The following is a 121,896-nucleotide window of genomic DNA, read 5'->3' as shown; positions in this document are numbered from 1 at the left end:
AAGCTGATGAGTTTAACTTAAATTTGGCATTTGATGTGTGGGGCACAACCCTGCTTCTAACCTGAGGTTGACTATTTTAATCCAAATTGGGTCTGTATTACTGGGGTTGGGTAAAAAAATGGAGTTACTATTTTCAGTGATTTCTTCACATAGCAAGAAAAGCTGAAAAAAAAAAAAAAAAGAAAAAAAAATAGAAAAAGGAGATGGATTGAGATGATTCTCAAACAGAGCAGCAGAGCAGTCCCTATCCTGTGCCTGGACCGGCACATGGTGTGTAGGACTAAGCATATGCACAGCCCCCCTGCAGGGTGCGGTCTCTCACAGACTGTTTTTCTCACAACAGCAAATACTTACCCTGCAGTACAAGAAAGACAAGGAGCTCCAGGAGGTGGTCCACCGGAGGGACACAAAGGTTATTAGAGGTCTGGAACATCTCTCTTATGAGGAGAGACTCTGGGCCTCAGAGAAGGCTGAAGGGGATCTCATTAATGCGTATAAGTATCTCAAAGGCAGGTGCCAAGAGGATGGTGCCAGGCTCTTTTCAGTGGTTCCCAGTGACAGGATGAGGAGCAATGGGCATAAACTAAAATACAAGAAGTTCCACCTCAACACGAAGAAGAAAAGAACTTCTTTACGCTGAGGGTGGCAGAGCACTGGAACACGCTGTCCAAGGAGGTCGTGGAGTCTCCCTCTCTGGCAACATTCAAAACCCACCCTGTGTCACCTGCTTTAGGTGACTCTGCCTTGGCATTGGGGGCTGGACCAGATGGTCTCCGGAGGTGCCTTCCATCTCTAACGATGCTGTGCTGTCCCCGCTCACCAGCCCGCCCCGGGGCTCAGCCCTAGGGCGCGGCTCGCACCCCGACCGCCCCTGCCCGCCCCCGGCGAGGCCCGGCGGCGCTGGAGCGGGGGCAGCGGCGAGGCGGGGCCGGGCGCGTGTGACGGGCGGCGGGGGCGGCCCCGGCGGGGCTGAGCCGCCTCGGCGGGGCAGTGCGGAGCGGCGGCGCGCCGGGGATGCGGAGCGGCCGGGCCCCGGGCAGATGATGGCGATACGCGAGCTGAAAGTGTGTCTGCTTGGAGTGAGTAAGAGTGGCCGGGAGGTCGCTTCCCCCTTTCCTTCCTTCCTCTCCCACCCCGCAGGTGGGGGCTGTGGGAGCTGGGGTGCCCGCTAAGCCGGGGAACGCTTCCAGCCTCGCTCTCCCGCTTCCCGGGGGGCGCCGCGTCTCCCGGTCCCGGGCGGGGCGGGGGGGTCGGCCGCAGTAAATTCCTGCACGCCGAAACTTGGCAGCCGCGCACCGGCCTCCGCTTTGGGGCGGGGGGAGGCTTTGGGGCTTGTTGTTTTTGTCTTGTTTCTCAACTTTTTAAAAGTGAGACGGGCGCAGCGGGCTGGGGGAGGTGGTGAGTGGCTCTCTTTTGGGGCTCTCCCCCAGCGCTCCCCAGGCGGGGTGGTCACCGGCGCAGAGCCGTATCCCCCGGTGGCGGTGGCCTTGCGGAGGGTCTCCCTTCGGTGCCAGAACCCCGAAGGCACCGGGGGGGGGGGGGGTTCCTGCCCATCCGGGGGGCTCGTCACAGGCGGCGGTGTCCTCGCCGAGCCCCCGTTCCAGCGGTGGGGAGCGCCACGGAGAAGAGCAGCAGCGCTGCCCACCCCGGACGTGTCGGGTGGCTCCTTCTCCCGGGGCTCGGTCCCGTCTCACCGATGTGCTGCTCGGTGCTTTGTTTAGTTACTTGCCTGGCTTTATTCAGCAGCGCTTCTTTGACTCGACTCCTTATAGGAACGTCCTTTTTGCCATCTCTTTTTTTTTTTTTTTTTTTTTATTTCGCTTTTTTGGCGAACTCGCGCGTGCGTTTCACATCTGGAGCAGCAATGTGCTTAGCTCTGCACTTTGGCTGCGCCTGCCCCTCTCTGCCCGGCACCGAGGGAGCTTCCCGGCAAAACGTGCCCACCAAGCTGGGACAAACACCCCCGCAGAGCAGAACCACCTCTCCTGACAGTAACCAGCAGAGCATCGCTACTCCAATACACAAGTTCTTTTTTAAAGTCAAACATCTCAAATTACCCGGTGCAAGTTAGGCTGCTTTTAGGCCCACAGCTCCATAAGCACTCAGAGAAGCTGCATGAATGAAGGCGTTTTAGAGTGAATTTGCTTTCATGCCATACAAGTGAGTTGAACATTTCAAAACCAAACACAAATAGACAATCCAGTTCTCTCTGATTTGTGTTGACACTTAGCCCAGCAGGATTGGGTACCTTGCCCTGGAGTCATTCTTGCCAGGATGTGGTGCCAGGGCACCGGAGAGTTCAACCCGAAGTATTTGGCAGTGACCATTCCTCCTTTCTTGGTTAGAATTCCTGCCTTCAACTTTTAAAATGGCATAGTGACAAAAATAAATGTGGTTTGCACAAACACGAGGAGTCTGTGGTAGAATATGTGGATGTGTCTTTGTTTATTTTCTTCTCCAGCAGAAAATGTTGTAATTTTATAGAGATGAAGTGTCTTGTGGAATGAGATTCCTCATGTCCATAATTTATTGAGATTTTGTAACATTAAAACTTCCTGGGGGTTTTGTAAGGCAATTGTTTACTTTTTTTAAGACAGGAAAAGAAACCTATAATGCAGCTCCGTGTTACCAGGAGTATGCAATTACTCAGTAGATTCATTAAAATGTTGGGGTGGCAGTGGTAGCACTTAGGGAGATGTGTCTGTAGTTATAGTCACTTAGTAATTAGTGAGATGTTCCTTCCTGAGTTTTAATAGGGCATAGTCCTAGAAAACCTTCTGCTTCTGATCACAGACATCTCATTTGCCATGGGGACTGACAGTCTGTTTTCCCAAAAGAGAGGAATCCTTCAGATGATGAATCCCCTCAAGAAGCTCAGACGTTTCTAGAGCAGGGAGGCTCCGTACCTGTCTGTGTGAACAAATGCAGGTATTCTGATCTGCTTGAAAGCTAGATGGCAACTCAAAAATACATTCTCAGATCTACCAAAAGAAATCTTGACAGTTGTTTTTTTCAGTAGGTCCTGGACCTGGTGGGTTAATCTGCATTGTATGTTGTTGGTCCCTGGATAATTAGTCAAGTCTGGCATGTCCTAGTCCCAAGACAAGTTCTTAGCCTTGTTAGAAATATGGATTAAATTAGTTTGTAAACTCATCTCTCTCCCCACTTCTGAACACAGCTCTAGATCAGACAGGAGGACCACTGACGGTTTCTGACCCCAGGCTGTGCAGAGGGCCTGGGCTTGGGCTGTTTCTGCCTGTTCAGAATTTCCCAATGGGGAAAAATTGCAGCTGGTGGAACGTTTCCAAAGCCAGCTTCTCCACAGGCCCTGAAGCCCCATTTGGCTATAGAGGGTCTAGATGGGAAGATGGTGAAGGGGAATAGAGAAGCCAGAGGTGTGGTCCACACTGCCAGCCCCACAGGCCAGTGCAGTACTCCAGGGCCAGTGAGTGGCCTGCAGGCATTGCACTGGAGATAGGGAGTAGGTTATTGGCTCCTGGATGTAACCCCACATTGACAGGAGGGAGCCCCTAGATTTTAGGATTAACCTAACGAAATGGGATTTGGGTATCTGCATTTCATTTCTTTCTCCTCCACAGTATCTTGGGGTTTTAAAAACTCTATGCAAGTGTCATGATAGTGATTTGGAGCAGCCAGGAGCAGGTTATGGGATTTGTAGCTGTTGAAGGATACACCACAGAGAAGGGCAGAGGGGAAATTGGGGCAGCAGGGGGGTGGGAGTGAGTCAGTTTGGAAGGAAGGCTTTGTTGATGGCAGAGTTCTTTGAGCAGGGATGGTTCCAGCTTCCCAGTGGGCCAGCAGGAGCAGGATGCCTGCCTAATTGTCCGGTGCCTCACAGCCTCAGGTGTAGGAGCTACGGAGGTGCAGTTGAACAGCTCTCTTTAGTATGTTGCCATACAAGTGTTCTCAAGCCTGCTCCCAAACTACTTCCTCCAGTAAATTATTGCTGCTGGGCAGTGAGGTATCTACATGTGGAAGGTGTTCATCTTCCTGAGTGCGAACACTTGAGCTCTGCTGCAAGTTGTGTCCTGTTACCCCAGACTCTTCCTGGTCTCTCAGTCCAGTTTGTTGTTTGTTCCCAGCGTTTGTCCCTTGTTAGATGCCACGTGCTTCTGGGGCTGAGCAGCTTTTATCTGCAGCTCAGTCTATGTGATGAAATGAAGTGCATCTCCCATTTGCCTTGCGTGGTGCTTCTATGTGGGCACCTTGTTGAGGGGATGGAGGAGAGAGGAGTGTAGGGGAACTGGTGTGTTGCTGAGCTGTGCTTTAGTGCTGCGATGTGGCTGGCTGTGCAGCTGCCAGGTTTCCTAATCTGTCTGTGGCTGCTGAGTGCCCCGTGCCTTAGCTCCCAACATTTCTTTATGTGGGCTGGAGGAGCGATTTACAACTCCCTGCCAAATCCTGACATAACTGTGTGTGGCAACTGCAGAAGAGATTGCCAGGTTTAAGACTAAGGCAAAGTTTCTTGTCTTTGTCACTTCCTGAGGAAACTTTGACAACTCTTCAGCCTTTGGGAGGTGGCTTGCTACCATCTACAGTGACCTCCATTGCTCCTTTCCTTTTGTTTTTGTTTATTACATTTTTGTGTTGTGACTGTGCATCACAGGACCAAAGGAGGTAGGATTGGAAGAAGCTCAGAGGTCATCCCTTGTCCTTAAAGCCCCTTATTCCTGACATTTGTTTGTCTCCTCTGTCTTTAAAAACTCATAATCTTCTCCCTGGGGTTATGTCCCAGGGTTTAACTGCTCTTACTGTAGAAAGTTTTTCCCGAACATAGTGCCTACATCTTCCTTATCTGAGATTTTCTTTCTTCACCCTTCTGTTTTTGCCTCCATTTTCTTGCTCATAAGAAGTCACTTGCTGGCCTGCTAGCATGAAAATGCTCTCTGAAGCTGATAAGCCTGCATTTGTAAAAGGAGTGACATTTCCTCTGTGGAAATTATCCTATGATACTGAACATAGATGACTGGGAATCTTTAAGTTTGTGTCTAAAATGCTTGTCACAATGCTTTTGTGGCCTACATGTCCCAGCACAAGGAGGGGAGCTGCTGTTAAAAGCAAAGCTGCACCCCTGGCTGGGTTGTACCAGTTAAGGGGCTTTCTTCTCACCAGGTATGTGCAAGGTGGCTTCCATGGTAAGGTGAGCATCCTGCTGAAGACAGTAACACTACACAGTGCAGAAGCCACCTGTGCATCAACAGCTGCAGTGTTGTAGCCTAAAAACGAGAGTAGAGCAAACAGAGGTGGTCATGAAAAGAGGAAAAATACACTGATGAAGTAAATGTGTGCCTTCTATAATTTTGTCCGCAGAAATATCTTGTCTGAGAGAGGAACAGAGACTGGCAAGCAATTTTTTTCCCCAGTGTTAATGGTTCATCATCACCTACTCATTCATTTGTATTTTATTATGTAAACAAGTAGCTCTATCATGAGAGAAATTTTTGAGTCATGACCACATGGCTGTTTGTCACTGGTTTGAAGTGTCCATCACTGCAGCCTTTCCATCAAAGGAGGCCTCATCTGCGTCTCTATCCTAGCCAGTTATGGTTTTGCATTGTAGTGAAACATCAAATCAGAGGTAAAACTAAACAGTGATTTTAAGTCTGTGGGGAACTGAAAGACAGACACATGGTTAGCTGAACTGCATATACCTAATTTTCTAGGGAAATTGTGGTTTTTTTTAATATTCTTCTTTAGTGAAGAATACTCTGAAATTTACACTTAATGTGGGCACACAGCACTTCTGTATCCATTGCTCTGCTTTGCCAGTCAGAAGTGTACAAGACACTGAAGGAGACTGGGACTGGTGATTTTGTTTTTATTTTGTTTGTCAGTATTGCATAAAAGTCCAGTTATGCACCAAGCAAGAAAGACCTGTTCTCTTGTATCAATAAAAAAGTGTCTTCAGAAGCCTAAAGCAACCTTTTAATATTATTTTATAAAATATTTAAATGGCTACAATCAAATTTTTTGCAATATGTACATTAAATATGTAGGTAAACAATTTCTCACCATTTAGAATTCAGGATTCTATACTGACCTTCTCCTTATTGCTTTCCTGATGTATCTACAAAACTTTTTTCTTTACTAGTTTCTTCCAAAGGTTTTGTGTGGGATTGCTTAGAATGGTAGAGTGGAACATCCTTCTAGGAAAAGGTGGTTGTGGAGGCCACACTCTGCTTTCGTTTCCATCAGCCCAACCAAACTGGATTTCTGAAGAAGCAGAAGCAGAAATTTGAAGCAAGTTTGAGTTTCGGTAGCAGCAAAGCCTCAAAGGGGAATCTTGTTAGTACTAATCTACTGGATAGCAAAAGAGTACCCTGTGGTTGGTGCTTGTTGCTGCACTTCATGGGCTCCCATCCTGTGCTTGTAACTTGCCTGTTGAGTGAATCCATGCAGGGACTATTACCCAGCAATCATATGCAGGCTGTAGTTTTACTGTCTCTCAAATTCTCTTAAATTCAGATTTCCCCAGCCCTTTGCTCTTTTTGATTTCTGGCTGAAAAATTGGGAAACTTCTTGGTTTACAGTAATTCTGGGTAAAAAAGAAACCTATATTCTTTCTTTCTGACAAAATAAGGAAGTTGAATGGTGATAAACTCAAATTTTTTTCACATGGTTGAATGCAGTTTTAGCCCTATTTGGTGAAGTAATGCTGAGGCAGACTATGTGAAGCAAGCAGAAACTTTGCATGCAAACAATATGTGGGGAAGAGAAAAACCCTCTCATTTTCATGAGGTGATTCCTTTTAACTGGCCTAAGTCAAGCCATATAAAAAGGGCATTTTTAATTTGTGTTTAGAGTGTGTTTTCTGAGACTCTGGTTGATGGTAGGACTTGTTTCTAAGGTGATAATTCGATTTATTGGTAGGGTGTGTTGCAGTTACAGTGCAGTTGAACTGCAGGGCTTGTGGTGGTGTTTATAAATTACAGTGCTGGTGCATTTTGCCTGTGTTGGGTTGTGTCTGAGCTGGCTACAGTATGGATGCTGCAGACTGCAAGTGCCATACAGGCTGGGTAGATGTATTCTTGACATATTTTGTCTAAAATTTCTCAAGTTAATTGCTTGTTGAGAGAAGCATTTACAGGGAGGCTGGAGCTGTAACTCTGCTGCTCTTGTTCTTTTGCCTCCCTGCTGCTCCTTCTTGCAAATGCCATTTGCCCAGCCTTCAGGGCTGTTAGACCCTCCAGGGACTGCTGTTAGTCATGGATTTCCTGGCCACATCTCTGTTCAGATAAGATCAGGACAGGCACTTTTTTTTTTCATTTCCTGCGCTGTGGTTATGAGGGGAAGGCAGAGGGGCGCATTGAAGTGAACACAAGTGGCTTTAGCAGGTTTGCGCTGTCCCATAATGATGGAATGGTTTGAGTTGGAAGGGACCTTAGAGATCGTCTGGTTCCAACCTTGCTGCCATGAGCAGGGTCATCTTCCACTAGAGCAGGCTGCTGTTGACCCCACCTTCCCCACAGTTCAGGTGCTGCCTCAGAAAACTGAGTGCAGGGCAAGGGGTTTCTCCTCAACTTTGGTGGCTCGCCAGCCTCCACTGATGGGGGGACTGGTTTTGGAGCTGTGCTCTCCATCCACAGATCTGGAGCTTCCTCTGCTCATGTTTTTCTCAAGCTGTTTCTGGGGCCAGCCGAGTGCCCAACACATGGATAGAGGTACCTTTGGGAAAGGAGGTGGGAAACTGGGTAGAGTTTGTCTACCCACAAGCTACCTACAAGTCTTTCCTTGATCCAGTGCTAATCACACCTATGGGTTAGATCGTCATGAGTTGGATCATCCCATGCTCTTTGGAGAGAGCAGAGCAAGCCTTCAGTGCTTTGCTCCTTGTCATGTCCCCCTCCTACCTTCTGATTGTAGGCCAGGGGCAGCTCCTGTGAATATAACTCTGCAGCCCCTCACCAGAAAGTGTCTGGAGCTGCCATGGGACACATGCTTCCGAAGTAAACTGAAATAAAAGATGTTTCTATTCTTACGGAGTTGTTTTTCTTCTCACTACATGCCTTGTAGAGGCTGGGCAGTGGTGTCAAGGTCAAGGTGAAAGGAAATTTTTAAAATTCCATCTCAACTTGTTAGATGCCAGCAAAGGGACACATTCCAGTTTCCTTCTGAAACATCTTGTACACCCTTTCCATGAACGCTCACAGTTTTGAACAGCACTGCCAAAAGACAAATCCCAGCTTTAGAAAGCTGCCAGTGGAGGTGGATGGGAGGCTGACTGGGAGCACAGCCTTGTGTAAGCACATGCCAGTGGTTGATTTACGGTCTCTGGCCTTGCAGGGCTGCTCTGAAAGCTGAACAACAGGCAGTGGAACAAACGCTTTTTATTTTCGCCTGGATATTTTTAAACAAAAATGCTGGTTAGTGCATGGCTTTTATATTTTTTGGAGGAGAGGGTAGAGAAGTTATGTTTTTTCACTTTTTGTTTTGGCCAGAGTATGTTCTTACTTGGGCAACATGTGGAAGTGCCTGTGCATGAAATCCAGCCACTAAATACTTTGTGTCCCTGAGTTATTGTTTCCTCCTTTGTCAGCAGAGTGACAGGATGCTGCAGACGTCATTGGGTGTCCCGGTTGGACCCGTCAGGGGACCGTAGTCCCTGCAGGGAACTATAAAAAACTGTAAATGATAAATATCAGGCCTTTACAGGAATTCACCTACAGTTAGGGACTCTCTGAAGCAGATTCTCCTTTCCTTTAAAGCCTGTCTGTAGAGCCAAAATGAGTTACCAGTGATTCCTAAAGTGGGTTTAATTGTGAAAAAAAAATTGAATTTGGGGCCCATTGAATTCTGCAGCAAACAAAACTTAAGTGTTGATAGGATCTCGTGGTTCTTCAGCAAAGATGTGCTTCTGGGTGACAGGATGTGTCTGAATCACTTGTATCTCCTTCCATGCTCACCGGTGACCTGTGGGATACAATTGGAATAGCTTTAGCCTTCTCTATCTCACGCTTGTAATTAGTAGCTGATAACTCATCTCCAGTACTGCCATTGTGTGAATTCTCAAGATCTACCCATTTCCTACTGTGAGGGAATTCAGTGTCAGAAAAGGAATCCTTAGGAGTTTGGTCAACATCTGGTGTGTGCCAACACAGAGAAGCTATACTGGGAATCACTGGACTTACCGAAGACTGATTGAAAAGAGCATTTCCTTGAATGTGGTGTGGTGTCACACCAAGGCTCAGCTAGACTCTTGAGACTTTGATTTTTAACTACTTGATTTAGAGGGGTGAAAGTGCATTGTCACTATGGTCAATAGTTTAGGATTTAGAAGCATATTACAACTGAAATATTTGAGGTGTTGGTAAATGTACAGTCACAGTTTTAATTTTGAGCATCTTCTACTATCTGTGGAAGCAAATACTAATTTTTTTTGCCTTAGGCAGTCTCTGTTAATAAAGAAACCCTAAACCACCAAAAAAATGAACCTCTCACTGACTGATACACACCACTATCAGCTTCTAAGGCTGCACTTCTACTTTGTGGCTGGATGAATCTGGCAGCTGATTAATTTCTGGAGGGATTTAGAAAATGAGAACGGGAATATGTTCTTTCTTGAATAGGAAGCCCATTATCTGTCTTTTTTTCCCTTTTCCTTTGCATACTAAATGTAAGTATTTAAGTACCTATTTTAAGAATCATAATATCAACACTTGGAATATACCTTGTTAAAGCTGATATGAACAGGAAGCCTCCAACCACTTTTAGGCCAGAAGTCGTTCGTGGTGCATAGTCCATGCGGACTTCAGCCTTTTCAATACTGTGCAGACAAGCTTGCTTTTAGGATATTAATTTTGTGAGTTTGCTACAAACATGGGGTTTTTTGCTACATTATCCCTTACACCAGCAGTTTTCTTTCTTGGATGTTACTGCTCTTGTGAAAAATCCAAGGAAAGTTGAACTTCATTTTTGTCTCGGTTTGCTTAAATGTCAGTGAGGAAATTAAACCTTGTATTCAAGTATTGTGAGTCCAGCGGCAGAGTGTGGTTTATGTGAATAGTCTTCAGAATCAATTGCTCTGTCCTTTGATGTTTATTTTTTTCTGCCTTGGATATTTTTGTTTATTTTTTTTCCTGCAGAGTGTGCTTGAAAAGAATAAATGCATGCCAGGGCATTAGACAGACAGTAGGAGCATGTTTTATGTGACAAAAATGGCAGTTGGATAAAACCAGATAACATAAATTTGATTTGAGATTATGTTACTGAAACCCTGAGTAGCATCCTTAGGCATATGTTTGATTCTAAGCATTAGGGTAATCCCTCTTCATCAGAGTATCAGGGTACATCCTTCAGCCTTTGCTGAGTGGGCTAAATTGAATTCCGTGCTTAAAGCCCAGCATTTGCTCTAATGCACAGCTGAATGCACTGCTGTGTGGAGAATAAGATAAAATGTTTAAGTAAATTAAGTATTTGGATAACACAGCTCATGATTGATTCCCATCATTTGACATTAAAATCGGATAGAGTAGCTCAGTTCTACCTCAGTTTTGTGGTTGGGTTTGCCTTCTCCCTTAGGCTGATGCGGATAAAGAGAGAAAGCAAGCCTTTTACACCCTAAATCCAAATTTAAAAAGATTGTCAGAAGGAGAGTGGTAGCCCTGCAGCCTTAGAAGTTCTTCAGGATTAGTTTATCACCAAAGAATGGTTTGGGTTGGAAGGGACCTTAAAGATCATCTCATTGCAGTCCTGCTGCTGTGGGCAGGGACACCTTCCTGTAGGCAGCATTGCTCAGGGCCTTGAACTCTTGTGAGGATGTGCAGACAAGTAGAAGAAGGGGTGTAGAAGTTGGCATAGAGGAGATTTGGAGGAACAGAATAGATAAAGACAGAGACTAAAGAAGGAGGAGGTGGAGTATTGGAACTGACACTGAGGGAGAACATCAGGGAGGATTGTAGGGGGACTGATGAGAGGGAATGAGGAACACAGAGGACTAAAGTGAGGAGCAAGGGAAAGAGAAGCTGAGGATAATGGAAAGCTGGACAGAGCAAACCAACAAAGGGTAGTAGAAATAGTAACATTGGGTGAAAAAATCCTGCCACTTCTCCCTTGGTTTTAGCCTTCAGTTTCCTTTTTAATTATTTTAGAGCCCTGACTTTGTCTTAGTGCTGTTTCATTTGTGTTTCAAAACACTTTTGGCCAGTGGAGCCTGCAGAATTGTTGTTTGCATTGCTTTAAATTAAGCTGTCTCTCTCAACTAGTCAAGAACACTATCACAGATGTGACAAAGGAAAGCTCTGGTAGGATTTCATTGGCCAATTGAGATGCCTTCCTCAATCCCTGTGCCTGTTGTTCTGCCATGTCTGAGATCTGTGGGAACTTCGGAGTCAGTTCCATGTAGTCCCAGACACTCAGGCTGTGACACTGGAAATGTGTTTAGTATACAGACAGTCTGTCCTGAGGGTGACTCCTCATTACCTTCTGTGTGGCTCAGTCTCCTCCTACTTTGGAGGAAAAGACGAAATGTACTCTTCTTCTACCTCTTTGTCCTCTGAGAAGGAGGACAATGTACTAAATTGCATGGTTTAGCATTCCATTTGAAATGTTCCTGGAGTATTTTCAGTTGAGATTTGCAAAGTCCATACACTTTTGACCATTTCTGGTTTCCAAATTCTGAGTGATGGTGAAAAAAATCGGCCAGGTGAATAAAAACTTCCTTCTTCAAGTCAGTTGTAAGTTAGATACTGATTTCCTAGTTATTTTTGTGATGGAGAGAAGCAGGTGCCTTAACAATAAGAGCAACAAAACTTGGTTTTGCTTAAGGGCTTTTCCCTAAAAATTTGAATTTCATGGCACTAGTGCTGCTGATACCTTGAGAGGCCTCCTAGAAACAGAGACTAGACAAGAATAAGGGAATACAAGTAGGTATTTATTTGAAAGACCTTCAAAGGTACCCCCTGGGGCCAGAGGCAATTGCCCAGATGGACCCCAAGATGGATGACCGGTCACAAGTTCTTCACACTTTTATAGGTTTGGTTCATTTGCATATCAGGGTTAATTCTCCAATTAAAGCTTCCGTTTAATGATGTAATTCCCCTCAGCTTGCCCCTCTCTCAAAGGCTTTTGGTTTATACTTTTGGGGCCTAGGACGGTCTGGGTGTCCTTGAAGAGCAGGCCTGGAGAGGCTTTGTTATGTCTACCTAACACGAGAGAGCAGAAGGCTACAAGAAACTTCAGAGTTACACACTAAGCAGTACAGGATTTGAAAAATATAAAAGTTAAAACCTAAGGCATCACTAGCAGCTTTTAGAAATTGCTGTGTTTCATTCCTGATGAAATCAATGGGAGGTGAACATATTCAAGAAGTCACCTGCTTAAGGGCTACAGCCTTGTGCTGATAATTTCTCCCATTTAGGAGCCTGTTTGGTGCAGATAGCTTTATGTTCAGTAACTTCACAGCAGCACACAGTAAATCCACAGATAAAAAACTTTGCCCTGGGTTTTAGTATACCGTGCTTGCTGTTACCTCTTCTGTTTACTTGCATGACTGATAGAGGGGAAAGGACCAGGGGGGTGTTTATATGATGCTGTTTAAAGTAAGTGGTGATGTTTGCTGTCTTGGGGAAAACTTTACATCCAGGCAAGAGTTGAAATGAATATGAAATCACTACTAATGGAGGTTAATTAAACCTAACAGTTGGGTGAAACATTTCTTTACACAGATTTAGGTTTAGGCAAACTTCTTATTGTCCATTCCCAGTCCTGCACATAAATTCAGGAAATGGAAACCCCCAGTTTCAAGGATTTTAGACCTTTCCTTCATGTCACCTCTTAATATCCACACGGATGCATAGTATCTATATGTAATTTGCAGTTAATTTTAAATAAAAAATAATGGCAAATTTCAGAAACTCTCAACTTGTCCCCTTCCCCTCATACCCCCTGGAGAAGATGTGTTTCAGTGTGTCTGGAAGGCTGATGGAGGTGGTTTTCCAAAGGCTGGCAAATGGTAAGAGCGGCTTGCGTGAAGAGGGTGCCATTAGCAGCTGGGCAGCCTTCAGGATGCTGATGAAGGAGAGCAACTCACACCTTAGATTGTCACCAGAGGCTGCTGATTTTACAGGTTGTTGTATCAGCTAAAAGGAGCTGATAAGCAGAGGCAATAAATCTGTGTATGAACTCTTTAGTTGAGTTGCTGTCCCATGCTTGAGGTGTTTCCTGACCCGCTCAAGGCTGATGGTGTCTGGCTGCCTTTGGCCAGTAGAGACCAGAGGAAGGGTTACTTGCTTCTCGTTGTTGGTAGGTGACATACCCAGTACCAGGGCTCTGCTAATTTGGAGCAAAGATCTGTGGCCATGAGGCTGGTTCCTGTTTGTTAGAGGAAATGTTAGTTTTTATAGCTGCCCCCTGAAACTGCCTTCTTCCTCTCTGTTGCTGCAAGGGACAAGGGATTGGGCTTTCTTGTCTCCACGCCTGAAGTTTTCGGCTGGTGTTTCAGGTGGAACTCATAATTTATGTGGCTTTTTTCTTCCTCTCTGGTATGCAGGTGGGATAGTTACAAATTGGGAGGAGTATGTCTGAGCATTGAATTGAATAGGGCTTATTGAGCCTGAATGGACAAATCTGAAGGTAATTGAGCCCTTTTACAATTTTTCCAGGCAATTGCTGGACAATTTTTATACTAGTGAAATAGTAAGCTGAACACAAGAGCCATTTCATCAAATGCTGTGGTTGATGGGCATATTGTTGCTTCTGTAAGAGCCACTGCTGTCATTTAATAAAAGAAAAAGACTGTTGGTACTTGTAGGCAATCTGCAATATGAAATTACAGTGTTTGGATTGGATTAGCAGTTTCATTGGCTGGAAGATGTTGAATATCTTCTATGTTGGGACAGGAATATAAATTACTTTGTTTTCATGTTTACTAGGTGGCACTAACAAGCCTGTATTTCTAAATTATGGCCCCTAATGATAGGATTTGACAATTAAAGAGGTAGGGTGTTGGAGTATGAACAGAAACTTGTGCCAAATAGCAATTCAAGTCAAAGATTTTCTCCTCATCATACCAGTATTTTGAAAGTTTCATCTGCTACAATGTGTGTGGGGAAGGTTCGCTTAGGAAAAGAACTTGGTTTGGAAAGAGCTACACAGAATTGTTTATCCCATTTTTTTGCTGGCAAATTGTACTTGAAAACAACATTTGACAGGATGCTGTTGCCTAATGTGTTTACTTAACTATGAAAACCTCAGGTTATTTATGCATCTAGTCTGAAAACTAAATTTAGTTTCTCTGATCACTGCATTGCACAATAGTAATGAAGGATATTTAACCAAATTGTTCTGCTGGTATGTGTGCATGTGGCCAACAGAGATAAAACCCCTGCAGTCAATACTCGTTATCACTGACAATTCGAGGTACAGTGACTTGTGTGTTACTTCCCTTACCTAATTTTTCAGGTTCAGAGACAATTATGAGGATTTCTAAGTTGATACTATTCACACATTTTTACTGTATCTTTAAATAGGAATTTCTCTGCGGGAGGAGTAGTACATCGAGTGGATTTTTGTGACTGCAAGTGTATTTTGAGATAGAGTGGGTAGGAAAGGGATGACATCATGGGGATATTAAAAAGTCTCCCAAATTTGTCTAGAAAATGAACTCTGACAATTGGAATTGCCAAAATCCAGGCATTACTATTAATAAAATTGCATAGGCATTAAAGCTGGGCTTGCAGTTGTAATTTATTTTTACTTCAGCTTTATTTAGCTCCTCCCAGTCGAGGTTTGACTTGCTGGAGAGATCTGGGAAGTTGGCTTTTAGTTCCTACTTCATTGATGGGGAGACTGTGACCCATCTGTGACACCACCAGCAGGAATGTTCCTGTGGTAAACCAGGGCCCATTTTTCATCCTCACCTGAAAAATGAAGTGGTGAACATTGGAGAGGTCATGCTTAAGTGTGTGTGGTGGAGCTCAGATGGGAAATCAGCAAACTGGCAGCAGGGAGATGTCATTAGGATGAGCTGGGGTGGTAGGAGAGCATGCCATGGAGTGCGGGTGTGCAGTCCCCGAGGGAAGCTGGGAATGCCCCATCCCTGGAAGCGTTCAGGACCAGGTTGGACGGGACTTTGAGAAACTTGATCTAGTGGAAGGTGTCCCTGTCCATGGCAAGGGGGATGGAACTAGATGATCTCTGAGGTTCCTTTCATCCTAAACCATTCTGTGATTCTGTAACACGCTTTCTTACCACTTGCAGAGCACCTGTCAGGGTGGGTTTAGTGGGTTTATCTGCTGGCCCGTGTTATACCATGGTCAGGAGGATCCTATGATCCAGTGGTCAGTAAAAGGCAATTAGAGGTACAGTTCTTGTTTGGATGATAGTGACTCCATAAAGTCCCATAGCTATAGGTCTACTAAAAATTAACCCAAAAATTTCCCCTCTGTGCCATACAACATTTTTGATAGTGTGCAGGTTTGGGTGGGGTTTTGTGGGTTTTTTCCTTTCTTTGTTCATTAATACAATAAATTAATTGTGCGATAGGGGCATTCCTTTGAAGCTGCCTTTGCCATACAGTACCCATTGCCACACTGGGCTCTGCAAGGTGGTACCAGCAGTGGGAGATACCTGGAATTCCAAGGGAAAGTGCTCAGGCACTCTTCTTTCTGTCTCTGTCTGTCTCACCTTTCTAGTTCTTGGAATTTCATTATGCTGTCCTCTTTCCCTCCTTACCCAGGCTTTTGACTCCCAACTCACGTGAGCAATTTACTCAGTGGCCCTTTCTCCTCTGCTCCCATCTCAGCCTGGCCAAGTGGACCCGGTTCCCTCCTCCCGTAGTCCCAGGAGTCACCAGGTGGTGCTATTGCCCACTTAAATGCCCTGCCTCGCATTGCAGCACAGCCCGGCCCTTGCAGAAGGGTTTGATGGTGTTTGGTTTTGTGATGGAGCTTTCTTTGGTGGGCAGCTGTGTCAGGTAGTGCGAGGGGTCTTGTTTCTTGCCACGGGTTCAGTCTTGAGTCAGTTTTATTGACGCAGAGTTGTTTTCTGTGACTTTATAAGCCAGTGCCTTGTTTGACAACGAGGCCCCCCCGAAGGCTGGACTGCTTCTACAGACCTTGTGACCACACTGTTGTGCTCAAAAGCTGCTTCACTGCAGTGTGAAGCATAAGCAAGTCTCATTAAGGATACCCTCGGGCTTCGTATTGTTGGGTCCCCTGTTGAATCCCGTGCAATCCAGTGGATTTTTGCTCCTTCCTTGGCATGTGCTGCTAGTCCAAAGGAGATTTGTGTCTGTGACCCTTCAAAGGTGCTCTTCTTCTTTCTCCTTTCATCCTCTCATCTTATTAGCCAGCCAGATTGATACCAACTTATTTGCAGCTGGTTTTTGTAGAGATCATGCTCCTACTTGAAACTGTAGAGGCAGTTCAAAACACAGAGTCAAGCTTCTTAAGTGAATAGCCAGTGCCCCCAAAAGCCACAATTTGAGATGAAGGAATGCAAATAAACTTCAGGTTCCTTCTTCCTTTTCACCAGGCTAAGCAATTCTCTCTCCGCAGCCGCCTATACTGCGTGCTGTCAAGGGCATAAGAAATTGATTGAGATTCTGCTCTTTGATTTCAATTTAAAATCTTCCATTTCTCTTGGCAGTTCAGCTGCTGTTCTGAATTTGATAACTTGTGTGCAAAGAGGAAGGAAGGGCGTAAGAAAACACAGAGAGTTAGCTGGAAATTTGATGTGGGGAAGCAGTTTCTAAATAATATTAGCAACAATCAAATGCTGTTATCTTTGCTGTCCATGTTGCTCATGGTGGTGTAGCACTGTGGTTAGCTTGCACTTTGTATGATAAGATGCAGTGATTAAGCATAAATACTGGAATTAGAATATGGATTTGGGTTTTGGGTTGGCTTTTGGTTGGTTGGTTGTTTTTTTTCACCAGAGTAAGTGAGCTCTAAAAATTGCAAAGCAGAGGTAGGTTGGCTGCAGCATTAATTTTATTTCTGAAGAATAGTTCTGTTGTCCTTTTCCCTCCACAGCCCCTTGTCTCGTAAATAAAGATCACTTTGTATTCCTGTGCCAGCTTCATAGACAAAGGAGTTGGCAGGTTGTGGAGGAGCAGCACAGTTTGTAAGTCCTGGAAGAGTAAATGTGCAGCAGACACATGGAACACTTTGCTGGGGCAATGAATATCACTCCAGGCTGGGGCATGAACAGATCAAGAGCAGCCCTGCTGAGAAGGACCTGAGGATTCTGCTGGATGAGAGGCTGGGCATGAGCTGTCAATGTGCACTTGCAGCCCAGAAAGCCAATCACATCCTGGACTGCATCCAAAGCAGGGTGGGCAGCAGGGCGAGGGACGGGATTCTGCCCCTCTACTCTGCTCTGGTGAGACCCTACCTGCAGTGCTGCATCCAGCTCTGGGAACCCCAGCACAGGAAGGACACAGATCTGCTGGAACAAGTCCAGAGGAGGCCACCAAGATGATTAGAGGGATGGAACACCTCTCATACAACAAAAGGCTGAGACAACTGGAATTGTTCAGCCAAGAGAAGGCTTCAGGGTGACCTAATTGCAGCCTTCCAGTACCTGAAGGGAGCCTACAAGAAAGATGGAGAGGGCATTTTACAAGGGCATGTTGTGGCAGGACAAAGATGAATGGATTCAAACAAAAAGATAGTAGGTTTGTATTAGATATCAGGAGGAAGTTTTTCGCTCTGAGGGTGGTGAGGCACTGGAACAGGTTGCCCAGTGCTGTGGATGCCCCATCCCTGGAAGTGTTCAAGGCCAGCCTGGATGGAGCTCTGAGCAACCTGGTCTGTTGAAAGATATCCCTGCCCATGGTAGGTGGCTGGGAAGTAGATGATTTTTGCGGTCCCTTTCTATGATTCTGTGATTCTTCAGGCTGCAGCTACAATTCTCCATGCCATCAACCCAGCATAAAGAGCTTGGGATTGGAGCCCTAGTGGTGATAGCAGAATAATGCCAATTATCTTGGAAACACTCTAGGAAAGTCTTTGGTTTTATATAATATTACACGCGTTAATATATCAATGTCTCTGGCAAAGTGAATTTTTTGCTAGCATTAGCTACAATAAAGACATTAGCTGCTCTTCAGTCTGTCTTATCTCTGGCCAGGCACATCGCTTTGATAGGATGATAAAGTGCTTTTGGCCATCAGTGCTTGCTTTTGTACTTTATAGTTTGGTGTTGCTTGGGATCTTTGGGTATGTCTTTGGTAACAGTAGATAGTTGAAGAGATTGTAACTAGTATTGCAGTCTGGGAGTGAGAGCGGGATGGAAATACTGTTTTGTCTATAAGAGAGAAAAGGATGTAGCAAAATATTTTAAAAAGTGTATTTGCAACTTGGGCATGAGGGGTTTTTGTTGTCTCTGAAAGATAACTGGGCTGGGATCTGGTGAAGGGGACCTGTGACTGTGAAGAAACTTGATAACTCCAAAGAAGCCTACAAATCACCAGGACCAGTAGGACTGCATTCTCTGGCTCCAGGCATGGCAGATGCTGGAGCAGCTTTGCAGGCCTGAATTTAATTCTACAGGAGGATGTGTGCAGGATGTATGTAGAAGGAGACCACACGCTGAATAATCACACTGCTAAGGGCACCAAACCTGGTAAGGCAGCAGGCATTTGGCTTTGGGGACTGGTTGGGAACAGAAGTGGCCAGGGCTGTAGACTCCCTTCAGCTGTGGGGTGAAGCAGGCGGTTGGTCACTGTATATGTTTTGCTAATGGATGTGGACTGAAGGAAAACAAACCAAGAGAAGGGATCAGATGATGTTTTTCATTCAGAGGTGTATTAGGCTTCTGTGGCAAGGTTTTGGTAGTGGGGGGCTGCAGGGGTGGCTCCTGTGAGAAGCTGCCAGAAGCTTCCCAGGTGTCCTACGGAGCCACTGCCAGCTGGCTCCAGGACAGACCTAATACTGGCCAAGGCCAAGTCCATCACTGATGGTGGTAGTGGCTAAGAAACAGAAAAAACTACTGCACGAGCGGATTGCAGCCAGAGGGAAGAGTAAGAATATGTCAGAGAAAGAGCTCTGCAGACTCCAGGATCAATGGAGAAGGAGAGGGACGGGGTACTCCAGGCACCAGTGCAGAGACTCCCCTGCAGCCTGGGTGCAGCCCATGGTGAGGCAGCTGTGCCCCTGCAGCCCATGGAGGTCCATGATGGAGCAGAGATCCTCCTGCAGCCTGTGGAGGGGACCATGCTGGAAAAGGTGGATGCCTGAGGGAAACTGTGGCCCCATGGAAAATCCATGCAGGAGCAGGCTCCTGCCAGGACCTGTGGACCCATGAAGAGAGGAGCCCACACTGGAACAACTTTGCTGGCCTGACTTGTGGCTCCGTGGGGGACCCACACTGGAGCTGTCTGTGCCTGAAGAACTGCACCCCATGGGAAGAGACCATGCTGGAACAGTTTGTGAAGAACTGCACCCCACAGGAAGGACTCAGGTTGGAGCAGAGGAAGGATATGAGGAGTCCTTCCCCTGAGGAGGAGTGAGAGGCAGAGACAGTGCTCTGGTGGGGAGCAGGTAGAGAAATTTGGAGTAAAGTTAAGCTCAGGAAGAAGGGAGGGGTGGGGGAAGGTGTTTTAATTTTTGTTTTTCGTTATCCTACTTTGATTTGATTGGCAATAAATTAAATTAATTTCCCCATTTCAAGTCTATTTTGCCCATGGCAGTAGTTGGTGAGTGATCTCTCCCTGTCCTTATTTCAACCCACAGGTTTTTTGTTATATTTTTTCTCCCCTGCCCAACTGAGGAGGGGAGTGATAGGATGGCTTTGGTGGGCACCTGGTTTCCAGGCAGCAGCAGCCCATCACAGGGAGCCAGATACATTAAGCCCTGACTGGTAAATGTTTTCCTGTTTTAAAACAGCCAGTAGAAGTATACAGGAGGTATTGAAGACGCATCTAAATACCAAACAAATAAACTCAGCGCTCGACTATCTTAAAGCACTTAAATAGCTCTTTGTTACTGTACTGCCTGAATGCTTTACAATTATCCCTGGTTTCCATCCCATAATGCTGTTACAAGGTAAAATCAAATAACTATTTTCATATAACAGCTAGTGAGCTGAGAACAATCGAGCCAAGAATTCCTGTGCCAAATGCAGTTCTTGCAGCACTAGGGGGAAGGATTGCATTCTGATATAACAGGACTGACCTGATTGTGGGTAGAACAAGTGCTGCACTTTTAAGTGTAGAGGGAATTAATATAATTCTAATGTGCTCCAGAGGAAAAAGTCTTGATTCTGTAGCTAATTTGTGCTCTGCAACAGCAGTGTTGGCCTGAAAGCAATTAGAAATGATGCGTGGGGTTTTTACTGTGTGGGAGTTAGCATAGGTCATCCTAACTTAGTGGGAGCAATATACCAACTGACTTAAAAGATACCTTTGCTACCATGAGTTTAAATAAGGGAATGCAACAAAGGGAAGTGCAAATAGGGGTGTTCTTGTAAAGTTCACACAGGGACCAAAAGAGCTGTGGTGGTTCCTACTGAAGTGAGACACTGCAGAATCCAGCCAGGATAAACCCACCAGAGGAGGCCAGTGCTGGCCATCCTCCCTCTCGAAATAGAGTTGCAGTGAGGTCCATGTGTTTGTGCTGGGATCGTGGGCGACTGGGTTCCAATATTCAATACTAGTGGTGTTGTTTATTTGGCAAGTACCCTTCACTCCAGAAAGTGCATGATAGCAAAATTACCCTTCTGGGGGCCAACTCTGGTCCTAGTTCTTCCCTTTCAAAAATTTACTTTGCAGATGAGTATTCCCCCAGATCTTTGCAGAAATTCCTTGAAGGTCACTGGTGGTATAATGCCATAAAATTGGAATTTACAGAAATCATTAGTGACCTGAATGAGATGCCTGTATTTTGACTGCAGAAGTGAGGCTTCAGAGCAGCTGTACCTGCATCCCTTTGGTTCAGGCTGAAGCCTCGGGCAGTTTTGTGTTGGTGAAGCAGCTGAGAGCCCGTGTGTGAGTCTAAGAGCTGCTCTTGTATTTTCATCTGTGCAGTTATGCAGTGATAGCTTTGCTCACTTGATACATCTTGCAGATGGAAAAACTGAAGAAAGGTGAGAAGCTTTTTGCACTTCTTCCTAGACGCCGCTCCGCAGTGCATGGCTTCACTTTCCCTGGGACAAGCCTGACACTTGGCAGATGCAGTTCGGTCCCAGGGGTGTCTCTGAACCTTGGTCTCCTGCAAAGTATTTCTCCTTACAGCAATGTTTTCAGACAACTGAAAGTGATACCCAAACACAGGGAGGGGTGAGGATGTGTTTAAGGTTAGCAAAAAGTTTATTGGGTAGAGTAATTCTTGGATTAAAATACTGCCCTTGGAAAGTGCAGTCAGGAATCTGTTGTGCATAACTCTTCCTTGTATGTTCGTACAGTTGATAAAAATCCAAAGGCAGTTTCAGATGTGTTTCAAGCTGCCTGTCACAGCCTTCCAGAGCAGCTGTAACTGGATTAGTAAGACATGGAAAGTATTGCAATGCTACCTGCATTTGATCATCTGAGTAACGATTAAAATGTTAAAGGCAGGCATAGAGGACTAAAGCAGGCTAGAAATTGCAAAGCTTTAATTTATTTTTCAACTTGTTGCTTTTTTACCTCCACTGGAATTTAAATGACAGCCGTAATCCCGTACTCAGCCTCACCATGTCACATGCCTTTGGGTTAAGAACTGGCAACCCTGAAAGCATTCAAGATGCAGGTTGGATATCTCAGTGCTGCATGCCAGACCTTTCCTGAGGAGTGACATTCCTCCTAGACACCAGGCTTGACCAGAGCTGTGCTTACATTACTGCTAAAGCCCAGCTATACTTTACAGTGCAGGCCTTGCAATTTGTTTGATGATAGCTAATGAAATGCAAACCATTTAGCAGTTTCGAGATGCGATTACACTGCTGTGAATTTTCAGATTCCATCAAAGTCCTGCTGAGGGTAATGGGAACGAGCCAGGGTGATTCAACCGTAAATCAAAAACAAAAGCGTGGCCAATTCTGACAGTGGAAAGAAGAGCTGTTTAAATGTGCAGAAGGTGATCTGCCAAGTCAAAACCAGCTGCACTTTACAGAGCTACTGGAATGAATGGTCTCTCTGCATTTGTATTTTTTTTGTGACTCACTGATTATTTTTCTTCCCCTAAAGTTTAAACTCCGTCTTTCTACCTCATGTTTGCCTGGCCAGTTGCAAAGGTTTTCAGTGCCTTTTTTTGGTATATAAAATACCAAATGCACTGATAATAAAGGACAGTTTTCTCATTTTTGGTAACTTCATACCAAGTGTTTTCAACTGTACATCTTTAATTCTTCAACAGTGAAAGCTCTGCTCTGAGCAAGACAAGGACCTCTCCTTCCTCTCTGCGCTAGCACTGGCAGGAATCAAATGAGTAGAACAAAAAGTGGAATTTAACTTGGGAAATCTTGAGCATAAACTGGCTCCTCTGTTATTTCTCAGTTAGGAATGAATCAGCCAAGAGTGTCTGGTGGTGTGAATATGTAACAGGGAGCCAGGAATTGTTGCTTCTCTTAACAACGAGGAGCAGCCAGCATCCTCTCTGAGCAGATCATCTTCCAGGATAGTGGGACAGCTTTTTGACTGCACCCCGACGTTCTGTATGTTTCATCAAGGGTGGTTGGTAGGTCAGCTTTTGGGGAGCCTGACACAAATGGGCTCTGAGGAGCAGATGCATTCCTGCTGTGAGATGCAGGGAAGTCCTGCTGGATTTGATGGAAGCCACATGAGCTGTGGAATCAGTTCCTGGCTTATGGGAAAGGATAAAGACTTGTCAGGTCCAAATGTTTCTCATATTATTATTGAAATAACATCTTCTTTGCCTGGGGATTTTTGAGCACTTAGTATTAATACCCTCCAGGTTGCTAGGGCTCATTCTTCTTCCGATCTGTAATACTAACTCATGTTAAACCCTGTCAGATTTAATGAGACCTGTCTGTAGCTCATGTCTCAGTGACTCTTAGTTATTGTGAGAAATGTTTTGAAGGGACAGACATTTTTAATTTTTAAACATTTTTACAAATTCAGACTGTAAATTTGTTTGAATCCTGGCTTTGTCCAAGCTGATGAGAAAGCTTCCTTCCAAAGGAGCTGTGTGTGGGATCCCTATTTATATAGAGGTCAGTTCTCCATTGCTTCTTAATGCAGATTTTTGTGGTGTATCTCAACCTTCCTTTAAAGCTGAAATGGGAAGTTAGTCATGAGATCTGTGGTGGTTACAAGCCAGATGTTATTTTTTTTCTTTTTTTTCCTTACTTTGCAACTGGAAGGGACAGAGGGCAGTTTCTTCAGTATGTTCATTCTTAGGGTGCCATTTCCTCATGTGAAGTGCTGCCTAGTGTTCTTGTTTGGTTTGTATTTTCAAAATCCTAGAGTCGTAAAAGGATTTTTATATGGTTTATCTAGTTTTACACATACTTGGGAAGCCCTGTGTGTTAACATAGCACAAAAAGACTCTGCATAGTCAAGACTAAAAAAGCTCTTGCAGCAGTGTGCATAATTACAGGGCTGCTGTTTAGTCACCAGTCATGATATGTGTGGATTTTTTTGTGAATTCAACAGTCATTCCATTTTAGATGTAAAAAAAAAAAAAAAGACATTAAGAGATTAATTTACTCAGCACAGTAGGGCTTGACCCTGAATGTATTAAAAGCTATTATAATATCAAGGCTTAACACTAACAGCCTATTCAGGGATGTGTTTACAGGGTACTATAGATGCCTCCAGTTTGGAAAAGTGCTTGGAGGACTAGGCCCTATGTGCAAAGATGTAAATGAGACATCCAGATTTAAATTAAAGAACTAAATTTTTCTGCATTAGCTTTTTCTGCTGGGATAAATGTGTTTGGAACAATAGACAGAGGAATATACCAAATGCCTATTTGTAATGGGAAAATGGTTTTCTTTTTTAATATATTGCTCGTATTAAACTATTTTTTTCTGCTTTATTTTTTTATCTCCCTGTAAGCTGCTGCAAATCAGCCAGAAGAAATCAGCAGCTCAGTTGTTGTTTGCCTACAAATGAGTTGCCAGCATCCTGTAATGCTGCTAGCTTGAAATAGAGTCTCATCTCCTTTACGGTAATGAGAGCTGAGGAGAGCCAAGTGGGGTGGTTCCCCGGGAGCAGGAGTGTGGGTGAAAACCCTGTTTTCTGTGGCATTCTGCTCTCCATTCTGGTGCTCTTAAATTCCTCACACCTAAGTCTGCTGGTAAGGGATTTTGAAAGAACAGAGAATGTATTTTCTGGGGTTAAAGGGTAAAAATCTGGAATTAGTCATGCTTGCATTGGTTCCTTCTCTTTATCAGAAACATCTGATACAGTTTCAGATTTTTAAATCCATTTTGCTGACCAGGGGAGATTCTGAAGTTGTAGCTACTTACTCTGGAGAACTAATTAATTGTGCCTCACTTATTGTGAATTACATTTCTGCCTCTTTCCTTCCTCCCCACACCACCCACTTTGCTTATCTCGCTACAAGTGGTTTGTAACTGATATTTTGTAAGTGTGCTAGGAGGCTTATGAACAGGAAAAGGAGAAAAGCAAAATATGTAGTTGGTTCCTTAAGTGTCTTGTGAAAACCTTGATTCACAATAATTATTTTCTATTTATTAATTTTTTGCCCCTTCTTTCCTGGGTTGGTATGCTCTTTATCGTGATGAGTCAATGAGTATAATGCTGAAGCTCTTGGGTTTCCTGTGAATGAGGATTTTTCTGAAGAATTGCAGGATCTGTTCCTTGAAGTGTCAACATAACTCCTGAGGGCATGTTCTCAGTTTCTGAAACTTGTTCAATCCACTTTGCCCGGTGCTGCTGTGACCTTTTGCATAAGCCAAGATGTTATACCTTCGTGTATGTTTGATGTTACATGTACACCAACATCATGTAAAACAAAACAGAAAAAGAGACTAGAGGGTGTAATAGCAGAACTTTGAGAACTGGAAAAATAAATTTCTGTATGCCTGAATGTTACCCAGCCATGCGGCTTGAAAAATCTTCTATAATCCTTTAAAAAAAAGAACAAAACAAGGCAGATCATCCCCATCAGATGTTAGAAAAATGGCTTTATGTAGAGCAAGACTATATAGCAAGGTACAAAGCAGATGGTTGCAGGAAAGGTTTATACAGCCTTAGCAAGGAGGTTTAATTTCAATGCATTGCTGAGAAGCAAACACTTTTTCTACTTCTTTGAAGCAACAACTCTGCTTTCCTTGTCTTCTGTGAGAGACTTGAAAGATAGTTCCCTGTTGTCAGTAAAAGTTAAGGTCTCATTAGCTGTTTTCAAGTTGTTGTATAATGTTTATACACTGTGATTTGCTTTGCTTTCAGGCAGGTGAATGTCTTGATTGATGGGTGTCCGTACAATTTTCAGTAACATGGACTGAACACTGTCTAAGTAGTTTTAAATCCCATGCTGGAATGATAATCACTGCCTTAAGTAGGAAGCCTTTTCTATTTTACTTCCTTCCCCTCTATGCTCTAATTATACTCTGGTAGATGGTGGTTTGCATCCTCCAGGCAACAAAAGGAAGCTGGGAGTGCTTGTTTCAACTGAACCCCCCTGGTGCAATAAATTGCCTGGCTCCTGGAAAGCAGCAGCCACTGGCTGCAGCAGTGCTTGTCCTAAAAGCAGGTTTGCTTGTGGTCCAAGCCCATTGGTTTCACTCCAGTTACTCGAGGGGTATATTTAACCCTCTTGGTAGTGCAAGCAACCGCAGGAGCAAAGGGTAAGAAAGCCTTTAGGCTTCTGGAGGGCTGTTGGTGTGCCTGGCATATGCTTAAGTTTAACTGTGCTCATTGTGAGATGCAAAAGGAATAGAAACTTTGAAAGGTCTTTTAACGTTATCGTGAAACATTAGTCAGAGCCACGAACTGAAAGATGAAGAGGTTCCAGGAAAATGAGCTAAGCTTTAATCCATGCTTGTGGATGTCACGTCCCTGCCAGAGACCAGGCTCCTCTTGTAATTGCAGCTGCCGTTCTGAGTGACCCGTCAGGGGAGCTGGAGGAAGCAGATGAAACTAAAGCATCATCAGGTCACCGGAACCAATGTCTAGTTTAGAACACAGTGGCAAAAATGCTGTCCCCACAAGAGGGACATGTAATTCCTTGCAACCAGTGGGTGGTAATTCTAGTTTCTCTACACCATTTAGAATCTGGGAAAATAATTAGATCCTCAATTTCAGGGCAGAGGAGTTTTTAAATTTTTTTTTTTTTTTTTACTGTGTTCTGCCATCCTGGTGTAGTAATTATAGAGCAATATCAGCTGGAATTGATAATGAAAGCAAAATTTGGGACTAGTAACAGGATGTGTTACTGCTATTGATCAAAGGCTACAGGGCTGTTTATGAACACTGCTCCTCTCTTTGATCTTTTTTTCCTATTGATTGAACAGAGTAGATAAACAACTGTCTGTGTAGCATGAGCATTTATTATGGCTTTTAAGCTAAGGACAGCTTTGAATTAAATATGAGAATTTAAAGGATAGTTTTCTAATAAGTGCTGTCTGTAGACTTTGGCGTGACAATATAGTTTCATGTATGCGTGGTGAAAGGAAATGTAAATACAGACGTTCTTTTTCTTTCTTATTCAAAAAGAAGACTGTATCGCAAAATTGATTATAGGAGAGGCAGAAGTGCTATTTTTGATGTGTAGTTACGTGGGGGCAAAAGCTGCTTTTTAAAAAATATATAGTTATGTGTGTTGTGCTGTTAACAAACTATTGTATTGGCATTTTTCAGGAGTGTTGTGTAAATTAGTCATCTTAAAATGTGGCTACAAATGGAACTACAGTCTGGTAGTTCTGCAATCACTTCAATGAAATTAATAGAAAACTTTCTATTGACTGTTTAATGAGTTAGATTGGACCCTGGGCTGTCATTGTTAATGTCTTGGAAAGGTCAAGATCGATTTCCTGGCATCCTTTTTGTCTCTAAGGAGGCTCTTTGCAATTCTGTGGAAGACTTAACGATATTGTTATTCCTCTTCTTGATAATACTCTGTATAATTTGAGTTCTACCTACCATCCAAGGCTTTGGGCAAAAACAGACAGACTGAAAAATGCTGCATTTTAGGGAAGTTGTTTTTATCTTAAATGCCTAAAATAGTATTTCTGCATGATTGCAAGTTTTCTCCTACCCTTTCAGGTTATTTTGAATTTTATTCCGGTGCTGTACTGCTCTTATTTTTCCCTTCTGATTTGGTGTATTAAAAGAAAAAAAACCAACAAACTATTCCTGCAAATGGAATCAGCCTGCCATGTTGCAGTGTAGAAAGTAAGCTGTGTTGTGTTTAAAGTAATGCTCTTTCACTGCAGTCCTCTAACATGGGATGCACAGGGAGAGCCACACATCCCTGGGGGTCCAAATCTTTGTATTCCTACCTTTTCAAAACCACCCAAAGCTTCTGCAAAGTTTCCACCAAGTGGGCTTGTTCATCTTGCTATGAAAAGGTTATTTCCACTAAATCAGTGCTGTCAGAGTGCTAAAATGTTGGTGTTATTAGTCTGTTTCGGAAGCTTGCTTGGGCTGGCCTTGCAACAGGCCTGAATGAGATTGTTTCTCTGACTCTGCGGGTACTGCGCCGTGTGTTGGAAAGCACGGGGTTTGCTTGTACAAGCAAATGGCCATGCTGGATGGACTGCAGTCCTTGCAACAGGAATATAAAATCCACCCAATACAATAGAAGGCTTGGAGAGAAGGGAGTCCTGGGAAGAGGGCTAGGGATATTCACTCACAATGCTGATGTTTGAAAAGGACATGTCCTCACTTTTCTTCTGAAATGTGTGATGTGCCCCGCTTGCCACAAGACAGGAAGAAAGAGTCAAATATTAATTCTTGAAAATAATCAAGTGAAGTATTGACATCTAGGGTCTCCTAGATATGACTTAATGACTCACTGTCATGCTTTCTTTGATTTTCAGGATACTGGGGTTGGGAAATCGAGCATCGTTTGTCGGTTTGTCCAGGACCACTTTGATCATAATATTAGTCCTACTATTGGGTAAGTACCATACATAATAGCACTTCAGATTTCACTGGTCAGTGAGGTTTCAAATCAGATCCTTGAGTGATTTAAGTCCTAAGGTCCTACAGCCAAAACAGTCCAAAGTGGGAAGCTCTTGACAAGACAAAAACCAAAACCGCACAACCCAAGAAGCTGTGATCTGCACAATGATCAGGTCATCCCGAAGCTGAGTAATGGCAGGAAGACCATGAGAAGCCCTTCAAGTATCCTTGAGTGCCCTGGTAGGCTGTGCTGGAACATGGACAGTGTCTGTTTCCACATATGGATGGGCTTCTGTCTAAGTTTAGGATGTGTCACATTGTCCTTTCTTAAAATAGGGACAATGCAATTTAAACTAAGTATGATTAATTTATACTGCTTCTTTAAAAAATACTAAGCTTCCATATATCAGACCATCAGAATCCCAATAGTCCTGTAGTAGATTCTAATTCAGTTTTTTTTTTCTTTTAGTATCCTAGGGACAAATCTTCCAAGTCCAGTGCGACCTGGAAAATTTTTAAAGTTATGGATCTCTTATGGGAAAGGAAGCTACTATGGAATGTACAGAAAGGAGGAATTTGAGGGGAAAGGGCTGATCTGTCATCTGTGAAGGATTGGTATTGGTTGCTGTGTTGTTCAGAGGGTTGGATGGTACCTTCTGAAGCTCTGCCTTTCAGAGCATGGAGGAGTCTCAGCTGGAAGCTGCACGTAGAAGTTCCAGGACAGTTTTGGATTCCTGAATGTAATGGATAGGGAAAAATGGACAAAGAGAAAGGAAGCATGTCATGAATAAAATTCCTGGCTGAAGGATACTTGTTTGCAGTGAAGGAATTGATGGCAACTTGAGTGGTTTTTTTTTTTACTTCTAAACTGTTAGCAGCCCTTTTCCCCAAGTAGTTGTTGTTGCTAAGTAAATGCCTTCAGCTCAATTTGGAAAACAATTTTCCTCTGTTATCATAATTATGAAAACCAAAGGGATTTTTTTTTCCATTAGGAGATTAAAATGTGAAGGCTAGGTTCACACAGGTGATACTGTTCATCTACACAGATCATGGTTTTTTTTTCTTCCAAGTTATTCAACTATTTAAAATATATAATCCTTGCAATCAAGAGTAACCACTGTGGATCTATAAAGTTCCTGTTTTTGAAGCTGTGAAGTGTTGCTTATTGGTTTGAGAAGGAGAGTGACAACTGAGAGAACACACCCTGAAAACAACCAAAGAAATGCTGCCTTTTTTTTTTTTTTCCTCCTTAGTATTTTCATAAGCAATGCAGCATTGTTAAATTCAAGCAATTTGCAGATGGCTGTATATGAGAACTCTGGTATATCATTCTCAGGAAGTGTTTTGTTCAGTCACATGTCATTTGATGTCATTTGGTGCTTTTGTAACAACAGTGCATTGTATCAAATGCATCTTTATGGGCCAGGAAAAATGTTACCACAACAAAAATGGTTCAGCAGTACCCAGATAGGATGGGAACAATTGGAGTCTGCCAGAGTTTGGCAGTCCTACCAGCTTTCAAATGAACTGCTGTAATATAGGAAAAGCCTGTACATTTGTAACCTTTCATAAAAGAAAAAACTTTGAAAACATAGACATTATGGAAAATAAAAGAAACTACAAAGACTTATTCATCCCAGTTGAAAGGGAAAACAACTTTCTTGCATTTGTTTACCACGTGCACTCCAGCAGGTGGCTTTTCTGTTCCCTGGTGATCCAGTCTCATATGTTAAAGTGAGAAGTGGCACATGATGCTGTCTGTTGCCTTTTTCTTGGGTTCATATCACCAAGAAGATGGAGCTAACAAGCAGCAGAAGCCACATGTAAATGGCAGGAGCATTTGTGTTCCTAGATCCATGAACAAAGTGCCCTCTGAACTTCATAGACTTTTCCCTTCTTTTAAAAAATACATCTATAGGTAGCATATGCCCTGTCTGAGAAAAGGGAGACTTCTACTTCTGCAGGCATTTTATCAAGGTTCTGGGGTTTTCCCCATATGCAGTCTAATCCAGCAGAACTCACTAAAGTCTACTAAAGTCTACAGGTTACATATTCATAGTGTCAGTTAAGTTACACATTTCTCTTTCTTTCTCCTTTTCAGAGCATCCTTCATGACTAAAACTGTGCCCTGTGGGAATGAGCTTCATAAATTTCTGATCTGGGACACAGCTGGTCAGGAACGGGTGAGTATCAGTTTGCAGAACGCTTTTATTATCCTGGTCTCTCTGATGTCCTTTTTCTAAGCCTTTCATCTTCAGAAGACTTTGTAAGTATCAACCTCCTGAATCTTTGCCAGGCTCTGCAATGCAGGTGGTCAGCAGGCACCAACCATGTAGGTTCCCTTTTCATGGATGGGGAGAATGCAGAGACAGGCTGACCATACCACTTACCTAAAAAAAACCCTAAACCATGGTGTGAATTGTCTGCCACCTTCCCCAAGGCAGCTTGAGCAGTGCCCCAGCAACATCCATTTCTCCCCTGGTTTCATCAGGTTTGTGTGTGGCAGCTCTCATTGGCATTGGAAAGGCTTTGACTTCCAGCCCATGGGCTGAGGGTGGTCTGAACTTAGGTGGTGACTCCGGGGTTGCCTTGGATTGGGACATTGAATAGGGGCATGGCTTTTGTCTCCTGTTATTATTTTGGAAATTACCACTGGCAACCTGAACTGCTTTGGATTTTTGTCTTGATGTTTTTTGAGTGTCTGAAGTGAATTGCTCAGATCAAGCAGCTTTTCCTTTGACTTAAAAAAAAAAAAAAAAAAAAAGCCAGAATGGATTTTTGGGCATTAGTTCATCTTGACTGTATGTAAGTCTGGCTGATCATTTTTTTTCTTTTAACAGCCTCAGTGGCAGTAGTATGCAGTAATAGACTGTAGAGCTGTAGGTTTCTCTTAATATATGCCCATGTTTTGCCTTGAGAAATTTGAGAGAAATGGAAAAACTTTTGTGCACTCCTGAAACATCTTCAAACTTGTGAAATGGCACTGTGTCTCTTCACAGGGAAATGTAGGTGTGCTCACATTAGGTTGGGATAAAAGGAGATGTTTATACAAACTGGGATGTCAGTCCTGATGCATCCTACTGTATTCTTCATACCTTGTATGTGTATTGTGGGCAAAGAAGATTTTTGCTGTTAAGTGCAGGAAATGCTTGTGCTTTTATTTAGAATGCACAGCATGAGGTAAAGTGACCCTGATGAAATCTGTTGGCTCATCACAATTCAGTATGTTATTTATGATGGGAAAATGGACCTTGAAAAACATTATTTGGAGTGTAGCCTAATTCCTTCCCTTGAATCTTGTTTGTTCCATTTCTGCATGGTCTGGAGCTGATAACTGACTAATTATTGCAAGAGGTAGCAAAAGTTCAGTTTTCTTTCCCATGGTTTCAGTTTCTTTGCTTTCTCTCCGTTTTCCCTCTACTGCCCTGCTCTCTTTGCTTTTTCTTTCCGTTTTAGCACTTTATACACAAAACTCAGTTAGTTAAATTTTGATAAAAGTATTCATCTAATTTCCTATATAGTCTAAGGACTCTCAAAGCCCTTTAAAAATAGGTGAATAGTAATATTTGCATTTACTGAATGCCTCATTTGAGGCAGGAAATCTGGGACTGAGCTCTGACTCTTGGACACAAAATCTATCCTTCCCAACTAGTCCATAATGTTTCCTCTCAAATTTTTTTGAGTCATCTTTTTTCAAACATCTCCTTTCTTTTTTTTTTTTAGTGTGTCAAACCAGTAGTGAGCAGTGAACACCACAAACTCTGTTAGATTGCTTAGAATCTCTTACAGATAAGACATGTTACGGGTTTTCATTAATTAGTAATCATGAATTAGTCCAGGGACCATCTTTTTATTCTATGTTTGCAAAGTGTATTCCCAGTCCTTCACTAGGACTAGCAAAATGGAGTGATATAGTAAACAAAGTTAATTGGTGTTGAGTTCTAGCTACAGAGGCAGACAGGTTTCCCAAGGTGAGGTCCATACTGGTTCAGGTCGTTCTCTGTCCTAGAACTTTCCCATTTTACAGCTAAACACATGATGCTTCTCAATATCTTACTTTAATCAGGGATTTTTGGTTGCTTTGTTTTGTGTTGCTCCTTCTGATCTGCTCTTCAAGAACAAATGTCTCCCCCCTGTTAAATTCTTTCTCATTATCCTCTGAACAGCAATGATGACCCAACATTTCCAGCCTATCCCAACCTCTGGGCCTATTGCTGTTTTCACAGTGTGCTAATAAATGTCTTCTGAGTGTTGTTTCTGCTTTGAGAGTTGTCCTTCCCTTGTTCTTTGCAGTTTTTGTTGAGGCTTTGTGTTCCACTGTTGAAGCCTGGCAGTTTTGTCAGTCTGTACTGATGAGAGCAGTGTTTAGGACTTCCTGCTCTTTCAACATTGCCCTCATTTGTCTTTGCTCTCCTGAATGCAAGGCCAGGCATAAGCTTGTGCTTATTCTGGAGTCGGGGTGCTCTGTGCTTCCCCAGCTGTGCCAGCTCTGTCTATGTGCTGATGTGGAGCCTTCACAGCAGGAGAGCCCTGGCTGAGATTTAACTGAAACCTCACTTATGCCATGAAAATGAAGCTCAAACTTTTAACTGTGGTAGAGCAGGCAGACAGAAACAACACAAATGGCACTTCCATGATCCTCGTTTATGAGTTTGTCCTTTTTAATGAGTTTTTGCTTCCCTGTTTGTGATTTTCTCTGGGAAACTGCTAGCTTGGGGTCAGTGCTGCAGAGTGACAATAAGACAGCAGAAAACGGGGATTGAAAGCATTTCTGTCATATCCCTGGTGGGGGTGAATGCTGAGCGTCCTTCTTAAGAGGAGACCCTGGAGAGGGGTATGTGGCTTGTGGTGAAAAATTCACATTGTACTTGATTACAAAAGGAGAGAGAGCTTCTTAATCCTTTTACCTTGGTTTTTTTTTTTCTTTCCCTTTCTTTTTTGACTAGAAATAAACAAACTGGCAGCACACTTCACAAAATCCTCCTATCTTCTGTGCCCAAGTACTGGTCTCTGTGGACCTGGTTGCTTTGTGTTGGTGTACTATCCAACCAACTCTCTTTATTTTTTTCTTCACAGTCACTTTCCCTCCACACCAGTATTTCTCAAATGTCACTTTTTCCCCTCCTATCTCACGTTTTCCCCATTAGCTTTGAATTGTTGCCACAGACTTAGGGACTTACAAGCTCAACAATGATGTTGTTATTAGCAAAGATTCCCTCCCCTAACAAGAGTCTCCTTGCAAGTTAGTTAATGATATTTTTATTAGCATATATTTTGGTTCATGGTGCCCTAAGTAGCTTCTAATTACAATGCTTTGTTTGAATACCTTGGGTGGCTGCCAGCTTTCCATTTTGCCAGCTGAGGAATATTGTAGCAAGCAGGGGTCTGAGGGCCATGTTTCTAGGGCAAGAAAATTTATCTCTGTCCTTTTAAAATTTACTTTGTTGAACTCTGGGACTTTTAATTTTATTTAATAGAAGAAGCCTCAATTACTTGAGCCCAGTTTAAACCTCGATAAGAATTATCCTGAGCTGTGAGCTTTTTCTTTTTTTGTTTTTAACCTTCTCCATTTCCAGGAAAAGGCTGACTGATGACATGTCCACAGCTCTTTATAGCTCCCTCTTTTCTGAGTGGCAGTATTTGTCCTGGTGATTCAGAGACTGTGTCACAACACCATCTATCAATGACTTAATTATTTCCACAGGCAAGACGCAGCCTGAATTTTGCTCTGTGGTGTTATAAGGGTGGCTCTGATGGTCTCCCACAGCTCAGTCAGAGTGGGGGTGGTTCACTGTGTGTGGTGTGAGGACCTCCCTGCAGTGAGCTACCTCTTGCGTGCTGCAAATGTTGACAGGTGATTTGGTAGTGTGAGAGCACAAGTGGCATTAGAGCTAGCAAGAATATATTATTTTTACTATTTTCAGAGTGAGCATAAAGCACGGTAAATCATTTAAGGGATGCATTTAAATGTGTTTTTTTCTTAAGCTTCAGCAAACTTGCAGCATGTGTAGCTTGACAATGAGTCATGGTTTTGGTGTAGTGTCTTTTGCATCCTTTGTTTAATGACTGTAAACTTCAGAAGGGCTAAGCACAGGTCACTTCTGTGATGTTGCAAAAGTTTGTTGTTTGCTTATTTAAAATATCTTTAAAAGGTTAACCTAAAATGTTGAGATTTTCCCATCTTCAGTTGAAGAATTCTTAGACATTGGAAAAAAAATGGTCACTCTTTTATATGTATCTATATATATTTAATCTTCAATTTAACTAGCAAAAAATACCTGTAGATCAGAGACAGACAGATCTTTCCTGATTTATTCTGCTTTTAAATCCTGAGAACTGGACTTCCAGCCTTCAGTCATGTAAGGAAAACAACTCAAAGTTTTAAAATGCTAAATGGTATCTGGAAGTGGCTTTCATGCATAACATTTTTCCCATTTGCTCTTTGCCAGCTGAGAATGTCAGGAATTTTGTATCCCTCCCTGTTCCAGAAGCTTGTGTTTCAGGATAATCTGTTTAATGCTTTTGGGTTTTGCCTTTGCTTCTGCCTCTGCACCACCACAGTTTTCTGTTTGTTGGCAGCCACTGCCTTGAAAGTGACAGGAGTGGGGCATGTAGCTGCACAGACTTGAGCAAGTGTACTTCAGGTGGGTTTTGGGACAGGACTGAAGGGGTTTTGTGGGGGTGGCCTGGCAGGATGGGCTGAGGGCAGGAGAAACAGAACACCCAAAATCACCTGCAGAGGGGTGGGAGTGGCCTGCTGAGTGAGGGGACTGATGTATGTTTAAGGTAAGAGTCCAGAAAGTGTGAGTGCGTGTAATGGGAAGGGGAAGGAAGCTGCAGGGCTGTGACACTGCCCGCACATGTCAGCAAGTATCAGACCCAGAGGCTGTGGCTGTCCTTGCCATTAGTGGCACCCAGATAAAGAAAGAGTAATAGTAAGGATCTCTGACCTTGAGAGGAGCCAAGGGGTTTGGTCTAGGCCACTCAGATGCAATGTATGTTGTCAGAGAGCAGCTTCCTAGGAAAGGGAATGAAATTTAGTCAAATGATCACAGCTGTCAGGAAGCAAATCTTGTGCTGCTGTGCACCTGCAGGTGCTTGAGAAGGCACTGTGTAGGAAAATCATAGCTGAATTCGAAGTGTGTAACACTTGCTGAGCACTGGTGTGATTCTGCTCAGTCTGTGCACCCTTATCCTTTCCAGCTGTGCTTATAGGCAGAATTATAATCCTTTTGCAGTAAGAGCAGGTGATGTTCTTTACAGTCTAGAATAGTAAAAGCAACCAAATACAGGAGTTAGGTGGTTGTTGTAGCTGTTGGTTTTGCTTTTGCTTTTTTCCCTCTTGGCTGTGGAGTTGGAGGGAGGCAGCCCTACTGCAGCAGTATGCCAGTCCTGGGATGTAGCACCACAGGATGGTGCAAAGAGCTGCTGACATGAATTAATGTTCCCTGGTGTGCCTGGCAGATTGAATGAATCCCAACTGTCTTCAGCAGCATTTGTCAGCCTGTATATAAACAAGCAGGCGTGGTAGTTTTTATTTCTGTATTTATTTGGCTTCTGTTTTGCTTTCTAAATCAGCATTACATTAGATAGGGTTAAGAGACTTCCACTGCCACAGCTCAGGTGTGATTTACACTGTGCTCCCTTGATTTTGGTTTTCTCTTCCAAGTATGACGTGACGGTTTTCCTTCTTCCCCATTCTTTAATGTTAGTAAAGAGGAAATGTGATAAGTGTTAGCTGTGACCAAATACACCCCTCCATTATGAGATGCACAGGAAGCAGAAAGCAAAATACTACACTGCTTTTAAATAGGTGGTAAATTCCTTAATGGCTGCTTTGTTCCATCTTTCTGTCCTTTGCAAGGGCAAAGCTTCTGTTGACTTCATTGAGATGGCCAGATGAGGGGTTGCAGAATCTCAAAATACTCCTGGAATCACTGAAACTCTGGTTATGCTCAGCTTGCATTTGCACCGTATAAGACTGAATTTGCTCTCTGTATCATGGGGCTCTACAGCTGTAAAGGGTTGGGAGGCTGCTAGTTGGACCCTTAGAGAAAAAGGTTATCTGCTTTCAGCGGAAATTTCATCATGGACATGTGGCCTCACTTCTTCCTTAGTGTCAGAGATGATGAACCACAGGTGCAAAGTGGATGTTTTGTTAGAGGAGCACAAGAAAGAAAGTGCTCTGACCCCAATCAGCATTGCTCCTGTATTCAGGTGACTGTAGGTATGGAGCACACTGTGTGTCTCCAAGGAGGAGAGTCCTGAAAGTCTGTGTAAAGTAATTGATTTTGGGTTTTGGCATGTCTTTGGTAAAATAAGTTTTTTATTTATATTTTGAGTTGTCCTTTCAGCCTGGCCCTTGGATTGGAAAATGTACCCCTACAACCTGAGTTGTGTTGTAGGTAGTTGTGTTGTACTGTGTAATTCAGCAACCTCAGCCTCACCAGTTGTTACCAACCTCTCCAAAAGCAAAACGGGACTAATGAGTGATGCAGTTGGTCAGTATTTGCAAATAGGAAAACTTTTTTTGGTGGACACTGAATGAGAGGCATGAATGAGCTCTTCTAAATTACCACAGTAGGTGAGCTGCTAATGGCAGTTTACTCATTATACAGAGATGGGAGGTGTTCCCAGTGCTTAGAAGGTGAAAAGCAGTGCAGAGGAAGTTTGGTAGTGTAAGTACCAAGGCTCTGTATTTCTTGCTCCCAATAAAAATATATGCTGTAAAGTTGTAGGTGAGTTTTTAATTTTTTTTTAAAGGGTGATCATATGAGTATGATACGGCCATGAGAAAAGTGTTAGGGGACATGCAGTTAAAGCTGTTCAATGTCTATAATGCTGCATACAAACCTAGTCACCAGCAGTCAGGAAAGATGAATGGAAGCCAGACCAGGCACAAGGAAAGGTGGTTAGACCCTGATTTCTCCCTTTTACATTATCCTCAGAGTGGAAGAGCCTGGTATAGCAAATCACAAAATTAAATCTGCAAGCTTGCTACTCTATATTAATATTTCAGCTAAAGGCAAGCATTGATCCCTTAATTTTACTAAGTCAAGGTGCAAGCAAATGACAAGTAATTTAGTAATTAGGAATTGAGAATGTTATTAATTTTCAAAGTAATATGATCCCTGTAGCAGTATAATGAAAAAAAAATCCTAATTATTTTAGGCAGAACATTGATCAGCTTTTGAAATGGGTTAGGAGTGTGATTATTTGTGATGGTGGGAGCTGATGAACGTCTCTTTCTGGTCTGTGTTTTCTTGTTGGCCCAAGGGGATGTGAGCTGCTGCTGGCTGCAGGAAGGAGTGGCATCTGCCAGAGTGCTGCTCTTGGCTGCAGGTTATGGAGCAGCTGGCTCTGTGGAAAGTTGGGGCTGTAACCTGAGTGTCCGTGTGGCAGAGCTGGGAGCGGCTGACTGAGCATTTTTAGGTGGCCCTTCTCAAGCAGAGTTGTTCTTATGCCAAATCTCAAACTGCTCCTGTTTCTCCTAATTTTCTTAGGAATTACTGGATACAGAAATACTGAGCTATAAAATCAAGGTTATAGACATTGTCATTTATAATACAGAAGATAGTCCCGTGAGATTTAATTTTGTGAGCTGTTTTTTTGTGTGTCACTTGTTTTGGGCATCTGTCCCACATTTGGTCCTTGGCAGGTGAAAAATGTGCAGATTAGTATTTTGTATTCCTTTAATTAATTTGATGTGACTCTCTTTTTCCAATTAATTAGGCCAGAAGAATGTTCAAGAGGACTTTGCTTTTGGGCACTGATTTAAAAGAAAAATTAAACATATTTATTTGCATGATATTGGAAAATTCATGTTCATAAGGCACATTTGTTAAGAGTCTATCATTAGATCATGAAACTCGTGCAGTTAAAATTTTTCAGTCCCTCTTGATTAATTCAGTGTTTCAAAGAGGCTTTTCCTGTTTTCTTGTAGAAAACAGTGATTTCTTGTGACTGGGACATAGTGTGTTGTCATGTTTGTTTATTAGCCTGTATAAAAGAATGACAAAGGGCATTTTTTTGTTTGTTTTGTTTGTTTTAAATTACTTTTATTTTTGCTTTCTGGGCCTAACACTGCAAATATTCTTCAGTGAAACAGCTATTAAGGGAAGTATTCTTGTCAGCTGGTCAGAAGAAAGGGAGAGAAATTCCCAAGATGATGTACAGGTTCTCAGTGTGCTTTCAGGTCCAGTCTTGAAGGAATTTGGAGTATGTGAGTTTAACTGCATGGTTCCTGTGAAGTGGTTACTGTTATCTGAGAGCTCCTTGTAAATTCATGAATACTGTGTAATCTAGATTAAAATGTAATCTAGATTAAGACCAAATCAGCATGTATCTAGGGTGTGTATGTTTTTTTCCAGGAGTTGACAGACTGGGAGGAGTGACCATGAAGGGTCAGATGTACCCTCCACAGTTAAGGTTCCTGACTTTCAGGCTACTTTAATGCAACCCTTATGCTGAGAAGAAGGTCTTGGAAGTTCTTGAAGTTTGTTGGTGTAGGCACTGGCACTCAGTGAACCAACCAGGCAAGGTGCCCTCCTAGACTTGTTTGTGGTTAGGAAGGACTTGGGGAATGTGACAGTAGGTGGGATGCCTTGGCCACAGTGATCATGAAACAAGTAGTGATGCAATGTTTTCTTTAGGCCTCCTATGCTGTTAACATACTTGAAAAAGCCCTTCTTGTTATCTGAAGTGATGCCCAAAGTTTGTCAGTGTTTAAGAAGCATTTGGACAATGCCCTTAGCAAGATGCTTTAACTTTTGGCCTGCCCTGAATTGATCAGGTAATTGGTCTACATGATTGTTGTAGATCCATTTCAACTGAACTGGTCTGTTCTGTTCTAACATACTGAAAATTTCTGTCATGATTTAGGAGCCTAAAAATTCTGGAAAGTATTTATTGCATTAAGCATGCAAGTAATAAAGCTACACACTAAAACCCCAGAAAGCACACGTCTACCCAACTCCCTCAGGATCTTGGCTGATCCCATTTCTTCAGACCACGCTTCTCGACTGATTCCTCTTTCTTTTCTCATCCTCTTTCCTGCTGTTTTCTCTTATTAATGAGCTCTCCCACCTGCCTCGCTCCCCAAAACACTTCAGCACTTGACCATCTGTCACTGCTGCTGTGCATCCATACTGTTATAAAAGAAAGCGCCGACCTTGAGCTGGTGTGCGTGATCTGTGATAAATAGCTTGCAAATGGGCAAGTGAACCAGCATGGCAAATAAATTGCCTGACACATTGCACGTGAAACAGCAAGAAATGTGGAGGCTGCTAAAAGTCTAAATGCTCAGTCAGTAGGTACAGTTCTAGGAAAAAGATGTGTCCAGTAAATGTGCAGAGGTTTGCAGTGTTGTAACACGTGGATCCGTGCATGTTTGCTGGGCAGTGAAGTTCAGACCCTGCCCTAATAATGTATTTGATTCAGGAGCTGACCTCGGTTATTAGCTGCAGCTTAATATGCCGCTTTTGCAGATAACTTTTCCCCCCAAAAATTACAAAATGGCTATGCGAGCATCGTGACACTGAATGCATTTTCCGAGAAAGATTATTTTTGGTTTGTTTGAGACTAAGCTTAGTTGAATCAGCAGAAAGACTTTTTTTACTTCCTTTCTCTAATGGTAATTGTAAACTGAAATTCTAAATCAGCCGCTTAGTCATTGGTAAATTATGAAAATTATGCTGTTCTTCGGTTGTTATAACAAACATACTTATTTCTTGGGGTGTTTTCCCTGAAGAATGTTTTCCTTGAAACAAAAAGCTGAAGAGTAACTGCAGAAATCCGTGTTTTTTGAAATATCTGCCGTAGTATAGGCTAGGTAAACAAGACAGGTGTTCAGATTTTTCTGGCAAGTTAATTTTATCCAAGTCATTTGCAATGCTTTATAAAATTCAAACACAAGCTGAATCCAGTCTTAGATCTACAAAGCAAGACTGTAGTTTGCCACAGGAAAGGGTCCCTATGCTCCCAAGCGTAGGTGATCTTTCTGTCAAAACTTGTCCTCAGAGTTCATGCCCTGTAGTGGAAATGATGCACTGAACCAGTAAGTGCTGGTTGCATAAATTCAGTGGGATGAAGAACAGCAGAAGATAAAGGAGCTCTGCTTTCTTTGTGTTTAAGGAAAATTAGAGAATGGGTGACCACTGATAAGGTCTGTTCTCCATGGAATGAAAGAAGGTGGGTGGTCCTGCCATGGCAAGTCTTTGTAACCTGGCAAAGCCTGTGATAGTTCTGATTTATTAATGATACTTTCTCTTGGGGGTTTATGTTTTAACAGTTTCATTCCTTGGCTCCAATGTACTACCGAGGTTCAGCAGCAGCCGTGATAGTGTATGATATCACCAAACAGGTAAGACCTTTGGGATGCTTTGTGCCTGTGTTAACTTCTCTATTTGGGCCTGAGCTGGAGTTAAACCCCACAACTGCAGAATTTAATCTGTATGGGGTGTATACGCTTTGGTTGTTTATGTAGATCTGGGTGGAGGTGTCCAACTGCCTTAAAACATTAAATAAAAAGTCCTGCTTCTGTGTTGTTTCAACTTCATGTAGACAAAAGGTTGGGCAGTGCATTTTGTTAATGTTTCTTTGGGTTTCTTCTGGCTAAGTAGACAGGATTAACATCCTGCAACACCCCCTACCACCACCACCACCACCACCTATGTTCTCTGTGTGGAGTTGAATTTTTCCTACAAAAAGCACCTCTTAGCTTTATCAGCTGAGCAGAAATTATTTGCATATTACTGATTTTAAAACTAATTATTTTTATCTAAGCATATTAATTTCATGTTTGTATTGCAGGCATCGTGTCTTAATTTTGAAACTGGTAATGAAATAATGAGTCTCTGACCTTTTATCTCAACATTATTAATTTGGAATGAAAATTGTATTTTTAGATCCCTAACTTCTCTGGCTCATTTCTCAGGCAGAGAAGGCTAGGAGATTCCAGCTGAATGCCTCTTTCACTGCTTTTGGAAGAACCCCCTGCTGATGTAGCTGAGTTAGAGACAGTGCTAATGGATGGATGGCCAGGACAGTTCCCTAGCATTTTATTCCTTTCTTGCCAATTGCATTATTTACTGCTAAGTTGAGAGGGCTGGTTTGGTTCCCCAGTGCATTAGTGTAATGATCTGTCACTGCTGGTGGTGGTCACTGTTGTGCAGCAGTGCTGTTCTCCACTGCTAATGTGCCAGGAAAGGTGAGGAGGAGTGAATCGTGATGAATTGATACTTTTGATTTAAATATCTTACAGCTGATCTTGTAATATATTGTAAGAATGAAATTTTGTTTTGCCAGCCTTTCTCCAAGCTTATATGCAACAGCTCTCAGGATAAAGAGGAGGAAATAGGAGAGGAAGGTCAATTTGCATTTCACTTTTTGATGCTTAATATTCAGTGTTAATCATTAAAGCAGAATGGATTTTTTTTCCCCCAAAAATTCGGCTCTACCTTCTGTGATACTGGTGCAGCTATTGCTGATTTAGACACAACTGTCACGTGCATTTCTGAAGGGGAAAAAATTATTTACAATATATTTGGGAGCTCGCTTTGTCAGTAATAATTTCAATTGTGCATTATAATTAGAATATCCAGAAAGAAGTGTGATCTTAATCCTACTACTTCACTAGTGTAAAGAAATAGAAAAATTACTATTAAAAGGTAGGTAGCATCAGAGAGAGTTTGATTTTTGTGCTTGGAGGGGAAGAAAGCCGAGTGAATCATAACCTCTCTCTTCAGTTTCCTAATGAGTAAATTGAGGTTTACCAGATCACAGATTTGGAAATGTAGGGAGGTGGGCATCACTGTGGAAGCTCTCCTGGATATTACCAGAAATATGACAGTAGTTGAGATGGTAGGCCACTGGACAGAAGTGAATTAGACAAATGAAGCTCACATTAAAAGTGAAGGAAATGAGCTACTGGATGAGCTGGGGTAGTTTCTTCATCACTGGAAGCTTAATATTCGGTGCTGCTTTGGAGTGGGGAGGAGTGGAAGGGGAAAAGAGGAGAGCATCCAAGTTGAAGAATTAATTTGAAGAAGTCTTATGGCCTAGAGCTTGAAAAGCAAATTGCATAGATAGATAAATGATCTTCTAGTCTTGTGATCTATATAATTATTTTTGCATTAATACTGTCAAAGCTGTACTCCTCCACTTTAAAAACAGGCAAATACTTTGGCAGAAAGCGTGCTGGTAGCTTACTTTGTTATTTCTCTGATGTAGGATTCATTTCATACTTTGAAAAAATGGGTGAAAGAACTAAAAGAACATGGTCCTGAAAACATTGTAATGGCCATCGCTGGAAACAAATGTGATCTTTCTGATATCAGGTAATACTTGCTGTTGTTGTTTTCATTGCAGTAACTATATTGTTTCTTCCCTTCAGGTAACAATTTTGCTTCCTTGTTATAATAGTATATAATTTTGGCCACCTATAATAACATCAGTGATTCTAGCAATGCACAACCTTAACAACAACAGCACAACCTGAATTATGTACTTTTTTTAACCTCCTTTTTACTGCCTTTCCTCTGTATTTGTACAATCTCTACATCCTTTATCTGCTGAATCGTTGGGAATGGAAAAGGGTTCTCTTTTTTTTTTCCTTACTTCCTTCCATTCAGTTAGAAGGTGCAGAATGTACTAAGTGATGAACAAAACCTGTAGTGTAAAGCTGAGAGGGTGGGCAAGAGGTAGAAAAATATTAATCACAGAACTCTGAGAACTTGTGATTTGCAAGAACTGAAACTGTTTCATAATACTGGATGTAGAGGGTGTATCTTGGGGGTTGTTTGGAGAGTAACCTCAAATAAAACTTTTGTCACCTGTGTGAAGCAAAGAACCTCCTAGATAAAAAAAGAGGGGAGGGTTGAATCCACACCCCTGCAGAAGAGCTGAGATAATACTATTTGGAATGAGAGTGAAGCTAGAATCACTCTTCTGCTTGTTAGCTCTATTTTGGATTTGCATTTATCCTTTCAGGAACTGGAAGCACATTCTGCTGTACAGTAGTGATTCTGTGTGTCAGTCCATGACTATTATTTCTTGCTTCATCTGTGAGTACAAACTCGGTGATCATATCTGATGCTTTCCCCTTATGACCTCATAGGCTCTCATGGTTGTTCAAATACGTACCCATGTGTTTTGTTATCGTTACTTTGGCCCAGATTCACCAGGGCTCTGGAGCATGTGTGTAACTTCAAGTATGTGCTGCAATGCTTTATTGAATCAAGGCCTACATGAGGGTTTGGCCTGTGTGGGTTTTGTTTTGTTCTCCCCTCTGCCACTGTCAGACGTGAACCAACACAAAGCTGCAGCCCACTGCTTTCTGTAAGTAGTGAACAAGCCCTAATTCTGAAAGACTTCTGGTTTCTGTTGGGCTAAGAATCAGGGACACAGATGTATTGGCATTTCCTACATGGTGTTGTGATATGCTGGTCAACATGGTGAAACTGAGTCCCACAAGACAAAAATTTCCAAATGCGAAGGAGGATAAAAAGAGGAAAGGATGATTATAAAAATAAAACCAAAAGCCAGTTAGCACAAATCAGGCATTTTGGTTGCTCTGAGAGTCACTTTTAAATTTATTGCTTAAGTGATCCCAGCAATACAGTTGCCAGATTAACTCAAGGGTAATACCTACGGAGACGGTGACAAATGGCAACAATTGCAAATGAGTCCCTAACCAGCCCTCTTCCTGCTTTTGGAAGTATTTGCCATACAGCAAGCTCTTAAATGCTGTTGCACCAGAGGCAGGTTGAAGACCAAAAAAATCCTGCATCCCAGAAATGTTGTGAGAGTACTGGGGTTCCTCACAGAGCAACTGGGATCTGTGATCTTCCCACCGTGTTAATATCAACCGCTATCTGTAGTTACTGATTGCTGATCATCCAGTTCTTGCTCCTGTTCAGCCAGTGTAGTTCTTCTTTGCACAGATTGTTTTTGCTGTGTGAATGGTCCTCATTATACTCCATGAGCTAATGTCTCTTAATCTTTTTGGTTTTTATGGGAGAGGACTTTTTTTCTCCCCATAATTATGAATAGTTTTGGCAATATTTTTTTGTGCAGTTGTTCTGTCTGCATCCCCCCAATCTTTTTTCTTTCTGAACTTATCCAGTGATGTCCAGCTAAAGAGATTTTGGTGGAAAAATAGAGAGTAGACTATCTCATATGTGATGTATTTTCACAATTCTTCCAGAAATCTGATTTATGCAGTGCATGCAGCTGTATGCATTCTCTGTCTGCTTTATGCCTTCAGATTTACTTCAGTAAAAATGGTTTTAGGTGAAACTTGTCACCAATTTATCAGATTGTTTCCAATGAGTAGAAAATACACATGCCTTTAGGCACAGAGAATTTAAAAATAAGATGATGTGAGCACACAAGAGCAAGCTGCTGTTTGTATGAATTTTTGGCGTCTCCTCTTGGTTTTGTAGAGCTTTTGGCAGATGTTTTGCTGGATATCAGAGAGACAGCTGCTTTTAAGACCAATGTGAATAGATGCAAAACAGGTCAAGCTGACCCAGTTCAAGTTGGTTTGATTCTGCCATCTCTGTTAGTGTAAGAGATAATGTAAGTAGGAATGAATGTATTTCTCATAATTATTGACTGTGTTACCCTCCCTGTTTAGCATCTAGAATTTGATTTTGAGCTGCCAAGATGTATTTGGAACACTTAGGGGTCACACTGCTTTTCCTTGATGTTGTTAATAGGCTATCAGCAATTCTTGGTGCTCTGTTGAAGTAAATTTCTTCTCCACTTCGAAGGAATTTCTACAGATCCTTGGTTAAGAGTATTCAGGAGAATTTTGTGCTCAGATCTTCACTCTATGCATCCATAATATTTCTTTATTCCATGATTTATCTGGACTTCTGTAAATCCTTTGGCACAACAACATCCCTACAACACCCTTCCCTCTCAGCTGGCAAGACATGGATTCAATGGATGGACTGTTTGATGGATAGAGAGTTGATTACACTGTCACATCCAGAGGGTAGCGGTCAATGGCTCAGAGTCCTGATGGACACCAGGGGTGTCCCTCAGGGATCCATATTGGGACCTGTGTTATTTAATACCTTCAATAATGACACAGACAAAGGGATTGAGTGCACTCTCAGCAGTTTGCTGATGACACCAAGCTGAGTGACGTGCTTGACACACTGATACTGAGAGGAAATTGTGGAAGAAGTCTCTGGATTGGTACATTGGAGCTGTGGGATGAAGTAGTTGGTGCAGATTGCTGTTGCTCCAAAATCAGGAATAGAGGTGGTTAAAGATAGCAGCGTACACGGGCAGATCCACCTTTGCCACGTGGCTCAGGGAGATACAAGGCCAGCACAGGGCTTGTTTGTTTAAAGCAGAAGTCTTTTGCATGTTGTAAACTGCGTTTGCCAGCTTTTGACATATGAACTATTAGTTGCAAAATGAGGGTGTTCTACTTGTGACTTGAAGATGGTGTCACTTTGGTGAAATGGCACGGAATGGTGTCTTTCCCCAGTGAACTGTCACTCACAGATTGCTGTTGCTGATGTGCTCAAAGTCGGTGGCTTTCATATTTATTTCAGAATCTCTCGTTTCCTTGCTGCTTGCAAAGACCAAGACATACGATGCTCTTACCATTTTCATCCACAACAGTTGTACCCTATCTTGCTTGAACATTTGGCATGTAGAGAATGCTTTTCTCATCATAGTCAAATATAAAATATGAACAAATGTGGTTTTCTTTAAATCATCTTCCTTTTCTCAAGGCATGGATTCAACAGCAAATCCCAGAAATCTGCAGATTGATCAATTTTGTTGAAATCTTGATATATTTGAATAAGATGATCTAGATGCCATATGAAGAAAGATAGTACTGCTTTTACTGAGAAGAAGAGCGTATTAATGTTTTTCTGATCAGGCTGTGTTTGGGGTTGTTTGGTGTTTTTTCCTAAATTTTTTAAAAAATTTGGTCTCTTTTATTTATAAATGTTTTAATTTTTTTCAAGGGAGGTTCCTATGAAGGATGCCAAAGAATATGCAGAATCTATAGGTGCAATTGTTGTTGAAACCAGTGCAAAGAATGCTGTTAACATTGAAGAACTTTTTCAAGGCATAAGTAAGTAAATGTTCCCTTTAATTAATAAATTTTGATTGTTTAGAGGTTTTCTCTAAATATCTGTCTGTTTCATGTCTATAAACTACTTCCCCAAGGACATCAATAAATCCCACAAAGCCTGTGGTATGGCTGCTATTTATGCAGATGTAAACTAAGAACAACTTTGAATACACCAGAGCAAAACATAGTAGATACAGGGTAAGCCTGTTCCTTCTAAATCTGTATATAAATCCTGACCTGAGTCATATCTGCTGTTTCAGACCAAGCTTGCTGTAGAGGCAGTAATGTTGATCTTATCATCATGTTGCTAAAAACTTAAATGTTGATAAATGCTCCTGGAGGGCATTGGTAAGTAGAAAGTAGTCATTGCTGTGGAATACATCAAAAAAACCCCAAACAGATAAATTTCTCTCCAGGCATTCTAAACATGATGAGACTGGCACTTGTCATGAGGAGAAGAAAAACTGTCTTGTTCAGTTTTCTTTCCAGGGATTCCAGTGCTGGTCACTGTTTGCAAGTGGGAAGGACCTTGCAGGGTTGAAAGGGACCTCATGAGACTTTGAGTCCAACTTTCTGCCCAAGCAGACTTGGTAGTGAATTCAGACCAGATTGCTCAGGCCATTGTCTGGCTGGGCCCCAAAGCAGAGGTTCCACAACCTCCTTGGGCAGTTGTTTAAGTAGTCCTCACAGTGACATCCTCACATCAAGCCAGAACCTATTCTCATTCAATTTGTGCCTTGTCCTGGGTGCACCTCACTAAAGAGCCTGGTTCAGTTTCTCAGCAGCCCTTCCCATGGGTACTGACAGGCAGCTTTGTGGCCCACCAAAGCCATTTTGTCTCCAGGCTGAGATGGCCCTGTTTGCTCAGCCTCTCCTCACAGGGGAGGTGCTCCAGCCCTCTCTGACATGCAGCCCTCCTCTGAGTTTGTGCCAGCTTGTCAACATTTTTCTTGTATTGCAGGCCCAAAGCAAGTGTGACCTAGCTGGTGTTAGACCACATCTAAAAGGGGATAACCAGTGTGCCCAAGGTTCTGTCTTGGCTCCTGTGGGTTGCTGCTGGCTGTCTATGCTGCCAGAGTGCGCTGCTGGCTCATGCTCAGATTGCTTCCCTCGGGTCCTTTTTGGGCAGAGCTGCTTCACAGGCAGCCAGTCCCCAGCCTCTCTCATAGCCAGGGGCTCTTCCTTCCCACAAGTTGTGCATGGCATTTGTCCTTTCTGAAGTATGTAAAGGCTCTAGACTGTAACATCCCAACTTGGACGTACCAGGGTGCTGTAGGGGGAAGTATCAAAAGCCTTGCCAAAGTCAAGGTAAACAACATCCAGTGCTCTCCCAGTCGTGCTGTCATTGAGGGCAGCCAGGATGGCTGGACCTGGTTAACCCTCCATAAGTCCATGCTGACTGGTCCTTCACCTTCTTGTGCTCAGAAGCAGCTTCTCAGAGGATTTGCTCTGTGGTTTTCCCAGGAAGCAGAGTGAGGCTAACCAGCCTGTAGACCCATGGCTTGTTATTGCCCTGTTTGAAGACAGATAAAACATTCACCTTTTTCCATAACCTTTCAAAAACAACAGGGATGATAAAGAATGGCCTTGCTCCCTATGCATCCTCAGGCTTGTATGGGTTAAGATTTCTTAAGAGCTTCTGATGTTCTTCCTTGAAAGGTCTGATCTACTTCCACTACTGGTGTTTCTTCCTCTCCCTGAATCCTGTTTTAGGGTGCAGAGACCTAGGAGACAGCATGTCCAGACACTCAGCCTTGTTCCCCTGAAGTTATTTTATTTTATTTTGTTTTATTTCACGTATTTGTAGTCAGCTGATGTTATCTAGCACACTTTACCTGAGATGGGGCCTGTTCAACTGTTTGTTTTGCTTACATGGGATGTGTTTGAAATAGCTAATGAGAACCAGTATTCCTAGAATACACTACCATTCTTTTGCCTCCTTTAAAAAGGAGGTGTGTGCTACATGGCTGTCTGGAGGAACTGGTTCTTCGCTGTGATAGTTTACTTGTTTGTCTGCATCTGATGGTTGTGGATGTTCTTGCAGAGGAACTCATTCTTGCCACGTAATTAGATAATTAGTTTCCATCTTTGATAGGCATTGCTGCAGCTGGCAGTGTGCACCGTCCCTAATAATGAATATAATAGACGAGGAAAATCAGCTAAATTAAGTTTAGTATGAACTAGATACCCAGGCAAGTGCACTTAATTCCACAGGCAATTACTTCTATATATTGAAATATTTGGTCTCAGTGGATCTATGTGTGACCTTATCAAACACTCAGCAGAGAGAAAGGAGAGAGTTGGTAGAGTATGTTGATAGAAATATAATGGAAACCAAGTGAAAAATGCTTGATTAGCAGTAGAATTAATTAGTGTGGTTGTGACTGGGCAGAGGGTATGGATAAGTAACGTTATGATGTTTTACACCACTTCAGTCTTGCTGCAATTTCCAAAAAAGTCTGTCTCTGCCCAAGTTGCATAGCAGCATTTCTGCCTTTTCAGAGTATGAAACCCTCCTGTGGCCATATCTCCTACCCTGTTGACTAATTTTGTTTGTGTGGTGCCCTAAAAGTCATGCTGCAGCCTTAGTTTTGCTTTCATGCTGCCTGAGAGCTCCTGCCCTTCTCCCTGTGCTGCTCATGAAGGGCATGGTGCAGCTCCCTGGCCTCTGAACAAGGAAGCAGCAATTTCTTTTTACCTTGGACTTTGCAGGTAGACTGTATGTGTTGTCTGTTTTACAGTCGAGGTTTGAAAGGATATTCCAACATGTGTGAAGAATTTCTCTATTAAATCCTCCTTGAAATCGATAGCCCAAGCACAAAGGGTAGACTTCATTTTATTTTAGCTAAAAAATTTACCTCCTTCTTGCCTATGCTTTTCATTTCTCAGGGGCATTTTAACATAAACATTTTTCCTTCCTGAGATGTCTAACAACTGTTTCTTTCCAGGGATAATGTTGTGAATGGAGTGGTATAGTATGATAGAAAAAATGTACTCATAATGATAGAAAGAAGGTGTAAAGGAAAGAAAGGGGAACTGGGATGTTTTGTTGGTAGCCAGATAAATCTTGGAAAAATTACAGAGATGATAGAAAGTTTGCTTCATTTCTAAGGTTATTATATTACACTGTGCTTAAAATATTTTTTAAATAAGTTTGTCTCAGAATTTGAGGATTTGGCTGCTTAGAGGGATGTCTTCATAGCACGGTCTCAACACAAATCCATCATCCTTAATTTGTCTCAAGAAAATACAAGATGTGAAAGACTAGAATCAGTAAAAGTTTCTGATCTTTTGAAAATTGGTCAAATTTGGCAGGAGAGGTATTCTGCAGTCCCTGTACTTGGGCAAATAAGGCTGAGGAGGCACTGAGCATGGGAGTCAACAAAATCAGTGTTCTCTGCACTGGGGAGTTTGTGCTGAGCTGAGTAATGGGCTGCATGCAGCTCCTGGGTTCTGTTGTACCCATGGGATTTCAAATGGTAAGCCACTACACTTAGCCTGGGTTTGTTTAGCAGTGCCTGGCTGAAAGCTTTCTGTGATTGTGAAATATCACATGACTGATTTATGTCTCTGTAAACATGAAACAAGTATTTTTAATACAGTTGTATATTCCCAATTTGAGCTAGATTTTTCCCAGTGTCTTTCTTTAAAGGTTTTTGACATAAAAAGGGCTTAACAGTTTAGTGCTTTTTCATTTGTTCTAGTAATTCTTTCTTAATAGCTGTTTCTATAGGAACAAATGTTATTAACTTTTTATTCTCAGCCTTCAAAGAATCATAGGCACAGTGGCTCCTTGTTGCTGGTTTATACCTTGGCAGCAGCAAAAATGCCAGGAATGTATTATACAATAGCGGTTTAATAAAGTTGTGCCTGTGCAGAGGGTCGTACCTGTTCTGTATTGCCCCTTCTTGTTTCTGGGACTTCAGCCCACTGACCTTTGCTTGTGCCTGGCTGGTTTTCAAAGACTAAACAAGCTGCCCCAAGTGTACTATCATTAAGTGGCAATCAAACCCTTGCAATTCTCAGACACCTGTTCATTTACCAGCTCAAATAAGCCTTAGCTACCTTATTCAAATCTGGTACACACCCAGCTGTTTCTCTTCAGCCTGTGTGTGTTGCCTGCTACCTCAGTGTGAAGGTGTCCCAGATATGAAAGAGCAGATTACGTAAAAGCCACCCTGGGTGCACAGCAGAGCCGAGGCTGTGGGTCCCAGGTTTATACCAGGCTGCATCAGGAGCTCCAGAGGGGAGCAGGCTGGTGGGACAAGCAAGCCACTGAAGAATACCTAGCCAAGTGAAACATGACATAAACTTGTGTTTAAACAAAACAAACAAAAATGTTACGGCCATGTGTTATTTTCTTTAAAGTCTGGCAAATCATAGGACAATATAATGGTTTGGGTTGGAAGGGACCTTAAAGATCATCTAGTTCAACTCCCCTACCACGGGCAAGGATGCCACCCAGTACCTCAGGTTGCTTAAGGCCCCATCCAACAAAAGTGGGAGATTGGTGTGCTACCACAGTGGGCAAGATTGAAGCATTTCAGCATTTTCTGTTGAGGGTGAGAAGAAAGTGGAGAAGAATGTTGTCAGAACTACGCTATGGAGCCTGTGCACAGAGTAGTTAGCATGCTTGCTCTTACTGATGCTTGTACTACGAGAAGGAGAGACAGGCTGATGTTTAAAAATCCAGATAAGAACATTGTTCCTAGATGAAGCTTCCTAATGAGAGCAGAATTTCTGTCTTGGGATTCAGCCTTTCATGTGGTAAATGCTCAGTTATAAATGTATGAAGCTATTGATTTTCTGATACCTTGCCAGCAGCTCATATATTGAATATTTAATGTAACCCAAATACTTGTTTCCTAGAAATGCTGGGAGATTAAAAGAACCAAATCAAACTCAATCTCTAGAGTTTACAGTTTAACCAGTTGTATACTGGACAAACTAAAGAGGAAAGTATGAAATACCTGTGGAATGGGGAAGGGATCCTTTCCAACAGACATTCGATATTTGCACTGACTCAGATGGGTGAAATTGCAGATTAACAGTCTTCAAGCTTTGTGAGTGATGAGTATGGTGGTTTTCATCCTTTTATCCGCTGATCTGCAGATACCTGTGAAGTACTTTGAAGAGGTCTATGAAAGATGTTTTAAGAAAAGAAAGTACATTTTGGTTACAAAGAAATTTCACGTATGTCAATTTTTAAGGTAGTCCAAACTCATAACTGAATTTTTGTAGGGGGTGTGAAAGCATGGAATAACATTGTCCAAACTTACATCTGAGGTTGTTATATTCTTTACAGTTTATGTTCCCTGTGTTCCAGGATTAGTTGTCCTCTTGCTTTCGAACTTTAGTGAATAGAGCAAAACTTAATGACCTTTAGACTATTCCTATAGTTAAACATGTGGGGTACTGGATTTCTCTCCAACCAAGGAGAGCTCTTCAACTTAAAACAGTAGTAAATAAACTAACACAGCCCAAAGTTAATTACAGCAGGACCTTGATTCAAGGTTGGATCTCTTAGTAATTAAAGTAATTAGGAATACTGTTGTTTACTTTGATACATGCAGGATTTAAATATTTGTTTGGGTTTTTCCTGGAGATTTTAATTAAATGAGCAAAATGTTGTTGTATTGCTGCTTCCCCTAAGCAAGAACTTGTGTCAGCAATCTATGCTTTTGCATTAAATAAAACCAAACCAAAGGCTTTAATTTCTTGCGTTAGTTAGATGCTGTTAGCTGTGCTATTAGGAGTATTAAAACAATTGCAACTTAACTATGTTTAGTTATGCAATAGATTTTATTGTAAAATTTATTGTGTTCCTGTGCATGAAAACTTACAACATGAGTAAATAGTCATCTCTGTCAATTGGGGAAATCTTAACCTCGCTATAAGTATGGGGGGAAGAAAGAACTAGAGGCAGACTAGTCAGCCAAGCTTTATAACCCATGTGGGAAACTTCTAAAATACCACAGAAATGGGTTTCAGAGCATGAAAGAATGTGGGGAGATAGGAAATGGGACTGTCTTAAGTCCTACAGGTACAGAAAACTGCCAAAACTGTTGGGTCAGATGTGCCTGCTTCACTCTGCCTTGTCTTCACAGATGGCTGTTCTTTATTAATGAGGTTTGCAGGGGCTCATCTTGCTGTGGCACAGCTGGCAATTTGAGGAGGAGGTTCTGGCCATTGTATAGCTGTTGTACCACTGCTTGAAGAAGTTAACCTTTTCTCAGGTGAGCCATTAGAAAAGCTCACCTGAGCTCTGACAGCTGTCAGGCTGCTGCTCTGGGGCAGAGTGAAATGGATTTCACCTTCCTTTAGCCCCCTAAAAATTATGTTGTACATGATTTTCAGGAAAATGGAAAGAACAGCACAGAAAGCCACTGCTTGGCATTCTGATTGCTTCTTATCCTTAGCAGAATTGTTGTTGTGTTAGATAGCAGGACTCTTGAATGGCCTGAAGTTGTGTCTGGGTTTAGGTTGGGTATTAGGAAAAGGTTCTTAACCCAGAGAGTGGTGGGGCACTGGAACAGGCTCCCCAGAGGAGTCGTCATGGCACCAAGCCTGGCAGAATTCAAGACACAGTTGGACAATGCTGTCAGTCATATGATGTGACTCTTGGGGTGTCCTATGTAAGGCCAGGAGTTGGACTTGATAATTCTTATGGGTCCCTTCCAACTCAGCATATTCTGTGAGTCTTTGGGACTTGACTTCATCATCTGGTTGTGCCAGCTCAGGTTGATCACAACACATCTGTTTCCACAGTAAATGAGTTATCTGTTCGATGCACTGTTGTGTTTGTCCCTTTATCAGCATGGTAACTTGCGAGTTTTTTACTCAGCCTTAATGCTCAGTTTGAAGGCTGATCCCAACCTTTCCTTTCATGCTAGTGAATGTCACAGCTTCCAACTGGAGCATCACATTCAAAAAGGAATAAAGAGAGCAGCTTTTATTACTGTGATGATGCCTCCTGCTTCCAGCTGCAGCAGAGCAATCCCCGTCCATATTTCTTCAAGTTCTGCTCGATGAGCTGTTACCCAGTCTCTGTTGTCTCTCTTGCTTCTCTGCTCCAGTTTTCATTTTTCTTCATCCCCATTTTGTTTATCTCTTATTCCACCCTCCCATTTCCCAATCTCTTTGCCTCTGGCACTCTTAGAACAGCAACGCCCACAGTGCTGATTAATCTCTTAACAAATCTCAGATTCAGTAGCAGGAGTTGGAACTCTACCAGGCTTTGGAGAAGACTCTGACCTTCATCCTGGACTGCCTCAGCCCGACTCAAACATGCCAGAAAGGAGGAGATGCAATTGCTTTAGGGCTTTTCATCTGTTAATCTGGATGATTCACTTCAGGACTGTGACATTTTCTGTAACCCTACATTTGAGCAGTCTCTGTGACACTTTTTATTTTACACACCAGTGTTTATTGGAATGAGAGAATGGAGGACACCAAGACCTCTTTGGGAATGCGCAGGGCGGATGGTTACAAAACAATTTTGTTGCACAAAATCTGTGAAACATGGTCTAAACCTTAGTGAAATGAAACCAAAATATATAATCATATATTTAATAATAGTGCAAAATCAAATTTTAAATTGCAGTCAGCAACTTAGTCTGTAGGAATATCAGCAATAGGAACCATATGGGACTTTTATACCACCTCAGTAATATTTTATCCTCGAGTTCCTCATTTCACCAGTTCAGCTGCAGAATTCTTAGATAAATGTGCATGCATTCCTTGCAATTAACTAATTCATCTGGAATCCTAAGACGCACTCCTGGAGATCTTTGGCAAGCTGGCGAGTTGTGTCCTGCTCTTCAAAACAGGGCGAAGACTGTTTGTGGTCTATTTTGTCATCTTAAGTCAAGCAAGAGATGAGAAGAGGTTGTCCTTAGAGGGTGTGAATTCCCCATCCCTGGAAGTGTTCAAGACCAGGTTGAATAACACCCTGAGCACACTGATCTAGTGAGTGACATCCCTGTCCATGGCAGGGGGATTGGAACTAGATAATCTTTAAGGTCCCTTCCTACCCAAACCATTCTATTAGTCTACAAGTTCAATCTCTCATGGTCCTTTTAAGCTGACTCTATCTTTACCAAGCAGTCTTCAGTTTGAAGAGGAATTGCCTTAATGTTTTTATTTCTTCAGCATGAGAATTGCAGAGCTGGATGTCAGAGGACTGCTGCTTCTTTCTGACATAACCTGCATGAAAGAAATATCCTACAGCATTATGAATTTATGGTATTTGATACTGGGGTATTTTTTATTGCTCTGGAACAGAGACTATGGATGCCAGTGAGATACAAATTTTAAATGAGTATATACTTTCCAAAATTAATTCAGTTTGTGACCTCTGTTGATCCTGACTCAGTGCCAGCTATATTTGAGTTGGTGTCAGCAATATTGATGCCATATTTATCAGAAGCTGAATGACAAGATGAGATGATCACAGTGCTTTTAGGTGGCAGTAGTGATTGAGCTAGGTTAGAAGCAGGAAGTGTAGGTGCAAGCTCAGCATTTCACTGCTCATCTTTAGTGTTCTGTTGTTGCTTGGGCCTTCCTCTGTTACATTGCCTACTGTCAAGGAGGCCTAGGGAAAGACAGTTAGATTTCTGGCTGATTTTTTTATTCACTTTCCCTGATGCCTAATGAAAAATCACTGTATCATTTGCTGTAGAGCTGGTTCTCAGTTGTTAGACTGAGTTTTATGCTCCAAGGTAGTTACTCCTGTCATGGTAAAAGCTGCTTGGGTAAACTAAAATGATTCAACTTGATGGTTTAATAATTCTGTTAATAAGAAAATAATAAATGAGAGAAGAATCACCCACTGAAAAAATACTCTCAAACTCGAAAAAGTAAAAGTTTAGACTGTTTAAACATTTGTTTCCTTGCATTGAGTTCAAGGAGGGGGTGGTGATACCAAAAGAGCAAAAGACATGGCTAGTTCCTGACAAACAGTGCTTAAGTTCAAAGGCTAGAATAACTAACCAGCAAATAGGTCTAGAGATTTTTTTTGTCTTTATTATTTATAGTTGTTATCTGCGTGGGTTTTATTGTTTTGAGAAATTACTTAAATCTGGGTGATTCTTAACAACATATATTGTGTCCTGGTCTGAACCGGACAAACTGCTTGCTGACCTTGAAGCCTGCAAGGTTTTTGCTCCAGAGATAAGTTTGCCTGCTTCTTGGCATACACATCAGGAGTACTGTAGAAAAGACTTGAAACTCATAAGAAATATGAAAAGCTGCATGAAAAACAGATACAGTTAATGTCTTTGTTTAATGCAGAGTTCTAAAATGAAAGACTAGTTTGCACATTAAAGCTCTCCTCTTCCAAAGTTACTGTTAGAAGAATCAAATGTTTAGAAGGTATTTGCTTAATGGGAGATTATGGAAACATGTAGGTTCCAGGGTTTTTAGCTACACTGTGCTCTGTCTGGGTCAGATCGACAGGATTTTATTACCCTGGGAGTGAGTTGAAAGCACTTTGAAAGTGTTAGGTACCTAATGCAGAAGTTCCCTGCAGGTCTCTATGACGACAGCATTGCCTTCTTGGAAAGCCTCTCACAGATACCATGTTCTTCAGATTCTCTAGAGTTTTAAGAATTAGTGGATTCTCTTTGTCTCCAAACGAAGCCAGCAGAACTAATGCATGTAACAGCTGGGTCTATAACCACCTATTCTGCTTTTTATTTTACTTTACAAACATGAAGTCCGAACGAAATGTTAAGCAGGATGTGAAGTTGATATTTTAGTGTCCTGAATAGAGTTCAGAATTGTAATGTCAGTGCTTATACATGCTTCGGCCCTCAAGATACACATTTTTCACTCTGTTGGACGAAATACAGTATATTTACCTTAGTAACACGAGGATTTTTCCCTTTCTCATTCAGTTGTACAAACACACAAGATTATCTGCTTTAAAAGTCATACCTGTGCAGAACTAAGTGAGTAAGAGAAAATTTGAATCTTGGCCAAAGGTAATTTAAGGACAAGTTTTACAGATCCAATTTTGCTGTCTGATTTCATTGGGATTGGATTTTACCTGAATGCTTTTAACTCACCCACCCACAACCACTCCACCAAATAATTTGTAGGACTCAGGCTTCAACATAGGTACATAATTCATAGAACATTTGGTAAGAGAGAGCTGTGAATAACTGAAGCAAAAGACGGGGAAATCTAAACTGTAAAATCCACCTGGATTATGATGAGCTGTTCACAAGAACTCTGTGTTCTCTGAAAGTGGTATATAAGAAACAAGTGTTAAATATTTTAACTCATGTTATTTAACATGGGTAATGGTAAACCCAGGAGTAATTCATAAAAAATGGAGTCAACTTCAGAAAAAAAATTTTAGGAAATCCACAAAATGATGAGAAAGTGCATTACCACGACTCTCAAGGTACTGATGGAGAGCTCGCACAAGGGTTTAATGCAAAAGCCAGGTGCACACCAGAGAGAGAGACACAGGATGGATTGGACCTGGGAGAATCTTTTTTTTCCATTTATAATTCTTCTTATTAAGCACATTGTATGTTGTCCACTAATAGGAAGCCAGTTAGACAAAAGATGCAGCAGTACTAAAAGGGCATACAGGGGAGGGAGTTGGCGCAGTGCACTTCTGCCCCAGGAGAGATCTCTAGCTCTCCTGTAATGGCTGAAATTCTTTCAAACACTTTAAATATTACTCCATAAGATGATTAAAAAATCAGGAGAGTTTGTGGGGGAGGGGGTGGTGGCGATGTTAAGTAATTGAAGCTGTCAGCTGGAAAGACGTGGGTACCCCTAAAAAGGAGGAAGGGATTCAATGGAAAGAACAGATCTATTTTTCTTTGTCAAGTAAAGGCACCATGTGTTTAATTACAGTGCTGGGTAAAACTCCAGTGTGCAAGGACTAAATGGCATGCAGATTTAGGACAGGCACAATGTCATTAAACTTGCACCATTCACATTTAAGTGGAATTAGGAGAAGGATTAGAGTTTTCTCTTTCTAAGTTGTAAGGAGCTCAGTAAGATAACTATTTTTTTAAAATACATGGATAATATAATTTCAGTGTACTTCATGCCTTCTCAATACCTTATTTAATTTTTTTTAATGTGAAAGTCTTTTTTCATAAGCAGGATACAAGGAAAAATATTCAAGGTATGGATGTTTGTTAATTTTCTTGTAAAGTTTCACTTATGCATTTTAGAATCTGTAAGTCATTCTTATGCAACCTAAATTCTTCTGTTACCTGCACAGGTGTTGTTCTTGTATCAGGAAAATTGAATTCATGTCTCCTCATGTGTTTCAGGTCGGCAAATTCCACCCTTAGATCCTCATGAAAACAGTAACAATGGAGCAATCAAACTTGGAAGGCAGACTTCACAGACGGGTAGGCGGTGCTGCTGACCCAACTTGATCTTTTTAGGTTTACTTGAAAAACAGCACCATTTGCTTTTTTTTTCACTGAGAAAGGACTTTGTGGTCTCAGTGACGTGGCTCCTTATCTTGAAAGCAGTAATTTCAACACTTCCCATGAGCAATAACACAAGGACCAGAAGCAGAAGGCTTTACTTCAAAGGGATTTTGAAAAACCCAGTTGGAAAATCCTTTCTAATATCCTGTCAAAATTACAGTGTCAAAGTACTCTGATTCTCTGTTTGAACCAGTGACTATTGGTTTTGGGGTTTTTTTTAATAAAAAGATCAGTTTATATATAAAATTCAGGTTTGCTGCAAAAACTTACCTTCTTACAATTGCAAAGTGGACTTGGCATGTTTTTAGAGTATTCTCTGTAATAATAGGGTGAAAAAAAACCCATAAAACCTGAATTTCGGCTTATGGTTTCTCTGCCATCTTTTTAGCTGGACTCTGCTTCACTATTTTTCTAAATCTTCAGCTTCATCTACTTTCAGTAAACATCAGCAAGAAATGGACTGAATTTGCTAACTAAAGATAAAAAAAAGGATCCAAAGGATGAGCGAATGCAGTTTTTATGGACTGGAAGTCAAAATCTGTGTGAGGAAGTGCTGTGTATGTGGAAGATGGAGTTGTCATGAAGGAAACTGCTGGACCCCGTACAGTTCCAGTGTGCTTCAGAAAGAAGTGAAAATCCAGCCACTGTGCTGACTGGAATCACTCCCTGTGCAGGGTGTGGGCTTCAATAATTACTGAAAATGTAAAAAGAGCATAAATACAGGCTTAATCTCCACTATTTACCAGAGTTCCTCCAAATCTGTGCCCCAGACCAAATTTGTCTCTGTTCAAAGTTGCCTATTCCTTGGTTTCTAAAAGAGGGTGCCACAGTGCCCCACTCCTCATGGTCTCACTGCTGTGCTCCGAGAGGTCTTTGAGTTGGAAGAATGATATTTCTGTACAAAACCTGCATAAGAGAGCACAATATAATTTGGGGTTAGAGTCTGGAGTGTAATAAAACAAACCTGAATGTTTGCTTACAAATAGAATTCCCTGAATTTGTGGAGTAGTCTCCTCAGTTGTGTGGGGTTGTGGTGTGGAAGACCCACTGTGTGATATCTTTGAAGTGTGATGCACTTGGAAATGCAGTATAGGAAAAAATTCCTACAGAGGGTTATGAACTAGGAATAATGTAAAACTGTATGTGTTTTCCACTAACTTCCATCTGTTAAGAATGTGTGTGACTGAGATGATAAAATCCAAATTTATCTTCTTCATCAATTTCACTGGAAATGGGAATTAGAGTAAGAAATGTTGGATTCAAAACCAGAGCCCAGCCTGCATTCCACAACATTAATTTGTTCTCTTATGAGGAAAATTATGGTCACTGCACATTTTCAGGAGGGCTTATGAAAAGCAAACAAAAGGGAAAAATAACTTTCTACAATAAATCATGAGTAGGCAGCCTAGAGCATGGTTTCCGTGTTGATACATAAAAAACCAGACCTTATTGGCTGGTTGTGAGATTGCTTAGATAAAATGTCACTAATTGTTAGGGCTTGAAACAGAGCCAGATAAAATCAACAGGAACATTTTGTCTCCAGATTGCTTGAAGTAGTATAGGTGGGAAATATCCCTCTGGATTTTATCTAAGAATCTACGCTGCATTGTTTTTTCACATATGATCAATTTCTCATATACTTTGGCCTCCTTTGGAAACACTCATACTAGAAAATACGCCCTTGGATATTTTGGGTAAACTTCCAGTTTTCAGGTGTGCTGCTATATGATCCATGTCTCTGACTCATTGCAGCAACTACTTTACTGATAGTCCAGGGTTATTTAAGTGAAAATTCAGTAATCATCATTGTTGATAGCTGGGAAGGGAGACAGGCTCCTTTGGGGAACATTTAATTCCATCCCAGTACAAGCAAGTCTGCCAGGGATGCCTGGCTCTTTCACTTGGCTGGGGAGGGAGAAGCTTAACCTGGCCTTCAGTGCTAAGGAAATAGCAAACTTACCAACATCACAGGTTCATACATTTTATGGGGTCTATGACCAAATGCTGGAAGAGATCTGATTCCTCCTAAGTAAAACACAGTAAGAGGCTAGACTAGTTACCCAGAAAACAAGGTGAGATTGAACCCATGTTTTCAGAGGTGTCATAAACTTTAGTTCAACATATAGCAGATATCCATAATTGATTTTTAAGCTTTTGTAAATCAGTGTCACATATTCATATTTTTTTTAACATGGCATCTCAAAACTTACTAAATCCTAACTGAGATGTCTGAAAGCTTTGTAAGACAATTTTGTGAGTACCTTCTATACTCTAATTTATGTTCAAACTGGCAATTGATGCTGATCTTTATGAGATACTGTCCTGAACAACCAGATCTCACAGCTGGCTTTGAGCAGTATGTGAATAAGAACAGGTTTATGAGTTAAATGGTAAAATAGTTTAAAATTGAAAGTTTTTACAGTGGATCTCTGACAGATTTTAAAATTTGAATGGTGATTAAATAGGTTTTGCTTTTGGTGGGGCAAATTTAAATCACTTTATTCTGCTTTTAGACAAGAAAAATATTTAAATTAATAAGAATTCTGATTGTATAAGTTCTTGAGATTTGGGTTACTGGGAGCTTCAGTGGGGAAGTCTGAAGCCAGAAGAAAAATAACAGGCCAATATGCTGTGCAGAGCATCTCGCATTTTCTTTGAACACAGGGCTCACCTTTGACAGTGTTGTTGCCTCTCTGCTGTTTGTCAAAGCTAAGGTGCAGCTTTAACATGTCTCTTCAAATGGGGCAATGGCTTGTTATAAAAATAGTGATTTTAAAATGTAAAATTCATTATTTCTGCTTCCATTGGTCGCCTGTGTTGCTTGGAAAGTACCAGCACCCTTCATAAACAGCCAGAAAAATGACAGAAAACCCCCCAATCTCAGAGTTGAAAGTTTCAGCAGCAACTGGAATTCCTCATAGTAGTTAATGGCTGGTGAAAAGCTAAATTACTGTACTGGAGCACCTGACTGTGTAACTGATCTTCTCTAATAATAATAATAATAATATCAATGCTGCAGTTCTTGGTCAGCCAGCTGGTGCTGGGTTTCTCCAAGACTGATTTTCTCAAGAGAGCTGGCAGCAGGACTGAGGCGCAGGCTATAGTGCCAAGGGTATTTGGTGGAGCTTGTTTGCACCATGACTCAAGACTGTGACTGTCCAGTTGTGGGTGACTTGCTTTTCTGGCCTGTCGTGAACTAGTTTAAAAAACAAAATTATGAAGGAACTAGTTTCCGTATATGCTCTGCATATATGTGTGTATATAAGTACACTTTTGTATTGTTCTGCTGACATGTAGTGTTTTTTCACTATGTCTGGTTCTCATATACTACACATTGTATTCTGTAAGTACATTTTTTTGTTAATGATCATTTCACCTTTATGAACTTAAAGTTGTGGATCAAAGGTAGCAAGAAGATAGAGATACACATAGGTACAATTGTTGACTTGCCATTCTTGTGCATGAAAATGGCATATTCTAGAAAATGTTTGTCTTGCAGACTGAGAAATCTAAAAAGGTTCATTATTATTCAGGAATTGGGACTCAAAAGTAATAAAGTGACACTCAAGAGAAAAAACTTACTGTTTTTGCTCACAGTACAGCATGTCTATCTAAGGTGCTTAAATGTAACATGAGTCTGTATCAATACCTAAAAAACTTATCTGTCATCCCATGTTTCCACTAATCCTTCATGGCACATTGGGAACAAGTGTGGCTAGATAGGTTACATATGTAAGCATTCTGTCATCAGACTGTTTCAGTACAGTGATATATTTTACTAACCTACCCGTAATTATTTAAACCAGAGTCAGTGATAAATTGCCAGTTTAAAATCACCTGCTAGGTACTCTTCTGTTTTGTTTAAATAAGAGCTTTGATTGGGCTGGACCCACTTGCTTCATGTATGGGATGCTGCAATCTGTTAATACTTTACCTTCTGTTTTACATATTAACTGTATCATACCTAATAATATTTTTTCCCTAAAATGTAGTTTTTGTGTTTTATTTAACCTACAATGATTAATGCTAATAAATGTTTTAAATGCCTCTGATTTGGGGATATCTCTGGTTTCAGTAAAGCAGAACAAAATAGCTCCCATTTTGCACATTATTTGCTCTTGAAAAAGGGCTGTCTGCAGTCTCTGGATTACTTGCCTGGGATTTAAATGCTGCTTGAAATATGTGTGACTAGCCTTTTAGCAGAAAGTGAATGCATTCCTGGGGGATCCTGCAGTCCAGGTGAACTCCCAAAAACCAGAAAAAGAGGATCTGAAAATCCTTTTGCTAAGTTACTTGATTTATCCATTAGAAGAGAGTGATCTGAGTGGCCAGCATCTGCTTAGAAATTAAGAATAGTAGCTCTCAGTAGAAAGTGAGCTTCCAGTTACCACTTGCTTTGTATAGCAGCAATAACTAGTATGGCTCGTAAGATACTTCCTCTTTTGTATGTTTTTATTTTGGTGTACATTTATTTTTTTATCTTGCTTTGTGTCCCTCCCTCAGACTCATGTCTAGGAGTTAAGAATTAACACTCACTTAAGAAGTATGCAATATTTCATTCCTGTTAGTGTTATCATTTCAAGAGGTGTTTAACCACACCAACAGTTTGTTGCACTGTTTGGCTCGTATTTTCAAACTTTTTACCACATCTGTGAGGACTATGAATGAAGAGCTGGGTTTTTTAAGTAAAACCAGGGGCTTTGGACTAAGACTTTTCTGATTACCATGACAAATTCAACACACAGCAGTACACAAGAAATACTGTAACTCAAATAACAGTACAGAACACCACTTTTCTGTGGCAATGAGAAACCAGTATTTCAAAGAGGTTTTATATGTTAGGAGTTTGGTTCCTGGTAGAAGATACCCAGCAGGATCTGTTCCCTGCTTCAAAGCAATTACAATGATCTTGAAAAAATTACTTATCTTACCTCCAGCTGTGCATAAACAAGAAGGAACCTAGGTACATAACTGTGAACTAAAAGGTGATGTACTTAATTAATGGAAAGCCTAAGTAAGCCCCTTAACTATTATCAGTGTGTTGGAAAATCTGAAGTGAATGCTGTTCTGTCCTTAGGTGTTTAAAGAGAATTTTGCCCCTGAATGAATCAGTCCTTGTGTTGTCAATGGGATGTTTTACATGGCTTGGAAGCATGTGCCTGTGGTGCTTTAGGTTAGCTTGGAGTTGAATTTAGTGATGAGAGGGGAGCTGTACAATTGGCTGGAAAATAAATCTCTGCTGCTTTCCTTTTGAAGATTGAAGTTTGTGTCTCGAGGTACTTAAGGAAAAGTATTTGACATTTTGGCCTTCAAAATCTTCACCACTGCAGCTTCAGTCCCTGCAAAGAGCATCACAGGACACCCTGCTGTGATCTCCTGAGCACCGCACTGAAATCAGGACAGCAAGGCTGATGAAATAGTCTGTGTAGCTACTTCATACCTCCACCCCCTCACCTAATCTGCAAAACTGTTCAGGCCACTACCAGGTTTTGCCTCCCTTCCCTGAAAGGAAAAGAGTAAGCTGCAGGATTACTATTTTTTTATCCCCCCTTGGTGTTGTTTTATACAAGGCTACAGAATAATTTTCTTTAAAAGCATTAAAACACTCATGGGAGGATAGATTACCTAAAGGTGTTGTACAAATGCCTTTGTTAATTGGTGCTGGTTACTCCCTAAGGACTTGACATTGGTGATAGGATGGATGTCTTCACTGTGTAATGCAGTTCTTGGCCATCAATAAGGTCCTCTTTTGATCTACTATTTTTTGCCAGATGGACCAGGGATAAAATCATTGCTTGATATAAATGCTCTCTCACTGTCCAAAAGTAAGACTTTTCACTAAAAACTATGAAATCAATAGTTAACCACATTTAGCAGGTTAAAGATCAGAAGGAATAAGTAATAGCATAATGTGGCATAATATAGCTTTTTTCATATTTATTTCGAATGGGTTTCCTCTGTTTCAATTAAGAAGAGTCCTTATTGCAAAGTCCTTATTGCCTGTATTTCTGATACTACCAGATGGTCTTGATGCAGATTAGTTTGCATTATCACTTACCACTGCTATGTATTTTGTACAAATAGGAAGACAGGCTCCTGATATTCAATCATTGTGTTTTCAAGACATAGGTGTAGAAGTGTTACTGGAATTGTTTTGTAACATAGACGTTGTGAAAACTTGAAAATAGTACACTGACAGAACTTGAAGTGTAAGAGACCTGTACAAACTTGCATTTAGTGTCACAGCAATTAACAAGTTTTTAATAAGATATCATTATTTAGTGTGGCGAAGAGAATTTTGAGGCTCCTGGTTAGGTATTAAACATTTAGCAGCTTGGGAAAGATTTCTTTTTTCTGGCTGTTAGATTACTCATTTTTTATCCCTGAGACTGCCTGAAAGACTTAAAAAAAAAAAAGTTTTCTTTGAAAAGTACTGACCTTCTTTTCTCAAAACCTCCCTGAGAACCTGAGCTTTCTCTCTCCCATTATCTGTGAAAAGTTCTTTGAGACACACTTTGTTTATGATGAAACATTCAACCTTTCTCTTTGCTACATTGGGAATTTTAGAAAACAAAAACGCCTTTCCCCTAAAGTCCATTTAATTCACATTTATTTCACTTAGTCAGTGCCACTCCTGCTCCCTCCACATCAGTAAAATACATATTTAAAGAAGAAGATAAATACCTAACAACTAAATCCCTATTCCCCTACATCAAGTAGAGTACCCTGGGGAAATGATCTGTTACAGACTAAAACAGAAATGATCCCTACGCTTCCAATTACATATTGACAAGAACCAATCAATAAGGAAGTCAGCTTACATGTCTGAGAGATGCCCTTGAGGAAAATGAACATCACATTCCTTCCTCTTGGTCAATATAACATGGCTTGGGGAGCAAGTGATAGCATTGTTGTTACAGACTAAAAATAAATAAAAAAAATATTAGGAGGATAGTAACAGTTTCTCTTGACTTGTTTAAAAGGGTTGAAATATAGGTTAATCACCTTATAAAAGAAACCCCTTTTCCCTGTCATCTTCAAAGACACTGGCAGCTTTGCTGACAAATATATGTTGGGAATTCTCACAGGGGTTTAGCAAGAAAGAGCAATGGATGCAGCCTGGATGACACAGTGCATTTCTATATTCTAGCTCTGCAAAAAACCAAGTTGTCACCAAACCTATAGAATCTCTACCAAATACCCAAGTTCTTGTGTGTGTTCATCACTCATAATGTGGGACAATTTTGCACCATAGATATTTACCAAAAAAAGCATAAAATGTATAGAAGGAATCTAAATAAGCCCTCAGAAAGAAGGACATTCCAAATAAAAATGTAACTTTGATGTGCTATTTCTTGAGACAGTCAGAAACTCAAATGCGAATTAAATAGCTTTCCTGGCAGCATTCCCTTTAGAGATACTGTTTGTCCTATGAGTTTTGCCACACTCTCTAAGTCATTCCTGATTCTCAAGGAAAATTTGCTTTCAAAGTGGCAACCTGAACTGCCTGCTGGCACCCAACCAGCTCCCCTCCTACACCACAACCTTTGACACCAGAATGGTTCTCCCCATAATCTCAGTAAGAAGGAACAGAAGTCTTGAGATATGCTGGAAATATGAACTCATATTGATGTAGGAAAATGTTTCAACAGATTAACTTGCTTACTTGTGACAAAGATACTGAAAAGGAAACATTTTTATATTTTTTTTTCCCCCACCGGTATTTTTGTTTTTTTCAATGTTTTAGGTGGTGAAATTTCTGAAGGAGAAATAGGTTTCTTGGAATGAGGATGAAGCCAGAATGTCTTGTTGATTACAAAATTCTGAAGAGGGAAAAGAATGTTTAGAACTGAAAAGAAGGGACACAAACATGAAGATGTCCTACCCCAGGTGATACTCTTCATGGTGGGTTATAACCCCACTGAGGTGATAAGAAACAAAAGCTATGTCTGAAGTACAAAATCTGGATTTGGGGTAAAAAGGATATAATATTCTAAGTGGTCAGAGTGCATATACACTCATTCCATGGCATAGCCACACCACCTTAACACTTCTGTTACTTGAGAACCCTAGCTAATAAACGAGCATAAACAAACACAAGATTAGAGTACATCAGGTGCCTATGCTCCACCTATAAAAAAATGATACCATATCTTTACCTGTGGGTATGCCTGAATTTACCAAGTGCAAAGTCCACAGAGTAAAAGATGATGCCCATTCATGTATGCATGACACACCGGTTACTGAGTTGGAACTCTGGACAAAGGGCTTTGGCTAATACATTCCAGTACGTTTATGTAGCCACCTTGCCTGCATGGTTTAGCTTTTCATGAAGGTTGATGTTGTCTGAATGATGTCTTGGAATGATGGGTGGTTTTACACAAATTGTTCCAGAGAAGAATAAAGAAGAAAGGATGAGGTGGTGATAAATGTATCCAAGAAGATTTACACTGACTGATTTAACCACAGCATGTAGTATGTACTTAAGTAGTCGCTGCTGGCAGTCGCTGCTGGCAGCATCCATCACTGAAGTGTAAAATGGAGGGATTTTTATATTAATTCTCCCAGGAGGAAATCGATGCCTTAGAAAATCCGCAAGGCTTGAGTCATCAAGTCATCACTATCAGTGGGCATGTCTTTCAGACACTTCACCTTATCTCACTGTGACTCACACACCAGGGAAAGATGCACACCACGGCAAATATTGCACCCTCCCCTATGTGATAGGCACAGCTGAAAAAATTACAGGACCTGAAGCAACTACTAGATTAGAAGGAGAGCTGCCATCTGAGTAGCCTGTTTCTCATCACATCCATGACAGCGAGGTAGGGATGTCTGGGAGCCACAGGTTTCAAAGCTCTAAGAAAGTGGTTACTTATTTGGCAAAATGACTCAGCCCATGTCTCTGGTAGTGCAGGAGAGCCTGCAGTTATTGAGGCTGCTTTCTGACAGGTCTGCTTTCGAAGGCAGCTAGTGTTCCTGGTGAAATGGTGCCAGGATTCCCATGAGAAGTCCTAATTTCTCACGAAGTACAAGGAAAGACATGATCCCCACCATTTTCAACCAGCTTTGCAAATTTTCCTTCCATTTAGTGGGAGCTCCAAGGTATAACAAAATCCTGGATGTTAGATAATTCCAATGTATATTTCAAGCCAGGCAGCCACAGGCAGGAAATCAGACTTCAGGAACTTGTGATTTTCTACCGGTGTCTTCATATCATTCTGGAAATGTAAGGAGGCTGTGTTTCAAGCTAGGCCATCTGATTTTATACACAACCATGTCATAGAAAGAGTGTGATGAAGTGATGGAAAAGTTCTATCAAATTTTGTAATTGTCACCATTTTAAACATAACCATTGCTCTAATGTCACAGTTGTTATTTGCTTGCATCTTTTATACTCAGAGCTGGTCTGTGGAGACTGCATCAGTAACAAAACATTTAACCAAGTTAAAATATTGGATGTTCAATCTTAGGGGTGGCTAAGCCAATAAGATTACTCTTTAGGCCATTTTCACATTCTGAGTTGGGTTTCCAAGCCTGGAATGCAATCTTCAGCAAATCTTAGGAGGATTGATCTCGATAGCTTTGATGGGCAGCAAAGCAAGGAGCTCTATCATTACATTTTTATAAGTCACACTTTAAATCTGAGAATTAGACTCTTCTTTAAAAACTGTCATGTATTTGGGAAAGCTAATATATTCTACTGACATCACGTGTGATATTTCTTCACCATTTTTTCCCTTTATATTTACTGAAAAGTGAAATGAGGTTTTCAATCTTACATTGATCTCTTAGAGAGGGAACTGGATAGAATGTGAAAATGGCCTAACAAGTAATCTTATTAGGGCTTAGCCACCCCTAAGACTGAACATCCAATATTTTAACTTCGTTAAAAGTTTTGTTACTGATGCCTAGTCTAAAATCCAGTTCCTTCTGTCACAATTGTATACTCTCTGAATAGCCAACAAGACCAAATGCAATGATTTCTTTTTTGCCTTTGATATGAATTCGTGTAGGGACTAGTTTCTGGATAATAAAGCACCGTTTTTACTAAGCTACTTTGAAAAGTTGTATTTTTTTCTGTTATCATAAATTAAGTGATATTTTTGTTTTTCCCCTCTCACTATATGTATGAGAGAATGTTCATCAGTGAAAACAAAACACATTTAAATCTTCAGGATTCAATGCTCCCAAAGAGTTTGACAAAAAAATGGTGGAAATACTGTTGGAGCCATTCATCTTCAGTCTGAAATAATATTCCTGGTGCACAAGGGAGATTTCAGATGACTGGAAAAAAGTGAATGTGGCACACTGTAAAGAATAAATGCAAGGGGTTTGGATAATTATAAGCATTATATAAACCCTGGGCAAAATACTAATGAAAACAGATTATAAAGACAGAAATAAATAGAAATGAATTCATAGGTAGTATCTTATGTAATGTTAATAAATATCTTTTTTGTGTGAAAATAGATGCAGTCAAGCAACAAGATGAGACTAAAATGCAGCTGCTTAAGATAGATGTATTGACTTAATACACATGGATTACTTTAAGTCATTTGATGTAGCCCTGCATGACAATCTGGTAAAAAAATGCAGTACTATACAAAATCAATTTACCTATATCAAATGCTCTGGGAACCAATTAGCAGCTACATCAGCATGTTTCTACTCTCTTCTAATGGGTTATTTAACAGCTTCAAAGGAGCTAATACAGCTCAATATCTTTATCAGTGATCTGGAAGAAAACATAAACTCTGCTGAGAACTTTGCAAATTACACCAGAACTGCTGGAAAGGAAAGAATGAAGAGAACAAAATGACATAAAGGTATTGAAGAAGGTGCTTTGGATCTTAAGCATTAATCCACTTTAAACATAGGATGAATCTCAATGTGGAAGATACACTAGCTGCTGTCTGCAAATGTGGGATCCTCTGAAGCTTCTGGTGCTGGCCCAGAGAGGGAGGGTGGTTAATGAATAGAGACTAGTCTCTGATCCACTGTATGTTCCCATTTTCCTCATTTGTATTATTTGTCTTACTCATGGAAGGAAAAAATGCAAGGCATGGCCTGGTATAGGAAAAAATCACATTCCAGATTTGCAGTGGCTAACTCTGTTTTTCTATTAGATTGCTAATAATTTCTATTAAATTTCTTTTTCTCATACTAAGGAAAAAGGAGGGGAAAACCTACTGGCCTCCTTTGAAGAGGAAAGCAGGGGAAGTTTGCTGGCCTGGCTACTAGCTAGTGGGAACACAGAGACAGGAACAATGTGGATTAGGAGAGAGGGAAAGGGGAAAAAAAACAGCAAAAGAGGACAGAATTAGTTTCAGGGTGATGGACTGGGAGCAGAAGAGTCTCTCTCCCACTGTAATGTGTTTCCCTCTGAAGAGCAGAATTGAAGCCAGGAAATCTGTGGCATTAAAATAGAGACTGCACAGTTAAAGTCTGTATTAAAGGCATGCTCACAAAGTATTTACAAGCATTTAACTTAATGAATTTAACAGTGAAACATCTATTAATGTTTTTTCTGTGACAGGTATGTAGGCACAGGGCCAAACTAGCAGGTGAATGGGTACTGTCTCCTAACCTTCCCTGTTAGTTCTTGGTGTTGGAGGAGGAAAATGGTAGATATTCACAGCTGTAGGTGGAAAGCCCTGCACATGGTTGCAGTGTCCATGGCATAGGTAGGACTCGGCTGAAGGACAGAAGGGACTGGGTTGCCCACAGGGAAGGGGAGCATCAGAAAAACACGACAGATCTCTGGGTGGTGAGTGCACATGGGTGGGGAGTGGAAAGGCCCCACATGGGCTAATACAGGTCAGAGCATCTTTTGATACATGGGGCTTTCTGCAGCTTCAAAAATGCTGTCAGGTATTCCTGCTTTGCCTCTGCAAAGTGTTTGTACCTCTTTTAATGTGACCCACCAAAGCACCAGAACAAAGTCTGAAAGACACAGCCCTGTTTTTGTGCAGTATATCAATTACATACTGAAATCCAACAGGTCCTCATGGATATCATTTGTACAATTAAGCAATAAATAATTCAGTATTTGGCAGTCAAAGACTCTATCCATAATAATATGGAGACTTTTTTCTTTTTTTTCTTCCCAGAATGCAAAGTAAATATTTCATAAATGATCTCTCAGGTAGAGTGTTCAAGCTTCTGTGCAGACACAGAACACATCTGCAACAAACAAACCAGAGTGGGGAGATGATTCTAGAAACTTTGTGTTTTTACTCCTAGACATAATAAATTAGTCAAAAGCAAAGAGTTTTGATGTGTGTATTAGCCCCACATTAGTAAGGGCTTCCTGCACCAGCTAAAGATGCATTAGGAACACTTGCCTGTTTCCTGCCACAAGACAAGGGTAACACTGAAAGAATTTCCAGGAGAGGCCCACAGTCCACAAAAGCAGAGTGGCTATGGATGCCCGCAGCAGCTGTGATCTTGCAAATATGCAAGCTCTTAACTTTATGTAGAATTTCATGTATCCAGTATTCCTCACAATTGCATAAAAGTGCAATTGCAGAGGCAGACCTTTCGCTGGCATAAGTGCTTGTGATTTAATTGATCATTCAGAGTGGAGAAAAATCCTTATGTTATTTGGTAGGAGACTACGGGAAAATGGATATTTCCTCATCAGTCACGACACAAATGATTGAATCCACTGACAGTTTTAATGTCTCCCCTTCTTTTGCTCTGCTCATTTTCAGGCTCTAATTTGATCTTTTGGCAGAGACAAAGATTTCATTCTCATGTTCATGATACCTATTTATTTTTAAAGTGTTGTTAACATTGTTTCAGCTGTCTCCTTCTGTCTGGCCCTGCCTAATTGATGTAAAAAATAGCTGTCTAAAATGTTCTTCCTTGAGAAAAGTTGCTAATTTCCCTCCAGAGATCTTCTCCTTGTGTCTGCCTTCAGTCAATTCCACTCAATTTTGTAAGAAAAATCTAGCACTGCACCTTCAGAATGTGTTTACTTTCTCTTGTAAAACCATTGCAAACTAATGTGCCCTGGGAAAAGGAGTTGGATTCTTCCCATTTGCAAATACCATTAACAAAATTGTGGACCAAATTCCACATGCAGCTCCAAATTACACACTCAATTAGGGCCTGATCCAATGCTTATTAAAGTCATTGGAAAAAATTCCCCTGAATTTAATGGGCTGTAGCCCAGACCTTGGGAAGTGGACATTTCCACTGCAGATGATCAGTTTAGTCTTTGAGCATGCAGGAATTCATGCAATGATAGACTCATAGGGCTGGAAAGGACTTTAGAGGTCACATCTCAAGGCAAGATCAGCCAAATTTACATCTCCCAACAGATGTCTAACCTGTTCTTGAAGGTCAGTGACTGGGACACCGTGGATTGCGCTTCCAGGCAATCTTTTTTGTTAACTATCCTTACTCTTAAAAAGTTTTTCACATCTGCTGTAAATCAGTTCTTGTTCTGATCTACACTCATTACTTCCTGTTTTATTCAAAGTAAATGAGAGAAGCCTATTTTTTTTCTCTTTGCAATAGCTTTGAATGTATTTGAAGACTATTATTGAACACATGGGACCATCTTGTCTTCCTTAGGGGAAACAACCTTGGTATTTCAATGTGTTCTTATGTTTCAATCCGCCTGTCTTCTGGATCTTAGTCAATACAGAACCTTTCTTCTGGACTCCACTTATCCCACATCTTTTCTGACAGTGCCCAAAGCCAGACAAATCCCTTCAGCACAGGTCTTATCAGCAGTAGAGGGAAACTTCATGTGTCAGGCACAGTCTCAGCACAGTGCTTGTCTTTCACACATTGATATAACATTATTTGCTCAATTTACATTGTGACCCACTAGAACTGAAAGTGGGCATAATTCAAAAATGTAATTTGAGGGCTTCCTGGGACCGCTGGGGAGATGCTGAGGGCAGAACTAGCAATGCAGAGCTGCTATAGAGCAAATGAGAGGGGGAATTTGAATCCCAGTTGTCAGATGAGTTCTTCAAACTGAGATGGAGAAAGACCATGACATGGTTTGCAAGACTATCAGTTTGAGAAAGAGATGTATGTGATGACCATAGGGGACTATCATGCTGGTTCTGCAGAATTACTTCTCAGGTTAAGACTTATTTGAGTTTTTAAAGAGTATTTAAGGAGGCTTTAAGACCTCTTCTGGAAGCAAGTTTCAGCTATGTACTTATGTTTGTATACTTAGCTACAATTTTGATTTTTGGCTACTTTTTAGGAAAGTCTTTATTGAGTTTTAGATATGCATCATCAAGAAACAACAGTCAACACACACACACAGAGTCTGTATTTTGTATATTGAATTGTGTCCTTACATCCCTCATGAATGAGTATGAATGTAAGAATCAGTTCTTGAAACAGTATTCAAAACTCCACTTCCTGAATAACTTTATCAAAGGACTAATGGCTATTAACACATTTGAAATTGTCTCAGGACAATTAAGTTCTTTAAATTGTACTTTAAACCACAAAGACAAGGTAACACTTTTGCCTTGCTCTTGCAGAAGTGAATGGTCTGGGGAATTTTGTGTTGAGCAGAACAGAATTGGGTCCAAAATATGAAAAGCACATTAAATTTTGTGCTATAGCTATTTATGAGAATGCCATTATGTGTTATTGGCTTCTTTCTTCATGAATATTCAACATGTATTGTGTGTTTTTATAATAATTTACTAGGGTAAAAAAATACTCTGTAGTTGTACCAAGCTGAAGATTTTCGACTAAGATCTACTTTTCCATTCTGTGGCAACATTTGAATAGTGCCATAAATCTTCAATAATGGTATGGACTGTGACTTAACCTCTGATTTACAATATAACAAGCGGGCCTGAAATTATATATGGACCTTTAGCATTCAAGTAAATGATGACTAGAGCCTGCTTTATGAACAGTTTTGTATTTCAGAAGAAAAACAGCAGCACGAAAAAGCCAGGTATTTCCTTAAAGAGAAATTGGAACATATTCTTAGCTTTATACAGTTGCATTTTGCAATATTCACTGACTTAGCAGTGCAGGATGCATGAGATACTTCACTGAGTGAGATCTAGAATTTTCTCATTAACACAAGTAATGCAGCACTTGGTTACTCTTTCTGACAGTCTCAATAACACCAAGAACTGGCAAAGAAGGTTGTGATATTGTTTTATTGCAAGACATTTTCAAGATCAGAATTGATGGGACTGAGCAAACAACCTGCACAATAAACAGTGGAAAAAACTATTAAAAAACTGAATCTAGTCTATTACTTCTCAGGTACAGAGAGTGCTTATTTAATATTTAATAGCCAATAGTTTTGAAAAATGTCAAACTATTTCCAAACTGAGATATTATAACAACAATACTGAATTTGCAGAGTGAAAAACATCAAGATCTACAAATACACAGGACAAATGTTGACCTCAGATTAAGCAAATGTTATCCTTTTGCAAGCAGTGATGAATACACTAGAGGCACTTCTGGAATGACATTATTATCTCACTGAAATCAGTGACAGGAGTTCTATTGACTGCAGTAGATCCAAGGTTTCATTCCTGAGCTGTGCTGTGAGGTGATGAAATTAAATTAATCAGATGCTGGAGAAGGTTGCCAGACATTGATGATCAACAGCACAGGTGTTGTTTTAATATAAAAAATTACATCAGTCTGGATGCAGACTGGAAATAGAAGCATTAGATCAGAAATTATACTAAATGAAATAAAACAGATCAATGCATTATTAAGGTTCAAAATGTGTTCAAACAACAACACAGACCACATTAAAAAAACAGTTTCAAGTTGGAAATTGAACTGTGGCCTTAGTGGGGTCCTCTGCAGCTGTGGTGATGATGTGACACCCCCCACAGCTTGGGGCTGTGCCCTGTGCTTCATTCACTGCCTCTCAATATGCTGCTGATAAGTATCAACCCAGTTTTCCCCCAACCCCTGCACACCCCCTGATGTCAGTCCCATCTACTGCACAGCCATGTCTAACAAGGGGTTTGCATGGGAAAACCTGTAAGTCCTGTTATATTGAGGAGAGATCCAAACTTCTGTTTTTCTTAAACAAGAGGTATGTAGAAGAATTAGACAACAGAGATACTTCTGTCTTCTAAATCTGCACAGCAGAATATTTTTTTGCATTTGTACTCTTTACTGTTATGTTTTAACCCCATGAAAAGGAGAAAAGACAGAAACTTTTGTGGCATTCAGCATTTTGCAGCCATTTCCCATGTCTTGATTTTTTGCAAGCTGAGACCCAGTTCTTCTGGTACATAAGCAGCAGGCAATTCTGGAGCTGAATTACTGTTTCTGAGAAGTGTGCACTATGGCTTAATCTTTGCTTGATTCATGAACAGAAACAGAGAAAGAGTGAAGATAACAGAGTTAACATTCTTCTTCTGTGTTAACACAGAAGAAGAAAAACCTCTGTTTTCCAGTTTATCTTCCAGATCCCAGGGGTAAGAATGCATAAACAGAGTGGAACACTGGTTTTGTTAACAAAGTCCAGCAGACCACCAGATAACAACTTTAAATATTGTACTGTAAATAAAAGATGTCATTTAAGATGCTGTTTTATGTGCATCATAAGGTAAGTCCAAAAAAAACCTGCAGCCAGAGTAGTTGCAGAGCTCCAGTGACATTTTCACACATAGACCATGTAACTCCACCTATTGAAGCCAATTCCAGTCAGGTAAAACTGCTCCAAGGTGCTTTTCTGGAGCACTTTTTACTTGTTTCTTCTACAGTCAGTGATGGTACTAAAAGCCACATGGGTATAGGTGTTGACAAGAGTCGTGTGGAGAAAAGCCCTAAGTAGACAGGAATGATGGTGGCAGGCCTGGAAGAGGGGCAGGCAGCTGAAATGGAGGGTGGAGGCTCTGCCAGAGCCAAGGCAGAACCTGAACCTAAATTACTCAGAGGGTCCCCCCAGCCCAGTGGCCCCACAGCCCTTCCTTCATGGCTCAGCTGAACTAGAGGTATTCACCAAAGAAATTATGTGATCCATAAGTATTACTATGAAGAGCTGATTTTGAATGCAAACCATTAAAGTCCTCTCATTGTATTTATTATCAGGACATATTTTTCAATTGGTTTGTTATGTCCCTACACATGTCCTTAGCATAGCTACACCAGATTTTGCAAGAGAGAAAGAATGTGTTAATCTTTCTGACTTAATTTCCATCACCTGTACTCCAACCTTGCATGAATACAAACTCACATATTCCTCAAAAGCAGATTTAGGACACAGAAATCATCAAGGTTTGGGTGGATTTGGCTGTATTACTGTTTTTTCTTGTTTGTTTGTTACTGGTGTATTCTAATACCCCAGGATACACCATCTGCTTTAAAGTATGGTACTAATGAAAAGGCCCACTGTGACAACACTGTATCTGACAAAAAGTGTTAGCAAGGAGGATGGCAAACTACTCACGTTCCTGCCTACTAATAAATAATGGCTCTTATTTTTCATTCAGGTTTTGCAAGAGCTCAATCTCTCTCAACTTTTCACAGAATTACAGGATTTTAGAGTCGGAAGGGACCTCTGGAGGTCATCTGGTCCCCCCTCCCAATGCAGGGTCACCTAGAGCAGGTGACACAGGAACACATCCAGGTGGGTTTTGAATGACTCGAGAGAGAGAGACTCCATAACCCCCCTCAGCAGCCTGTTCCAGTGCTGTCCAACCCTTAACATAAAGTTCTTCTTCATGTTGAGATGGAACTTTTCGTGTTTCAGTTTATGGCCACTGCTCCTTGTCTTGTCACTGGGCACCACTGTAAAAAGTCTGGCATCATCCTCTTGACACCCACCTTTGAGATACTTAGATCCCCTCTCAGTCTTCTCTAGACTAAACAGGCCCATTTAGTCTCTGTTAATATTCCTAAGGCTTCATGTAACGACAATTTTCCTACATTAGTGTTTTTGGCTGTTTTCAAAGCTAGAGGGTCAGGTCCATCCACATCAGTGCCTGAGTCGCTTTGGACTGGACCACAGCCGTCCCAACGAGGGTACATGGGAGCAGCTGACCCGTGTCAGAGCCACCAGCGTCCCTAAGACCCACCACCCAGGCTTGCTTTCCCTTCTCCAGTTTCGAGGGAAAGGCCAGTCAATCCACTGCCCCTGAGGCCCAAGAGAAGGGCGCCCACATGTGTCCTCCCCAAGACTACAAGTCCCGGCAGGCTCCGCGCCCGCCGCATAGCATGATGGGAACTGTAGTTCCCCCGGCGCGGCGCGACTGTCCAAAGCGGGGAGCCAGCGGCGTCCTTCCCACTCCCGCCCGAACCGTGTGTGCGCTTGGGAAGGCGGGCAGCGGGGGTGCTGCTTCTCCCCGCTCCGCTCCAGCCACCGGTGCTTGTGGGGGCCGGACCGGGCCGAGCCGAGCCGCAGCGCGGGGGAAGACAGGCTGGATCGGTCAGCCGCGACCAATGGTGGGAGGTTCAACAATACAAGTGCCGGGTCCTGCAGTTGGGTCACACCAACCCCTGCAGCGCTACAGGCTGGGGGAAGACGGGCTGGAAAGGTGCTCAGCAGAAAAGGGTCTGAGGGTGTTGGTCAGCAGCAGCTGAACATGAACCAGCGTGTCTCCGGGTGGCCAAGAAGGTCAATGGCATCCTGGCCTTTATCAGGCGTAATGTGGCCAGCAGGACCAGGGCAGTGATTTTCCCCCTATATACTGGTGAGACTGCATTTGAGTACTGTAATTCTGGACCCCTCAATTCAGGAAAGACACTCAGGTGCTGTAGCGTGTCCAGAGAAACACAACGATGCTGATGAAGGGTCTGGAGCACACGTCCTGTGAGGACACGCGGCTGAGGGAGCTGAGGGTGTTTAGCCTGGAGAAGAGGCGGCTCAGGGGTGACCTTATCGCTCTCTACAACTGCCCGAAAGGAGGGTGTGGCCAGCTGGGGGTCGGACTCTTCTCTCATTAGCAATAGGATGAGAGTACACTATCTAAACTACCGCCAGGAGAGGTTTAGGTTGGACATTAGGACTAATTTCTTCACAGAAAGTGTGACTAGGTATTGGAATGTGATGCCTAGGGAGGTGGTGGAGTCACGGTCCCTGGAGGTGTTTAAAGAAAGACTGGAGCTGGCACTGAGTGCCGTGCTCTACCTTACAGGATGGTGTCCGGTCATAGGTTGGACTCGATGATCTCGGAGCTCTTTTCCAACCCAACTGACTCTGGGATTCTGACTCGCTGTAGGCGCCAGCGCGGCACGGAAGGGTGTCCGTGTGTTTCTGTGTCCGCGGCTCTCTGCGTGTCTCTGTGTTTGTGGGACGACCCCGCGGCGCGCGGGCGCATGCGCACAAGGAAGGCGGCGGGGAGGGGGGGGCGCGCGCCGCCGCGTCGTGCCCGCGCGCACAGGGGGGCGGTGCTGCCGGGGCGGGGAGGGGGCGGGGAGGGCGCGGGGCCGCGCTCGGGGGCGCGCAGTAGCAGCGGTAGCGCCCGCCCTCGGCCCGCGCCCCGCCGGCAGCGCCCGCAGAGCCGCGCCGAGACACCGCCCGCCCTCCGTGAGGGAGCGGCGGCACCGCCGGCCCCCTCCTCCTTCTCCTCCGCCTTCTCCTCCGCCTCCTCCGCCCTCCCCTCTGCCCCTCCTCCCGCCGGAGCGAGCGAGCGAGCGAGCGAGATGGCGGCCGCCGGGGCTCTGGCGAAGCACGAGCAGATCCTGGTGCTCGATCCGCCCACCGACCTCAAATTCAAAGGTGAGGAGGGGGGAACCCGGCGCGGCCGAGGGGAGCGGGGCGGCAGCGGCGGGGTGTCCCGTTCCGCCTGGGCGCCGGGCCGCCTCCGGGCGCCGTGTTCCCCGCTGCCTCCCGCGGGCGGGCCGCGGTGCCGGGCGCTGCCCGCCCGCCGGGGGATGGGGGGCGCCGCCGAGCCGGCGAGCGGGATCGGCCGCCGCCATCTTGGGATCCCGCGGGGATCCGCGGTGCCGGGTGGGATCGGCCGCCCCCTTCCTGCCCCCGCCCGCCCCGCCGTGTCACCGCTGCGCTCGTAGGCCCGGCCCCGAAGCAGCGGCGCCCGGGGACACGGGTGTCGCTCTCCGGTCGCTGGCGGTGCGGGCTCCCTCTGGCAGCAGCGGGCAGGAGAGGCCCTGGAGCGGGCGGTGGAAGCCTTGCGGGGTTCCAGGCTTCACGAGGCTGCCCTCACGTCTGGCCTTGTCCCAGTTTTCCTTTCAGGCGTGTTGAGGCCCCGGTGTCCCCGCGGGGCTGGTGCGGCTCTGCACCATCTCTGCCAGGCACCCGCGCCCTCGTCCCGGTGCGTCCCAGCCCGGCAAAGGGCTCCCCGCCCTTTTCCCAAAGCTGTCATGTCTCAGGCAGGCTATCGGAACGTAAACAGGGAGCTCGCGTCTTCCCTGGGAATGAGGGAAAAGGAATGTGTGCGTTTCGGAAGTTTTATGTGTCCTGTGTGTTGCGTGCCGACCGCCTGGCTGTGACCGCTGACGTGCTGCTGTCAAAATAGGTCCCAGCTAGTGCTGGTATCGTGTGTGTCTGTGGTTTTCTCTCCTCATCAATGAGATGTGAAAGGGAGGGCTCTGTCAAAAATGGGTGATCGTTGAAAGGCAAGGGCATAAAGAAAAACGTGACAGAACATGTAGGTTGTGGTAGTACCCCGTGATGATATCTTACAGCTGTAAGGGGCATTGAGAAAAAATCTCAGAACCTTTTGGATTTAGAATCATCAGTATTAGATTTTTTTTTTTAAAAAAAACAGTTAATATTATGTGAAGTTACATTTTTGCTGACTGTTGTCAGCACATGTACGTGCCTAATCCTGTGCATGCTTCTGTTTTCCACTTTTAGTAGGCTCATTTTTCATTGTTTTAGAGGACAGAGTGGAATTTATGATGTTGTAAAAATCTTCAAATGGACAACTAGAAAAATGAATGTTTGTATTAGGAAAGAACACTGTATTCCCCCAAAATATCTTTGGTCTGGCCTAGCATTTAGATAAATTAGCAAACTATACTTGTTTTATTGGTCTATCAAATAATTTAAACCCCAAAATCTGTCTAACCTTGCATATTAATTTCTTGATAGCTTTTTTTTTTTAAATTGCACTTTCATACACAGAGTCAAAACCATAGCAGGAACTTGTCATTTTCACTTGGGTTTTGTGTTGTTAAAATGCTGCCACTCATATTTCAGTATGCTGTATTCTTACTGCAAGAACAGGTTGGAGGAAAATGCATGATTTTATTTTTTTTTTTAAATTAAAAAATTACTGTGCCTAATTCAAAGCCTGCAAATGTTGAGCTGTCTTTGAGCTGGAACTAAGCCGTATTGGTGTGCTGTGAAAGAGTGTGTTGATAGAATAAATACTATAATAGAAATTCTGTCTGTGTGAAGCTGTTGTCAGTCAGTGATCTTTATTGTGCTGTGTGTTTATGCACTGAGAGCATGAAATGTGTATTCTTTAGGCATAAACTTTGGTTTCAGGCTAATGCATATATTAGGAAAATGTCTGTAGAGCAGACTAAGCAAAAACAAAATATGAAGCATAATGAGACTGCAGCACTCTCTATTACTGTACTATTGCAGTAATATACTATAGAAAGTGCTATCAATTGAGAGAGCATCGAGTGCACTCTCAATAAATATTTTCTAACTGCTTATTATTTAGAGGTGTTTAAAAAGGTTTGTGGGCCACAAACTAACCCAGTTCTAAAGTACTGTGTTGAAGAATATAATATTGGCAGTAGGGAATTCTGAGTGTCACCTTTTAAAAAGTAATTGGTCAGTAAGAAAGCAAATATATGACTCAGATTAAATGTAGCATAGTGTAGGAAAAGCATAAAACTTTGTTAAGAGAATAAAAGTATATATTTTTTCAGTGCAGCAGGTTATTCAAAGTTATTTTATTGGTACAATTATCCATTATTATTATTGACTTAATACTGTTGGTGCATATGTAACAGAGATCCAGTTTAAGTCTAAAGATTTGAACAGAACAAATAATTTTGTTGGTTTTCTTGCCCCAGGAAGTTGCAATGGATTTGCTGACCTTTAGGATAACAGTGAAATGTGATAGTGTGCCCCTATACAAACAACTATTTCAATTAAAAGACACGTAGTACTTATCTGAAGGAGTTGTTAACAAGACTTTAAATGCATCATTGCCTGATGAAACTGCTTTTTAAAATTAATATAACCTAATTTACTCTGTCAGCAAAAATAAGGTCTGTAATACATTTATCCTTTAATTTTATTCAGCACGATTCAAGGGGAGTTCTAAAGAACATGTCCTATGGTGGCTAACACATTACATGTTTCCCTTGGTGTCCAAGATTGCAATCCTGTTTTTATAGTGCTTTATAGTCCTAGAAATTTCAATCATTAATAGTGTTTGGGTTGTGGTTAATTTCCTCTGTCCCCCTGTGGTAGTTAGGTTTCTTTGGATTCTGAAACTATCAGGAATATCTAAGAAAAAACACAATATAAGTAAGTATTTTTCATAGGGTTGTGCAAATGTGACAAAGGGAAAAACTGTACTTAAACGTGATGAAACCAAGAGGCAGTTGATAAACTACGTAGTATCACTTTCAGACGCTCAGTATGGAGCACTGAGAATCTCCCTCAGGGTTCTTGTACCCAGGTTCTTCAGCCATTTTGCGTCTGTAGGTTGGCTTTCTTTTGTATTCTAATGTATTTTGTTTAAATTCTCAAATCTGAAGTTGTTGGAGTTTATTTAGGACTGGATAGGAAGAATTGAAACACAAGACAGTTAAAAGCAACCCATCTGGAAGGTGGAACATCTGCTTCTTACTGGTGTCTTCTTCATGTGACTCATACATGTAATTGTTATCAGTAGCTCTAATTTAGTGAACATTATGGGAATTTGGAGTTGGTTCCCTGTGAGTAAATACGCTTTTTAATACTTTTTTTTGTAAGCAGTCATGTAGTTTAATAGCAACATTTGAAGTTTTAAGTTTGAAAATTTGTAGCACTTTTGTGGAAACTCCTTCTTCCTTAAACCAAAGAAGCCAGTTCTGCAATTTTATGTAACATGTATTTAAGTTGGTCTTTGATGATGGTCCTTTGTTTAAAAAAACTTTAGAAACCTTCGCCAAATGTTTAAATCAGTCATAAGACATGCTTCTGTAACACCTAATTGAAAATCAACACTAGTGGATTTGATGAGCTTTGGAAGATTAGTAGACAGTGTTCAGAATTTGAATTTCGTGCGATTCAGATGTGTCTGACTAGCAATAAGAAATTACAAAAATGTCTGAATATTCTAAATTTATACCCTTTATTGAAGTTCTTGCTTACAGGTGGGTGAGGTCCAGTCATGTTACCTTTGTAGACATCTCAAAATAATGAGCCACTCTTTTCCTTTAGCAGACTAAAATAAAATTTGGAATGTGTCTGTGTGGAGTACGTTTTCTATGATGGGTTGAGTTACTAGAAGGGATCAGTATAACAGAGGATGTTTAATTTCTGATTGTTGATCTGAATCATAGTCTAGAATTGTCAGTGTACAAAATCAACTATCAGCTGGTATATGTTCAAATGACTTTTCATGGGAGGTAGAGAGCACTTCACTCAAGTATTGCGACTTATTCTGAAATGCAGATTTCGACAACCTTGTAAATAATACAAAATATTGCTGTAGATTGTTTTGTAATCATTACACTGCTATTGGTAACATTGAAAGCCACAGGCTATGTGTTGCTGCAAATCGAGAAGGTGGAATTTAAAGGCAAAAATAGCTCAATGTTAAATGCATCTCCTACCCTCAAGGTCTGTTGCCAGAATTGGCCTAGGATGCCTTTTGGTGTAGGCAGTTTGAAGTCCTCAAATGTGATCTTACTGCCCTACTTGTGTGTATCTTGATTATGTCAAATTTTATGCCTGTTTTCATTTTCTTCAAAGTATGAGTAAATTTGTGATGTCCCAATTTTCTAAGATAAGTTAGAGAAAAAAAAGGTGATTGGGATGTCAATTTTCTGGTATCTTCATTCAGGAACATTTTTGAAACGAAACAGTGGGAGTGTAGGGGGGAAAAACTGATTGTAAGTGATTACTAATATAGTTGTGACTTTCTGATACTTTGAAATGGTTCCATTTAAGTTAATATTTTTGCTGGCTGAGAATTGCGTAATGGCAATAAAATGACTCAGTATTCAACATGTAGTCTGACTTTTTTTTCTTTTAAATACAAGAGTGATTCTTGTCATTGTTTGCACTTCCTATACATATGCTTCTATCCATTGTTTCATGGCTCAAACGTAGTATTTGTTAGTATTTTGTTTTCTTTAACTTATAAGTATTAATGAGAATTTAAGCACAGGATGATTTGTGGGAATATGTTGAGGAAGAAAAAGGAAGGTAATGTTTTTTACCTGGTGTTGCTTATGAGGTGGTATTGTGTTATACAGTCATATCTACCACTGTGCTAGACTGCATTTAAAACTGCCTTGTAAAAAGGGAGTTATATTGATCTGTGAAGTCAGGTGTATTATAGTGTTTGATTGTATTTTGGCAAAACTAGTTCGTCATTTGTTTTAAGATTTAGTACTGGAATATTTTCCTGTGGTGACAGAGGTACACAGCAGTGAAGATTTAGAAGTTTTGTCCTTTACCTGAAATTTATAGGGCTTGGTTTTACTTAATACTGCTGTTGCTTCACTAAACAGTGAAACACTATCCAAACCTCACATCTTGTTCTTCTAGTGTGTAACAATGATTATTAGTATAAAAGCTTCACCTTTGCATTGTAATTACTATAAAGTGCCTACTCATGCTGCTTGTTGATAGCGTAAGCAAGTGTTCTAGATCACCACAAGACATTTTTATTAATATTATAAAGACATTCTTTATTATTCATGAGCATTGTACTGTTGTTCAAGGCCAGGTTGAAAAGTAGAAAGTTAGAGGGGTTTGAGAGGAGTTGTTTTATTGCATCAGTAAATAGGTCTGAATAGTTAGTGCACCAGTTTTCCATTGTGGAAATATAAATTGTTCCTGTTTTGACTTGACTGTGGTTTGTGAATGTTTCACTTTCTGACTGACTTCGTCTTTGGGAGATGTTTGTTAACCAGGTCTTTGTGACCATCATTAAAGGGTTTTACATGCTCCCCTTATGAGCCATGAATTCAAGTAGAAAAGATTTCTGAAGAGAACTTGCTGTATTAAAAGTGGAAAACCAACCCAGACTAATTAGATAAGTATTACATTTTCCAGTTTGGAAGTTGTCAGTTTACAAGGCTTGTGGTGTCAGATGAACCTGATAAGTGAGTGTAAGGTAATTTCTTAAAAAAAAAAAAAAAAAAATCAGCAAAACGACTCTACTAAGATAATTTCTGATGTAGTATTGTTGAAAATAAAAATGCATAAACACAAGTTAGAATTTTACTAACTTTGTTTTTCTTAAGGTGGTAAGACTTTACTTGGGGCATGGTTATCTTGGCCCTTAGCTTCTTTTTCCTTTTAGTGTTGTTTTGTATTGTATAAGGTTATTTCCTGGCATTTAAAATTATTTAGCAATGTAGATGTCGTATTTCATTTTAGTATTTAAAAGTATTTAGAAGTAAATGGTTATGTAAATTAAAATAGATATTTTCACTTCATTCCTATATGAGTAAGGTCTTGTGAATTAAGATAGTTTGCTGAATATTGACTTGGTGTAGGACTTCATGTGTTTAATAACATGGAAGAGGAAAAAAATAAAAAGAAAAATAAGTGTTTGCCTGAAATTAAAAAAAATAGTCAAATCAGGATTTTTCTCTCCTTTATTTCTCAAAATGTGGTCTTACTAGGAGTAAAATCTTAATCTGACACTTCAATGCTGAAATTGGTCTGGCCTCAATAAGAAGCAAAGCCTTAGTGGAAAGAATAATTAAAGACATGGAGGTAGATGGAACATGGAATAAAATGCAGTGTCCCAGGTACAGTGTGGCAGTCTGATCTGAGACCTTCTCTGTCTGTTATATTGGGGGTTGCCCTGACCCGTGTGCAGGACCTGACACTTGGCTTTGTTGAACCTCAGGAGATTTCCATGGGCCCACCCATCGCTCCTGTCAAGGTCCCTGTGGATGGCATCCCTTGCCTCCAGCGAGTCCACTGCGTCGCTCACTTGGTGTCCTGTGCAAACTTGCTGAGGGTGATGTCACTTCCACTGTCAGTGTCATTGATGAAGACACTGAATAGTATTGGTCCCAGGATGCATCCCTGAGGGACACCGCTTGTGGCTGATTTTCACTTGAACATTCAGGCATTGACTGGAACTCTTTGGATGCAACCACCCTCCTTGTCCATCTACCGTGCATCAAACCCATATCTCGCAAATTTAGGGGTAAGAATGTTGGGGGGGACCATATTAAAGGCTGTGCAGGTGTCCAGGTAGGTGACATGTGTAGCTCTTCTCTTGTCCATTGATGTCCGCCATAGAAGACCACTAGATTAGTCAGGCATGATTTGCCCATGCTAAAGCCTTGTTGGCTGTCACTTAACTTAACTCCTTGTCTTCAATACATTTTTATACATCTTCCAGGAGGGCCTGTTCCATTTTTCATTAATGACCTTGGTGTGGGTGGGAGTGTGCTGGTACAGCTCACTGGTAATAATGCAAGGTTAGGAGATGTGATAAATGCAAAAAAAAAAAAAAAAAAGATGTGTGCTAATAATACAATGTTTTCTTAGAAGTGATGAAAAAGAAGTAAAACTAATGACTAGTATTTAATCATGGGTTTATTGTGAACGTGACAAGTCATGAAATGGGGCGAATACAGGACTGTAATTTTGTAGTGAGGAAAGTATTAATGTCAAGGTTTTTAGCTTTGATGAAGCTTCATCTGAATGCATCCCTGGCAACACCTAGTCAGATAAAATGAACCCAAATGGGAATGGTGCAAAGACAACTTTATTAAGACAAGTGAAGTAGAATAGCTTTAGCTTGTTAATCTTAGCAAAATGAAGACTGAAAGGGGATCTGATTGCTATCTATAAATATATCAGCAAGGTAAGCACTGGGGAAAAGAATATCTATCTAAACTAAAGGATAGGATTGGTGGAAAAATGAATTTGCTTCAAGTGGCTATGAATGTATTTAGATCATTAGAAACTAGCTGAATCTGAATCATGTCAGTCTGAACCAACCTTCTAAAACTTAAGTAGGCAAAAATAGTTTTAAATTCATCAGATACCATCTTACAAAATTTTATTAGTTTTGTGTGGACTTTAGAAAGCTTCTCCTAGGTCATGAGTTTATAATGTTCTTGAAAGTTTGGTAGGACATTAATGGTACACAATTATGTACTTAACCTACAGCAGGTATGTTGTGTTACATTCCAAGACATTAGAATAGCTTGACTGAGATATATTTAATTTTTTTTTTCGTAAGAAGGGATATCCATGAATTTAAAAATCATATACTTAGGAGTAACTGCTCCATATGTGAACTAAACCTAGTAATTCTAGTTCATAGGGATATGATGTTAATTTAACATTATAATGTTTAACACTATGATGCTAATAAGGCCACTAAACATAGTAGACCCACTACTGTGGTAAAAAATAAAAAGTAAAAATTGTTTTATTTTTTAATTTGAATGTCCACTAGCCATCTACTAGACACGATCTATGTTGCAGCTCAAGTTGGTACTCCAGCTGCTTCTGTGGAAGTGAGCTGACTGTTCCTGAGAAGTGTGGCTGTGTTGGCTCAGCTCAGGACTGGGATATGAAGTTGATGAGGAGGTGGAGTTTGTGGTCCTGTCTGATCAACAAGACTGACTAAATGCGACTTCTTTGAAGCAGATGTTTGTTTACCTGAGTGCCTGTAGGAAGTGATTGCACTTCGCTTTCAGTGGCTCGGGAAATGGAGACCTGTAGCCTATGCTTCCAGAGACAGAAAAGTCACCCTGAAACTGCAGTGAGCTGTTAGTGTGTTTGGGAGGCAGTCCAGTGTCAGCTAGACCTGTCTGTAGGAAAATGCTAATGTCTGATATAAAAGTCTGTTTTGACCAGGCTCTGTGTTGGGAGCTGAGGTTGGGCACCGTGTAGCAGTCCGACAGCTAAAACGGTTTGGTTTTTTAAAAGAAGTGTGTGAGCTTTTGTCCCTGCTGGGAGACTTGTGAATTTGATTTATTTTTAAAGTTACTTTGTTACACTGTTGGGATACTGCTTGCAAGGAAACCAGTGAAAACCACAAGCGCTTTGGTGGTCTGTTCAATGTTGGTGTCTGGCCTCTGATGCCCGGTTCTTGGAGCGCATTGGGAAAAGTGCAAGGCAACAGTTTTCGATCAGGTCTTCTGTGGAAAGACTGATTTTCTATGTGTCACTACAGCTGTCATCTGAGATGATTACAAGTGTTCTGATTACTGCTATAGAGTTTGAAGAGTATCTTGTGTGTTGCAATGCAGATCAGTTAGGTGTGTCCAATGGGAGATTTCTTATATGAGGATGCATATGGATTTTAAGCTGCTGAATATTTGAATATGTTAAACAGCAGATCTGAGCTTTTCAGCATCACTGAAACCATTTGTAAGTTATAGCAAGTTAAATACAAAGCAAGTGTAAAAGGAAAGGGAAAAGTTACTTGTTTAGTTCCGTTGATCAAATATGCTAGTATTCTGGAAATCTAAGAATGTCTGTAAATGTCAAATTCCTTAGTTATCCTACCTTATGCAAGCAAAGAGAATAGTTGCTCCACCACGAAAGGTTTGTAACATAGCCCTTACTGAACTAAGTCTGTACTGAAAGGTTGCATGTATATATATTAGTTGCTTCAGGACTTTGGGGGGATAATTTGATGGTTTAAATGTTCAAGTTTAGCACCATTGAAATATTTCTACTGTTCTTATTATTTCAGCAGTGCTTTGGTATGAATAATACTTTGTGATTAGATCCTGAAAACTTTTTCCTGCTACAATTAAGAGCTACTAATTCTAGTATGCTCTTAATGTGTCTTTGGCAAGAATAACAATGTAATCAAGTAAAGCTAAATTGCAAATAAGAAATTCACAATATTATGGAGATTAAGGTTAAGTTACAAGCATCCGTTTGATGTTAGTAACCAGACAGTTCTTTAGTAATGGCATTTTTCAATGGGAAAAATATTAAGAATAGACATATATGACTGGATTGGGTCTAGACTGCTCGATTTTAAAGTTTAAGCTAAATACCAGCAATAATATCTTTGGATGAAGTTATTCTGTGTTATACCATCTTATTACTAGTGGTGTTTTGTTGTTGTAAGGCTAAAGAAACCAGTGCCCATATTTAACATCAAATGCAGGGCAATCTCCATTTAGTCTGTATTTTGTCTAATATATAAAGAAGATAACGTTCTCTTTACCAGAATTCCTGGTAATGATCTGTGGCTGTACTTTACCCTTGAGATAGATGCTTACTGCATTTTTACTGTGGTTTCTTGGCTACTAACAACATATCAGTCACAAGCTGGGGTGAGTAAGAAGTTTTGATCCAGAAAAAATATGTAAGGAAATGTTTTGTCTGCTTTGAAATGTCAGTATGTTGTATTTTTGTCTTTTCTCTGTCAGAATGGCAGGCAAAAGGTTTCAGCTCCCATTTCCCTTACACCAGCCCCCAGCAAAGCATGCATGCCAGCGTCTGCACAAGCACCTCTAATAAGCTGTGTAGCCATATGCAGGCTCTGCCCCTTTGACAGAGGAAGATGAGCTATTTTAGGATTAAAAAATGGACATTGTCTCAGCGTTTTTTAGAAAGAAAAATCTATGATAGACACATCAGGAGCATGAATGCTGACAGCATCTCATCGTGGGGAGATAAGATAAAATCTGATGTTACCCCTGGTAAACAGTGGTAGCCTGGAGTCAGCCCTCAGGAATTGTGGACATTGAGGTGTGTCAGCTTTCTAATAAAGCCTGTTTTGCATTCTATATTTTACGTGGAGGTTGATGATAAAACAAAACTATTTCTCAAGTGCCAGGGTAGAATAAGAAGTGAAAGATTCTGTAATGCTGTTCTAATATATTAATATCTTCCTGAAAGCCATGATTATTTGTAGGTATTATTAATCTCTCACCTTCATCCATGATCATTCATATCCATGTTTAAGTATTAATCCATGAAACCGAAGCTATTATGCTTCATAGACCGTGAATAATTTTAATGTAGGTGATTTGTTAGAGTTGGGATTTTTCTTCCAGTTGGAGAAGGTATTTGAATGGTCACGGTTCTGGTATTTCAAGAGGAAGGAGTTACTTATGTTCATTGGCAGTGCATGTTATATATTCTCTTCAGATCTTTTTCACAGAGGTCTGAATATTAATGTCTTAAAATTAATTTATGGAAATAAACAACATTCCACTCACTTTGTTTTGTGTCAGCTGTGTCACCTATGCATTTTTCAGAAAGTACTATAAAATTTGATTTTGGGTAATTCAGTGCTTTCTATATATGTTATATCTGATAGTCACGGTAGTTTTGACTCGCCACAGAACACCAGTATTTCTCATTTTTAGATGTCTTTCCTTCAGTACCACTGGTGGAAGATGATCAGGTTAAGAAATACTTAAATAAACTGGACTTTATAAATCCTTGGGCCCTGGTGGAATGCATACACAAAGTGCTGAGGGAGCTGGTAGGTGGACAAACAGGCTGACAGGAACCTTGTGAAGTTCAACAAGAAGTGCAGAGTCCTTCAGCTGGGGAAGAACAACCATCTGAGCAGCAGTGCAAGGCTCTGACCAGCTGGGAAAGTGGCTTTGCAGAAATGGCCCTGTGAGACCTCAGCTGGAGTGCAGGTTCCAGTTCTGGGCTCCCCAGAACTGGAGAGACACTGACATAATGGAGAGAGTCCAGGGAAGGGCCACAAAGGTGATGGACTGGAGCATCTCTCTCCTGTAAGGAAAGGCTGAGAGAGCTAGGGATACTCAGCCTGGAAAAGTGAAGGTTTGGGAGAATCTTGATGTATAAAAATACCTGAGGGGAGGGTGCAAAGAGGACGGAGCTGGGCTCTTTTCCCTAGTGCCCAGTGACAGGACCAGAGGCAATGGGCACGCCTTGAAACACAGGACATTCCCTCTAACATCAGAAAACACTTTTCTACTTTGAGGATGACCAAGCAGTGGCACAGGTAGACTGTGGAGTCTCTGTCCTTGGAGATATTCAGAAGCTTCCTGGCCATGGTGCTTGAACTGGGAGTTTGGCCCAGATGACCTCCAGAGGTCCCTTCCTGCCACAACCATTCTGTGATTGCTATGTCAAATGATGGGAAAGAAAAACAATTAAATTTTGGCCTAATTTAAAAATTCTGTATTGCGTCATATGAATATTGATTACATGGAGCTATGTTAATTATTCTTTCTTTGTTCCATTGCTACTTTTTATTCTGGCAGAATAAGTTGATGGAGATCTTACTCTGTTCCTCTCAGGTCTGTCCTAAACGTCAGTTAACTTTTCACAAAATTTGTCTTGCTTGATTTACAATATCACCGTTAGTTTTTGTTCTGCTGACTTGAACTCATTTCTCATTCATTAGTGTTCAAGCTGTCAAATGCAGTAAATGAGTTTTCTTTGTCTGCCCAACCCGACTTTATGTGCACTGAAAGAAAACTGCCCTAAGTTTGTTTTAGTAAAGGTGCCTTGAAGTGTTCTGTATGTTTCAAGTGCTCTTGGAATTTCAAAGGTGATGCAGCAGCTGTGAAAATACAACATTCCGCTTAAAGCATATAATTCACATAGTTTTGAAGTTAATACTGTAAGACATTTTAAGGAGTGTGGATTACTTTTGCCAATCTGTGTACTTCTTTTATGTGTACTTACATTGTTTTTAGGTGTAGCTGAATGTATTGCTTTTCTGTGCCAATTTACAGCTTAAATAAACTTTGATTCAATGCATGAACTAGAGTGTTTTCTGGCAGAGTTGGCTTAGATATTGGGTTTTGCAACAGCTACAGTTCATTGTCTTAAATTGAAGAGGGCAATATGCTTAACACTTAAACTGTTCCATAAAATGTTGTTGATTTTGTTTAATAATGCATGCTCATTTTTGTACAACTGTACAAGTGATCTGCCTTATAATTATAAAAGATTGAGTGTAATTTAATAAAATTATAATTTCTTCTTATCCAGTTTTAGGTAGAGGTGATGTTTTATGACAGGCTTTGTGTGTACATTATGACAGCCTTACTAATTTTGAATGGAGCTTCTTGCTGACCAAACCTGCCCCCTTCTCATAAGTGCTTTGTTTGCTCTGTACTGCCAACAACTAGACATACTGACATGGGTCTCTCACCTTTCCCAGGGGTACCCCAGCCTGTGGAGGTTTATCTAAGCGCTTCCTTCCCATATTAGGAAGGCATATTCACATCATCATTTTTTCTCTGATGTTTGACCATCTCAGGTGGTAGAGGAATGGGTTTTGAAGCTGGGACAGTGAAGGAGACCTTCAGGCATCTGAAGTGAAAATAACACTTGATGAAAAAGATCTCTGTACAGGTCCTACCTGTCCAGTAATACGTAGTATTTCGGTCATACTACAGCATAACTAGCAAGCATGTGGCAAGCTGGGAAACTTGGCACTGTGTTTCAGCAGTGGAAACTGGCTCTGCAGAATCTGTGGCATTTCTTCTGTCCACTAGTTGTTGTAGTCCAAGCTCATAGGTGCCAGAGGCAACCCTGCCATTAATGTTGTGGTGACTGTGCTGCAATATAGCTGAAATAGAAATTAATATTTCACACACATTAAGTGTTTGGATATGTCTGGTATTTCTGAGTGTGATTAGGCAGGTGTCTGTCCTTCTTTTCTAAGGCCCTCGTAAGTCAAAGTGATGGGAAAACTTGCAGCATGAGTTGTCACTGCTCCATTCAAAACCGTTGGAACAAAATGACACTCTCACAACCTTCATTCCAGGAAGATGCTGCAATTGATGTCTTGAATTTACACAGCTAAGAGAGTTGTTGAACTCTCTGTCCCATCTAAAGTAACTCTTGATTTCCAGAGGTTATTAGATTGAAATTATGGGTTTATAAAGCAATGATCTCTTGTCATTCGACATCATGTTACGTTGATATATAGCCTGAGTTATTAGTTGAATTACCACAGCTTCTGTTTGTACAGTTAGACATAAGCCTGTCTGAGGTTTAAGTGCTTAAATAAAAACCTGCTTGGACCTGAGTGTCATGCAAGCAGCAGGTGAGATGCTATTTTTGAGATTATAATGCTGCCCTGGTGTAGTTGAATGTTTACTGAGATGAAGTGGGTGTGCATTTGTCCATTTTGATGCATGTGCATAATGTTTGTATCCATCTTTGCCAGTTCTTTTCCTTGTTTATATGCAGTCTGTGTAATATGATCCAAAACATTTCTTCTTCCTGGTTCTTCTGCCTCTGCCCCACCTTTTTCCATGAGAAAGGTCATAGTTTAGGCTTTTGCACTTAGACTGTTACTGCCAGCTTGTACTTCATTCCCCCACTCCTCCAAAGATAGGGATGCTTATGTTTGTGTAACAGTGAACTCCAGAATCTTTTACAGGCATTGCAGTTTCTTTTTTGAAGGGTATGTCATGCTAACTTAGATCACATGATTTTTTTTTCTGATTTACTGTCCTATCTGTTCCTGCCTGTCCCTGCTCAGATCCATGCTGTTGGTATGCCACTAAACTATGAAGACAGCTGGGTTCTGCAGGAACAATGAAATTCAGTCATCTTTTCCTTTTGTGCACCAATTTGCTACCACCTATTTATTAAATCTGATGGTTGCAAGTCTTGAGAGGCTTTATACAGCTATTTTCTTTAAAGCTTTTAGAAAGCAGGTGAAAGGTAAAGCTGTCAAAAGCATCCTCTAGACCTTGAAAAATATTTCAGTCACTGCTGAAAGAAATGTCTGATTCTAAAAAATGTCCCCAAGGTAAAAGCTTTTTTTTGTGAAGTATCCAGGAAATGCAAAGGAGGTCACTGCATTCATGTACCTGGGAAAGAAAAGCAGATTTCTTATAATTATCTGAAGTGTTGAAACTGACAGTAAATATCAGAGTAATTTGAAGAATATTTTGAATCCTATCTCATTATTGCACACTTTAAAAAGGCAGGCTTGAGGAGACCTTTCACGTCTCAAAAGAAACAGAACATCTTCTGTTTTGGTTTAAAAACCAATTAATCATCAGTTTATAAATTCACTGCTACTTTGTCTTGAAACAAACTGATTTTGAATAGTATAGCTCCTTTTCTTGATGACTGTGCTTTTCAAAAGCCTCTGAACTGTTTCTTTTTTTCCCTTTGTGCAGAATGTCCTTACTAAAAGTAGTTGACAAAATTGAGAAGCAGAGCTCCTCAGGTGGCCTGGCGTTGCAATTAAAAAAAAGGCAACACACAAGTTTGAAAGCCAGATTCAAGGTGCTATTTGCCTCTGGGCACTGCAAAAGCAGTGGTTATTAGATGACTAATAGCTTAGGTGGTTGTTACTAAAACTCCCAGAGTAACTTCCTCAAAAATGTGTGTGTAGCTTGAAAAAATATGTGTTTGGTGTGTTATGAGTGTATCACCAGTCTTAGAGTGAGAAGAGTATTCCACTGCCTGATTTTAGTTCAGTTTGTGGTATGGGTGATGGGAGTTATTTTTGGATCTCTCTCTATAAGTAAAAACAACTGGATCCTGCAAGAGCCATCAGGAGATGAGTGGCAGGAAACTTTCAAGTAGTTTTGTAAATCTTGGAGGCTGTGTCAAATTTGCCTGAATTGAGAGGATGACTTATTTCATCCACCATATAAAGTCAGATTAGAAGTGAAGTTTCAGACAAATAATACCAGTTCCTATTTTGTCAAAAGAACCTCACTGAATCTAAATCTAGCTCACATGCATTTTCATCTACATCTCAGTATTCTGGTTGTCAGTAATTTTCTTTTTAGTCTTTATGTATTTGTATCTTGGTATTTTGTATTAAGACTGTTTAACGCTCTCTCAATCAAGCATTTGGAATGAGTTATAGAAACAAAAGCATCAGTCAAATAGTGAGCCCTCTAATGTAATAACATGTTTGATGGTGGGCAGAGCTATTTCCTTCAGGGAAGTACAGACCCCTCTCTGCAATAAGTTGTTGAGAAGAGAGTTGACTTCCTATGTCTCATGCAATTAGTGGTTTTGTTGTACCTTACCACTTGTTCATATCACTTATATTTTTCATTCAATTTAATCTGAAGTTTGCTTTCTTTGTAGTTTTTTAATGGAAAAGTTGTTGTTTTGTTTTCAATACTGATAAAAATTATTTTGAAGTAATTTAATGTGTAACTTTAAAGAACGATAAGGTTCTTAAAAGTTGATGTACACATGAAATATTCTTGAGTAAATTTCATGTTTATCTGAGTACCATTTTTCTAGAGCCCTTGCAGTCTTGCTTTCAGATGACAAATGCGTAAGGGAGATTAACACGGCTCAGAATGCTGTGAACCTTATTTTTTGTGCTGTTACTGTGTGGCATTGCATGAAGGTGATCTCTGTTGGAAGATATGCTTTTGCAGTTTGATATTGAAATTATGCCTCTTGTCCAAGTCTTGTCCAATCTTGGAAGGAATTCCTATCCTGAAGGTTTAACATAAATACAGTTAAGAGAGTACATTGCATTGAATACATAAATATAGCAACTACAACCTGCTTTTCTGGGGATCACTTAGAGTACACGCATAAACAGAGTATCATTTCTCTTGCTTATTTTGAGTTTAAAAGAGGAGATTGATGCCTTGTTCAGTCAAGTCTATAGGAGCTCAGAAGCCAACAGAAGTTAAAATAGAGTGAAATATAGCAGTGACTGTATTTTAGTCTGTTTTCTTTCTTTAAACAATTGAAAGAGTTCCAAAGAATGTGTTGCTTCTATTCCTAAAGAAAAATTCAGCAAAATTTACTTCTGCATATGACCAGTACCTTCTTGGTATTTCAAATGTTAAGAATGATTTAGTAAAATTAATATCTGCATGTATGAACCACTTGTGGCAGCAGCTTGAGTCTGTTGTACTATTTAAGAGTTCTCGATTGCTGTGATGTATATTGTTGTAACTAGGGTGATAGAGCACTCTTTACATGTAACACAACGTATGTGCCTAACAGCTGTATGATTTAACCTGCTTTTAGAAGTTTGTTGGCAACAAGATATATTTTAAGAGTTACTTGTACCTATAAAGAGATTTTTTCTCAGAGATACATGTATATTTAAAAAACACCAACCTTTTTTTCAGGTCCCTTTACAGATGTAGTAACTACAAATCTTAAACTACGAAATCCGTCAGATAGGAAAGTATGCTTCAAAGTGAAGACCACAGCACCTCGTCGATACTGTGTAAGGCCAAACAGTGGAATTATTGACCCAGGATCATCTGTAATTGTTTCAGGTAAAAAACAAAAGCACGCAGTTGTAGGTTAAGTGCTTTTAAAGCCTTTAATGAAGTTCCCTAATGCTTGATCTTAAAGACTGTTTGAAGTATGTCAACTTTTTAAAACTTTTTTTTTTTTTTTAAATAAAAGGGATTCCCTTCATAAGTGTGATGGCAACTTGATGCAGAGCTGCAATGATATATGAAAAAATCCTCTGTATAGAAATACTTGCCTTTGTCACATTTATCTGTGGCTCTCTGAAAGGAGGAAAAGCAAATTGAAAAAGGGCAGTGACATTAACAGTACCTTTGCTTCAGACTACTATATTCATGTTTAGAAGCATTACTTGGCTGCTCTGATGTGCTTAAAATGTAACATTTCATAGTTCATTGCATTTAAGAAAAAATTAGTTTACAATTGTAGCTAGTTGTTTTTCTCAAGAAAATGGGAAGACTAGATACTAGTTTTAAGATTTGGTAAATGATTTTTGTAGGTCATTCTCTGGACCATTTTGAGGTAGAATCACTAGAAGAAGGGGGATTCAGGTTGTAGAGATCACAGGCAATACAGGTGTGAACTCCTAGATGTCCTAGGTCTAGAAAACTGATTATTTTAGAATCCTTGGAGACCTCTGTAGCAAAGCAAAAGGGAAATAATGGAGCAATCCTCAGAGCTTTTCAGATTCACATTCTTACACCCTTTGGCAAGTTTAAAAGAAGCTGGAGAACTGTCTTCAGGTGATATGTTCAAAAGACGCAAAGAAGAACCCAAGAAAACTTTGGTTGATTAAAACCTTAGAGTAACTTTCCTTGTAGGAGTTTTCTGTTCTAATGTGATCTGTAGAACGGGGCCCTTTAAAACTTCATTATTGCTTACCATGGGCAGTCCAGCATCTGGACTCACGTGGTACTTGTTCACTGACTCAGAAAGATCATTTTACTGAGAATTGGTTTAAGATTCAAATAGTCAAAAACTTCTTTATTTTCATCTTCAATGACAACTTACAGCCATTTTGCCTTAGCTGTGTGTTTGATCTGATATCTGGGGTCTTTCCAGTGCGTAGTTTGATATCACAGTCAAGATCTTGCTGGACTTTCTCTTTAGGGAATTTAATAGATCGAAGGATTACATCCTGTGTGTTTTCACAGTTGCAAATCATCCTTTTAAAGCTTTAATATTTTGGTTTTTCAAATGAGTCAGTACTGGAGCTGTAAACCATATTGTGGCTTCAGGATCACCAATAAAGGGAAACAGTGTCACACTGCTTGACTCTTCAGTTGGCATAGCAGGAAGTCTTTGGTGTGCCTATTTCTGTATTACTGGATTCTCATGCAGTTATTAAGCTACAGTGACCTCAAGATGTTTTCAAGTGCAGTTGTTGAGTTAGAGTGACTCCACAGTGCTTTTCAGAACTAAGTTCTCTTCCCCAAAGTGTCAGCTTCATCTTTTTGTTTTTAGGCATGTAATTTCTTTTGGGTAATTTGCTAAAATAAGTGCACAGATTATTTTTCTAGTGACCCACTTTATCTCATCAGTCCCTCAACTGAGTGTTTTCAGTGCTGAGTCATCTTTCATATAATTAAAAATAGATTTCTCTCACATTGTTGTGCAGAGAGAAATAACTGTAGGATACTGTGGGCTGAAGCTCTTACGTTCAAAACTGAATGTTGAGGTAGTGTTAGCTGTCTTCAGCCTGTTTAATGCATCGTGCTGAATCAGACCCAAGCCAGTTTTTAAATTCATTGTTGGAGATGATTTGACAGTCATTTTGAGGAAGTCCACAGACATTTTTAAATCATTTATCACTTTTCAGTTGTGAATCACTAAGAAACCTTCTTCAGCCATGTTTATTAATTTTTTTCCAAAAATACAAATTCCGTAAGAGCTGTTTTTCTTTACCTTGATGCCCTAAATTTACTATTTATTATCCTGTCATGTATTGTTTGTTGTTAACAGCAATTGCTTGTTGTTGTGGTTTTTTTTCATGATATAGCATGTTACTTTTCTTCCTTCACAGCTTGTTACTGTTACTTGTTACTGTTTTTCCTTCTGCTGTTGCATTTTTCTAGCTCTATCGGTATCTCTTCTATAGCTTTTTCATTGCTGTAAGATAGGTACATATACAGATACCGGTTATAGGACTCCATGTAATTTTTCTTATATTTTTCTGAAACTGCTTCTGCTTCTCTTAATTTTGTATAAAGATATACTGAACTGGCATTCCCATTCTGTGGAAGACAGGTGTATGTACACTGCCAAAAAATTAATCTCTGTAGTTCACTGAGTCCTCATCCTCTGGTAGATCAAGTTGCAAGCCTACCCCCCCTGCCCCCATACCTAGATGTAATTTTTTTTTGTCTCTCTTACAGGATCTATTTGTACATATTTGTATATGAAATGTCTTTTCCTATAGTAATTAGAGAAATAATCATGTCAGCTACACCAGTCTCTGACCTCTGAGTCCCTGTTTCTACAGTGTATGCACTGCCTTTGCATTTTAACTTTCAGTGTCTGTTCAATGGGGAATAAATCTGAAGTGGATAGCATGCTTGCTGTAGTGATTAGCTGAAGAGTCACAGTTTTATTTTTTTCTTTGAAACAGTAATGCTGCAGCCTTTTGACTATGACCCAAATGAGAAGAGTAAACACAAGTTTATGGTACAAACAACCTATGCACCACCAAATATTACAGATATGGAGGCAGTGGTAAGTAAAAACAGAGTAAAATGACTGTTGTATTTTTTTTTCTTAAAAAATTTGACTTAGCTATAAATGATTCACATTTTTGCAGTTTCTGTTTGAAGAAGAACTGGATTTTCTCTGAACAAGTGTGACTTCAAATGTGATTCAGGGTTTTTAATATGAAATACAAGGTCAGTTCTTAGAACTTGCCTCTAGTGATTAACCTCGAGGTTATTAAATGGATATAGTAGTGAGTCTAAGGTAAGATCAGTTCAGTGTTAAAATATGGGCATGTTATACCTTTACACGCAGCTGATTTGAAGGGGATAAACAGATTGAATTTGAAGGAATCAAGAGTATATTCAAACAACAAGCCTGAAGCTGTCTGAAATGGGTTCATTTGGTCTGAAAAGTGTTTAAGTGAAATGTTGAATGGGATTATAATGAATTAGAACATTTTCAAGACTAAGATGTGTCTCCCTACAAGATACCAAGTGGCTAAACACAGGACAAATGATAGATTTATTTTCTGTTTTAATAGAACCTGTTGTAGCTTTAGTTCTTAGGCTGGGTTGGTCTGATGCAAGATCCAGAAAGAAGATATGTAGGTTTGTGCTTGTTAGTTCAGAAGTAAGGTGCCCGTTTCTGATTTTACTGGCTGGCAGCAATGGGAATTAAGCCCTCAGTTGTCAGAATGTGCTTTTTAGGGTGTATTTGGACTCACATAAGTATGTCCTAAGGTAGAGGTCAACATTGCACATGCTTCTAACTCTAGAAACTATTAGGGAATGCCTGTGTTTACACAGGTACATCTGATGTTCACTCAAGGCAGAGCAGGAGAGGGGAAACAAAGGATAAAGATGAGATTTTATAAATTGCTGAAATCCAGGAGGAGACCTTTTCAGGTTTAGGCTCTGTCCCCTTATAAGAAGGCAAAGACTGCTGTGGCATCACTCTTCACTGGAAGCAGTGGAAAACCTTCTAGATTTTGTGAAGCTTTTGAGACGTGAAAGTTAACATCTGTCTGCTTTTTTGAACTGGTTTGTTTTTCTTCATATGCTCTAGTAGCTCTTGGGTATGTGTGGTAAATGAAGCATGGCTATTTGGTGAGGATATAAAAACCAGCTTCAGAAATACCTTTCAAATAACTGCTTTCTTAGTGTGTTCAGGTATACAATACTGAGACATGGAGCTTTCAGGAAATCGATAGTTGTTGTTGTAAGTTACTGTATAAATAATGCCACTGGAAAAAAAAATAATAGGAAGGATGTTATGAAAAACCTGAATATTTGAGTCTGTAACACCTACAATTCCAAGGTAACAGTAGAGGACCTATTAGAAAAATTTCTGCAGACTTCAGAGCAGTCTCTGAGCCTAAGAATTTAAGGCAACTACATGAAGTGCATGCTTTGAATGTTAATTGTCAGTTGAGGAGAGAGATTCCAGCATATTTTAGTTATTTAAATAGACTGATAACCATTAGAATTTAAAATGGTTTTTATAAACAGCTTTGAAAAATTCTCTAGGCCCAAATTGTCGCATGATATGGAGTAAAAGGAGAAAGTGGTTAAAAGTCTAAAATTTAAAGAACTAAAAAAAATTTACTCTAGAACAAACACAGAGTCACTAGAGTCACTAAAAGGTGTCTTTCAATCTTTTGTTCAAAATCAGCGCTTCCAAGATGGGATACAAGAAGTACATTTACTGACGCTTAATAGGGCTAGAACTTTCTTTTCAAACTGACTCCAATGCTACTTGTGTCCCATTGTGTGTTAAGAAACCACTGTATTGTCCCCTCCCTATTTCATACAAACCTCTGATGGATCCATCCTTGCATTCAGTTTACTCTTTTTCATTTCCAGACTTGAATAACCATTTCTAGCTTTTTTTACTTCACAGCAGTGAGTGTGAACAAAAAGCATTGTTCATAAGCAAGTCTGAAAATTGCAGGGAGGGTAAACATGGTATTCAGCTGTGTAGAAGGCCAGAGCTAAGAGCAAGCTTATGAACTGTTGAGATGTTTGCATGAGTCCAGCATGTTAAATAACTATTAATTGTTGTCTTAGTGGAAAGAAGCGAAACCTGATGAGTTAATGGACTCCAAATTGAGATGTGTGTTTGAAATGCCCAACGAAAATGATAAACTGGTAAGTAAGGAGTAAGAAACTGTAAGATCTGTACCACTGACTGGTAGGATCTCACAGAAATTTCAGGTTTTTTTCAACCTATTTGATTTAATGATTAAATGAATTGAAGGAATTTGTACTAAATTAGTCAGGAGGGGTGTTCAGTATATAACTTTTTAAGGATTCATAGAATCACAGAACAGCCCAGGTTTAAAGGACCTTGAAGTACTGTCTGGTCCAAGATCTTGTCCAAAAGGGAACACTGTCCACCCACATCTTAGAAAACTCCAGCATTGGAGACCAGTGCCAAAAAACTATCTTTTTGTTATTTTTATACTTCATAGTTTTTGTATGCAATCTCAGTATAATCTTGGAGGGATGGGGGTGTAGCAGTTGCTTTGTGGTCTGGGGTTTTTTTTGTTGGTTTTTTGGTTTTCTTTTTGGTTTTTTTGGTCAAGAATAATTTGTGAGATGCAGGTGTAAGCTTCCGAAGTGTGTCTTAAACAGTAAAAATGTAGAGGTTGAGCATTTAATATCAAGGCACTTAGTTATCTACTTTCTGGCTTTAATTTCATGAAGTGTGTAATGGACTGAGAGAAATGTAATGGGTATACAAAACTACCTTCTTTTGTACTTTTTCCTAAGAAACTGTCCCTAGGGACAGAGGAGCTGAGTCTTTAATTAAAAAATCAGCTCTTTACAGCCACTCTTAGGGAGCTTTACGCTCTTTTAGGGCCAACTCTTTAAGGCCATTTTTCTTAGAGTGAAGTGCTTTCCGTCCTGATGTGTAAGAAATCAAGGAAGGCAGGCCAGAAAATGGCATAGCTGAGCAAGGATCTGCTCCTCGCATTGAGGGGAGTAAGAGGGCAATGCACAGCCAGTGGAAGCTGGGACATGTGACTTGGGAAATACAGGGCTATGGTTTAGGGGTGTTTAGGGGTGGGATCAGGAGAACCAAGGCACAGATGGACTGGGACTTGGCAGGGGATGTTTAGAGTAATGAGAAGGGACTCCGTAAGTACGTATGTCAGAAGAGAAATGACAAGGAGAGTGAACCCCCCCGACAGACAAGAAGGGAGAACTGGTGACAACAGATACAGAGAAGGCTGAGGTACTCACTGAGTTCCTTGGCTCAGTCTTCACTGGCAGTCAGGCTTGCCGTGTTGTGGGGGTTCTCGTGGTTGAAAAGCTGGACATGAATCTGCAGTGTGTGCCCACAGCCCAGAAAGCATCTTGGGCTGTATCACAAGAAGTGTGGCCAGCAGGTCAAGGGAAGTGATTTTCCCTCCCTCTACTTTGCCCTTGTGAGACCCCCATCTGAAGTCCTGAGTCCACCTCTGGGTTCCCCAGCATAGGAAGGATGTGGACCTGTTGGAGCAAGTCCAGAGGAGGGCCCTGAAGATGCTCAGAGGGCTGGAGCACCTCTCGTATTAGGACAGGCTGAGAGAACTGGGGTTGTTCAGCCTGGAGAAGAGAAGGCTGCATGGACACCCCACTGCAGCAACTTTTAACAGAGGCAGATAGTGGTAACACAGGGGGGGATGGTTTTAAACTAAAAGATGAAAGATTTGGTTTAGATGTTTGGAGGAAATTCTTTACTGAGGAGGTAGTGAGGCACTGGAACAGGTTGCCCATAGAAGTTGGGGAGGCCCCATCCCTCAAGGTGTTCGAGGCTGTGTTGGATCAGGCTTTGAGCAATCTGATCTAGTGAAAATTGTCCCTGCCCATAGTGGGGGGATTGGAACTATATATTCTTTGAGGTTCCTTCCAACCCAAACTATTCTATGATTCTGTGATTTTGAGCAGAGCTGTGGGAATTAGATTTTTAATTTTAGTACTGTTTTTTTCACAGCTTTTTGTGACTTTTCATAATTAGTAATATGTATTTCAGATGCTGTGAGACTTAAATTTCATGTTTGTGCAGCACTTTATTTTCCTTCACTAAAAGGTGTTATAAGTGCAAAACATTTGTATCATACACACTTTATAGGAGTTTGTGACATGATCTGCTTTGGTTTTACTTTGTTTTGTTTCTTAGTATTGCAGGATTACTTTTCTTCCTTTTATTTTTTTCCCCCCAAGTTCAGATGATCTTTGGTGTATTTTATGCCCTCTTTTGGATGCCTCCTGGGTCAGTGTTAAGCAGCTAAAGTATTAATTTGTGTCTCAGTAGAGTGTAGTACCAGGTAAACAGTGCAATCTTCTCTTGCTTTTTTAAACACTTGAGCTAATCAGAACTGAACTGTCAGTGTGTCTGTTCAACTTACTGTAAATATAAACTTTGTTGAACTATATCGGTAGCTTCATTGTTTCACTTTTAAGCTGTGGATGGTTTTTCTTTGGGTAAGTAAAATTCTCAAATCATTCTTGATATTTGTAGAATGATATAGATGCAAGCAAATCCGCCCCAGTACTGAACGCATCTAAGCAGGATGGACCGATGCCAAAACCACATAGTGTTTCACTTAATGATACTGAAACAAGGAAGCTCGTGGAGGAGTGCAAAAGACTTCAGGCAGAAATTATGAAGCTGACAGATGAAAATCGGCACCTGAGAGTAAGTTCTGTGTCCACATTTATATTGAAGTGGCTTCACTCTGCTTGATTCAAAGGTCTGGTTTGTAATTAGGCCAAAACATATGTATTCCAGCAAGTAGATAAAACTGTTAGAATGTCAAGATTGATTCGCTGTATGGTTTTACTGTCCTGTATATTATGTATATCTTGAACTTGTCAGTGATTGAGACTTTGTGATTGTCATGGATGAGATATTGAAGCTGCATAATCTTCTTCTTAAATGAAATGGTCCTCTTTAAGGTGATCTTATTACTTTAGGTCTGAGTCAAAGCTACTGAATTAAATTAGCATTTTAAAAGTGCTTTATTTTTCTTTAATAATAAGTAAATGAGATCCAGAGCAGTAACATTTTGTATTACAAACAGAGAATAAGAACAATTGTTTGGCCAGAGGAGGTAAGCAAACACTACTTTCTAGTACCTCTATGTAAAGGTGTTATTTCAGTGACCCGTCAGTAGTCAATATATGACTTTATGTGTCTTTTCTATATATTTGCTTTCAGAACAGTTTGGACAATTTCACTGGCTGTGGTAGTCTTTTAAAGAACTATGAAATAATATATAATATAATAACTATGATATATCCAGACCTGTAATCCTGATGACATTGAGACTAAACAAAGCAGATGTTTCTCATTAACAATAAGGAATTACTTCTATGTAATTTTGACACATATTAAGTAAGAGCAGGATGCTTCATTGGGCCTACCAAGATTTTTGGAATATTTTTTAAGCAGAGAGACTAGTGAATTATGGTCCTTATTTAAAATACGGTTTTCTATGTCCATGTTTTGGATTTTGGTGTGGTGTCATGTTGTATGCGTTGAGGTTTTTTTAGAAACTTTATTTAAATATTCACCAGTAAATATGGCCTTTTGAGTTCAGTTTTTACTATTGTAATGATGTATTTATATTTTTTTTCCATCTGTGTTTTTTCCTCCCCTCAGGATGAAGGCTTGAGGCTCAGAAAGGTAGCGCACTCGGATAAATCTGGATCGCCCACAGCTTTGGCCCTCAGAGATAATGGCTCTAATTCTCTTCCTTCACTTCTTGTTGTAATTGCAGCCATTTTCATTGGATTCTTTCTAGGGAAGTTCATCTTGTAGAAAGAATGAGTGAGAGAAGCATGCAAAACTGCAGCTTCCTTTTTTGTTTTGTTTTGTTTTGTTTTTTTGTTTTGTTTTCTCTTGGCCAGAAAAAGGTTTGTTTACCTACCACATCATGGGTAGTACAGCCCGAGTGGCTGTTCTTATGTACAGCATCATAACAGGCTTTGCCTTTAATGATCTCGCACGGTTAGAAAACACAATCTGAAAAGACAAACTGTTCAGCTGCTGGACAAAATTGTACATTCAGTCATCAATAGCAGGTATCAGTTGCACAGTCAGTCCTTTATGAAAATTCATAAATAAAGAATTGTTCTTTCTTTCTGTGGTTTTAATAAGAATTCGAGAATTGTTCAGAGTCTTGTAAATGTTATTTTAATAATCCTTTAAAATTTTATCTGTTGCTGTTACCTCTTGACAAATGATTTATTAGATTGCTAATCCCACTCATTCAGGAATATGACAGGAGGTATTCTGGGGGAAATGGTGCCTCTTACTGTGTAAATTTTCTCCTTACCTTACTTTGCTAATATCATGGCAGAATTTCTTTCTTATTCCTTGTGAGGCATTGTTGAGAGTTTTTCATCCTTAACAGTCCTGTCCCATAATATTTAACATGACAAAAGAAATAAAATTGTTAACAGATTTTTCTGCGGGTAGCCTGTTTGTGTGTGTCGTGCTTTTAGAGGGGATTCTTAACAAGTTCATTGTTCATGGTAATTTGCTACTTGTAACAAATGGCTATTTTGAAGTTTATTTGCTTAAGTCTCTGGCTTTGACTGTTGTAATTGAAGCTTGGGAAAGAAAAAAAAAAAAGGTTTCAATTCCATTTGTTTAAAAAAAATGAACTGTTTTCTGGCTGCTTTCAGCTACAAAGAGGATGGTTATCAAACTTGGTTTGAGACAGAATAATTTGGATATCCAGCAGGTACAAATACCAGACATTAATGTTTTCAATATATTAACAATTTGCTTGGATTGTGCAGGAGTGTAATAATCAACCTTCTGTTCCATCTTTGGATCTTCTGGGTGTCTTCCAGGAGTCAACATTATTCTTTGATTTCTTAAGGGTACTTAATTCACATATACTAACTTACTCAGTTTATAATTCTGTCTTAGCAAATATTAAAAAATGCAAGTTGAATCATTCAGACACACATAGTGAATTCCATGATGCAGAAGAGTTGATATTTGCTGAGTTGCTCACCTTCTGCTCAGTTGCTCACCTGGGAAATAGAAATAATTTTATGCAACTCTTGGCAGATCTACCTGTTTTAACCATGTATAGCTAAGTTTTAAAAAATGCATTTTTGGGGTCTGAAATGCTTCCCTGCACTTAATCTTATGTCTTGCCTCATCTCTGAATATGTCATAAAAACAAACAGTAGTATTGAAACAAAATATTATCTCTACTTCTGAGTAAGCAAAATCCAATACAGGGAATTACTTGTAAACTTGAAAAATTGTGGAAGAAGTATACTCCTGTAAGCAAAATTGTGTATGCTCTTGGACAGTTTAACTTGATGTGGTGCAGCTAAGTGTGTTAGACCTTGGTATATGCACACCTTATGTAGCTGAGAAAAATGTTCTGGAAAGATGTACATTATCTTGGTTGCCTTTGATTTTTAGTGCTTTTTAAAAAAAAAAATTACATGATGTTCTGTCATAGCTCTCTGTGGTAAAGTTTTTTATGAAATCTTGCACATGTACAAGGAAGATGATGGAGAAAATGCAAATACTGCTTATCTTTTCACTTAAGCATGCAAGCACTGTTTCCAGTTACTTGTTCCAGTGTCTGCATTCAAGTCTCCTTCCATCCCAGTGACTGGAAAAAACTATGTTAACGTTTTGATTACTTTGGTTCCACTGGTTCAGAATGGTGTATTTCTCCTGATTTTTTTTTTTCTCTAACAGAACATCGCCACATCAAACTTTCATAGCCTATTCCAAACTGATTACGTGGAAAATAATGAAAGCAATATTGTGCAGGATGTAGTTTGCTTCAGACAGAGCAGTCATTCCTGCGTTGAAGGGAGAAAAACCAAACAAAACCCTCTGGAAGATCTTAAAATGTTTACAGCATGGTGTATGGAGGTTTTCAAAGGTGCTAGCACTTAGAGGACTTTAAAGCAGAAAAACAAGTCATTGCTCAATGTGGCTGACTCAGGTTTTGATATCTGGCAGCAGAAATATGGTAAAAATGATAAAACCAGAATGAAATAACTTTTTCATAAATAAGAAAACAGTTGGTGGTAAAACTTTGGTCATGGTTTAAGTAATGTTTTCAAGGTGAAAGTACAGCGCTCTCGTAACCAGAGTTCTCAGTAATGGTCTAAGGAGACTGTCTTGGTTTCCCGTAATCCCTTCATAGCTGTATATAAAATGTAATGCTAAAACTATTTTGCTCTCAGGAGTCTCTTTGGATGAGATCAGCTGTATTCAGTGAATTATGTACTATGGATTAAATTGTTTGTCTTTGTTCCTGAAATGGGTAGAACTTCTTGCTTTGTCTGCCTGCTTACTCGTGTATGTAAGCACAGGGAAATACAGTCTCTCCACCTGCTCCTGGTGATACGAGCAGACGGTGATGCCCATAAAGTCATGTGAGGGGAACTGCATAGCTTGAATTAAATACATCTTGCAGGTTGCTCTTCTGGTTTCTCAAAAGGGCAAGATAATACAAGTATACAGTATCAAAGTAGTTACTTTAAAATTTTTATCAATATAGCACTTTAAAAAAGAGTAGTGGGGTTCAGGGGGGAAAAAGAAAATAAACCTAGTTAACTAGAAGATACAGCTTCTGTAGTAATTCTGGGCACCAAATTTAACCCACTTAGAATATATATATATATATATGTATATATGTATATATATATATATATATATATATATATATATATATAAAGTTCATTTAAGAGAAAGTTATTTGTATCAGTGCACAACTTATTTGTGCATTTCTACTCATTCTCTAAAATCTGTTGACAAACGCTATTGCCCAGGCTTGCATGTTTCTGCTGCTATGTTTGAAGCCAACTTACTTAAAAGAAGCAACCGAACAGTAGCTTGGAGCTTCATTATCCTCCTGGGAGGAGGGAGGGTGGAGGGAGGAGTTGAAAGGTGACATTTTGCCAAAGGGGAAAAGACAAAGCCAATAAGCAAAACTTATCTTTCAGGCCTTCTTCGAAGTTATGAAAGGTTGAAGTGTTAATAAACTATTAAAAATGTAGCGGTGTCCTTTTTATTTTGGAACTTCTCCCTGACTCCATTCTGTGGACTGCTGCTAGTGGAAAGGTGTATCTTGTCCCCATGGGTGGTGTCACTGCTCTGCTCTAGGTTCTGCTGGTAAATGGCAAGAGGCTGCCTTGGATGAAGAGTCAGTGCTGGAGTGAAGAGCAGGGGCCTCGATCCAGGCAACACTGAGGATGCTGATGGATCTTTCAGATTTGTAAGAATCATCTTGACAAATCATTTTCCTGTTGGGAGTCCCCAGGTATTTACGTCTGAATTGACTTGCTGGAGCAAACGCTTGTTTCAATCTGTAGCAAAAGATGGAATGAGAGCTACGCAGTTACAGAGCAACCCTAATAAATATTTACTACAATACTGAAATGCCCTGCTCTCCAAGTTTGCAGGCAGGATTGAAATTCTGTACCTTGTCTTTTTAGCTGCATTGCTGTGAAGGTAATAGTTCACTGCCTTAGCTGCTACTCTGGTGCCTGTGGAGTGGCTTTGTGGGGAGTGTCCTGGAAGGCTCATCTCTGTGTAGCACTTGCCACTGCTGCCAGTGAGCTGCTGTCTTTGCTGATGCTGAGCTTCTGTGGTTGCTTTAAAGTGGTAGCACATTGGAGTGTTGGACAAGAGGGGGAGCTAAATGCAGGAGTCAGTTTTCACTAGGGTTTGAGCTCCTTCCTGTGGGAAGGACTGAAACTGATGATAAAATTAAGTAGGTTATTTCCTGTCCAAATGTGTTTCGCAGGGGTACTCAAATAGTGTAACCAAGTGTCTGATTGAAGTTGGTCTGTTGTGTTTTTCTGTTTCAATGCATGTTAGGTACATTGAAGAATTGATGATTCTGACGGGTGCATAAGCAGAGGTAGTGCTGGTGTTGTCACCTCTTATTTATTTGCCCTGTATGTGACAAATGATCATGTAGAAAGGAGGTCTTGTGCAAAGGCAAAACAGTTGATTCTTACCTTTTACCTGGTTTTGTCATTATTACCAGGTGGTGGTAAGATCAGTGTCTGTGCCTCGTTTGCTGGGACAAGGGTTTATATGTTTGTGTGGTGAACTAGATCTAGAAACTGCTTTGGATGAAATTATTGTTTAATTCCCTACAAATTATGTTTTAACTGAATCCTGGTATAAGCATCTGCAACACTGCAGTGCCATTTTATTTAAAACTTGGTGCCAGTTTATGTAATGTTGGTAGCACTGCCAGCAGGGTATTGAATCTCTGTTTGTGCTGCAGCTACTCTGTTGCTGGCAGTGGTGGAAGGCTGATCTCCCTCTTCTTTTCTGAAGACTTAAAAAGATGTTTGTAGTAACCAGGCACAGAGGTATGAGACAGACAGCCATAAATAATTACAGCTAAGTAGTCTGAGCTGAAACACTAGAAATAAATGAAACAGTAATTGAATGGTGTCTGAAATAGTTACCATTACCTTTTGAATTGGTTGATAAGAAAAAAACCACTGTGAGTTGTTTTGTTTAGGTGTGATTTGGTTTTATTTTTTTGGTTTTTTGTTTTTTTTTTTACTGATGTTGGTGCAGGCTCCCATGCATAGGTGAATTTAGAGAGACTACTACTGGGGATCTGTATCTAGGCTTTTCTCACAGTGGGTAGTAGTTAAATAGCAGTCCTTGTGAGTGTCTCGATCTGCCTTGTCAAGGATGGGTTATCCTGGCTTTTGAGATGGGGAAACTGATGCACGAGTGTTGAGGCAAATGACTGGGTAGTTTAAGCACAGCCCCTGTTCTCTAGCACACACTGTCCTGTTTCTCATCAAGTATTCCTTGAGCCATGTCCAAGTCTTTATTTTTGTTTGTTTTTTTGAATTTCAAAAATGCTGCTTTGTGTTGCTTAGACATCTGTAATAGTATTTTAAAGCAGCTTCCTAAAGACTTGGCTGTTGCTTTGTTCCTGAAGCCAAGTGTTGAACAGACAGAAAATGTAGCTGTTAGGTGTTTAAAAGTGGAATGTGCTCACTGGGATTATAATGCCTGACGTCAGCCAAAGTTAGGCAAGGGGGGAAAAAAGGAAAAAATATGCTAAACATTTGGGTGTGTTGTGTTTGTAGTCCTGAAACATAAAAGTCAGTCTGTGTTGCAAAAAACTTCTGTGGAGCCAGTGCTGTTTGCACTTTACAAGTAAAAGAAAGCAAACAGTCCTAAATGTGCACAGCTGTCCTGTTAGTGGGGGTATATATTGCTGCACTGGGTTTCCATGGCAAGGTTTTGGTAGTGGGGGGCTGCAGGGGTGGCTCCTGTGAGAAGCTGCCAGAAGCTTCCCAGGTGTCCTACGGAGCCACTGCCAGCTGGCTCCAGGACAGACCTAATACTGGCCAAGGCCAAGTCCATCACTGATGGTGGTAGTGCCTCTGGGATAACATGGCTAAGAAGGGGACAAAGGTACTGCACAAGAGCAGATTGCAGCCAGAGCGAGAATATGTGAGAGAAAGAGCCCTGCAGGCAGCAGGGTCAATGAAGAAGGAGGGGGAAGAGGTGCTCCAGGCACCAGTGCAGAGACTCCCCTGCAATCCATGGTGCAGCCCATGGTGAGGCAGTTGTGCCCCTGCACCCACGCTGGAGCAGGTGGATGGTTGAAGAGGCAGTGGAGCAGGCTCCTGCCAGGACCTGTGGACCCAGGGAGAGAGGAGCCAATGCTGAAGGTTTTCTGGCAGCACTTGTGACCATGCTGCAGTCTGCTGGAGGACTGCACCCTGTGGAAGGGACCCATGTTGGAGCAGTTTGTGAAGAACTGCAGCCTGTGGGAAGGACTCATTTTAGAGAAGTTTGTGAAGGACTGTCTCTCATGCGAGGGACCCCATGCTGGAGCAGGGAAAGAGTGTGCGAGTCCTTCCTTGAGGAAGGAGTGGCAGAGACAACGTGTGATGAACTGATCACAGCCTCCATTCTCCATCTCTCTGCACTGTTTGGAGGGAGAGGAAATTGGAAATAAAATTAAGCCTGAGAAGAAGAGGCGGGTAGATGGAAGGTGTTTTAAAATTTGGGTTTCTTTTTCATTATCCTAAACTGATTTGATTGGCAAGAAAGTAATTTGCCCAGGTAGTGTTTTGCCCATGATGGTAATTGGTGTGATCTCTACCTGTCTTTATCTTAACCCATGAGCCTTTAGTTGTATTTTCTCTCTGAGGGGAGCTTTGGCAGGCATCTGACATCCAGGCAGGGTCAACCCACCACAATTGCTCTGCCCATGGAAGTGGAGAAGTATTTTTCCCTTGCTGCTTTGATAGCCCAGACACAGATGATACAGACAGCTACTCTGACTACTTCAGTAGAGCCAAGCACTTCTTTTTCTAAAACCTAAACATGTTTGACTCCTGCAAGCAAATATGCTCCAGAAACCATCTGACTCAGAGGTTAAGTCTGCTGATGCTTTTTCACTCGAAATTAGTAAATGTTGCTACTACTGCTTTTCAGACTGCAGTAGACTGTTGCAGTGGTGTGAAGGTTGGTCTGAGGAATACTGGTAATGAGACTAGAGTGATTACCTGAATTATAAAGATAGTGCTCTGTTTCTTAATGGTTGAGAGGCATTACTTTAAATCCTTATGTAGCTTATAGAACCATGTTTTTGAAAGGCTTAGGAAGAAAGTCTACAGAAAGCAAAACCTGAACCTTGGATCAAATAGACGGCCCTCTGAAACTGCAATCAGAGGTGCCAAGAGTGCAGCTTTGATAATGAAGTGAGTCGTTCTTAGAAGATGGGAGCTTATGTAGTGGCTATTTTTCACTGCTTGCCTTAATCATATCTGGTTAGTTTAAAATGTTGAAGTGATAAATATTAGACATGTGTCCCACACCTCAGGAGTGGTTGGTGTCGATGTAGAAAATGGGAGTATGGTAGGAAGAGATGGCCATGACAAAAGTGAGGTGGACTGCTTCAGAAGTGTCTTTGTGATGGCTTTATAGTCTCAGGACACCTGGACTGTTAGAAAGGTCTGTATGTGCTGCCTTTTCTCCAGACATATGCTGGAAACTGCCATGCCTTCTCTAGGAATGCGAATTTCTCTCCAATTTTAGGGTGTAAATCATCAAACATGGTGGTTGCACTTGTAAACAGGAGAATGCCAGGAAAAGGATTTTAATTTTATTCATGCCCAGGATTGTCTAACCTCAGATTTCCAGTACAGCCTTCAGCTTCATTGCAGTGCTTTCAGACTGCACTGAATACCTTGAAATACTTTAGCCCTTGGGCCTCTCATTTCACATCCCAGCTTCAAGAAAATGAGAACAGATTGCCTTCCTGATTAGGTGAAATAATCTCTTCATCCTGCCTCCACAGGAACCAGGTTACAATGGCAAAGGAAGGTCAGCATATTTGTGGAAAAACCTGACTTAAAAGAGACAAAAAGACAGGATTTATGTGATTTATGTGTAAGCATTTTTATGCTGCTGTTCCCTGTGTGAATTTGAAATCTAGTTCAAGCCACATTTGATAAGATACGCATTTGATACCTCCAATTAAAGGAAAATTAGAGCTCAGATGAAAGACATTTAAATTGAGTCTCCCAGCCTGGGCAAGCCTGCGTGGCAAGCTGGAAAAGTACCTGTTGTTCTTGCTGCTGTTGGACCAGTTAATGCTGGCATCCTTGCCAAGCTGTGAGCATGGGCATAGATCAACCACCCCGGCAGCTGCCGGTGGTGGCCTTGCTCTTGTCAGCAATGGGATGAGAGGTGAGCGGGCTACAAGGGAGCAGGTTGGCAGGCACAGTGGGGACAAGAGCTGTCGCCAGAGTAAGCTCATGGAGGGGGTGTGGAGGTGAGACTGATCTACCAGGGAGTGGGAATGGGTGATGCAAGAAACCTGCTAAGAAATGGGGTGAAAAATGCTAAAAATTGGAAGAAAGTATTATCCTGCATGTTGTGCATCCTCACTTCTCTGATCTGCTCTGCTCAGGCACTTCAGAAACACTAATGGTTCAATTATTGCAAACAGATGGGAGGAGTCTGCTGTTCAGAGTAGCCAAAATCGTGCTCAAAGCTTCTTGTAAGACCAGTGGTGTTTTTTATAAATCGTGGGTTTCTAAATCCATTTTGTGAGGGGTGTAGAGGTTGCATTTGTGGCAGTAGAGGCTTAGGAATGAGGCAGCTAATCAAAAGTAAACAAGTAGTGTACGGAAGGGGCCTCCTGATTTCCTTGGCTACTGCTCAGGGGGAGCAGCAGGGAACAGCAGTGTGTGACCAGAGTCCTCTGGGTGCTCTGCACACCCAGTGGGGCACTTTAGGTGAGCCACACCAGCATTAGCTGCCCTGTGGGCAAGCATGACAAGGGGGCTATGCAAAACGGTTCTGTGTCTGTGTATGTTCATATTTACATCTGAGTCGTGAACACCAATCTTTCTGGGATGCCTGTATGTGGGCGGTGGTTACAGCAGACTGGCTTTTGAGAGGACTTGGCATTGTATCATACATTTGTAATTGCTTCAGTTGCCTCTAAACCATTTTCTTCCTTCAGCTGCTCTTAATTTTTGAGTTACTTTAAAATTGCTAATTTTGAGGGTAGCAGCGTGCAAAACACTTCCTTTCTTCTTGCCAAATTGGAGCCATCTCATCCCAAACCCCTCTGAAATGCACTCTGAGCCTCTGAAACTGTTAATTTGAGACCTTCAAAGAGAAACATGGGGCTTAAGCAGGAGAAGGTTCACACAAGGCAAATTTCCAACATCCAGGAGCTATTGCTACTGCTTTTGTGAAGTGCACAGGTCTCTGCTGTAAATGCAAAAGCAATTTTATATTTAAGAAATTTAAAAATAGATTTTTTACTTTTACAGGAGATCCTTCCCAGTCTCATGCCTGATGGCCCCTAAGTCCTGTATGTTCCCTTCTGTGTCACTCTACATGGATAGTTATCTCCTAATCCTGCTTTAGAAACTAAAGCACTTGTTTTTATAACAGGGTGAGACAATAATAATGTAAAATTTGAAATTATAGTGTATCTGTCAAAATTCAGTAATTCCCTCCCCCCCCCGCCCCCCCCCCCATTTAGTATATCTGAGAGTTTATGTAGCTCTTAGTTTTAGTTGAGTATGTGATACTCCTCATTAAAAATTTTGGTAATTCCCTGGATGAAGTACTTTCATATTAGCTATATATATATATATCATTACAATTTTCAGTTGCTACCTATATATACGTTTCTGGACAGATTTGGAACATGGACGGTCATATGTTGAGGCACGGCTGGCAGTTTAGTAACAGTGTTTTCCTTCTATGGAAAATGCATAAATGCAGAACGGGTTGGTACATCTTAGATCATGTAATCATTTCCCCTGTATTCCTTGCAGAGTGTGGAGAAGTGAATCGTTTAGTGCATAGGTTCAACAACTTTTGCCCTGATCATATGGCACTGGGCACACAGGAGGAGCTTCAATGAAGGCTGCAGGAGCAAAGCTGCGTTTTGGCATTTCCAAGCTTGTGAAAGCATAATTCCACATTAGTCTAAGTGTAATTCCTGATCTTTTATCGCTACTGCTCTCACGGATGGTGCGCCGCTCTGGTAAGGAGAGAGCATCGTGTGGAATAAAATTGTAGTTTTAGTTTGACCCTCGGGAAAGACTTGTGAAGTGTCTTTAAAAGATGGATGTTTTGTTTTCTGTAGGCTAAAACCATGGTCTCCGTAGAGAAGCTGGCTTCGTTACTCATTCAAGTTTGGTTGTTTTATTTTTTTTTTTTTTTTTTTTTTTTGCTGCTTGTGTTCGATAAAGGGGAGAGAGCCTCACGGCTTGGCAGGGTTTGGGCCCCCTCCTCCCCTCTCCCCTCGCTATGTTCCCGCTGGATTTTGGCGGGGGGACGCTGTGAGGGGAGCCGGCGTTCCGCAGGCTCCCGCCGCCAGATGGCGCTGTGCCCCCGGCCCGCGCCGCTCCGGGCGGATCCAGGGCCCGCTCCCGCCTCCCGGACAGCCCGGGCCGGGCCTCCTCCGTGTCCCGCTCCCTCCTCCCGGACAGCCCGGGCCGGGCCTCCTCCGTGTCCCGCTCCCGCCTCCCGGACAGCCCGGGCCGGGCCTCCTCCGTGTCCCGCTCCCGCCTCCCGGACAGCCCGGGCCGGGCCTCCTCCGTGTCCCGCTCCCGCCTCCCGGACAGCCCGGGCCGGGCCTCCTCCGTGTCCCGCTCCCGCCTCCCGGACAGCCCGGGCCGGGCCTCCTCCGTGTCCCGCTCCCGCCTCCCGGACAGCCCGGGCCGGGCCTCCTCCGTGTCCCGCTCCCGCCTCCCGGACAGCCCGGGCCGGGCCTCCTCCGTGTCCCGCTCCCGCCTCCCGGACAGCGGCGCAGTCTCTGGGGGCTTGGGTGTCTCTTGTTTGTAGTGTTGAAACTATTGTTTGTAGTGTTTGCAGGAAGATGCGGTTGTTTCCAGCAATCCCTTAGAGAATCTTAGAATGGCTTGGTTTGGAAGGGACCTTAAAGATCATCTGCTTCCAGGTTGCTCAAAGCCCCATCCAACCCGGCCTTGAACACCTGCAGGAAGGGAGCATCCACAGCTTCTCTGGGCAACCTGTTCCACTGCCTCACCACCTTCACAGTAAAGAATTTCTTCCTAATATCCAGTCTAAATCGACCGTCCTTCAGTTTAAAGCCATTGCCCCTTGTCCTATTGCAGCAGGTCTTGCTAAACAGTGTGTCCCCATCTTTCTTACAGACCTCTTTTAGGTATTGAAAGGCAGTAGTGAAGTGTCCCTAGAGTCTCCTCTGAAGTCAACAGTGCCAAATCTCTCAGCCTTTCCTCATAGGACAAGTGCTCCAGCCCTCCAATCATCTTCATGGCTCTCATCTGGACCTGCTCTAACAAGTCCATGTCTTTCATGTGCTGAGGACTCCAGTGCTGGATGTAGCACTCCAGATGCAGGTGGGGTCTCATATCGGGCAGTTAATAAATCTGATGCCCATAAATAATGTAGATTTTTTTTTTTTTTGGTCTTTGCTTGGTGCTAAGAGCAAAGTGGCCCAGTAGCTGGGAAGTTATTTAAAGAAATTCATAATGCATGTGTTTGTCCAGCAAGCATCTGTCCTTTGGATGGAGGGATATAGATCTGATCCTGTTTTCTTTTTTTTACTATGTGTTAATCTAGGAGATCTAATGCCCAACATCCCCAAGTGTAAACTTTTTTTCTCCCAGCTTTTTTGATTTATTTATTTGAAGACAGCACTACTCTGTGCAGCTTGCTTTCTCATTCTCCAACAGACTGTCTTGAAAATCGCAGCAGACAAGGAGCACTGCGGTTCCCATGGGAAAGGATGTCTGCCTGCTTTGAGGTGGTGATCATGGGCAGTTCCCATTACTGGATGACACGCAGGAATTAATTTCTGTCCTCAGGGCTTGGTACTACCTTAGCTAGAATCCATCCCACAGACTGGTCCTATACCCTGGAACAGACTTGTGAAGAAGGTGGATGATCAGAGGGTGTCTGATAAATAATTGCTCAGGCCAATAGCACTTCTGCCTTGGCTATTAAGGGCACCCATGGTATGATTCCTCAAAGCTGTGTTTGTCTCTGCCTGATTCAAAAGTGGAGCTCCTTATTATTATTTTATTGCTGGTAGCAAGTGGCAGTGAAAAAAAATCCAAAGTGATTGCACTAGAGGAGAAGACTGAAAGGACAAAAATACTTATAGAAAGTGGAAAAGGTACAGAAAATTAATGAACTGAATGAACCAGAATGAGTGGTGCTGGTTTTTATTGCCTGTCCTTCCCTGTTGGGTCAGGACTGAGTAAATTATGCCAAGTAGAATCTTGCAGAATTTTGCAATAAATTGCCTGAACTCATCCATTCTCACCGCTTTGTGAGGAAGGGAGGCTGCTTCACAGGCTGTGGCTACTGCTCTTGGAGTACCTTGTAATTTAGGGCATACTTCCTGAAAACAGAACTCATCTTTCAGGGATCTCCTGAGTCACTAGGAAAATTCAGGAACTGGTCAACTCCAAAGCTTTTGATGGTGGAGATGGAAGGCTCAATGACTGCATTTCACCTCTTTCTGTGAGTGAAGCAGGAGTGAAATGGCAGAGCACTGAGCAAAGATACTTTTGTTATCCTGTGTCTTGCTTTCTCTTCACAGTTTGTTTCAGGTTTTTCTTTCTTTTTAAGAAGTGTCCTTTCTAATCCCTCCCTGCTCCTTGCCCCAGGCTGTAGCCCTTAAAGCAACTGGGATGCAATAGCAGAGCAGCAATACTGGTTTGTTTGCCTACATCTCACTTATGAAAAACACTTGGTTTCTGTTGAACCATACCCTTTGTCCTGACACAGCTGCTCTGACCACACTCTCCTTGCAAGCGAACACCATCATTACTCACTGGGCATCTCCAGCCATGATTTTATTCAGAAAACCTGAAGATGTGCTGTGAACCCCAAATCCCATATCTGTATCCCTCAGAGCTGTTTGTAGCAACAAATGTGTTCTGAAACAAAAGATGTTTTCTTGTGTATGTAGTAAAAAATGAGCTTTGCTGTGCGTAAGTTACTCAACAGTCAGGTTTATGGCTGTTTCTTTCCAAGACACCTAACATTTTTTTTTTACACTTAGTTTTCTGTTCTGTTGACTTTCTAACATGAAGGCAAAGAAGTCCTTAATTTTTCAGTTAGGCTTTTTTTTATTTCAATCAATAGTTTAACAAGTGCTTAAATTTCCCCAGCAGTTTAATCTGGAACATAGTTGAGAAGAAAAATATCTTCTATAACTTTACAAAAATAAAAAGTTTTTTTTTTCTTTTAAAACCCTGCACTTTAGGCAAGCATGCTCCAACTCAAGCAAGACTGACATTATATCCTAAATACAGACTTCTGTTCATAGAAATGACATTCTACCCCAGGGCAGTGGGCACAATATGTAAATGGTATACAAACAGAGCAAGAACACTTGTTTTGACTTTTCTGATCCCTTTTGTCTTATTTCTTGAATAAGGCCTGTTAAAACAATTAGCCTAAGAATTTCTTTAGGTTGCTATTTCTTCTGTCAGGTGGATCCTTGAGTAGGATATTACTGAGGGAAAAGCTTTCACCTGTCTTGGCAACACTGGCAGCTACTGGAGATAACAACATTAATAGATTCATTTTTTTTTAAACCTTCTGCATTTCAGCAAGGAACAAATCACCCAGTTTGCAGGTCTTCCACTGCTAAACCACTTGCAGCTTAACTTCTTTAGCAGTCAGGGCTGCCAGCACATGAGGTCAGGCTGGAGAAATAAAATGAATGGAATATATTGTGTCACATATGTATGTGGGGCTGTGCAGCAGTTAATTTAGTGCATGATGAAACCAAAAGAGGGGGTAAGCTTAGCTCGTTCTGTGCCTGCAAGCAAGGAGAAGCCTCACAGAAAATATGGACTAGCATATAAACTATGCACTCTGAAGTCTTACAGCTTTGTCCAACTTGACTTGTATTGGCTAAAAGAAAAATAAAAAATATATAGGCATGTGGAGGGAAACTGGTGCAGCATATGCTAAGAACCCAGATCATAAAATTACATTTCTGGTCAACACTACAAATAAACTACAGAAGTCCCCAATCAGATTTCATATAATGCACTGTGAAGACTTTCAAAAAAATATTTCCTTTTAAAGTGTTTTTAAATGACAGGGGAAAAAAGAGCATTTATTGTACAATTTGTACAGTGATCCACATTTTCATGTAGTCTAACCATAAGCTTTGGAAAACCTAGACCTTTGCAAGTCTGTGATTCAAAACATCTGAGACATGAATGTGCTTTTAGAGGTTATAACTAGACAGATCTTTCTCTTGAAACTGTTACAACATTTTTGACATTAGGCACTTTACAGAGGAGCCACAAAGCACTAATAAACTGTAAATGATTGCCCCGATGAATATTGAAAATCGTGCTGTGGAACAGTTCCTTTGGTCTTTACTTCCATCCTGCATCACAAGCATGTGCAGATTTCAGCTGGGATCGAGCTGTGTGTGGCAATTGCACAGGCAAGGGACATGGTCTGACAACTCCTAACCATGGATATTTTTTCAGAGATAGGACCACATGGGAGTGGTTGATGGAGGTGAAAGTAGCTTGTCTTGTGTGATCTAAGGAATGTCACACAATACCCATCCTCTTAAATAAAAACTAGTCTGAATTCACTCATGCTGCTAGATGTCAAATAGAAGTCAGAAATGAAGCAGGTACTTAAGGGATATGTTTGACTGCAACAGCTCAGTAACCCAGTTAGAGATATGCTGTTGTCACTCTGCTGACTACAAAACTCAATCTAGAGAAAACCAAACTCCATGCTGGTTCGTAACTACTCTGTCAGAGGCATCCTGTCTCTTTCTTGACCCTCTAGTTAAAACTGTGCCCCCTACCAGCCACTGATACAGAACTGGATCTTCAAGTAAGTTTGACTGTGCGGAACAGAAAACCATCAAGAAATGCTGACCAGAACAGCTGTTGTTCATAGGGCTCAATTCACCACAGTGAGTTGGCTTTCAGATCCTTCCAACAGGCTGAAAGAGAATCTGACATCAGATGGATGGATAAACACTTTTTCTGGTGACTATTGAGCCAACCTGAGCTCCATTCCTGACTCTTAAGTAAGAGTTTTCTGTGACTTTTCATTTACCTGAGGAAAAAATATGAAAGATGTGGTCTGGCTCAGCAGCGAGTCTATGATACTGCTCCTTCCCTCTGTCTTCCTGCTGTCTCAAAACTAGGTGAACTGATTCTGTTCCAACTCTGAGGAAATTCACATCCGTGTTTTCAAGGAATGCTTTTGCTATAGTAGTCAGTATGAAGACTCACCATGTAAAGTTGAAAGACTTTCATTCAAAACATACTTTCCTAGGATACTGAAAATAATACATCAAAGGTTCTTTTTCTGACATAGTAGTGGGCTGGGCAGCTAGCAGCTGCTTATACTGTGAAGAAATGCTACAACCTTACTTCTTATGTTTCTTACAGATGTTCCTGCTTTTCCTGCGAGCCAAAACATCTGTACATAAGTAAAAGTCACAGCCCGAACACTGCAAGGTTAAGCTATGCCCTCAGTTCACTCCCCATTAAAGCAGGGGAGCATGGTTCATCTATGAACTTCTAGCTCCTTGCTGGCCTTAAACATCTCCCCTACTGCTTCCAGAGTCTGCTCTGATTTGCATCAGTGCACAAAAGGCTGTATTCACCACTGAGGGAAACCTGAGAGTTTCCAGGGCAGGCTCTAGTTGACAAATGTCGTCTGAGCGTTGTATCTATCCACCTTCCCAGCAGTGTGTCCCCAAGCCAATGCTGATTTAAGCTCTATGAAACCGTGGCATGTGCTGGGACAGTTCAGCAAGGAGAAAAGGAAGGATGTAGTCCCATTAGTACATCTCTTGCTCCTCTCTCTGTTAAGACTGGGCCGGTGGCTCTCTGTCTGTGGGTCTGTTTCCAGCTGCTTTCTTGCTCTACCAGGTACCATGGTGTGCTTGCTCCTGTAACCCTTTTCTGTTCTTAAATGAGGTCACATGACTAAAAAGATGCTGCTAAATAGGGCTGCAGAACACTTGCTTTACTCTGACACAAGTACTGCACGTGGAGTGTGTAAGGTCTCCGGAATATGGAAAAGAGAAGTCTTTCCTGCAGCCTTGTATTGGCAGCTTACCTGCACTCTATGCATCTGACAGGAAAATTGCTGCTGCTGGCTGGCTTTGAGGGGGCTTGGCTGTAACTACTTGCTAGATACAAAGGGAGGCCTCGAAGCAATTACATAGCTAAGTTAATTGAATGAGAAAATACTAAACCACTGGATATTTTTAGAACTTAATGATTGCAAAAATAGCTTAAATTACTTGGAGTGTTTTTTAATTAGGGGTACCAACCATTTAGCACTTTTTGAACAGAGGGCTGTTGATTTTCTGGTTCTTTTTGTATTACGAGCTGTGAGATAATGGCAAGATAAATCTTTGTGGATTTCCTCCTTATATACATATCTACATCAGAGCTGTGAAGTCAGAGGGGGAAGCTGCTATCACAGTACTGGCACAATACCGAGCCCTTCCCCAGAGCTAAATTCTGATGAGAAACTGGGCTTTGGGGATAAGAGTACCACAACAGCAAGATGGCAGAGATGACTGAAGCAGGATCATAAAGTTCATCCCAGCAGTTAAAAAAAAAAAAAAATAAAAGGAGACTCCCTCCCTCCCCCCAGAAGTCTGCAGTCCTAAAGTGCAATTACTTTTGTGCAGTCGTGTCAGGCCAGGGATCAGACTGGATGAAGTTCAAAGCACAAACATCAAACGAGTGCCGTTCGCGATTCAAGGAGGAAGAGGGAAGTAAGGAAAAGAACAACAGTTCTCAGGCATTCAAGTGCATCAAGAAAATAAATGTCCCTTTCTCTCTGAAGAAAAACAACCCCCAGTCTGGTGGAATCCTGGCTTTGTAGTCATGAAAAATAAGTTTTCTTTGCTTCTAGCTGAGAATGTCCCAATATGACACAGTACAAATAAACAACAAAGCAAGAGCTGGGGCGCTGAGATATTTTTCTGCTGCCCTGCTGCTATACAGCCTGATTTTATTCTCCTCTGGTGACTCTTCAGATCTGAGGACTGATGAGGCACACTGAATTAAAGGCATCTGGTAGGAAGTGGCTCTTTTCTCGGGTCGGTCGGGGCTGGAGCCGTCGCTCGGTCTCTGACCATTGTACAGCAGGTACCTGCCCCGGGCATCCTGCTCCATCTTGAAGATTTCGTACTCAGTGTGAGGTAGGCGGATGCCGAGGGCGATGCAGCCGTTCGTGTGGGTGACGTCCTGCTGAACCCCAACCTGCCAGGATCCCTGTGCTCCGCACTCATTCCCATTAAAGACGTTGAGCAGCGAGGCTGTGGATATGTCCATGGGAGTGACCTTCATGTGATTCACTGTGAAAGAGGAAGAGAAGAACTATGAGCAGAGGAAACAAACAAAAGCAAAGCCAACATGAAGATTGGGGCACACCTGTTAAATCAAAATTGTCTCCCCTTGTTCCTTCTTAAATTAATTTTTCACATTACAGGTGTGGTCAGCAAATCTACGAGCATCATTTTTCGTCTTTGACATAAATTGAAATTGCTTTTTGTGCAGAACAACCCCCCTCTAACTCAGTTGAAGAAAACCTGATGGCCACGTATCTCAGCCAGAGATTAAGCAGAGCTTTTCATAAATTCCAGACAATCCTTTACAGATAAAGCCTGGTTGGTTATACTAGGAGATAGGGAAAAGAGGAAACAATAAAACTTTACTCATGTTTTATTACCATCTGTATTGATCCATAAGTGGAGACTTATCACATATTTTTCATCATTTCTTAACGTTTGCTACTCTGTAAACCTAATAAAATACTTCGTTCCGACTGGGAAATTTGGGAAACACCACAGCTGCACTATCATCCTGTACTACCTGTCCTTTTTTGCATGAATTGTAAAATATAGTTGACCTACAAAGAGATGTTTTTCCTCATCTCTAAACATTGGCTGCAGCTTGCAGTATCAAATGTAGAATTGCTGGTGCTTTTTCAGTTCTAATCTGCCAGTATTTCAAAGGAGTTTAAGGAACATAAAGTTTCATTTTCCAGCCAAGTTAAAAAAGTTGGGAAAAGCCAAAATGAATGAGCTTGCAGAAGCTGAATAGAGATTTTTCCTGGTGTGTGTTTGACACTGTATATCAAGAAAAGGGGACCTGAATGGATTGGTGCTGACCAAAACAGAAGCAAATAACCAGCCCTTATGCCTCCCAACATACCAAAATCCCAAATTTTCTTGCAGATCACTTTATAGTAAGATTTGTTGGGAGCTTTTCCCGAGCTTTTATAAACAGCCATTGACTCAATGGCTCTACAGTTTTCATTATTTACTCTAGCTGGTGTAAAAGGTAATTTATAGAAATTGAATCTGAAAGTTTTACCTAAACTGAATTAGTCACCTTGATCTGTAAGGTGAGTTGGCACAGCATAAACCAGAAATGCAAGCAAAAACTGGATTTCACCCCAGGAGCTAGCTGGGACATGCTGCACATGCAGCTCTATAGAGCCAAAATTCTGACAGGCAAGGGTATCTCCCACTCCCTACAAAAATCTCAGATTAGTAAATTATTTCTTCTAGTCAGATGCTTTTCTAAATCAGACCCATGCAAGATGCTTTATTGGTTACTCATGTGGTAATGGAAATAAGGAGAAGAGCCTAGAGAGGGCTTGAGGCTACCACAGGCTCCACTGGGGCTGGTGCCATGGTGGGATGTTGTGTTTTGGAGATGTTTGTTCATGTGAGTGGTTCAGGCCTCTGAGCTCTTTTTAAGCAGGGTGCCATGGGGCTGTTTGCACAGGAAGGCTTCTCAGCTGCAGGAAACCGGGTGGTGTCACCACCGAGAGCTGCTTTCCAAAGTATCCGACGGGTTTGGGTTGGATACATCTTGTCTTTGCTCTGGCAGCTTTAATCAGAGTTGTCTTTAGGGACACCCTTATTTGCTTGAGGGCCCCTTGAGAGAGTATGAAAAAATGCATGCTGCTTCATCTGCCTTCCACAGAAAATTATTTATACTGCTTCAGATCTGAAATGGCTTCCGAAGATGCTTTTTTCTTTCTACTGAGGGAGCCCTAGGATACAGATCTAACCACTTCTCTTAGAGGCTTGAAGTCTGGCCACTGGACTCTACTTAGTAATGTGAAGTCTTATTTTCTTGTGTGTACTTAAAGACCTCTGCCTCAAATGAGTATGGCTTCAGTGGTGTGACATGCCATGCAGCTGTATAGTTTGGCTGGGCATTCACACAATGCCTGCAAACTTCCCAAGAAATGACAAACTCCTGAAAACCCAGAATGAAATCATCATCAACCAAGCTGTTATGAGCAAACTCTGCTCTGGTCCATAACTACCTCCCCCCCACGTTGTATCAAGCCACTCTACCTTTGAACACAAACTCTGTGCCACCCATGACTTTGGACGAGTGGACTCCCCGGCTGTAGCGTCCCTTGGCATAGATGGTGAAGGTGGGGTGCTTGCAGATGGGGTCAGAGTAGTGGTAGTAGTGGCCCTCCCAAGTGTTGTTGTTGTCGTGGAAGATGAAGTGCCGAGTCAGGAAGAGCACCTCTGGGCGCACTTCACAGCGCTGGCTCACCCACTCTCCGTGCAGCCCGATGGTCAGGTCTGCCTTGGGGGGCAGGATGGGTGGGTGGTGCTCGTCCGAGCGGTAGATGATTCTGCACGCGATACACGTGCGGTCGTGGTTCTGAAACAAAGCAGAGAGAAAGCCTCGGTAGGCATTACCTGGGATACAGGGCAATGCATCAGGCCAGCCACTTCATGCTGAAGTGACACCAGCTCCACATTTTAAGGAATGCATTGTCATTTCTGATCTTGTTAGTGGTACCATTTGGTTCTGTATGTGTA

General features: G+C 41.3%; 3 protein-coding genes across 3 annotated transcripts in view; 2 read left to right on the top strand and 1 right to left on the bottom strand.

The window, feature by feature from the left end:
• The first annotated feature begins 954 nt into the window (after positions 1 to 954).
• Positions 955 to 61,586, top strand: RAB31 (RAB31, member RAS oncogene family). The gene is made up of 7 exons (XM_082278270.1): positions 955 to 1,079; positions 27,907 to 27,986; positions 30,093 to 30,174; positions 40,281 to 40,352; positions 42,221 to 42,327; positions 45,985 to 46,094; positions 57,395 to 61,586. Exons 1-7 carry the CDS (start codon positions 1,041 to 1,043, stop codon positions 57,490 to 57,492), a joined length of 588 nt encoding a protein of 195 aa, XP_082134396.1. The 5' UTR covers positions 955 to 1,040; the 3' UTR covers positions 57,493 to 61,586.
• A 15,358-nt stretch (positions 61,587 to 76,944) lies between these two features.
• On the top strand, positions 76,945 to 102,988 carry VAPA (VAMP associated protein A). The gene is made up of 6 exons (XM_082295783.1): positions 76,945 to 77,255; positions 93,704 to 93,856; positions 96,442 to 96,545; positions 98,588 to 98,668; positions 101,028 to 101,204; positions 102,171 to 102,988. The coding sequence occupies exons 1-6, from the start codon at positions 77,180 to 77,182 to the stop codon at positions 102,327 to 102,329; spliced, it is 750 nt and encodes a 249-aa protein (XP_082151909.1). The 5' UTR covers positions 76,945 to 77,179; the 3' UTR covers positions 102,330 to 102,988.
• Positions 102,989 to 118,945: 15,957 nt separating this feature from the next.
• APCDD1 (APC down-regulated 1) overlaps positions 118,946 to 121,896 on the bottom strand; it is a gene marked incomplete at both ends in the record, with an annotated part of 24,049 nt that continues 21,098 nt past the window's right edge. Inside the window, 2 exons of the mRNA XM_082282119.1 lie at positions 118,946 to 119,394; positions 121,414 to 121,735. Coding sequence (XP_082138245.1) covers positions 118,946 to 119,394; positions 121,414 to 121,735 — 771 coding nt within the window. The remainder of the gene's footprint in view (positions 119,395 to 121,413; positions 121,736 to 121,896) is intronic.

The sequence above is a fragment of the Coloeus monedula genome, assembly GCF_965178545.1.
Source record: "Coloeus monedula genome assembly, chromosome: 1".
NCBI classification, from domain to species: domain Eukaryota; kingdom Metazoa; phylum Chordata; class Aves; order Passeriformes; family Corvidae; genus Coloeus; species Coloeus monedula.
This window is presented reverse-complemented; position numbering and strand designations above follow the sequence as displayed.

What these genes read in the sequence shown, in the direction of transcription:
- RAB31 (XM_082278270.1), top strand. Translation starts at nt 1,041, where the DNA reads ATGATGGCGATACGCGAGCTGAAAGTGTGTCTGCTTGGA. An exon ending in AATATTAGTCCTACTATTGG is followed by an intron (nt 27,987 to 30,092) that starts GTAAGTACCATA and finishes TCTCCTTTTCAG; the next exon opens with AGCATCCTTCATGACTAAAA. An exon ending in TGTATGATATCACCAAACAG is followed by an intron (nt 40,353 to 42,220) that starts GTAAGACCTTTG and finishes TCTCTGATGTAG; the next exon opens with GATTCATTTCATACTTTGAA.
- VAPA (XM_082295783.1), top strand. Translation starts at nt 77,180, where the DNA reads ATGGCGGCCGCCGGGGCTCTGGCGAAGCACGAGCAGATCCTGGTGCTC. An exon ending in CACCGACCTCAAATTCAAAG is followed by an intron (nt 77,256 to 93,703) that starts GTGAGGAGGGGG and finishes CCTTTTTTTCAG; the next exon opens with GTCCCTTTACAGATGTAGTA. An exon ending in ATCATCTGTAATTGTTTCAG is followed by an intron (nt 93,857 to 96,441) that starts GTAAAAAACAAA and finishes TCTTTGAAACAG; the next exon opens with TAATGCTGCAGCCTTTTGAC.